The sequence below is a fragment of the Mustela nigripes genome, chromosome 6, assembly GCF_022355385.1.
Source record: "Mustela nigripes isolate SB6536 chromosome 6, MUSNIG.SB6536, whole genome shotgun sequence".
In the NCBI taxonomy this organism is placed as follows: domain Eukaryota; kingdom Metazoa; phylum Chordata; class Mammalia; order Carnivora; family Mustelidae; genus Mustela; species Mustela nigripes.
The window spans coordinates 71,166,699-71,310,877 of NC_081562.1; the positions used below are offsets into that span (position 1 = coordinate 71,166,699).

The 144,179-nt window shown below is 37.4% G+C and overlaps 1 protein-coding gene across 2 annotated transcripts; it reads right to left on the reverse strand.

The window, feature by feature from the left end:
• Positions 1-43,415: 43,415 nt before the first annotated feature.
• Positions 43,416-108,177, reverse strand: ETNK1 (ethanolamine kinase 1). Of its 2 annotated transcripts, XM_059402808.1 has the most exons (9): positions 107,791-108,177; positions 88,500-88,759; positions 73,595-73,735; positions 70,777-70,919; positions 61,572-61,655; positions 59,302-59,462; positions 49,532-49,605; positions 49,051-49,165; positions 43,416-48,103 (listed from the first exon to the last, which is right to left on the reverse strand). In XM_059402808.1, exons 1-8 carry the CDS (start codon positions 107,944-107,946, stop codon positions 49,093-49,095), a joined length of 1,092 nt encoding a protein of 363 aa, XP_059258791.1. In that variant the 5' UTR covers positions 107,947-108,177; the 3' UTR covers positions 43,416-48,103; positions 49,051-49,092. The 2 variants fall into 2 exon arrangements, with proteins under 2 accessions (XP_059258791.1, XP_059258790.1); XM_059402807.1 differs by having other exon boundaries at positions 43,416-49,165.
• Positions 108,178-144,179: the final 36,002 nt, after the last annotated feature.

Here is a 144,179-nt window from a genome sequence, read left to right on the forward strand (position 1 = left end):
ACTTGAAACTATCATGTCAGGGAGCTTTGGAACAAGAACTGGGCTGGGTCTTAAAGGATGGATGAAATTTGCCAGGCTGTCACAACTGAGAAGAAAGCTTCCCTAAGTAGCATGCTCAAATCTCAGCATTGGTGGTTCTGCTCACATCAGCAAAGAACGGTTTGGGAGCAGATGGAGATCAACAGGGATTGACTCATGGTACCATCCTGGCAGTCTAGGTTTTATCCTCTCTTCACTAGGACCCAATAAAGTTTTCAGCAAGGAAGTAATACTTCCACATTCGTGTGGTAGAAAGATCACTTTACTGTGTGGAGAATAGGTTGGAAAAGCTTGCATGATGAGAGATTAATTAGCAGACTTTGGAACAGTCTGAAAAAGAAACAGTGTGAATCTGAACTAAGGCAGTACAGGTTTAAGTGGGAGAAGGGGGCAACTAAGTGATGGCTTCAACAGAAATGAAGGAATGAAAAGAAGTGAGAAGGGGAGAGGAATTGGGGATTATTCCCAGTTTCCTGGCTAGTGTGACTAAGTGGATAGTGGACAGATTAAACATAATATCATGGTCAGTATTTCATAATAAAGTGAAATAGTGCTAAAACACAACTACAACAGCAGATATAATGAAGCAATCACATGTTTGCACTTATTTACGATAAACGTTTAGATTTAAGAGACACCTTTTTTTTAAATATCTGACCCTTTGTAATAAAGGCTGAATAATTGTACTCCTATATACTTAAACTCACCTTGAATGTGTAACAGCTACAAATGCTACGCCATCTTATGAGCCATGCTATGCTTTTCAAAACTGGGACATAACTCTCAGTAATGTTCTGTCATACTGATAATGTTTTCAACAAAACATGGTATAATTTCCCTTACATTTACATTTAGTTGCCTTCTTAGAAAACTCTGCATATGTTTAAGTGGTACAAACTTACTTTATGTTCACAGGTAAAATGGAATTACATTCCATGCTTAGAAAATTATGAATAGCTTTTTTCACCTACATAAATGGCTACTGGAAATATCTGTAGTTCTCCAGAAAACAGGGTAATTCTACATGGAATACAAAATCTCAAGCATCCTTACTCCCCTATGCCATAGTAACCCCTAAGTCACTGGGGCACCTAAATCATTGGGACAATTAAAAATCTTCCCAACAAATTTCCAAAACATTCTCCAGGGAATGTTATCACTCTGAACCCATTAAGAAGTTGAGTGCTTGGGAAACGTTCCAGAAAAACATCATAGCATCCACTTTCTCAGCATCTGTGAGGCCCATTTCAGCCTAGAAATGAAAAATCAACTTCTTCAAAAGTACTGTAGAGGGGCGCCTGGGTGGCTCAGTGGGTTAAAGCCTCTGCCTTCGGCTCAGGTCATGATCCCAGGGTTCTGGGATCGAGCCCCACATCGGGCTCTCTGCTCAACAGGGAGCCTGCTTCCTCCTCTCTCTCTGTCTGCTTCTCTGCCTGCTTGTGATCTCTGTCTGTCAAATAAATAAATAAAATCTTTAAAAAAAAAAAAAAAAAGTACTGTAGATCCTGCTAATCAAGAAATCTTCTTAGTTTTGACACAAATAATAATGGCCAACTGGAAAGTATGAGAAGGAAAAAGACAGGATCATATCCACTCTTCAGTTTTTAGGAGTCTCCTTTCTGTCTGAGTGTTTGCGTGACCTTGGGCAATTCAGGAACTGTAACAGGCCCCACTAGTCTGGAGGAAAACTGAGTGCAGACATGGAGAATGACCATATGGTTGCCCTGCCCACTGGGTTGTTGAATCCGGGAGCATGCTGGAGGAAGCTCTCACTGGCTTTAACAGCCAACCTAAATTTTCTAGAATTCTTTCAGCCAGTTGAGAATCCATTGGAAGCTTGAAATTGGTCATGATGGTAGTACTTAAACCACAGACATTGGCAAACACTACAAATCAGGCCTCTTCCTAATACCTGGAGCCGGTTGTTAAACACTAGCAGTAACCCCCCAGCCGAAGTTTTCCATTACCCTATAGGAAAGGGAAAGTGGTCACCGAGGGAGCATTACAAAGGCCCATCATCCTTGATGTCCTATCTGGCCACACAGGCTGTTCATTATAACCTTACTCACTGCTTGATTAATGCTACTTGTGGGTGCCTCAGTGCTGTTCCTTTGAAGCATGCATGCAAGTGTTCCACAGACCAGTAGCCTCTGTGCCAGCCACGGATATAGGCAACTAAAATGGCTCGCCCTATAGAGATGCTTCTGGGAAATCCTAGCACTTCTACCCATCAATGAGTGCATTCCAGTCCTCCCCTAATCCTCTTCCAGCAGCTAAGCTTTACTCAAACATTCCCCTTGGGTTTAGAAACAGAATCACTCAGTTGTCATTCAGTCTATGACCCCTATAACACCAAGCTGGGGGAAAAGCCACAAGAGCCTCGAAAGCAACTTGAAACTGACAAATCCTTGAGCTTCAGTTTCTGGGCGGAAAAGAGTTAAGAGTTTTGTCAGCTCCAAGTCACTAAAGGCATCAGAAGTCAGTCAAATCTGCAGACTCAACACATTTTGCTTTAAATAGGAAAGATGCCAACTGAAGTTGAATGGCAAAAGAGATTTCCAGGCAGTGGCAAAACTAAGGAGAATACAGGAGAAGGGAATGTATAGTAATACCAGTGATTCCTACTTCAAACAATCTGACAGCATTTTCACTACTCTGTCTCCTTTCTCACTATGTCCTCTGAGTGAAGTATTATTTTGGCCATTTTACAAGTGGCAAATTAGAATGGTCAGGTAAACCAGCCAGTTCCAGAACATCTGGAGAAAACAGAACTAAAATCCCAATCTTCTGATATCTTTCTCTCAATCATTCTGACCCTAGGTACATGTTTCCCACTAACAAGAAGATAACATAACTAAATATCCCTTGAACCACATTTATGCTTAGACTTTTATGCACATAAAACTTTTTTAAATAGCTGAAAATAGTCAAACATCCATTTAGTTCAATTGAATTCTAGCATGTTTTTTTAAAAAAATCAATATAAACAACCAATAACTCCATATGCTATCTGCTCCTTTTATCTTTTTTCTTCTTTTTAAAAGTTTTATTGAGCTATAATAAGCATACGATAAACACAGTAAGAGTACAATGTGATAAGCTTCGATATATATATATAAACCCATGAAACCATAACCACATTCAAGATAATGAATATTCATCACCCCCAAAATTTCCTTGTACCTTTTATAATCCTTCTCACCTACCCATCCTACCTACCCCACACACAAACCAGGCAACACCTGATCTGCTTTATGGCAATATAGATAAGTTTTCATTTTCAAAGTTTCATAAAAATGGATTCATACAATATATAGCCTTTATGTGTCCTCTTTCATTCAGCATAATCATTTTGAGATATACTCATGCTGTTGCATATATTAATAGTTCCTTCCATTTTATTACTGAGAGCATTCCATTGTATGGATATGCTACAATTTGTTTATCCATTCACCTACTGAAGGACATTCAGCTGTTTTCCAGTTTGGAGCTATCACAAATGAAGTTGCTATGTCTTTGTATAGGGACACCTTGGTGGCTTAGTGGGTTAGGCATCTGCCTTCAGCTCAGGTCATGATCCCAGGGTCCTGGCTTCAAGTCCTGCATCAGGTTCCTTGCTCACTTCTACTTCTGAAGTAGGAGAAGTAGGAGCCTACTTCTCCCTCTGCCTGCTGCTCCCCCTGTTTTTGCTCTCACTCTCTCTGACAAATAAATAAATAAAATCTTTTCTTTTTTAAGTCTTTGCATAGACATATGACTTCTTTTCTCTTAGGTTAATACCTTACCCCGGAATGACTAGATCCTCTATAAGCGTATATTTAACTTTTAAGAAATTGCCAAACTTTTCCAAAAGTTGACTGTACCATTTTATATTCCCAACAGCATCATCTGAGAATTCCAGTTCCCTTACATGTTGGTCAACACTTTTTTAACTTTTCTAATAGGTATGTTATCTCATTGAACTATATCTCATTGTGGTTTTAATTTGCATTTCCCTAATGAATAATTATATTAAGCATCTGTTCATGGGTTTATTTGCCATCCATATAGCTTCATTGGTAGAAACTACTTAAATCTGTTGCCCATCTTTAATTGGGTTGTTTTCATATTATTGAGTTTTAAGAGTTCTTTATATACTGTGGATACAGTCTCTTAGCAGATATTTGCTTTATGAATATTTTCTCCCACTCCATGGCTTGTCTTTTCAATCTCTTAACAGCACCCTTTGGAAAGAAATTTCTAATTCTTATGAGCTTTAATTTACCAATATTTTACTTTATAGACTTTTGGTGTCATATCTAAGAGAAATCTTTGCCTAACCTAAGATCACAAAGATTTTTCTCTTTTTTCTAGACATTTTATACTTTTCAGTTTCACATGTAGGTCTGTGATCCATTTTGAGATTTTGAGTTAATTTTTACTTATAGTAGAAGCTTTGGATTGAAGTTTATTTTGTTTTATATATAGATATCCAATTATTCCAGCACCATTTGTTGAAAAGACTATCCTTTTTCCATTGGATTATTTCTGCATGTTTGTCAGAAATCAATTGGCCTACGTATATGTGTGTCTGTTTCTATGCTTCATTCTATTCCGTTGATCTATTTGTCTATCCTTACACCATTACCATCCTAATTGATTACTGTAGCCTTTTAACAAGTCTTTAAATCAGGTGATATTAGCCTTCTAGTTTTGTTCTTAGTTTTCAGAATCACTTAGATACTCTAGATCTTTTGCATTTCCATGTGAATTTTAGAATCAGCTTGTCAATATCTCTCTCTCTCACACACATAGACATACACCCACAATGCCTGCTAGTATTTTAATCAGATTTATATTGAATCTATAAATCATTTTGGAGAGAACTGACAATTTTGTTTCAGGTATGTGCAACTCCCCAAAATTAAAAATGATGCCACTTACAACAGCATCAAAAACATGAAATACTTAAAAATAGGTCTGATTGAGATGTGAAAGACCTGTTCACTGAATGCTACAAAACAATGCTGAGGTAATTACAGAAGACCTAAGTAACTGAACTGAAATGCCTTGTTCATCAATCAAATACTCGATATTGGACGTATTTCTTTTTTTTTAAAGATTTTATTTATTTATTTGACAAATACAGATCACAAGTAGGCAGAGAGGCAGGCAGGGAGAGAGAGAGGAGGAAGCAGGCTCCCGGCTGAGCAGAGAGCCCGATGTGGGGCTCAATCCCAGGACCCTGGAATCATGACCCGAGCCGAAATCAGAGGCTTTAACTCACTGAGCCACCTAGGCACCCCTCTTCTCCTTTTAATAACAGTCATCACTTCTTAGCTTCTCCTGGAGGTAGGTGGGGCCATTTGTCTCTGTTTTGCCTGAAAGAATCTAAGCAAAAGACACATGCATAACCTCTGGTTCATATCTTTTTCACTTTCTGTTCTTCCCTTCCTGTGGGCTGGTGAGGATGAAGTCAGCACTCTAGGGCAATGCCTCTTCACTGTGGTCCCCTGACCAGCAGCAACAGCATTAGAAATGCAAATTCTCTGCTTGACTTATTTTGCTAAGCATGATACGCTCTAGTTCCATCCATGTTGTAGCAAATGGCAAGATTTCATTTCTTTTGATGGCTATCATATGATCTCCCTGATATGAGGAAGTGGTGATGCAACATGGAGGCTTAAGTGGGTAGGAGAAGAATAAATGAAACAAGATAGGATTGGGAGGGAGACAAACCATAAGTGACTCTTAATCTCACAAAACAAACAGGGTTGCTGGGGGGAGGGGGTTTGGGAGAAGGGGGTAGGATTATGGACATTGGGGAGGGTATGTGCTTTGATGAGTGCTGTGAAGTGTGTAAACCTGGTGATTCACAGACCTGTACCCCTGGGGATAAAAATATATGTTTATAAAAAATAAAAAATTAATTAAAAAAAAAAAAGAAATGCAAATTCTTGGTCCCTACCCCAGAGCTATTGAATCAGAAACTGGAGTTGGGGCCCAACAGTATTTTTAAAAGCCAATGTATGCTAACATTTGAGAAGAACCACCCTTTGACTGTAAAGCATAAGTTAGAACCTGGTTGGCTGAATAACCCCACAGATCAGGGTTGCCCCTCGAGCAAGATTCCCAGCTCACCTCCATCCTCTCAGATGACAGAGAAATAAACTTCTCTTCCTTGAGACATTTCTAATATTTGTCTCTCTGTTATACCAACTTACCCTATCCCTAACTATGTCCCCATCTTCGCTCTATGTGATAGTATCCTGCCCTTGTGTCAGGGGGGATTCTCTTTTCAGATAAACTGTTTATCTCAGTGATAGTATCAGGGCATCACTTCATGCCAAGGACTGTGTTGGCAAGGACTGTTCACTGATGGGTATATCACAGCAATAGCTAATACTTTTCCTGTATAAATTCTGACATTTTGAAAAGCTGGATAAATAATAAAGTTACATTAATATGCTATATTCAAATAGATACAATTTATAAATTGTCCTATATAAGTCAGTCATAAAAATTAAAGTATGGAATGTATTTTCTGCCACTTTCCCTTTTTGTGTAATTCCTTTTCTTTTTCTCTAACTCTAAAGAGGAACTACAAGGTTTCTCTTTAGAGTGTTTACTTTTTCTAGTTCACTCCCATCATGTAGGTACTTTAGTAGTCAATAGCAGCAAGAACTACCCAGAAGACTCTTTAAAAGGAATTAAGAAGGTATGAATAGCCCTAGTCACTAAAAGTAATAGAAGTAACGCTTCAAATAATAGTCACACTTGATCATTTTAAATCAAATCTACAAGTGGAAAAAAAAAGAGAAAAATTATGACCTGGAAAAAGATGCATTTTTTAATTAGATAGTTGGATATCTATTTATATATATTATATGTACGTGTGTGTGTGTATGTGTGTGTGTGTGTGTGTGTGGTGGTTTATCATGAAGCACTTATGATGCTTGAATGAGCCTGTCAAACAACTTGAATACTTCCTGGTGACAGGAGATTCAAGTGTTCACAGCTCATTCAATATCATACTTATTTGTTAAGCACCTACTCTGTATCAGGCAGCCTCTTCAATTTCTGAACAACTACAATTGTTTAAAAGTTGTAATTCATACTGAGATGAAAACCTTCTTGTAAATAGCTTCAACACAGCTGTGTTGCAGAAACACAGGGTGCTAAGAGCCAGGGTTAGAGATTCAACTGCCTTCAGGGAGCTTACAGTGTCACGAGGGTAGGGACAAGTGATTCCAAGATGACTTCCTCATTCATGTACCTGGAACCTCTGTGCTCCCCGGACTCTCTCCTCAGCCACCACCTTTTCCTCTCCTCCTCCTGACAATGGAATTAATCTGATCATGAAATTAATAAGTGCCAGTGCACAGATGTTCAAAGTGCTTTGAGAACATGGAGGAACAAGCCACTAACTGGTAAAGGAGTGGTCAGAGAAGGCTTTAGAGATAGGATGGTATTAAAGAGAGTTCTAAAAAATGAGCAGGAATCAAAAGACAAAGAGCATTCCAGATATAATAAGAGTATAGTACAGGCATGGAGGCATAAGAGAACATGATATACTTGGGAAACTTCAAATAGCTTGGTATGTCTAGAATAAAAGGCTGAGGGATAAAAGATAAGACTGGCACAAATCTAGAAGGGACAAACTAGGAAGAGACTTGTACATCATAAGGAGTTTAGTACTTCATTCTCCAGGGACTGGGGAATCGGGAAAGAATGTTCAGTTTTGATTAGAACAATTACACTGAAGTATAGAGAATGACTCAGAGAAAGGGGAAAACATAAAGAAGAATGGAGAAGAGAGCTGTAAAGTATTTATAAGTTTCTTCCTGTTTATTTCTTCTCTCTCTTTCTTCATCCAGAAATAGGAAATATTTCTAAACCAAGGTAGCAGAAGTAAGGATATAGATAAAGGATATCTCACTATAGATAGTGAGATCATTATCAGGACTTAGCAACAAATTCAATAAGGGGATCAAGGGAGAGGGCTCTCCTTCTGCCTCGTGGAGCATCACAAAATTCTTCCCTAGAATACCTCTTCAGTTATTTAGGATAATTATTATATTCTTTTCCTCACCCTTCAAACAAACTCATCCTCATCTCTTCAACCTAAGAACAATAAAATGCCCTTCCCCAGTGCTACTATCTTCCAGTACTTAGAGGATGGCTTATGTAAAATTTCTTCAACTCAATAATAGACCCAAAACTCAGTGAGTTGATAGATTCACTCCTCTTCAGCTTATAGGTATTCACACCAGCCAAAACATCTCCCTCACTTTTCAGTTGTCTAGAAAATATATTAATGCTTCTAAATCAAGAACAAAAATAAAATCACCCAGAAATAAAGTTTAACATTTCATATTTTTGGCACTTAAAATATTCCTCTATTTGTGCTATCCTAACATGAGCATATGACTTGCAAAGTGAAGTAGCCATAAATCAGGCTACTGTAACACCCCTCCTCGCAGACATTTGTCAGGAAAAATAATTAGTATACTGGCTAAAAGAACACTAATAAAGCAGTGCATTTCATTTCATTTGGTCCTAATTCAACAATGGCAAAGAGTTCCAAAGCAAAAGACAAAGAAAATTAGAATTATCATTACCCTATATCCAACCCTACTGATGAAGCACATTTCTTGCAGCTGGCAAAACTCCTGGACCCAATCTTTATTTTTTAACCTATTGATCCTTTTCCATCAGGGGCAGACTCGTTCTGCCACAAGAGTTAGGTTTCCAAATTGGCCTTAGAGAGGCATGTGGGTTAGAAACAATATTGTCATTGGCCTAGTTTTGGCAGGATTGGTGGAAAATCAAACAACTGTTGTGTTTTGGAGTTGTGGGCTAATAGTGCCCTCTGTTTTCCATTTTTGCTCCCATCAACAGAATTACCAGATGGCCAAGAAGCCACTAGAATAGAAGTAATGTTCCAATATAGTGGAAAAAGACCAACCCTGTAAACACTCTAACATGTATCCAGTGGCTTGAAATAGTAATCTAAATGTTGAGAGATGAAGAGAAAAAAATAAGCAAGAAAACATAGCAGAAACTCTAAAGAAACTCACTCCTTTCACCACCATATCTTGTCTTTTTAGAGCAATAAATTCATTGCATATTCTAGTACTCTCAAAAGATCTCAAACATCCTTCCAAATGTCAAACCTAATAGCTCAGTGAACCACAATCAATTGAAAGGTTTGTTAAGACTCTTCCTAAACCCCCAAACTGGGTCCACAGTGAAGCCCAGAAATCTGAAATTTTAAAAATATTTCCAGGTAATTCTAATAGTCACTCTGGAGACCACTCAGAAGAGTTGTATCTACAGGAATAATTTTCAAGTGAGGGTGCTGAGTAGGGAAATCATCAGTTGGGTAACTTTTCAGTTTATATACATCCTCTGCTCCCAACCAGAAGCTCTCTACTGCTTCTGTGCCAGTAGAGAGAAGGTACAGCACCCAGGGTGATCATGATCCCCAAGTTGAGAACCAATACTCTTCAGAATGATGAGTCAAGGAACTTCCTGGAAAAAAAAAAAAAAATCATCTCTGACAGTGTGGACATGCAGAACTAGGAGAATTAAATCATAAAACCTCTCTATTTCTTCACTTCTGTCCTCAATTTTGGTTTATTTTAAGGAGCTGATTCTTCCTTTCCTCCTGTAAGAAATTCTGGGAAGACAGAACTGGTTTTTCCAGGCATTCTCAGATAACAAAGTCATTTTATCTGAAAAATTCTAATTTTATACTTAAAAATCAAGTCAAAACTACAGGGTTTAAAGTTAAATTTTCCCTCCTCCATTTCAACCTGCACTCCCAGTTTGGGCCTACACATTCAACTTTTTCTCAATTTCCTCTTGGTTCTCCCCCTCCTCTACTCTCTGCACACACACACACACACACACACACACACACACACACACGAAAGACTAAAAGTGGGACTGGGGTCAGAAGAGAGAAAGGAGAAGAAGTAAGGATACAAAGAGAAATGCTTTGGCTGACCAAAATTGATGCAATCTGACACTGGCTCCCTCTGGCTGATTTATAAAGTTGACTCTCATTGGTGAAGTGCAATGAAAGTTTCCTTGGAGACCCCTGCAGTCAGTGAAACTGCTTACCTGCAGAAGTCGGAGAATTCATTTGCTCAGGTACATGACTCACAATTTCTCCATTTAGTTCCTGATTTCCCCCATATACCCACAGCCTTTCTCAGATGAGCTCCCCTTGCCCTCTCTACCCCAAGGGACCTGGGCAGCATTCTAAGGCAATCTGAAGCCAGCTTTCTTTCTCACTTGTGGCCCACATTTAATTCATGGAAAAGACTTGTGTGCCATTCCATGTCCCACCATCAAGGCAGGAAGCTCTAGCCAGAGCATCTTACTTTGAAGGGCTTCAAGCCTCTCAAACACCAGTTAGCTGCATCCCCCAAACAGCAGAGAACAATATCAGGATCTCCAATTTATCCCTTTGAAGCACATTCTGCTTGACTTGAGGTATAGAAGAAGTCTTTCCTTTAATCCATATGAATGAGGGAAGGGGATGAGTAGCATACTAAAAATCATCTCTGAAAACTTGCCTCATATCTGCAACCACCTCCTCTTGATCTCTCCAACTTCCTTCGTAGATTGGAAGTGGATGCTCTGTAAAATCAGTTCATAACAACAATCTTCTCAAAATGAGTTTTGAGAATGCCACCCTTGGCACACAGTGTTTCTATTGTCTTTAGACCTCAGATGAAACAGGGATTTAAAGAGTCCCATTTTGCAACTGGGTGGCTAAAATCCTAGTCCTTTAGACTGCCAGACTGAGAAGGCAATGGATTTCCATTAGAGGAGCTGAACATGCCCTGCGTTCAGTTGGCTCTTTGACATTTGAAGTCTGGGCAGACTGGAAGGTCCCATTTGCCAAGGAGCAATTACTTCTGCAGTAATTAGGTCTGAAATCATGTTGCCTCTTTGAATCAAAAGCAGTTATCTGCACAAGATAACATTCAACCAGTTCAGACACAGAAGAGTGTAAATAAACAACCAATGTTTCTTCAAACCAAGCACAGCACTGAATTTCATAGCAGATAAAGATTTTTAGAGTATTAAACATTATAAGACTATAATCACAAGGCTACCAAAGAGATTTATTAATTAAAGCCAAAACCTGGAAACATACACTGAAGTTATTATTTATATTGTAACAGAAAAGGAACAGAGGGACAAAGGGGCGGGGAGAAGAAATTTTAAATGGTAAACTGAAAAGCAAAATCATAAAAATTTAGATATACCAAGGATTCTAAAGATCAACTAGTTTAATTCTTGTTTTACCCAAAATAATAACAACAGTGATAGGCAACCCTAGTGAGCATTTACTAGGTCTTAAGCACTTTATATATGTTATTTCATTTAATCCTAAGAAAGGCTGTGGTCGATTTAATTATTGTTCTTGGGTCTTCACTCCCTCCTTCCTTCTGCTAGCGAACCTTAAGTGCACTGCAGTGGGGAAAGTACATTTCTCCCCCTCATCCCCCACTGATATTGGGCTTGGCCATGTCTTGCTTTGACTAATGTTTTGTTAGCACATGTAACACAAGTAGAGGAATTATGTGCATTTGTATGATTGGACTTGTCATCTTGCATTCTGGATATCCTTGCTGATCCAAGGAAAATTAAAAAACATATGGAACAAACCTAAACTCAACCTGAAGCCTAGAGCCAAAACCGACTAATGAGTATTCTGAAACAGATATGCCCCAACAAACCTGCAGACCCATGAGCTAGGAAAATTAATGCTGTGGTAAGCCACTGAGTTCAGGGCAGATTCATAAATGGCATTATTTTGGCCACAGCTGACTAATTTGGAGGCCTAGACAAAGAGAAAGAGTTTGTGCTCATCGTCAGAACAGTTCAAAAGAATTATATTCCCAGTTTTTCCCAGTCTACCTATTTGTCTCAATTTAGATACCTTGACTCTAACCTGTGCTCATTGCTGGAAGTTAAGGATTTTATTTGGAAAGAGATCTCCAAGGAACTCACAGAAATTTTGATTACCAAAGAACTAAAGACTTTGTCCCTCTCCCTTTTGGGGAGTGGGGGGTGGGGACAGTTGCTCTGTGTGAGATGTAAAGACAACCAGACATCTACTGTGTGACTCAAGCAACACATCAGCTTTAGGATGACAAGAACAAAGCAGATCAATAAAAGTTTTTCATTCAAAATGGACCATCAACTCTCAGGACCAGAAATATATAAATTTCTGGTATTAACTGGTAGGTGTTTGTTGAGTGCTTATGCAATAGTAAGCTGAGGGTAAAGGTGGCAAGTCAGGAGTGGGTACTTGGGAGCAGCTAAAAATAACAGTATGAGAAAGAGAGATCTTCCCTTGAGAAATTTTATCACCATTAAAAAGAGACTCTCAGAGGTTCAAATTCATTGTTTCAAATCCCAAAACATTCACAACTGCAAGGAAATTCATATTTTGCTTAAAAAATAAATTTTAATATGCTAACAAACTAAAACATATGCCCACACACACACTAGATGAAACCTACAGCAAATATCAACATAATGGTGAAAATTTTGAAGCTTTAAGTTTAAAATTAGAAATAGGACAAACTGAGACTCTTGATTCCGGGGAAACAAACTGAAGGTTGCCAAAGGGGAGGTCAGTGGGGGGAGATGGGGTAACTAACTGGGTAATGGGCATTAAAGAGGGCATGTGATATGATGAACACTGGGTGTTATACTGAGCTAATGAACCATTGAACATTATATCAAAAAATGATGATGTATTATACCCTGGCTAATTGAATTTAAATAAAATTTTTTTAAATTAAAAAAATTAAAAAATGAAAAGAAGTCGGAGAAAGAAGGCTAATACCACCACTTCTGTTCACATTATACAAGTTCTCTGAAACAGTAAAATAAGAAAGAAAAAAGAAGTCAAAAGTATGAGAAATGGAAAGGAAAAAAATCAACAACCATCATTATTCACAAAATACATGATTATGTATATATAGAAACCTCAAAAGATTATACAAAGTATTAGAACTATCCAGGGATTTTAACAAGATAGCTAATTAATTAATATTAATCAATATTAAAAAGTCAATTATACTTTCATATCCCAGGAACAGACATTTAGAATATATAATTTTTTAAAAATTTCATTTAAAAGTCAACAATTTAGGGGCTCCTGGGTGGCTCAGTGGGTTAAAGCCTCTGACTTCAGCTCAGGTTCTGGGATAGAGCCCCACATCGGGCTCTCTGCTTGGCGGGGAGCCTGCTTCCCTTCCTCTCTCTCTGCCTGCTTCTCTGCCTACTTGTGATCTCTGTCAAATAAATAAATAAATAAAATCTTTAAAAAAAAAAAAAAGTCAACAATTTAGGGGCGCCTGGATGGCTCAGTGGGTTAAGCCTCTGCCTTCAGCTCCAGTCATGATCTCAGGGTTCTGGGATTGAGCCCCGTATCAGGCTCTCCACTCAGCAGGGACCCTGCTTCCCCCTCTCTCTCTATCTGCCTCTCTGCCTACTTGTGATCTCTCTCTCTGTGTGTGTCAAATAAATAAATAAAATCTTAAAAAAATAAATAAAAAACATTTATTTTTTTAAAAAGATAAAAAAATAAAATAAAATTCAACAATTTAAAAAAGGAATAGATTTAACAAAAGCTTTGTAAGATCACTGAGAATAAAAGTGAATACTTTACTGTAAGGCATAAAATATAAATAAATGAGAGATATACCACTTTTATGGGTTATATAAACATGTAAGTATTGCAACCACATCATTACTAACATGTTCTATATATCCAATTTAGTTCCATTAACAGTCCAATGAGATTTTATAAGTCATTAAAAGCTATTTTCAAAATCACATGTAGAATAATGGATGAAGAAAGATGGATAGTTATGTGACAAATCAAAATAGTAAAATGTTCACTGTAGCATCTAAGTAGTGGGTTCAGTGGTGTTAGCTTATTATACAATTCTTTCAACTTCTTTTCATTTTTGAAACTTTTCATTTTGAAATACTAAGGAAAAATCACATGAAAAGTCCAAGGACTAGAATAGGACAGACACTCCTGAAAAGGAAAAGCCAGCTGTTTTACCATATAGGAAAAGTTCGAATACAAGTTATAACAATTAAGAGAGGGTGGCATTGGTTTGAGAACAGAAAAATGAAAAAATGAAATATAATAGAGTGTGGGCATTTGTGAAAACTTGATCTGTGGCAGATCTGATACTACAGACCTTGGGGAAGGGATGGACCACTCAATAAATCATACTAGGAAAATAAGCTATACATATTAAAAATAATAAAAATATTAGAGACAAAGCTTTAAAACTTAGAAAAAAAGGTAAATGTATCTTCTAAATATCTTTGTAAAAGGGAAAGGTTTTTTTGATGACAAAAAAACATAACCCATAAAGGAAAAGATCAGTGTAATATATTGTAAGATAAATTTTATTACATTAAAATTAAAAACTACTGTTCAACAAAAGATGGCATAAAGAGAGCAAAAGACTGAGGTGCCTGGCTGGCTCGGTTGGAAAAGCATGCAACTCTTGATCTCAGGGTCATGAGTTTAAGCCTCATGTAGGGTAGAGAGATTACTTAAATAAATAAAATTTTAAAAGAAGAGAGAGTAAACGATTCTACAATCTGGAAATAGATTACTTTTCAACTCACATACTTTTCAATTCCTATAACTCAGTAAAAATTAATATCCATATTTTATAAATAAATTTTATAAATCTTTGAGGAAAATGAAAAACAACTTTATAGAAAAAATGGACAGATACAGGCATCTCACAGATGAAAAAGTACAAATAGACCATATATATGTTAAAACATGTTCAAATCATTAGTTATAGAGGAAATACAAGTTAATGCCATATGAAATGTTTTAATTGGGCAATATGTATATGAATGTTTATTTTATTGATGTTTTTAAACTATACACATATATGCTATTTTCTATATGATATAATTTACCATACATGTCTCTTAGACAAATATATTATATATATAGGTCTTAAACAAAAATTTTAAGTGCAAAAGGATGCTGAAAAGCCTATAGGGAAGTAAAAATCTAAAAATCTCAATAAGATGGAAAGAGATAAGCAAACTCCCTTAGAAATCTTAACATTTCAGTGTCCTTCAACTTCAGCAGAAATAAACCAAAACAAAGGTGATACGGGCTTATAATGTCCCTTAGAAAATTTCCTAAACTTTCCATAAAGTATAATCTAGTAGCTTAAAAACCACATAGGAGTTGATGAAGCCTTATTTATTAATTGTGGTTAAGTATCTCTTTCTGTCCTAGGAAAGAGAGCAAAAGATGAAAACTATGACCAAATATCCGCTGTTTTCCTTCCTTTCCTCTTTTCTTCCTCCTTTTGTCCCTTCCTCCTTCCATTCCTTCTTTCCTTCCTTCTCCTTCTCTCATTCCTTCCATCCTTTTTGTCTCCTTCTGCATTTGTTTTCTATTACTACAGAACAAATTACCAAAAAAAAAAAAAAAAATTAGCAGCTTAAAACAAAACAAAACAGGGGTGCTCAGGTGGCTCAGTTTGTTAAAGCATCTGCCCTCAGTTCCAGTCATGATCCCAGGATCCTGGAATTGAGCCCCACATAGAGCTCCCTGCTCAGCAAGGAATGTGTTTCTCCTTCTCCCTCTGTCCCTCCCCCGACTCGTGCTTGCTCGCTCTCTCACTCTCTCTCTCTCTCTCTAATAAATAAAAAAATTAATTATTTCACAGTTTCTGTGAGTCAGAAGTTGGGTCACAGATTAACTACATATTCTGCTCAGGGTCTCACCAGGCTGAAAACAGGTGTGGTCAGGGCTGTGATCTCAACTGTGACTAAAGAGCCTCTTCCAAGCTCATTCAGGTTTTTGGCCAAATTCAGTTCCTTGTTGTTGTAGGACTGAAATCCCAGTATTCTTGCTGAGTTTTGGCTGGGGGGGGGGGGGGCACTGTCAGTTCCTAAAGGCTGCCCTCAGGTTCCAACTACAAGGTCCTCCTGCAACATGTAGCCTACTTCTTCAAAGTCAGCAGATAAATCTTTCTCATGCTTCAGATCTCTCTTAACTTGTTTTATGGGTTCACCTGGTTAGGTTAGGACCTCTTAGGGTAATCTCTGTTTTGATTTACAGATATTCAACTGACTAGAGACTTTAATTACAGCTGGAAACCACAAATTATTTAAGATGTCTGAAACAGAGTGACAGGTGGCAAGTGGGAGAAAGCTAAAGATATAGAGGCTAAGTCACACAGGACTTTTTATGCCATATAGGGAATGTGGCCGTTGTCCTAGCAACAGTTAGAAACCACTGAAGGAGTGAAGGTTTTTAAGAACAAAAATGTTAGAATGGAAGGGTCAGATCTGCATTTTAGAAGGATGGCTCTAGAGAGGAGTAAGAAAGATAAAGAGGGCAATTTATGGGGCCCTTGGTGGCACAGTCAGTTGGGCTTCTGACTCTTGGTTTCTGCTCAGGTCAAGATCTCTGGGTCTTGAAATCAAGGCCCATTCCAGACTCCCAAGTCAGTGAGGAGTCTGCTAAAGTTTCTCCTTTTATCCTTCCCTGCACTTGCTCCGTGCACTCTCTCTCTCTCTCTCTTTCTCCCTAAAATAAATAAATAAATCTTTAAAAAAAAAAAAAAAAGAGGCAATTTACTTGAACAAATATTTGTGGGACAAAGGGGGAATATGTAGCAAAAAATAACTCCAGAAGCTATTCCAAAATACCGTGGCATACTCTCAGAAATTCTTTAATCTGAAAAAAAAAAGTACGTAGCATCTATTCTTTGCCCAGGGATAAAGCTTATAAACCAGGAAAAAAAAATGACCCTCCTCCTCTAGCTTACCACAGATATACACACATGACTTTTGATTAAATAGCTGAAAGACTCAAAAGCAAAAGGCAAAAGAGAATAAAATTTAGGGTAGAAGATTAGCACATCTAAGTCATACCACATCTTCATCTATTGTTGCCAGGTAGGGTAAAATTTCATTTTGTCCCTGAAGTCAAAGGGATACAGGAAACGTGGTCAGTTACAAATGTCATTGTATCCACAGAAGATAAATTGTTCAGGAGAAGAACAAACATGCCTGATGGGGAGATTGAGAAAAACTTTTCCCAAGGAACCTCTGTTATTTTAAGTAATACACCAAGCTCGCAAGAGGTAAAAATAGAGGAGTGACCAGTGCACAGCTGGGTTTGCCAAAAAAGGCCTCCTGATGAAGGAAAGAGAGACTCTATCTCTACAGAGAGAAGGAGCAAATCCTAGTAGTAAATTTATCTCCATACACGGCATTCGATTACTTCTCATTCAATTTGTCAAATCGATTTGTCAAACAAGCAAACAAAATTTGCTTGTTTTGTGATTGGAGCATCCCATGTGTATAATAAATTGCTAACTCCATCTCTTGACTGATTTGTAAATCTTAGTCCTTTTCAGGGATTAACTACTTGCTAAATTCATTTATCAAAATTAAAACTAGGTTTTTCAGAATGCTGCCCTCCAAATCCCAAGAAACTATGGAAGATTAACCTTTCGCAGATCCTTCCAGACTGCAAACCGGTGGGTGGCGTCAATGCAGGTGATTAATAGGAGCTATCTAAGGGCTGGGGGAAAGGCTGACTGACATTTCTCCCAGGTGACAGCATGAGCCATCTCCTGATCAACCTAAGAAAACACACATCCTGATACTCTCCATACTAATGGAACATTTCCAATTCATATTAGAACATCCACAGGAATTCTGTTTTGCCCTAGTCTACCAGAGGTTTTGACAAGTATATCAGGCCTGCTTGACGCTGTAAAGCAGAATTCATTGATTGATTCCCTTTTTTTTTTTTTTTTTTTTTTTTTACCCTTTTTTAATCATTCTAGATAATCAGGAGCAGCAGCAGAATGAAACATCTAGTCCAGAATGAATTAGTCATAGCTCTTCTGGTATGACATTCTGAAGAAAGGACACTGGACATTTTTTTATTCTGTTGATCCCTGGCCCATCCAAATTGTACACAGTCTATGTATTCATCACAGGGAAGCACCCTCCTCTTCTGGCTTCTTTCTCCCTTGTCTATTTACAGCCTGAGGTGCTATCTCGGGGCATTAGAAGCATTTCATCCAAATATCCACATTCACACAAAATGTTCCATCACCTCCCCAGTACAATCCTTGACATTTTCTCTTCCCTCCCTAAGAGGCGCGTGCGGCAAACCTGCTTCTTGTGTGTGAAATGGCAGCTGGGCTCCTTAATGGTTCCCTCAGATCCTCTCCCTCCTTTATTCCTCAAAACAAACTCTTTGCCTCAGTTTGGAACAGGCCTGAGGATGCCCTAAATAAAGTGCCATTGAGGCTTTGTTTCCCACTGAAGGGTACAGGTCAGACCCAGATGGAGACATAAAATGGCACGTGTGCCATGAAAGTATTCCCAGATCCCCCTAATTATACTTGACGGAATTGTTCCCTTTGTAGCCTCTAAACCAGTGGTGAGTGACCTTTTCTCTCCTTTGGGGGCTACTAACTTACAGGATAATCACTTGGGTGCAGAGCATACAGGTTATGCTAATTCCATTCATCTCTGTTAAAGCTAGCATTACTGAGCAAGTATGGTGACCATGCACAATGTAAAGTGATGTATATGCATTATTTCCACCAATTTCTACAACTCTGTGAGATATAGTCAAGTACCAATATCCATTTAAACCTGAGGAGACTGAGAGGCACTAGAAGGGTACGTAGCTTGCCCAAAGCCACCCACCTAGTGAGTGGCCAGCCCAGGAGTCAAACCCTGGCCTGCCTGGCCCCAGAGCCTGGGCCTTTTTCTTCACCCAGGTGAACCTCTACAGTCACTTGGTTCTAGAATCACATGGACAGATGAGTCACATGGAAGCAGAATTCAGCATTTCTGCCCCACCTCTCCTGGGGTTTTAATTCCAAGGAAAACATGTTAAAAGCTATTACAGAACAAAGAACAGTGTGGTGGTCCAGCATGGAGGATGAGACAGCTAACTCAGCCTGGAAGACTGAAAAAAACTTCTCAAGACAGGGGAGATTCAAGCTGTAAACGTGATGAAGAATATTCAAGGCAGAAGAATGGAGAATAAGCAATGGTCTAAAGTACTGTGTTAGAGGGGCCATCTGGGCCCTGCAGGCGGTTAAGTGTCTGCCTTCAGCTCAGGCCATGATCTCAGGGTCCTGGGATCAAGCCCCATTCTCAGCAGCGAGTCTGCTTCTCCCTCTTCCTCCCCGTCTGTGAACTCTCTTGCTCTCATTCTCTCTCAAATAAATAAATAAAATATATATTTTTAATTTTTTAAATAGACAAATAAATAAATAAAGTACAGTGTTAGAAGAGGACATATACCAAGAAAGTCAAGAAGCTTGACATGACACCAACAGAGTGGGCAGAAACAGGAGACTAAAAAGGTTAATTTGGGCCTTAACTGCCATGCCAAAAACTTTGGATATTATTTTTTATATATTTTGGATATTATTTTTTATTATCAGGTAAGGGAGCCCATTGCTCCTAAGCAAAAAAAAAAAAAAAAAAAAAAAAGTGTTATTCATGCTGACTTTTTACTTCAAGGAATATTAGCCAAGTGGAAGTAAGGCTAATGGAATAGCGTAGAGAGAAACTAGAAGCAATAGAACCTGTGTGGAGGCCAGGACAACAGGGAAAATGAGGTATACAGAAAGACAGACCAGGGGGTGCTCAGGTGGTTCAGTTGGTTAAGTGACTGCCTTCAGCTCAGGTCATGATCCCAGAGTCCTGGGATTGAGCCCCAAGTTGGGCCTCCCTGCTCAGTGAGGAGTCTGCTTCTCCCTCTCTGCTGCTCTCTCTTTCAAATAAAAATAAAAATAAAAATAAAAATCTTTAAAAAGAAAGAAAGCATGCCAGACCAGTGGCAGCACCAGTGGAAAAGAAAGGCCAGCCCAAGATACATTTTAAAATTTCTCCACATTAGATACCATCATCTTTTATACTATATACTTACTTAATGATTTTTGTATTCTCTGTCTCCCGCTGAATTATAAGTCCCATGAGATCCAAGATTTTTGCTGATCCCTAGTGCCTAGGACACTATCCCACAGAACCTCCACAAGTAGATTTAGAATCAATGAAGTAAATTTAAAAGACTTTAAGAATTGGCTGGATTTCATAGATGAGAGTGTTAGATGATCCAAATATCTAGTTTGGAAAACTAAATGGATGGTGACGGAGATCCAGAACTCACCAGACAGAACCATTTCGAAGTGCTGGCAGAATTCTGGATTGATGTATGTTGCAGGCCATTTAAAGTTGGGGACTGGATTGCAAGAGAAGAGTTGAGACTAGTTTGAGAGAGTCTGGAGGCATCTGCACAGAGTTAGGTGCCAAAGCTATGGAAATTGATAAAACCAGGCAGAGCCTATGAGGCAGGGGAAGAGAGGAGGGGAGCAAGGAAGCCATAAGCAACCATGAAATTTAAGAGCTAGGAGAAGGCAGTCAAAGAAACAAAGAAGAAAGAGTGAAAAAAATCAAGAGAACTGGAAGGAAAGGTGTTCCTGGAAAAACGAAAAGAGAGCCCAGGAAAGCAGAGCCTGGCACATTTGGGAATGATCAGTTGTGCCCTTAGCTATAAAAATAGCATGGAAGATGGGCCACTTGTCTCTGACCATCAGAACCTCTAGAGAGAAGAGCTGGAGACACAGAGGCAGGGACTGAAAGTAAACTGTTGACACAGAGGAGGTAGAAGTGGGCCTACCAGGAACTCATGGACCCCTTTGTGCACCTTAGAGGAAGGCAGAACTTCTAGACAGAAGCAACTTTGCATCAGGACGCATGGAACAGAGGGAGAGCACCCCCTCCCACGTGCCCCACACCAGAACACAAGGACCAATGGAAAAGTCCATCTAAGGTAAAGGAGAAAAGCTCACCAGTGTGGTACATTCAAGATGCAGAAAGAATATGCCTCAGAATTTAGGAAGCACAGCAAAGGTTTGAAACGGACAATAAAATGTACTAAGGACATAAAATGATGATCTCATCTGTTCTGATACTGGTGCCACAAATTGTGCAGGTGTATAATTTTCTTCCATCAGTGTTCAGAAGCTCAGCAAAAGAAAGGAGATGGTTATCTTCATCTTAAAATGTTTTAGAAAATTACAAAATGCTTCACTACCCATTTTAAAAATTGACATCAATCACAAAAATCTAGACTCTAGGAAACTACAGGAAAAGTAACTTAGTTTCCTCAACAAATAAACTGCAAGTTGAAAAAGAAAGAGAAAGCTGGGAATGTGTACAGTAAAAAAAAATAATATGAGGGAAAAAATCAACCAGTTACAGTGTATGTACTTTATCTGACTACAGATTCCAAAAGACAAATTTTAAATAATATTAAAAATTTTACATGGTAGAGGCATTGGAAATTTGAACATTAACTGGATTTTTTAATATTAAGGAATTGTTAACATTTTTGGAGTAATATTGGCACTTTTTTGCTTTAGAGTCCTCATGTATGAGCGATACATACAGACATACTTACAGATGAACTTGTTACAGAACTAGAGCTTGCTTCAAAATAATTTGAAAAGCAAGGAAATGGGTGGGAAATAGGTAAAATAAGAGCGACCTTTGCAGCTGGAAAATAGGTACATAGGGATTCATTATACTATTCTGTGCCCTTTCAAACTGGTTTCCATTTTTCTACAATAGGTTTTGTTTAATTCTGTTCAGTGAAAAATAGAAAAAACTGCATTACTTCGAATGATGGCCAGTTAAGGAAGATACAGATAAGGGAGGGAGGACATGTAAGGCAGAAAGGGGCAGAGAAATCAAACAGATTGAAACACAGAGAAATAAAAGCATAAATATAAACAGAAAAAAGAGGAAGCAACCAGAGTGAAGGACAGACTTGTGTAATGACATTACCACCTTGTGGTCTCTTAGGATATTGCCCCCAAACAGGCAAACCGTGATGTTTTTTCACACCTGTAGGCATTTGTGGGGTTATCAAGTCTACCCTTGAACCAGGTGTAACTGAGTTAAAGCCCATTCCTAAGCTTCAGTCCGGAGGTCTCTCACTTGTGACTTAAACTTTCTGGACTCTTCTAAAGTTTTTAGATTGTACCTCCACTCATTGTCACAGATCCCTACATTTCCTAAGCTTGTCAGAAATTTCCCTTTATATATTCATGGTTAAGTCCTAATTTGGTATTTCAGGACATTATGAACAGATAGACCCTTATTCACTTGATCCAAACCCCTAATGATTTAATTTAAAAAAAAAAAAAAAAAAAAGCTTTACCGAGGTATAACTGATATACAAAAAACTGGACATATTTAATATATGCCATCTGATGAGTTTGGAGATATGCACACTCCCGTTAAGACCATCACCACAATCAAGGTAATAAACATTCATTGTCTCCATTTATATCATCTTTTCATCATCTTATCTCCAGCCTGACTAATCTTAATATTTTTTTAATGGTTTTATTATTTGACAGAGCAGAAGCAGGTGGTTCAGCAGGCAGAGCGAGAGGGAGAAGCAGGCTGCCCCCTGAGCAGGGAGCCCAACGCAGGACTCTATCCCAGGACTCTGGGATCATGACCTAAACTGAAGCCAGACACGTAACCGGCTGAGCCCCCCCGGCACCCCCTAATTTCTAACTCTTCTTTGAGCTTCCTTCTCCCCTTTCTCTAACCCTTCCCAACCCCACCGAAGTCATTCTTCTTGCAGTGCATGACAAAGCAGCATAGTGTATGCTACAGTATGGGCGGGGATGGAGTGGGGGGTGGACAAAGGAAACGGTTAAGAACCGGAAGGATTCTAAAGCTAAAATGGCGCCACCATTCAGCCCGGCGACCCAGACCAGACCACTCCACCTCCCTCACCCTCAACAGCCCAAATAGCCCAAATCCTCTATCACCTGTGTTACATTCTTTTTTTTTTAATTGAGCAATAGTAAGGTTTACTGAAGAACAGCACAAACTTCCCTAAGAGGGAGAGGACCCCAGAGGGCTGCCCCGCCCGCGTGAACTGTTCAGTCAACCCTCCTCCCGCGCAATGCTCCCTGCGTGAGGCGGCGTGTGGAACGCGCTAGACGCCCGGGAGCCTCTCTGCCTCGCGTCCGCTGCCTCTCCCGCCGACCCTCCCGCTGCGTCCAGCTGCTGCTCGGAAACAGATCTAACCACGTGACTCTGTTTCTTAGTTTCCAACGCACCTCAACACCCGCCAGAAAAGAACCCCAAATACTGACAGCCAACCTCGGCCAACCTGCACAACCCAACTGCTACTAGGGCTCTTCTCCCAACTTACGGCCTCCGCAGCCGTCCCAGCCTCCTTGGGGTTCCCAACAAGCCCCTCTGCGCTTCGCACTTCCTTGCCTTGGCACCTGTTGTTACCCCTTTCCAAAACGCCTGATCTTGATTTGTCCTAACTCCAACACCGAGTTAACACTCACACCTAACCTCACTTTCCCAGCTGAGGATTCCCAGATACCTCATTCACACTATCGCTCCTTTTAAAGAGTTTTATTTATTTGAGACAGAGAGACAGAGAGAGAGAACACAAGCAGGGGGAGCAGCAGGCAGAGGGAGAAGCAGCATCACCGCCGGGGCAGGGAGCCCAATGGAGGACTCGATCCCGGGACCCCAGAATCAGGACCCGAGTGGAAGGCAGACCCTTAACCATCTAAGCCACCCAGGCTTACCCCCCCACCACCACCACCATTACTCTTAACTCACAGCATCGTAAGAACGTGTTTTGGCGTCTCTCTCAACCCCTGCCTTCAGGCCCCCTTAAACTCAAATGTAAGGTCACCTGAACAGTGCCACGCAGCTGAACCTCCTGACCCACAAGGGGGTATGTTCCAGGACCCCCGCGGGTACCAGAAACCACAGCTACTATTTTTTTTTCCTATGTATACATAACTGTGATAAAGTTTAACTTATAAATTCGGTGCAGTAAGAAGTTAACAATAGCTAATAATAAAAGTGCAATTACCACGACATATTGTAAAGAAAGTTAGGCGAACCTCTCTGTCTCTCTGCAATTTCTTACTATGAGGTACTCACCGGTCTTCCCGCGGTGACGTGAGATGAGATGCCTACCAGAGCAGATGAAGTGGGGGACGCCGCTATTAGGATGTAGTGTTACGTACTATTGCCTTTCTGCCCATTTGTCAGAAGGAAGATCACCTGTTCCAGGCCTGCGGTTGACCCGGGGTAACTGAAACCACGGATGGCGAAACTGCGGGTGATGGGGGATTACTGGATTTACTTAAGCTTTCCCAGAATTTGGCCCAGAGCCGGGGAAGGCGTGCCTATACGCAGTGAAGACAGGGCTGCCTTCTCCCCTGCAGCTGTTTGTGGGAATCTAATCTCCAAAATGCAGGGGTTGAGAAACAGAGTGGGTGGCCAAAGCTTTAATGAGAGAAAGAAGATACCATTTGGGACTTATTGGATTTGGCTGTTTTTTAAGTAATCAGCCAGTGTTGCAAGGATCTTCAAATTTCAGGTAGGAGTAAATGCACATTGGGGAGCCTGGGTGACTCAGTCGGTTAAGCGTCCCACTCGGTTTGGCTCAGGCCCATGATCATAGGCCCTTAGGCTCTGGATCCGTACTCACTAAAGTCCGCTTGAGATTTTTTTCTCACTCCTTCCTCCTACTCTGCTCCTCCCCCTGCCCGCCCTTGTGCTCACTCTCTCTTTCCCGCTCAAGTAAATAAATAAATAAAACATTTTTTTTAATTATGTACATCATTAGACCCAGAATTCTACTTGTAAGGATTGCAATTGATAATGTACACAAAGATTTAGGCATAAGGATGTTTGTCCCATCACTATTAATGAAGTTTTTGTTGTTGTCGTTGTTGTTGTTGTTTTAAATCTAGGAACCCAAAATACCCAGAATAGGAACTTAGCAAAGCAAATTGTGGAATGGAATTCTAGGCAGCCATTAAAAATGATATAGTATGAAACTGAAAATTATTCTCCTAAAAAGCAAAAAACAGATTCCGGTTATAAAACAGACATGGTCAGTTGTAGTGTGTGTGTGTCTGTGTGTCTGTGTCTTTCTTTCTGTGTTCATTCCTATGATGGACTAATGTAACAGATTCATGTACATATATACACCTATAAACAAACACAAGATAGCCATGCATAATGGAAGTTTAGAAAATATATATATCAAAATGAGAATAGGTTTTTAAATAATTTGTTGGCTTCTCTATTTTCTGATTTTCTCCAGCCAACAGGTATTGTCTTTATAATAAGGGGAAAAATAAAGTGGTGTGTTTTTGTAAAAGAAGAGGAGGAAAGGAAAGGAGGCTGAGTCCCCGAAGCTATCATGAAAGCGGAACAGATAGAGCTGGCCTGAATTTAAAAGAGCATCTGAATCTCAATAACAGGAAGACCTATAGAATTTTACAGAAGGTTAAGCCAAGTGGTCGTATGTGCTGTAGTGTCAAATATTCAGATCAATATGTACTTGAGGTCAGTGTCAGTGGGTGGAAATGATCTGGAGAGGAGGGAGCTAGAGGGATAAGGTGATGTGTGTCAATATTAGGGGTCAGACTATTCACATAACCTTTCTTTCCTTGGTTGCAACAGCCCTTCTCCTACCCCATACTGTGGCCCCATCCTTACTATAGGGACTTGGAGAATACTAGAAACTTACATTTGTCCTTGGAGAACAGGAAGGGTCTCCATGGAATTAGTGAAAGAAGAGTACCTCGGCCATGTACCTGCCCAGTATATCCTGATCTGCTTCACTAGACTTGGGTTTCCCTCTCCTAATCAGAGGTGAATGGACAGATTCTTGCTAAGTGCTTGGAAACTTATCTAAGTTTAGGTTTCACCAAATATTTTGCACTGGTTGATTTACAAAGAAAACCAATAAAGAACTCTCTGCTCTCATTAGAATAGATATCACATATTCATTTTTAAAACCCTTTTGTTCTGACAAAAAAATAAAAATAAAAAACCATGGTAGAAGAAAGAGGAGGTTGGATATTCTAATGGTTTGTTTTATGTGTTAACTTGACTGAGCCAAGAGATGCCCAGATAGCTGGTTAACAGTATGTCTGGGTGTGCCTGTGAGGGTGTTTCCAGGAGAGATTAGGATCTGAATTGGTAGACTGAGTAAAGCAGATGGGTGAGCATCATTCAATCTGTTGAGGGGCTAAATGGAACAAAAAAGGCAGAAGAAGGGAAGATATGGTATCTCACAGTTTGAGCTGGGCCCTCAGTCTTTCACTGCCCTTGATTCTCTTGGTTCTTCGGATTCAGAGTGGAACCTACACCATTGGTTTTTGGGCTCTCAGGCCTTTAAACTACACCAGCTCTCCTGGGTCTCCAGCTTGCAGATGGAAGATCATGGGACTTCTCAGCCTCCATAATCATGTAAGCCAATACATTATTTTATATATATTTCTTATTGGTTCTGTTTCTCCAGCTAACTCATACAAAGGTAAAGAAGTGGAGATGGCAAGAGTAAACTGATCTTTCAAGAACTTTGGCTATGAAGTTAAATATAGAAGTGTGCTGGTAAAGGGGGGTAGTTACTTATTGTTATTTTGTTTCTCTGTTTTAAGATAAGAAACTTCAGTATTCTCATGTCCTGTGAGGAAAGCTATTAAAGGGGAAATACTGAACATAAAGGAGAGGACACAGAGGGAGGCATTGGTATTGAACGAGATAAAGGGCATTAAAGCATCTCTACTTCTAAAGCTGCAGAAAAGCAGATGAGGAGGATACATAATCCTTGTAGTTTTGAAGATGTGATACGATGGGACTTTTTGATTCTTTGTTAAATTGGAGGCAAGATCAACTGCTAGAGAGAGAGGGAGGTGCAGGGTGAAATAGTGGTTTTTAGGAACATGATATATTTTTGGAAGAACCACCACAAATAATGCCTTCTTGGAAAAGACATGTCCCAGGAGGTGTCCTCTGGGAAGCAGACACAGAGACTGAGTTGGGAGTACAAAGGATCACTGGAAAGTAACACCTATGAAAGAGGACTTAGGCCATCCCAAAAGTTCAGGGTTGTTCTGTTTTGTTGGTTGGACATTCAAAAGCAGCAGATCCAACTTGGTAGGTAGGAATTCATGCTATTAAGCCCATGCATAGCCTCCATCACTGCTAATATGGCCACTTCATGTGCCTATCATGCTAACCTCCAGTGGACACTGGTAAAGGCTGGCTAATGTCAATGGCCAAGGTATTTTTGTCTACTTGGTTGGTTAGAGCCTCTGTGATAATGGATTCTCTGTGGGGCATGTTAATGGTTGACAGATTTTGCACTTTTGTCCACTCCCATATATTCATCTATATGTCTCTATCTCAGATCTTGTCACTGATGTCTCAACCTTTATGCATCTCTGACCAGCTTGTCACTGCTTACAAATCCTTATATAGCGTAACTTCCTTCCACCCAAAGTGGTTAGTCTATTGTACCATACAGTACTCTGTCCACTGGGAATGTTTTCTTTCACCACTATATTTTTCAAGACCACCCTCAGGGGTTACCCTGAGTGGAGCAGTAATTCAGTTCCTGTCCACATCCAGTTTACATCTACATATCAAGCCAACTAGTCTATCAGTCAAGTTGAGGCTCGTTCTTCCTTCAGCTGGTCAGACAGGACCTCCCATATGACCATAGGTATGAGTTGGAAGAGGGACAATAGTGCAAATATGATGACATAGGGGATAGGTTATCTTCTCAATCAATCTGCTTATATCTTTTGGTACTGCTCATATTTTGCCCCGGATGTATTATTGTTGTTAAAAACCAAGCTCGTGCTTTGGAGCCAAAATATAACACAAAGAGTGTAGGATAAAGAGGAATAATTGCTTTGTTACTTTTCTAGGCAAAGTAGGCTACCGCAGCTATGGCCTTCAAAAACTGAAAGCCCTGCGGAAAGCCATACACTTTCTGCAAGAGCCAACTGGACAATTAGAGACATGACAGGGCCCACCATTTCTGCAACATCTAGATCTTTAAGAGTAGGACTAATCTCCACTGTCTTCCTCAGGATGCAATAATTTTTTTATTTTATTGGCTTGGGTGGGGGCAGTTCTTCCACATGGCCTTCCCCACTATGACTAACATTTCTTCATAGGTCAACGATCCAATATGGAAGGTACTCCAACTTCCAAATATCTCAATTCCAAGTTTTCAGTGGGTACTGGGAAAATTACCACCGAAAAGTTGTATGAACCCAGTGTATCCAGTACAGCCAGACTTTGACAAGGACTCCACTTAGGGCCTGATTTCTACATGTCCCCCCTCTAACGGGGGAACCATCATGATATTTTTGTTTCCAGTTATTAATCTGTGTTCAACAGACCTCAGATTTTCCAGGAAAATTCTCTTTCTCAAGTGTACAGTCTCAGTGGAGGTCCCTTTAAATAAGGACAAGTCATTACAGTTTTATTTAACTATGGTGTTGCACTTATGACCCTCCTGAGGATCAGGCCAACTCTTTTGTAAATGGATTTCAAATTTGAAACTCCTTCCTAACAATTGGACAGGAGATTTTTATTAGCAAAACTGCCCTCAGGCTCATCCAGTTTTGCTCTTATTAACATATAATATGCTCATCTCTTTGCCCCAGGAGATGCTATTTTCTATTAACCATCTCCACCAGACCCAATCCTTAGGTGTGTAGGGCTCTGTGTAAATGTTTTATAGAGCCCAGTCTGTATTTAAATTAGATTTAAATGTATCACAAAATCCATGAGCCCATGTCTAGTGACTTATCAATGAAGATTTAACACAATGGCTAGAGAAGAGGTAATTATATTTTGTTTTTCTGCTCTATCAGTGCACATAAGATTCTTTGTAGTGTCCAGAAACCATCTCTTTTGTGTTTAGGTTTAGGAACAATCTCTTAATCTTTATTCTCAAATTCACCATTTCTGGCTAATTTCAGATCTTCTACTGTTAAAAAAAATTGCAACACAGTTATTAATCAGTGTGATGGCTCTGCAGAGTACTTTGAAACAATAAAGATCTTCTTGTCTCTGCCTGCAGTTCCTTTATACCATTTATTTAATGCCGGTTACGTCATTACTTGTGATTTTGCATCATCCTTTGTTGTTGCCATGAATACTGGCTTCCAGTGACTCCCTCAAAGTTATTCCTGTCCTTTATTGATGATAACTGGAAATGTGAGTCTTACTCAGACTATGAAAAAAAAAATGTGACCAAAAATGTGTTAAATTTACCATTTGTAGTTTTATAGCAAAAATGTAGAACAATGAAAAAAAAGATAGAACAATGTATCTTCCAACCATGGTTTCTCTTGAACTCTTTAAGCCCTACCACTACATTCCAAAAATATAGTCCCTTTTTATTTGACATCACTGTCTTCCACAGACCACCACCAGCAGGAGAATAGATGAGGAACCCATAGGAGTGAGGTGAATGGTCTTAATTGCAAAAGGATTGTCTGTCTTTCATCTGGCATGGCTCAGTTGTGATCCATGTTAAGAGGCAAAAGAAGACATCAGTCAGAAGGACTCTTTGTTACCACAGAGCAATAGTCTTGAAAACCCTCAAAAAAGGTAGTGCCATCACCCCAGGAAGCCTTTCTGAGCTAAAGGAGAGAGTGGAGTGACCACTCTGGGTACTAGCAGGAGAAGGACTAGCAGAGTAAATGATGCCTAAAATCATGCCAACTGCCCTTGGGTGCTGTAGAAGAGAGCTGGTACCATGGCCAAAACATATACAGGTGAGAGCAATGCATGGGCCTATGTGTGGTTCAATCCCAAGAATCAGCAGTAGACTATTGGTAGGCCAGAATCTTAAACTCATTCTGGTACTACAGGAGTCACTACAAAAGCAGAATGTCAGAACTATTTAGGTAGTAATCTTAATGATCTGTTGATATGCTAGCAGTGGCTGGTACTAGCTTATGAGAGCCAACACTAACATCTCTCCCCAGCTTTGCATTCAGTGACACCATGGCTGTAGCCTGAAATTGGTCATCATAATATTTACACCTTCAAAACTGGCAAACTTCAGGGGCTTTTTTTGTGAGAGAGCTAGTTGTTAAACATTTATCAGCACACTGCTGACATGATCCCATGAGAGAAATACCATGATGAGCAGGAGTGATCTAATTTTCTGGCTGGCCTCTATAACTGAGGCCTGGCCACAGGACTCCAGGACAACCTCAGAAGATGAGTCCCTGGGCTTGTTCGGGAATCTGGTTGACCCCAGATGAAGGGTAGAGGAACAAAGAGCTCTGAAACGAGAAAAATGGGAACTGGAGCCAGTGAAACCTGGTCTAGTCTTGCAATATCCTGCCTGGATGACAATCCCAGTCCCAACTGGGACTAGGCACCAGAGGAAGACTTAAGGTATTCTAAAGCATGGGGCTCATGGCAGGGGCTCTGCTTGCTCATATCTAATGGTGATGGGAAACTCTCATAACTGTCAACTGGTCAGGCTCCCTTGGCTGCTACTTCAGGCTTATTGTTTGCTTTGATAATCATGACCACCTAATTAACCATCACCATCTGTCCTATACACTTAGAAGCACTATCATCCTTGCTATTGCTGAGAGACATTCTGTGATAGCTTTTCCTACCATCAACCCTGGCTTCCAGAGGAAGTCCATTAACTGAACTTCTTGGTGATGTCAGTGACCATTCCTGATGGCACTGATGAGTGGTGTGTCCTCCAAGCCTCCCTGTGAAACAATCTTCTGTTGAGTTTTCTGGCCTCATGTATCCAATTTCAGCATGTACAACTTCCCAAACCTTTAGTACCTTTTTCTAATGTCTACCGTGGTGATTCAGACATTTCAATCTCACTCACTGGGCCACTGCTTTTGGCAACTTCTTGGAATCATCCTAGCAGTGAGTTTGCATCACCCCCTGGAGCCCTCACTAGGAAATTAAATTGCATATCCCAAGAGAATGCCCCCAAATCAGTCAATTCATTATAAGCTGTCATTGAGATGAGCTCTATTACTTGGTTTGCAATCCTTAGTTAACTGGCCTCAGTTTTTCATTATCCAACTGCAGGATGTCAGTGTAATTTACTAACAACAATCCAATTCTATTATCTTCAGATTTATCATTCTGTTATTTCAAACTCCTGAAAGATCACACTGACCAATACATCTTCATCCTCCAGCACACCATCCTATTTCATCAACAGTGAAAGCATTATCAATTCCTCTGCCACTTAAGTACCAGGGTCTGTCTGTGTACCTCCTACTAGGGTGGTGAGTAAACCAGCTCCAAGCTTCTATCTTACTGCTGCTTTCTTGGACAACTCATCACCAACTATTGCAGTTGGGAATTTCTGGAAAACAAATGCCAGGTCAGGAGTCTGAAATGCAAAAGGCTTATTACTGGGGAATAGTATCTGTGAAAGAAAAGAGGAAGAAGCAGGATTTGTCAGGGCAAAATTCCAGAGCATGAGGCAGGCCTGACAGACTCTACTAGATCAGTAGAGATCTAGGAGCTCCAGGGTAAAAACTCCCCACTGGAAGAGTCCTACACAGGGCAGAAATCCTTAGGTCTTTGTACCATTGGCTGGGGGCTGCCCTGAAAGAAATGTGATGTCAGTTTGAATGAGGCACAGCCTAAAGGGGCTAAGAGCTGGAGACTATCAGCTAATCAAACTCCATACAAAGTTTTGTTTGTTTGTTTTTTTAAGATTTTATTTCCTTATTTGACAGATCACAAGTAGGCAGAGAGGCAGGCAGAGAGAGAGACAGAAGCAGGCTCCCCACTGAACAGAGAGCCTGATTCGGAGTTCAATCCCAGGATCCTGACCATGACCTGAGCCAGAGCCAGAGGCTTAACCCACTGAGCCACCCAGAGGCCCCCCTACAAAGTTTTTTCTTGAAGGGAGATCTGAGCAGCACGTTTCCAAATCTGCCACAAATATACAAATATTGGTAAGTTTTTAAGATACTTACCTTGATAGGATAAATATATATGAAAATGTTTGTAATTAAGGTTAGCCATCTTAAGAGTAAAAATAGAATAAAAAGTGTTTTATCTCACCAATTAAAAGAGACTCTCAATGAATTTGATGATATGTTGCCTTTAAGAGCCATTCAGAGCAAAAAGACACAGAAAGATTAAACATGAACAATGGAAAAAGATATATACAGGCAAATATGAATCAAAATAAAGCTTGGTAACCTATAGTAGCAGGTTTAATATCTGACAATATATACATATTCTTTTAATATAGATGATGATAGAGATGCAATAGAAATGTCATTCACTGATAAAAGGAACATTAGAACAGTCCAGAGAGCTATCTGGCTCTTCTTACTAAAAGAAATATATTCAGGGGTGCCTGGGTGGTTCAGCAGTTAAGTGTCTGCTTTTGACTCAGGTCACGATCCCACGGTCCTGGGCATTGGGCTCCCTGCTCAGCAGGAGGCCTGCTTCTCCTCCCACTCCCCCTGCTTGTGTTCCCTGTCTTGCTGTCTCTCTGTCAAATAAATAAAATATTTTTAAAAAAATAAAAAATAAATATATGTATACTCTATGACCCAGCCATTCTTCTCCTTGGATATATCCCAGTGAAATTATTACTCATGTTCACTAGTCAGTATATGATGTGGAAGCTCATTATCATATCACTGTTGGTGGTGGCAGAGTTAGAAGCCACCTGGGTATCCATCACTGGGAGAAAGGATAAGTGAAATGGGTTGGGATGAGCTCCATGAAGTATTTTGCAGCTGAAAGACACAGTACCTTAGAGGCACATATTCACATAGCTACACAAAATTAGTCTTTAAAATATAGTACTTCCTGTGTGGCTCAGTTGATTGAACATCCAACTCTTGACTTCGTTTCAGGTCATGACCTTGGAATCGTGAGATTGAATCCCGAGTCGTGCTCCACACTCAGTGTGGACTGTGCTTGGGATTCTTTTTCTTTACCCCCTTCCTGCTTGTGCTCTCCTCTCTCTCTCTCTAAATAAAATAAGTTAATAAATAAATAAAATATAGTAGTTGGTGAAAAAGTACTTGGTGAAAAACAAGAATAAAATCAATAATATCAGTTGTATGAATTAAAGACAAATGGTCACAAAACTATGCACATATTGTAAAACTACATTCAAATAAAAAGGTATACAATAAAAATGGTTGTTTTATGAAGAGTAGGGGAATAGGAGTAGAGGATATGGATAAAAAGGGAATGAATTAAAAAAATTAAAGGAATGACTAACTAGAAGGGCTTTGTTAGGACCAGGAGTGGTAACACAGATTTAACAGATGAATACAGTTAGCTCAGCCCTCTGCTCTGGAAGCCAAGTGCTCTTCAGGCCCCAGGCTACATTAGAGATTTTGGGACTTTAGAGGCTAGCAGAATTGTGTCATCATGCAGGGCCAGCCCCAGGGGTGGGAGTAGATGAGGCACATGGTTGGGCATAGCTAAGCCTAAAGACTGGTTGGACAGTGGTAGAAGAGAAGGAGTGGCGATCAATAGTGAAGGATGCCTGGCTGGAGGGTCTGAGGTGACACACCAGTGTCTAGTCTAGGCAACAGTGATAGGTCCAAGTTCTGGAGGTTTTAATGAACTAAAAGAAAAGGTTAGGCAGAACAGAACAAAAAGAGAGAGAGAAAAAAAAAGAAAAAGGAAGGAAGGAAGGATGGATGGATGGATCAGTCTAGATAAACAGGAGAATGTAACCAACAATCGGCATAATGAAGTTTCACATTTTTGTGGCACATCTTCAGATGATGAATTAGGCACAGACTATGACCATGCAAATAGGCTATTGATATGAAATGAAAATGAAGAACACTAAAATTTGAAGAAGCCAAAGAACTTTCACCTTGAGTTACTGAAAGGGATATTCGAAGTCCAGTTAAGTTTTCTGGGGTGATGGCAGCAGTGAGAAAAAGAGAGGACTGTGGTTCAGGTATTGAATGAAGATGAAGCCCTTCATGAGTAAAGAGGTGAAACCAGAAGAATAAGAAATAACAGTATGAAGGACAAGTGGAGTATGATGGAACTATGTTTCATGAACTTCACATAGTGCAAGCATTTGTAGGAGAGAAATAGCAGTGAGAGGGTAAGAAAATATACACAGTGCTCTGAGCCCTAGACACACGGCTTAATGGAAGAATGCAGTCTTTGCTTTGGGAACTGTGACTAACTGGTATCCTCAGAAGAAAGGCTAAGAAAGTACCCTGTAAAACAGCTAATATTTACATACTTCCATCCCTTAAACCCCACCTCCAACACACACATACACACAGCTCTCCCCTTACATACTTAGAAAAGTTCTATGATGATCCATGTTCCTACCATCTGTATTAGTTGGCTAAGGCTGCCATAACAAAAATACCATAGACTGGGTGGCTTAAATGATAGACACTTATTTTCTCAGTCTAGAAGCTGGAAGTCCATAATCAAGGTGCCATTTGATTTAGTTTCCAAGAACTCTCTTCCTGGATTGTAAAAGCTGTGTGATCAAGCGGCGTTTTCTCACCTCCATACTTGGGAGAGGGAGGGAGGAAGTTCTCTAATGTCTCTTCTTGTAAGGACACTAATCCTATCAAATCAGGGTTCCACCCTTCTGAGCTCCTTTAACCTTATTTTCTTAGAAGCTCCATCCCCAAATATAGCCACTCTAGGGGGTCAGAATTACAACATATCAATTTTAGGGCAACACATTCAGTGCTTAACAATCCAAAAACTAGGTAAAAATGGCCCCTATTCAAAAAAGAACCTACATGATATTTCACAGATCAAGGACTTGACATGAGCGCTCCAAAGGTACCTCCCTGAGGTAGCCAGTGTTCTGATACAGTAGGATTGTCAGCCTGCTTACCTTCTGAAATAGGAATTTTAAGTAGGGAATGCAACAAAGGAAAAAAGTGATACGGCAAAATGACAAAATTATATGAAAGACTCCCAATTTTTACGACATCTTTTTCAAAGGTGTTTTGGTTATTGTAATGAGGAAACGAAGCCCATAAAACCCATATCGTCATTGGGAGTTCCTGTCACCTGAACAGGGTCTTTCCACTTCCCAACACTTATCTCTAGTTTCTGAATGTCTCCAGTGAGATACTCTTTTTCACAGGGAAAAAGAAAAGCAGAAACTAAATTCCACTCAACCGTTACAAAGTCTGGTGCTATTAGCAACCCCCCTTAGCTCCTTCATTTTTTCATTGCGGAAGATAATTTGAGCTGATTTGTCAACACAGAATCAGCTAACACAAGAGGAAAAAAAAATTGCTCCTCTAACCAAGGAAGGAAACTCACACTGGCAAATGTGGTCAACTGGTTACATTTTCTTTCTTGTTTATTTTTCTTAGAATATTGCAAAGCTAAAACTCAGAAATCTTTTTTAACAGGATTGCTTTGGGTTCTTGTTAGGGATGTCACTAAGACAGCCTTTTACAAGGCACCTACACAGCCTTCTGCTTCCATGTGAAAAAAAACTGCTAGAAGCACAATAAAATTTTAAATTCTTTCCAAGTGTTACAAAACTGGGAAAAAAGAGAACAGTTTGAGTTAGATTCTTAAAATGTAGTGAGATTAAAGTGGCAATCCTTTATCAACTAATTATTAATACATGTTTTTATAAGAGACCAAATAAATTTTCAACTATTAAGATTCACAATATAAATAGTTGAGAAAACCAACTAGAGAAATTGCAGTAGAAACGAAGATGTTTGTTTCGTGATCTTGTGTTTAATAATGCAGTTAAAAAAAAAAAAAACTGGTATGTCAAAGAGTAGTGTTTTAGACTGATTCCTTTTTTGTGATGCCCTGGGTAAGGAACAGAGGATGTAATCCAATGCAAATGCCAAATCTTAAGGAAAAGTAAGTCGTTCCCTGCGTAATGAATTATTAATGATGGCCACTTTAAATAATAAAGTCAGTGATGCTTGCCTTGGGTTTTATTGTGAATAAAAGTATTTACACAGTATTATGAGAATAACAATTACAGATTTTGACTGAACTCATGTAAAGGAAAAAAAATCTTGTACTGCTTATCTCAGTTATAGACACACATTTTTAAAAACTATCCTCTGGGTGGGGCTTGAAAAGCTGCTAGCATGCTAGGTTCTAAGAACACTATATTCTGGACACTTCTAAGAAATCAGTAACAGTTAACAAAATATCAACATACTTCTGCAAATTTTGGCTCAACTAAATAAACTAAAACCAAATCACAGAATGATATGGTTTAAAAAAAAAAAAAAAAATGGATCTCTGACTTCCAAAATAGTTCAGTGCAGCTTCCCCTGAGAGGTAGCTTCTCAGATCAGGAAAAGTTATTCCAGCCAGTCATTTCCAGGGCTTATCTCTCTCTAAAACCAAACACGGTCTTATATTTTGCTTGACTGGAAATACTTCCTAAGACTTTGATTCATTCATTTAACAAACTAAGTGAGGTCCCATTATGTAAATCTACTCAGGGAAGGGACGCTCAGTCGGCTGGCATCTGACACCAGCTCAGGTCATGATCTCCAGGTCCTGGGATCCAGTCCCAACCTGGGCCCTGCCAGGAGTCTGCTTTTCCCTCTGCCCCTGCCCCACCTTATGGAAAAAGCAAAAACATGTGAACTACGTGGCACTAAATATATGGCAAAAAGGGCTTTGTTTACAGTATGGGAGCTGAAACAAGAACGCAGAGTGTCAGCTTGTTCAGTCTCAGCTGGGAATGTGCATGTCAGACACTCAAAATTTTTCATCACTCTGCACATGTACATGTCCACAAATGACCACAAAAGAGCCCCAAGAACCAACTTTTGGGTTACAAATAAATTTTGGCAAATAAGAAAATTCATAAATATGGAATCCATAAATAGTGAGGATAGACTATGTTTGGGTGTGTACCACCACACCCTGACGATACAGAATATACCTTCTTCTCAAAAATACATGGGACATTCTCAAAATTGGATCACATATTAAGTCAAACATCAATAATTTCCATCAAGTAGAAATAATACAAACACTTGAAATAAATCAAGATACTAAGAACAAAACCAAATATCTAAGTCCTTCCACCTAGAAATTAAACAACTTTCTATTGAACAAGGAGCAAATTGTGCGATTCCTAAAAAATAGTAATTAAAGCACTGCAAGTTATAATATATAGTATTTGCTTGAAGGTAGTATTTAGAGAAAATTTCAGAACATTTAACACCCATACCAATTTAAAGTGTCAATTATATTCCCAAATGAAAAAGCTAAGATTAAAAGGTTCTACACTGAATGGAGGAGTAACTCCTATTGGACCCGGGTTCCCACAGATCATCATAAACTTGAGATATATGAAATTACCTAAAAACACTAGAGAGCAACCAATAGCAAAAAGAAACTAGAGCAGATTTACACTTAGATAAAAGAGAATGAGATGGAGTTGTTAGGGTCCGTGATCAAAGAAGCGAGACTGATACAAAGTGAAAGTCAAGCAAGGCTTTATTTCACCCCAGTATTGAGAATCAAACCAACCGGTCAGGGCTGTCTCTTGCAGAGAGAGCAACGACCCCCAGCCTCACAGACTAGCTTTTATAGAGCAAAGTGGTTGAGCCTGGCCAATGAGATTGTAACACACAGAGAAAGTTGCATAGTCATGTTAGGTCACACGCAGGTGGCCAGTTGAATTACAATTTACGCTATAGCAACTGTTTGAACTAGCCTATCACTCTGGTCAGAACTGGCGCCCCAAAAGTGGGGTTTACATTCTTTGGTGGTTAGGGAAACAGTATGTGTGCTTTACTGATTGGATGTCTCCACCTGGCCTGACTCGTCCTTGCATTCTGGGCTCTGTTATTTCCACCTGACCTGACCCGTCCTTGTATTTGGGCTCTGTTATCAGGGACTGGTCCACCATATTTTACTGGTTTCCCAGGCTTGCTTCTAAGTAAGTTCCTCTGGGGGCGGGGGGTGGGGGGGTGTGCAGGGTCAGTTTAAGTTTACTGCACAAAACAACAAAATGGCTATTTAACCGAGATGGAGTCGCTCTGGCTAAGTAGGCCCTTACAGAGTTTCCCATTTTACTAGCATTACACCTGAGGGCAAGCCACAAGCCAGAGGTTTGTGGTGTCACTAAAACCTAGAAAACCTGTAGTCTTACTTTAAGAACAAGAGGACAGAGTTCAAAACAACCTCACAGCTGGAAAAGTATGAAAATTTCAAAAAGACCTAGAAATGGCAGTAAAATCTGCATATATCTACTCGGCCCAAATCTCTGACCTCTGTATTATGCATGTATGAAGCATACTCCAAGCAGCCGAGGCCCGCCCCCCAAAAAAAGCGCCCCCCCCACAAAAATAATAATTGAGCCCTGAAAATTTTAGCTGCCTCTTACCGAAGAGAAACCAGAGTTTGAGGCTTGGATACAGCCAAGTTATACTATCTGCTAAAACAAACAAAGAAAATCAATACTTTTCAGAGGTTCAAAATAGAGTCGAGTCTCTACAAATCAATCACAATGTCCAGGATACAAATCCAAAACCACCAGACATACAAAGAAACAAGAAAATATGACCCACACTCAAAAGAAACCTTGTCCCCGAGATGACTTGGTTGCTGAAATTATTGGATGAGGATTTTAAAGCCACTTTACAGCTATGCTCAGAGACATAAAGATGACTCTGCACATGATAAATAGGAAATCTCAGGAAAGACACAGAAAGGGGCGCCTGGGTGGCTCAGTGGATTAAGCCTCTGCCTTCGGCTCAGGTCATGATCTCAGGGTCCTGGGATCCAGCCCTGCATCGGGCTCTCTGCTCGGCAGGGAGCCTGCTTCTCCCTCCCTCTCTCTGCCCGCCTCGCTGCCTACATAAAAATCATGGCAAAGAAATAAATAATCTTAAAAAAAAAAAAAAAAAAAAGGAAAGACACAGAAACTTTAAAAATAATCAAATGAAGAGTTCAGAACTTTTAAAAATAATATCAAAGCAAAGAGGGCAGGGGTTGCCTGGGTGGCTCAGTCGTTAAGCATCTGCCTTCAGCTCAGGTCATAATCCCAGGGTCCTGGGATCAAGTCTCCCATCCAGCTCCCTGCTTCTCCCTCTCCCACTCCCCCTGCTGGTGTTCCTGCTCTCGCTGTCTCCCTGTCTGTCAAATAAATAAAATCTTTTTTAAAAAGAAGATAATACCACCAAAATGAAAAAAGTCACTGGACAGGCATAACAGCAGTTTGGAAATGAGATGGGAGAAAGTATCAGTGAAATATGAAGACAGACCAACAGAAATATTCCAAACCTGAGAAAAAGAAGATAGATATTGGGGGGGAAAATGAACTGAACATTAGAGACCTATCAAACAGTATCAGTCTTTGGAGACTCACAAAGAGAATGGGTCAGAATATATACCTAAGAAACAGGGGAAATTCCCCCCAAATTTGATAAAAGATAAATTTACAGATTGAAAAAGGTCAAAACCTAAGCAGGATAATACAAAGGATGCACATTTAAATACATCATAATCAAATCACTGAAAAGCAACTAAAAAGAAAAAAAAAAATCTTGAAAAAAGAGCCAGAAATGGGGCAGTTGGTTGCTCAGTCAGTTAACTGTCTGCATTTGGCTCTGGTCATGATCCCAGGGTCCTGGGGTCAAGCCCCATGTAGGCTCTCCATTCAGCACAGAATCTGCTTTTCCCTCCTTCTCTGCCTGACGCTCCTCCCCTGCTTGTGCTCTCATTTTATCTCAAATAAATAAACTGAAGGAAGGGATGAAGGAATAAAGAGAGAAAGGAAATGTTAGAAAGTAAAGAAAGGAAGAAAAGAGCCAGGAAAAAAAATAACATACTACATACACAGGAAAAAATGGAGGTGAGAAGACAACTTAGGAAATACAAGTATTGAGGGGTAAATGAGATTCATGTGTGCAGACTTCTCTCAAATAATTCATGAAAAGAAAGAGAAAATGATAAATATTGAGGGAGTTTCAATAAGGATATATGGCAGTACACTGAACTATTCTTGAGACTTTTCTGTAAATCTTAAATGATTTCAACATAAAGTCATAAAAGCAGATGGATAAAGAAATATAGATGCATGGGTGTGTTATTTTAGATATATATACATATATCACATATATATATATATAATTTCCTGATTCTGTCAGCTGACAGAATATAGAAGCAGTAACACCCCAGCAAGAATGAGCACACCTGACACCCAGATCTTGGTTTCTAAATCTCATTCTCTATAAAGTCAGGGCTCCTTGGAGAAATAATTGAATTGAGGGTTGGGGAAGAGAAGTTACAAGACTAGCCTGGAAAGCCATATGTTGCCAGAAAACGAAATGCTCAAGAAACGATATGAGCATATTGAAAGGTTACAGCAAACAACTTAGAGGAGCTTCACTCAATTACCAAACTGGAACAAATTGAGCAACAAAATGACTGTAATATATTAGAGCCTATAGAATTAAGTATCCTTGTGTTCTGATATAGCTGAATAAAATAAGTAAATTGGAGGAAAATAACTCTTCCTACAGTAAAATTCCAATTTTAGAATTAAAACAAAGTAGAAGAGAGAAATAGCATATGAGCAACAGCCAAACATCACAATAACTGCTGCAGGCAAAAACTGATGATGGATGCTAAAATAGCATAAAATCCCATAGTTTCAGAGTATCTCCTCTCACAAGATGCTTATTTTTTTTTTTTTAAGATTTTATTTATTTATTTGACAGAGAGAGACCACAAGTAGGCAGAGAGGCAGGCAGAGAGAGAGAGAGGAGGAAGCAGGCTCCCTGCTGAGCAGAGAGCCCGATGCGGGACTCGATCCCAGGACCCTGAGATCATGACCTGAGCCGAAGGCAGCGGCACAACCCACTGAGCCACCCAGGCGCCCCCACAAGATGCTTATTAATTAAAAGTAGAACATGGGTGGGGCACCTCGGTGGCTCAGTTGATTTAAGCATCTGCCTTCAGCTCAAGTCATGATCCTGAAGGCCTGAGATGAGCCCCGATTCGGCTCCCTGCTCAGCAGGAAGTCTGCTTCTCTCTCTCCCTCTCCCTCTGCCCCCTCCCCTACCCTCCCCTCTCCGCCCTTATGCTCAAGCTCGCACATAGGGACACTAATAAATAAAATCCTAAAAAAAAATAAAATGGGGAGATACTTGGCAGACACCACTTTAATCAAATGACTATGGTTAAAACCACTATGACTAGTTAACTATATTAACATTTCATACCTCGTGTGATACAATGAATGAAAAGGGCACATAGACTCTAGTATTCTTAACAAAATATATATCATCAGAGTAAAGAAAAGGGAGAACAAATACGAAATGGGAGAGGCAAGGGAGAACTCTGAAATTGGATTAAAAACTGAAGTGTCAGGGCGCCTGGGTGGCTCAGTGGGTTAAGCCGCTGCCTTCGGCTCAGGTCATGATCCCAGGTCCTGGGATCGAGTCCCACATCAGGCTCTCTGCTCAGCAGGGAGCCTGCTTCCTCCTCTCTCTCTGCCTGCCTCTCTGCCTACTTGTGATCTCTGTCAAATAAATAAATAAAATCTTAAAAAAAAAAACAACAACTGAAGTGTCAGTATGTACTTAACAATTTATAAAATGTAGTATTTACATATAAATGTTTCCTTGGTCTGCCAGCTAAAAGGGCCTAGGATGTGATATCGCAGAATTAATAAGTGTACCCAGTTACCAAATTTAAGTTTCTAAGGACCATTAAAAAAAAAAAAAAAGTTCCTTGGAAAAAGGGCTGTTTCTATGGCTCTGGAAAGATTTACTATAAAGTAAGAAAGTGCTCAAAACATATTCTGGTACATCTGAAGGAGCTAGATCTGATGGGGCTCCCCTAAGCCAAATCTCAGACATTTTAACATCAACGTACGTAAGTATAGTAACAGATTATAATCCAATAAATAAATATGAGAGTCTATACTTAAAATACTGCCACATGAATGGTAGATGACATAAAGATATACAGAGGATTCCTTACAATAAAATGGTGATATACGGGGGTGCCTGGGTGGCTCAGTGGGTTGAGACTCTGCCTTTGCCTCAGGTCATGATCTTAGGGTCCTGGGATCGAGCCCTGCATTAGGCTCTCTGCTCAGCAGGGAGCCTGCTTCTCGCCCCCCCCCTTGCCTGTCTGCCTCTCTATTTGTGATCTGTCAAATGAAAAAAAATTTTTTTTTAATGGTGAAATATGTGTATCATGTAACAGAACTGAAAAATGAGTATTTTGTAGCCATCATAATAAAAATTGGTTTAGACAAATATCAAGTATTGCTAAGTCGGGAGGGAAATGGGATGTTTGACAACAAGCAAGATACTTACAGGATCTTAAAGTTTCTCTCCACAGATTGCTTATTTCCCCACAAGGGAAAAAACAAACACTACAAGGTAAAGCCACAGAATACTACTTCAACCAACTGATCAAAATCAACAACAACGAGTTCCTCAGAGGTGTTCTCCTCAAAAAGACATCACTTTTGTAGTATTTTGACTGGCAATACATAACCTTACTCTAATATAAATTTATCTAGAAAACACGAGATAAACCCAAACTGTAAAACATTTTATCACACACACACAAGGCTGACTATTTTTGTTATGGAGAACTGATTTTCATGATATCTGACAGTAGTCTTTCACATTACCTGATAATTAAAGTTTAATAAACACTGGATGGCTACTCCCTGCATAGACTAAGATGCTAAGTCCCAAAGAGTATCTTTATTTATCTGTTTTTGGCCCTAATTCACAGTGAAGACACAAAGCTGAGTGGTTGGAAGAATAATGAATTTTTAAACTAAGTAACTAGAATTTGTTGGGACACCTGGGTGGCTCAGTTGGTTAAGTGGCCGCCTTCAGCCTTGGTTGTGATCCCAGGGTCCTGGGATCAAGTCCCGCATTGGGCTCCTTCCTAGTGGGGAACCTGCTTCTCCCTCTCCCTCTTGCCTACTGCTCCACCTACTTCTTCTGCTCTCTGTTAAATAAATTTAAAAATATTTTTTAAAAAAAGTAAATAGAATTTGTTTACTAAGTTACATAACATTTCACACTCTCAACTAAGTTTCTGAAAGCAAACATTTTTCAAAACTTTTTTTTTTTTTAAGATTTTATTTATTTGACAGACAGAGATCACAAGCAGGCAGAGAGGCAGGCAGAGAGAGGGGAAGGAGGAAGCAGGCTCCCTGCCAAGCAGAGAGCCCGATGCGGGACTCGATCCCAGAACCCTGAGATCATGACCTGAGCCGAAAGCAGAGGCTCAACCCACTGAGCCACCCAGGCGCCCACATTTTTCAAAACTTTTTAACACTCTATAAAACCAGAGAATTAGAGAAATTTAAATGATCACTTCAAATACATAGTACACACTATGAAAAGCCTTGTTTTCTGGCCCCCCAAAAAGAAAAACCACCAACAAAGTAAGTTGCAATAACAAGATTTATAGTACACTGCAGTTAGAACCCAACTTTATTGTTACAACCAATTTTTATTTACAGAATATAAATCTCTTCAAAAAGATACATTCCTTCATTTAATCAATGGTAAAAGGCCTTATTAAATGGAAATAAAGCCTAAACATCACTCATATTCAAACAGAAATACAAACAACTTCATTAAAAGTTTCTGAACATACAGCAAAAATGTATTTTTACTTAAGCAGTTACATGAATGAGGCTGTTTTTAATTTTCTTCACCGGCAACCCCATTTTTATCCACAGAACAAATTTTACACTTAAATTAACAGTAGTAAAAATGTAAAAATTAAATTTTAAACATGAAAATATGCAACGAAAAACAGGAAGTATCTCCATTATCAAACAGATTAACAAGTTCTCAGACACTCAGATACTTTCTGAGGCATATCAAAACACCTACATCAAAATTTGCATTCATTTGAGAGGTATCAATACATTTTCAGTGCTGAGACTATTTGTAGCACTTACAGTATATACAAAGCAGCATTATACTACTATGGTTCACATTTGATAAACACAAATTTAAGCTTTATGCCACAATTTTTCAATTCAACACACAGCTAACGCAGTGACAATTATTCATTTTGGTTGGTTTTTTTTTCTTCTGAAACTCAATCAAGGAAATTATCACTTGAGAACATGGAATAACACCATGTGTTATTTCTTAAGATAACAGTATTATTTTAAAAGTCAAATACTTCATATCATGGAAACTTCACCTAGCCGTAAAAAAGATTCCTCAATACAGTACAAAGTTTCCTCTTAGCGGATTCTACCAATTTATAGTTAGTTTTAATACACATAAACAACAGGAAACTTCTTCAGATTACTGGATAAAAAAATTTCAGTGTGTCACTACCTAAACTGAAGTAGCAGCACACCACAACCATGCCAAGTAAATCCTCTTGGCTCCTCCACTGTTTTGGGGGGGTTTTCTCCAGGTCACAAAAGCTAGTTTACATGGATACTACCAGGTCTCAACCTATCTCTGAAAATTCCTTTAGTAAAGAGTTTTGAAATTTTAATTAATGAAACAATTCAAATCAGCCAGCTTCTTACCCTTCACTAACTAGTTGCAATACAACATGTAATGTCTTCAATTTTTATAAACATTGTGTGTTTTATAAAATGATTAATGGTATTTATACCATTAATGGGTAAGATGTAAACAAAAATATGACTATATTTAGGGATTAAGAGTATTTTACAGAGTAATTTTTCATAACTAGAAAAGCTGAAAGATTCATAATGAACACAGATTTTACTTTAACCACTTGTTTGATAACATCTATAGAATAGCAAGTGCATTAAGTACAGGAGAAAAGAGAAAGCAGATTTTAGGACAGAAACCTACAAAAAGTTTAATTTGGGATGCCTGTAACACAAAAGGATATTTTTCTATAAGCCTGTCATTTTTGCTCATTCAAAGAGTTGAAACCTTCTATTTCAAACTATGATCCAGAAAGGAAAGTTGTTTGTATAAAAACTGTGTTCAGAAAAATCTAATTCATTAAGACACCTTACTGATTTCAGTTTTCAAGTGTTCAAGTAATGCAAACCCAAGTATTTTCTTTATATCAACATAGTTACAGACTAAGCTTCAAAGATGAGGGGAAAAAATCATTTAAAATAACTGATAGGCTTTTCTGTCCAAAGACATCAAACCCAAAACATAACACTGTAATCACACAAGTGATATGTAACTGGAAAAAAAGTGGTTCGATTTAACTGACGTCTTTTTTTTTTTTTTTAAGAAAATAAAAGCAAAACAGATTGCCTTAATATGTAGCTAAGTTTCCAGTCAAAGGACATTCTAAAATCTAGTAAACTAAGGAAGAAAAATCAAAGTAAATCAATTCTGAAATGAAGCGAAAGCTGCTTTACCACATATTTAAAATTCATTTCCTTCTTGCATAATAATTACTTGTGTTTGCCTTTTGAGGAAAGTAGTGTAAGATGCTGCCAGTAACAAAATTCTCTTCCTAGCATAAAGCATTGGTACCTTTGTCTATCAACTGAATGACTGATTAATATTAGAAGCTTAAGTCTCTATCACTTTGGAATCCAACTAAAATGCTTATTAAAAGCAATTTAAAGCAGAAAATCAAACTTATAGTATTCACAGTCTTATTATGTGTAATGATAGAGAAATGTAATGATACAGAAATCTTCATATAATATATAAAAAATAAAAATCTATATAATTTTTAAAGTGAAGGTTTTTAATTTTTTAATTGAGAGTGCTTGGGGAAACTTTTTTCCTTTAAATCTGGAAGCTTAGTAACATATTTATAAGCTAAAACAAATATTTGTAGTTCAGCAAAGATGAAAATAGCAGTCGTTAAAAGATTAGTCATGACTTATATCTTTTTTGTCTTTTACAATCCCCTAATGAACAACTTTATATTTAGAGAAGCCAAATGAGAAGCTGAACCAAGAGAAGCCAAATGAGAAGTTGAACCAAGAGCTATTATATCTCTCATATACGGGATTTTGATTCACACAGAGTTATGCAAAATTTCAAGGGTTTTTTGTTTTTTTTAGAAAAAGGTTAACAACCTTGAAAATAGGAAAGGATAATACTTCAGTCTGCAATCATCACATTATATTTTTAATTTGCTTTAGCTTAGAATCGTGACTCAAAAAAGTAGCTCTAGCCGTTTATCAATTTACTGCTCATAGGAATCTAATCTCACAAAACCTAATGGCCAACTAAAGAATGAAGAAAAGTCATATTAGGCACTGAGAGGCTAAATAAATAAGTACTGACATTAACAAAAACTGATAAACCCTATTTTTCCAGTTCCCCTTGTTATCCCACTATGCAGCCAAAACTTTTGGCTATTTCCAGTCTAAAACCAAAGAGCTGAATCATTTCCTTACCAAAAAAAGAAAAAAAAAAATCTACAAAAGAGAATGGAAAACAATACACAATCTCATATGCAAGATACAATTCACACTAGTTTACAATCTTTATTTACACTGTTTTATATACATTCCAGGCAGACCTAGTTGAGTTTTGTGCTCATGTTGATCTCAAATGACCATGTGAACAGTATGATTCACTACCACATCTCTCTGATTTCCAGATAATCAGGTGGTAGCATGGGGTCAAGAGGGGGAAAAAAAAATATTACTGGTCAGGTAAGATCATATAAGTACATAAGGAACAAAAGGAAAAATTGTGGAATTTTGCTTGTTAAAGCATCCAGGCCACTATGGTCTATTGACTAACAACAATGAGTACACATGAATGCCACTCCTCTAACAACCATTTTCATATTTACAAAATGAACTTACTACCAGCTGAGTTATTAGGTAAGGCATTCAAGTTCCTTAGCGTAACATAAAAAGGCAACAGACATCTCAGCAAGCCAAAGGACAAATTTTAGAGGGATGTTTTTCCTTTAGAATCCTTAAATGGTGGATAAAAAGAAAAGCAATTTTGAACCCACTTATTAGTCTGCAGCATGATACCAAAGACCTGTACAGGATGTGGTAGCATCATAACACCCAGTATCTAGCCAAGGGTGGGGAAAATATCTTATATGTCTCATTTTGTTTCCACTTCCACTGCATACTCCCAGGGCTAAAGTGAAAGCCTCTATTCCCCTTTACATTCAGTTCTATATGAATCTCTCTGAAAAACAAGAGTATCACAGCTAGCAGCTACGCACAGTCTACCAGCAAAGGCTCAGTGAATCTCTACTCAAGATAGTTGAAGACTATGGAATAAGGTAGAAAACTGATCTTCTCTCCTCCCATAGTTTTCCAAGATATATATTGTTGCACTTTAAGAAATCAGAAAGAAAAAAAAAAAAGAAAACAAGGGTTTTTTAATATATTATTCATTGTCCTAAGAAAATGTTCCAATTGCAGATGAAAATTCCACCAAAAACAATTCTTCCAGCTGACTCTAACATTATGTAAAAAGCTATCAATTAATTGGTTCCATTCATTTAGTCAATTAGGTAAAATTCTACTGATCCTATAGTAATATGGTTTATAAAAACAGAAGTGAACATTTTAACATTGGGGAGGTAGAAAACAAATTTTAGTCTAACACTGTTATAGACACAAGCAGATTTTAAGATTCTATTTATGTAACTAGAATTTACCATTTAAAATGGCCTTCAAGTGTTTCTACTTACTTTATTAGCTTTAAACATCTTGAGATAATCCAAGTATTTTAAAGCACTTATCTGAGAATATAAGTCATTTGGAATAATACATCAAACTCCCCAGAAGATTTCTCAGAGGATATATTTGTAGTTGCATATTCTGAATATGCAGATTCATTAAGTCAACTTTGTACATGGGCACTTATGTGACCAAAGTGCAAAGCCTGTCAGACTAATTTTCTAAGTTAACCATGACTGCTCAACTCCACAAACCATCAGTCCTCAAAACTTGAAGACTACTGATTGCAAAGATCTAACTTCCTTCCATATAGTAACTGTCACCCTCTTACAAACAAAACCAAGAAAACTAAAACAGAAGCCGGCCTACCATGAATATTTGTTTAATTCACATTTTGTTAGATTTTAAGTGTATTAGATCAATGTGCTAAATGTTATTTCTTTTAACTGCTTTTAATTTATTTCTCTGAAGCTATATATATCACGTAATCATTTGCTATCATTCTAAAGACACGGAGCCAAACTGAAACATGAAACAAAGTGTTAAGGAATGAATCTGGAAAGGTAAAGAAGAATCTAAATGCTATTTTCTTGTTCCCAAATATGATAACCTTTCTATCTTTGTTTCAGAAATTAGCATTTGTTCTACTAGCTAAACAGAAACAAAGAATATTTCAATAAGTAAATTTTTGGTTAAAAAAAAATGTGATATTATCAAATTTTAAGAACAAACTAGCAACTTAAATGACTGTATTTAGTATGTGAAAACATTATTTAATGCAGATTTTGGTAACATAAAATCATATCTATTCCAGGATTATAGGTAAATATTAATATTTATACTGCCAGACTATGTATGAAAGGATAATTTAATTTTAAGATATATCCCCCCCCCAAAAAACATTTTCCAATATTCAATTCAAAAAGACGTACCACTAAAAGTAGACAGTAAATGTAATTTACCCTCATATACAGGTATTTTTCTATGACCACCCTAAGTTATCTATACTAGTATCTGGCATTTTAAGAGTGAATGATTCATATTTCTTATAGGGTATCAAGATAAAAAGGTTACAATGAACACCTAAATTGTTTGCTAAAATTAAAATTACTAAATTAAAACTTTAAAAAATTTTTCTCTGGAATATTTCATTGCTTACACTCAACCAACAGATGAAACAGATGAAAGCAGTCACAGAATTATGTTAAATTTATAATAAATAATTCACATATAACATAGATTAAATTATCAAAGAAAGGATTAAACTGACATATTTATACCTTTTTGCAAATTTAACAAACTTCTAATCCACCACATACTGAAAGCAGTAGGTACACTTCTTGACATCATTCAGTCATTTAAAAAATAGATTGGTTGTTTGGAGGCATAATTTGTAAAGCAAGATAACCAAATTAAACAACAGAATTTTAACAAACATTGGCTTTTCAAAATTTCTTAAGAAAAGATACACAAGCATTGTTCAACCACTTGAGAATAATCAAATCTCTTCTTTACTCAGGCACTTTTAATGCAGTAACTTCAGGCTTCATTTTAAAGTACTGGTTAAAACGAACAATTGCATACCTAGTGAGAAAAGAATAACAACAGAATTAATAAAAAAAATGAAAGACTTAATCCTTCCTTCATTTTCCACTCACCCTTCTAAGCTGATTTTTTTTTTTTTAAGTTTTAGGATTTTTCAAAGGATGTATTTTTAGTTTATTGCACCATCTACTGGACACTTTTCTAATACAGCATTTAATCTGTATTTAAATCTGGTATTTAGATCAGATTTCCTTGCAGACCAATTATTTAAATGTATGCAACCCTTGTAACATTTGACTGAGAATAATAACTATGGTATGTATACTCTATGAGTCCTATGTGTACATCAAAAAAAAAAAAAAAAAGTAAAGACAAATGTAATACATACAGCACAATTAAACTTACCCAAGGAAATCAAAATCAATAGTCGAGTATTTGGCTTGAATCAAAGCCCACAATCCCCAAAAGAAATGAGAAGCCTAAAAAGGAGAAAAGGAAAATCAAGAATTATAATACACTTCTCTATTAAACAATAATCAAATAATGTTTCCCTTTTTTATCAACTCAATGCAGAATACGATCTTGATGCTTTTTTTAAACAAAATACTTAAAATACAGGTAATACTGAAGAGTACAGTAACCTAGACGGCTACAGATCACTTCTGTCCACACCAAAAGAGGTTAGACTGTATTATAACTTCTTAAAACAGAGAGCCCAGGGGCGCCTGGGTGGCTCAGTGGGTTAAATTCACCTTGGGCGTGATCCCTAGTCCTGGGATCGAGCCCCACAACAGGCTCGCTGCTCAGCAGGGAGCCTGCTTCCTCCTCTCTCTGCCTACTTGTGATCTCTGTCTGTCAAATAAATAAAATCTTTAAAAACAAAAAAACACAGAGCCCAATTCCTGTAACTGTTTTGTGAAGACAGAGTTCAGCATAAGCCCTAATAGATATTGATTATAATTGCTAACAGGCTTTCCTATAAAATACATAATTACCAAAAGACTTTGTTTTTTGACATAAAAATAAAAACAAAAAGGGAAATCCAAATCTCAAAAACAAAAATTATTTAAATATTTAATTTCATATTTAAATGTGAAAAATGTTCTAGACATGACAAACACCTGAAAACAATTTTTATTAGCCCAACAATTCTGCATAAACAACCATGTTACATAAAGTAACATGATTTTACTTATGTCAGAGAAAAATGCGTCTTAATACTTTAAGAGAAAAACAGATGACTGTGTAGGAGCTGTAAAATAACTACTTGTGTGTGCTGTACAATCTATTTCCAGTTAAACATGAAAATATTTTAAGATTCTGATAATAACTAATAAACCTTCACTTCCCTCAAAGCAGTCTACTCCAACTAGAAAAATTCCAACTAGGAAAAAAAAGTCTTAAAGATAAGGGTTTTATTTCAGCTAAATTCCCTCTAGTAACAACAAAAGGTATCTAAGAAGAAAATTGCTCCACAGCTGTGATCTTGGTATTAAAACAACCAGACAACCCAATTTGACAGGTGAAACAACAAGGTGTTATGAGAAAGGATTCTTAATTTGAATTGAGAACTGTGGGGGTTCAAGTCCAGGTCCTGCCACTAACTCCTTTTTCAACTTTCAATAAGTCACAAATTTTTAAAGACCAAATCATCACTTTAAAAATATGAGAAACTAATTATTAGCCATTCTGTATTCCACACAGGATTGTTTTAATGATTAATGGAAATTATAGATTAATGGATAGATAGATATAAATTTTTACCCTCTAAAGAGCTCTTTAAAGTATGTTGTAAAAAATATCTATTTAAAAATTAATAATGCGCTTTGTGTTTAACTTCCTCAAAAAACCACTATCAGGATATATAACTTCCCATCAAATACAGATACAGAAAAGAATAAACAATGCAGTAAAGAGTAAACAAGAAGTACACGCACATGAAGCCTAATGGTTAACTTAAGGGAAAAAAAAAAAAAAAAGCTGATCTCTGGAGTCAAACTGCAAAAATTACTAGCCGAATGGCTTTGAGCAATTTAATTAACCCACCTATACCTCTCTTTCCCCATCTGTAAAACGAAGAAGTGATACTATGCTTTATAGTAAGAATTATGTATTGGTCTTCAACTACTGTTTCTGGCTCATAGTTCCCCAAATCCTTAGAATTTCATATTAAGAGCAACGGGAACATATTTTTGTTATAATATTTGATCTTGTATCTTAAGTTTCTGGAACAGTTCCAGAGCAATAAAAGTAAAAGGAAATATCTTGTTATTCATAACAAGCCCCTTTCAAATACACCTGTTTATGTTAATGACGTGACTTTTGGAAACCCCCTCCAGAGGAAGACTGGTTGCCAGGGGAACCAACCGTATGATCAGAGAGATGATCTTCCAGCCCCACCATCTCACCACCTTCAGGGAGGGGAGAAGTGACACTGAGTTCAGTCTTTCAATGGCCAATGTTTTAATCAGTCTTGCCTAGGTAATTAAGTCTCTATATAACCCAAAAGGAAGGGGTTCAGAGAGCTTCCAGGCCCAGTGAACCAGAACACATCTACAAGCTAGAGGGTGGTTACACCTTAAGCTCTTGGAGAACAGCAGTTTCTGTGCTTAGAACCCTTCTGGACCTCGCCCTATATACGTCTTCATCTGACTGTTCTCCTGCATCCTTTATGATAAACTGATAAACATAAATAAATGCCTGAGTTTTGTGAGCCACTCTAGCAAAATTATTTCCACCCACAGACGAAGTTTTGGAAACCTCCACTTTATAACCAGTGGGTAAGAAGGATAAGGAACAAGTGAGACTTGAGACTGACATCTGAAAAGGAAGATAGTGGGCTTGTTGAGTCTGAATCCTTAACCTGTGGGATCTGAAACTTACACAGAATTGTAGGACACACAGTCATGGCTGAGAATTGGAGAACTACTTGGTGGTGTGGAAAAAACACACACTGGAACCTAGTCTTTATATCCAGTATGTAACAAACATTCAATAAAATGCTAATTAATATCATATAAAATAAAAATGATAAAAATAATAAAAATTTTCAAAAATGGTCTCTCTACCTGAGGAAGTCTCAGGTATCGAGAAGTGAATTACGAGAAAAAATGAACCTTCCTTCTTTTTAAAGTATAGAACAGTGGTTCTCAACCATGGGAAATTCCTGAGGACCAAAACTATTTTTTATAGTATTATTAATGTGTTACTTGCCTTTCTGACTATTTTAACATCTGCACCGATGGTTTAAAAGCAATGGTGGGTGAAGCTAATGGTACCATTACAGTATGTCAAGGCAGTGGCACCAAACATACACACACAAACACACACATACATCATCACAACACACAGTAAATAAAAGGCCAGTCTCACTGAAGAATGTCTTTTATCAAGCCATTGAAACTATTAATTTTATTATATTTCTACCCAAAGGAGGAAGATTCTTTCAAGGAAAAACATTTATAACTGAGCTATGAGCTGAACTTGCTCCTGTTTAATGGAACATCATTTTTACTTGAAAGAATAACTGATATTCGAACTAGTTATTAGACTTGGGCATTTGTCAGATACTTCTCAAAGAATTTGTCATTTCAGTGAAACTAATTGACAGTAGCTGTTGCCAATCACAGTCTTTACGTATTCAACCTAAAATTAGAACTTTGGAAAACCTATATTTGACTCTGTGAGTTTCACGGCTTCTCAATACAGTACTCAATAAAGTACTTTTTCTAATGATACTAATTGTGATATCAATGGATGTGATATTTTTATATCCTATAAGGAGATGTATCAACATTTGTAAGATCTGTACAACTCAAATCCATATTTTCCAAATAATGCTTACTAATTACAAAATCACACACTGCTAAAAGAGCCACTGGAAGTACATATAAAGCAATGGTTTATAATGTACTGAAGTACAAAAAGTTAACTGATGTTTTCAGACTGCACATTAAAACTAACCTTTAAGAAATGATTACTTGCTGAGTTTTGGTGAAGTATCAAAAAGAATATCCACAATTATCTGAAAAGCCAAAATATTCATCTCTTCCAACAACACATATGTGAAACGGAACTTTCTTTATATACTTTAACCAAACCAGTATGTTGCAACAGATGAAATCTAAAAGTGGATATAAGAATCTAGCTTTTATTAAGCCAGACATTACAGAGCTTTGTAAAAGTCTAAATAATGCCATTCTTCTGTTTTGGAAAACAGTTATTTTTCACTTAAAATGCATTTTTTTTTTTTAACTCCTTTCTTTTTGGGGGAAAGAAGCAGGAGGGGTAAAGGGAGAGGAAGAGAGTATCTCAAGTAGACTTCACGCTGAGCATAGAGCCCAAATGCAGGGCTCAATTCCACAATCCTGAGATCAGAACCTGGGCCAAAACCCAAAGTCAAATGCTTAACAGGCTGTGCCACTCAGGCATGCTTCTAAGTTTATTATTTTTAAAAATATTTATTTAATATATATTTTCAATTTGTTTTAACTTTCAATGTGATAAATTTTGATAACTAACCTAAATAAAAAAAAAGCTCAGAGGTCTTCAAAAAAATCTGGATGTCTAAAGGGGGAATCCTGAAACCAAAAAGTTTGAGATCCACTAGTCTAAATCACCTAGACATACTTTAAGTGATACAAAAATATTCTGTGGATGCTACTGTAATCTCTTCCTATTGGGCCAGTTCTGTAAGTAGAAAAGACTGAAAGTGGGAAATTCTACACCTAAAAATAGTATCAAACCAGCTCTTCCCACCATCTCAAGCAACATTCATTCATATAAATAAGTGATTCTACACTAGAGGAGGATTATGTATAAAACTTCACAAAAATCTCATTTTGGCAGAGAACACCTTTTATAGGGTGAAAAATGAAAAGTTTATGTGTAACATTACAGTCTTAAATGGATGAAAAAGAAATGCAGGAAACAGTCCGTTAATTATTTGTACTCCCCAAAGAGAATATTTAAGTCCAAATAAAATAATGTAATAATGTTGTGTGATTTACCTACTTCCTTCAGATTTGGAAACTAGAGATATTTACGTCTATCAAAGGGCATTTTCATTTCTAGGTTACTCATCTCTGCAGCAAAGAAAAACTCAAGGATTTTTATGATGAAAAAAATAACTAAAATGTATCCTTTCTTAAAAATCCCTAAACACTTAGAAATTATCCAAATTCTAAAATTTCCAAAGTCTAAAAACAATGTATTTAAAGACTCTGGGGAAAAAAAAAAAAAAGAAAAAGAAAAAGAAAAAAAAAAGAGACTCTGAATAGCTTTAAAAACCTGTATGTATACTCCAGTTGATTTTATAGTGCAAATACCTTGTTTGCCATCTTACATTAGTTACAGTAAACAATCAATGAGACATGAAGTCTTCGGCAATAAACATTTAATCAGCCATTTTCAAGGGCACCTGCGTGGCTCAGTTGGTTGAGCATCCCATTTGGCTCAAGTCATGATCTCGGGGTCATGGGATGGAGCTCTACACTGGGTTCCATGCTCACTAGGGGTGGAGTCTACCTGGGATTCTCTCCTCCTCCCTCTCTCCCCCTTTCCCTGCTTCTGTGTGCATGTGTTTGTGTACATGCATGTGAACAAACACATGTACTCTCTTTCTCTAAAAATAAATAAAACCTTTAAAAAAAAAAAAACTCTTTTCCCCACTTATCAAATCAGTTTTGTAATATATGTATATGCTGTCTTAGTGACAAGTCATCAAGGAAGGAAGAGTCCCCAAAGAGGAAAGAGTATTTAAGACATGTCCAAATAGACCAAGAGGAACTTGCTAGAGGATGCAGGGAAAGGGCATTCTAGGTAGGAAGAAATAACTATAAAAAAGGATACAGGCTTCAAACATGGAGTGTACAGAAAACAACATGACTCTGCTAAAGCAGAAATGGGAGGTAAAAAATGGGAAATAAGAATTTGAAGAACGTTATCATTTGGATTTCACTCTGAAGATCACAGGGGACCATAAAGATTGAAAGTGATACAATTAGATTCATGAATTAGATCTAGTTATTACAAAGATATCTTTTTAGGTGTATAGGATGAAATAAAAAAACCTGGAGGCAAAGAGACTGGCAAAGGCTAACACAGGTGAGAGATTAAGAGCTTAATTGAAGGTTATACAACTAAGGAGAAAGGGTTAGAATTGAGAGAATTTTAGGAACTGGGAGTAACAAAACTTGGAAATAAGAAAAAATATGAGAATGAAGAGGAACAAAAGACATAAAAGAAAATTCCTTCTTCCCTGGTTTCAGAAAACAGAATTCAGATAGTATTTTAATTTCATCAAGATGGAATAAAGAATAAATAATGGGACAGAGGACAAGGTGCATGAAATAAAATTCAAGTTTGGACATACTCCACTCAATTACTAAAGGAACACCAGACAGAGACAGATAGATACTGATTGGGAGATTGACATAGGAAAGAAATTCTACTTGGGCTCATTAACAGAAAGGACAGTAAAAGTCATGGAATTAGGGGTGCCTGAGTGGCTCAGCTGGTTAAGCATCTACCCTTGACTCAGGTCATGATCCCAGGGTCCTGGGATCAAGCCCCAAGTTAGGCTCCCTGCTCAGGGGGGAATATGCTTCTCTCTCTCCCAATGACTCTACCCCTGCTCCTGCCCTCACTCGTGCCGGCTCTCTCTAATGAATTTTTAAAATCTTAAAAAAAAAAAAAAAAAAGCCACATAATAATTAGATTACCCAATGAAAGTACATGAAGTGAAAGGAGAGGGGAGAGGAGCCCAAATTCAGGACACCAGAAAACACCAGTATTATAAGAGGATCAGGAGAAGAGGAAGAAAAGGAAGAGTCAGGGAAGGAAACTGAGCAGAAAAACACAAATGAGAAGAACCAAGGAAGAATAGTTATCACAAAAAGTAATGAAAGAAAAAACTGTAAACATCAATGGTAAATACTGTTAAATGATATGGGCAGAGCAAGTAAGATAAATTAAAAAAAAAAAAAGATAAAGTTTAAACTGGACTCAGTAATTATGTCATTATTGGCAACCCTGACATGAACTTTTTTTTTTTTTAAATAATGATGGGAGAAGACAAGACAGCAGTGGTATGAGGAGGAATGCATAAAAGATGAAAAAAAAAAAAAGATTGAGGGTTTGCTTTTACTTCCCCCTACCTTCCCAATTATTTACTCATTCAAACACCTGAGAATGTGACAGACATTTACTAAATGATTATGGGATGAAATTAAGAGTTGGTAAGAGAATTACATAAACTGGCTAGCTTAAAAAACAAAAAACCTATAAAAACAATCTTGAAAAAAAGGCAGATACGGGGCGCCTGGGTGGCTCAGTGGGTTAAGCCGCTGCCTTCGGCTCAGGTCATGATCTCAGGGTCCTGGGATCGAGTCCCGCATCAGGCTCTCTGCTCAGCGGGGAGCCTGCTTCCCTCTCTCTCTCTGCCTGCCTTTCCGTCTACTTGTGATTTCTCTCTGTCAAATAAATAAATAAAATCTTTGAAGAAGAAAAAAAAAAAAAAAGACAGATACATCAAATCTCAGGAGAATTAGTAATCTCACTAAGAGGTGCTGATGAAGCCAAATGTGAGCATTCATCTAAATTCTGCTATATTGTTTCTATTCTGAAGATGGCAAAAGAGCCCCTGACACAAGAAAGTAACGCACCTCAAAAGAGAGAGGACTCCAGCACAATTTAAACTAGAAGAGGAACTCAAACCAAAGTTGGCTTCAGAACTGGTTCTCAATGGTTTCTTAATGAGGAAAAACTGGAAAATGGTATGAGAATCTCAGAGCATAATAAACTTACTATATAATGATTATATAAAACTAAAGATTGTGTAAATTGACATGCTAAATGAGAAGTATTATTTAAAAAGTATTAAAGTTTTGTATCTCATTAACAACCCTCTAATTCTTTTTCTGTAAGATCTTCTACTGAACATGTGACGTTTCATGAATGTTTGCTGTACATTTCATACATTCTTTTTTTTTTTTTTAAGATTTTATTTATTTATTTGACAGAGAGAGAGGCCACAAGTAGGCAGAGAGGCAGGCAGAGACAGAGAGGGGAAGCAGCTCCCTGCTGAGCAGAGAGCCTGATGCGGGCCTCGATTCCAGGACCCTGAGTTCATTAACTGAGCCGAAGGCAGAGGCTTAACACACGGAACCACCCAGGCGCCCTCTCTTTTTTAAAAAATCAGGTTAAATACTGTTTTTTTTTTTAATCAAGTTAAATAAATTTCCTTCGAATTCTAATCTACTAAGAATTTCAAATAGCGATGGGTGTTAAATGTTACCCAAAAAGAAGTATTTTGTACAAATTATTTGCCCTTCCAAATTATTAATACATTGAAGAGATGCACTGTTTTCTTCTTCTTTTAAGCCTCAAATATATATGAACCAAAGTAATAATAATTAGTAGATATCTGATTAATGGATATGTATAAAAAACTTGATAATCAAACCAGAAGTAATTATTTTTCAATACCATGTATATTTAACTACAGTACCCAATGCTACTAAATTTTTTTTTTAAAGATTTTATTTATTTGTTTGACAGACAGAGAGATTACAAGTAGGCAAGAGAGGCAGACAGGCAGAGAGAGGAGGAAGCAGGCTCTCTGCTCTCTGCAGAGCAGAGAGCCCGATGCAGGGCTCGATCCCAGGACCCTGGATCATGACCTGATCCGAAAGCAGAGGCTTTAACCCACTGAGCCACCCAGACGCCCCCAAAGCTACTAAATTTTTATCATCAAAAGTTTATAAGGGAACCCCAGTTAGCTCTCTTAATAGTCAGCAGTGGTTCTGTTTGACTAAGAATTTATAAGCTATGTGGACTTTTTGTGGAAATTAATAAACTAATGCATTAGGAACAATTTATGTTAATGGGTACATTTAAAATATGTAAATTATAGCAACAATAATATTCTTCCTGTTAATATAGAAATTGGCTAAACAGAACTATTACAGGGATTCTCAAGTTCATTAAATGACCTTGTGAGAATGAAAACCTTACATTCCCTGCTTTAAGATCATCCTTAAATAGAATATATAGAAGCAGCAGGCATCCTAGTACCAGCTGGAGAGCATGCCATTAATTTAGTCAACAGTTCTACTGAAAGTAGATCCCAGAACAGAAGATGAGTCAAGTGTCAGCACACCCTCTTACCTGAGATGTATTCTGAATGGCTCTGGGAAAATGCCGCTCTTAAGACAATGCAAACAGTAACCCATGAGCCATCAACAGAGTCTATTTGTAAAGACAATACAGCAAATATTCCCCATGTCAACTGTACCAAATTATATTAAAACTAAAAATAATTAAAATATCTTCAATCTAGTATTCACTTGTGTAACACCTTAGCTGAAAGCTCATTCTAATTCATCACATCAATCTCCAAAGGTGATTTAAATGAACTATTATTTAAAAAATAAATGTGCTTGAGAGTACAGAGAAGTAGGTCTAGAAATAACTGCTCATCAAAAGAAAATGAAGACAAAATACTGGTTACGTTATGAAAACATAATACTGGCTCTTCCAATCTACTTTAAAGATCTTAAGATGTGATGATTAAACATACTGTGGAAAATCTCATTTCCCATAAATCTGTTTTTGATTATATGTTTTTTGTAACATAAAGAGAATAGATATAATATAAAGAACTGTTTCACAATTAACCTTAACTCTAACTAGAATCAATTCATTAAATAATTATTGGGCACTTACCATGTGGATATGCACTATTATTCTAGAGGTTAGGGATACATCAGTGAATGAAACAAAATCTCTGTCCTCAAAAGCATTACAACAAAGAACTATAAACAATAATGTTTTGTTTTGTTTTTAAGATTTTATTTGTTTATTTGACAGACAGAGATCACAAGGAGGCAGAGAGGCAGGCGGGGAGAGAGAGAAGGAAGCAGGCTCCCGCTGAGCAGAGAGCTGGATGCGGGGCTCAATCCCAGGATCCTGGGATCATGACCTGAGCCAAACTGAGCCACCCAAGCGCCCCAACAATAGTGTTTTGTCCTTATTTGAACAAAAATGTTCAGAACTCAAAAAGGGAAACTTTTAGAAGATGATGAAAATTAATTTAAAAGCTTTTTAAAAGTGTATTAAGAATCTTAGCAAAAAAAAAAAAAAAAAAAAAACTCATTGTTTATATTTAAACTTACCAATGCAAACTGATTGACCTGAATGAAGAGTATTTCCACCTCCTTTTCAGTAACTTCAGTCCCAAAGCCCTTAAATTCTTTGTATGCTTCAAGGTAAGAACGCAGCCACTGGCCCTGTAGTTGTCTGTCTGGATAGAGACTATAGTCTACATCACTCACACCTGAAATGGAAAAAAAGTAGACTAAAGATTTTAAAAACACATTATCTCTTATATACTTTAATAATCCCTAAAGGAATCCTAAAATAACTAGATGTTAATCGCATTTATTAAAATAATAAACCAAAAAATCATAACGTATTCCAACTTAAATTCTAATGCACAATACATTTCATCATCATAATCAATTCTTACTGCTTCAATTTCTCCTTAAAGTGTGAAACCTTCAACCACCCACAGAAGCCCCAAATCTTCATTTTAAGAAGCACTTCAGGAAATTCTTTTGCACACTAATAATATTTAGAGCATTTCCTAGAACTGCAGCTCTAAAAACATTTTTACCATTACTCACAGAGTAAGAAATACATTTTATATTGAAACCTGATACACTCCCTTACCATTAAGTTCTACAAAAAATATGTACCCTAACTATACCTTCAACTCTGATATTTTCTAATTCTTTCCTTCTCCATTCCCTGCTTTAAAATAATTACCCCACAAATTTGGTTTTAAGATGTGCAGTTTGAGGGGCACCCGGGTGGCTCAGTGGGCTAAGCTACTGCCTTTGGCTCAGGTCATGATCTCAGGGTCCTGGGATCGAGTCCCGCATCGGGCCCTCTGCTCAGCAGGGAGCCTGCTTCCTCCTCTCTCTCCCTGCCTGCCTCTCTGCCTACTTGTGATCTCTCTCTGTCAAATAAATGAATAAAATCTTAAAAAAAAAAAAGAAAAAAAAGATGTGCAGTTTGAAAACTGCTAACAAAAAATAAAGTTCATAGTATTTTGCCTAACACTCAACGTTCTTCGTAAATTGATCCAAACTTTACTTACTTGGTCTTATAACCCAACCCCTAAATTCTCCTTCATGAGTTTATATCCTACAAGCAGGTACATTCACCCTAACATTTTCTTCCTCCTTCCTGCAGTGCCTTCCTTTTGTTCTACCTGCACATCTCAAATTCTACCTAACTTGAAAGCTTTAGCTTGATTTTTTTCCTACAGAAAATCATACTAGGATCACCGTAGTTTCCTCTTTCAGATCCATAGCAGTGACTACCCATCATACTAACAAGGATATGGTGGTATCTCATACATGCACAGCTCTCTTCCCTCCTTACAGATACATGAAAATATATACAGCACATGAGTGGAGATATTAGCATGCATATGAAAAGTTTGGTATAGGGAAATAACTGAAAACATGTTTCCAATTTTTTCCTAGTCATCTCATATACACACAGCTCTCTCCCTCCCTACAGATATGTGAAAATATATACAGCACATGTGTGGGGATATTAGCATGTATATGAAAAGTTTGGTATAGGGAAATAACTGAAAACATGTAAATTAAAACCCTTTCTAATTTTTTCCTAGTCATAACCTAAAGTATATGAAAATATAGAAATGCATGAATATATACAAATACAAATTCAGCAATGAAAAGTTCCTACTAAGTATAAACCATATAGGAGAATTTCCTAATCTTTAGTTTTAGAACATTTTGTGTGTTTCCAAATATACTCATAAAATGTATTTTAAATTAATTCCCTTTAAAATAAACCTGAAACTTCTATACTTGAGAGTGATAAAAGACTAATTTTCAGGGGTAAAATGGAAACCTTTACAATTATTCATAGCCAAAGACAAAAAAAAAAAAATTATTGAGCTTCTTATTCCTAAAGTTCAGGTATACCATGAAAATAACAAAGTCTTTGAAATAATTCTGTAATTTTAAATCCTCGTTCTCTGTATTTTACTGTGATCTTGGTAAATTACTTTCTCCATTTGTAAACTGGGAATAACCCAACTTACAAGAATGTGAAGGAAAAAACCAGATGAGATTTATGAAGTACCTTATACTACATCAGGTCTTACTCTAAGCCACAAGTATTATTTCTTTTCTTATTTTCCTTAAGGAACTAAGGAAAGGATCATCTCTTCTCCTTCCTCCAATAATAAAGAAAAACAAAGAACAAGGTCAGAAAAAGGTTAAAAAATATTGTTCCTACTCCCAGGTGAACTTCTCAAAGGAAAAACTTCAAACCAAAAAAACAATTCTAAAGGTATCATTTCAAAGTTATATATGTTGCTCCACTAGTTAAGCTTGGATTTTACCTGCAAATTCATTGAAATGATTTCCGATATCATATGCCAAGTAGTTGTATCCAGAATATTCATAATCAATGAACTGTACATCACCTATGTGAGACACAAAAACAAAGACATAAGAAATCATATATAAGATGAGAAAATCCCTATGCTATTTGTAATTAACAGCTTCCAAAATTTTGTCTCATTGTATGTGCTTGGTTACATGCACTTCTGAGACAATACAGGGTAAGGCTGTGAATTTTATGGCAATGAGCTTTACAAAATTCAAATTATATATTGTCAACAGCTTCTCTGTGAACATTAATGTCCACTATATTAAAGAAAAGTCAAAATAATCATTCTCCAAATTCAAACAAAACCAAAATACCTCTTTCACCACAAGGGGGCATCAGTTACTTAAAAATTCAAGTTTAATTAGAAATGAACAGTTAATCTTTGAAAACTGTTAATAAGCTATCGCAATTTTAACAAAGTATGATACTCTGAAAGTAAACTGACAAGCTACTTTACATATATAAATCAAATATAAACTTTAAAAGACTTAAATTCTGTGAACCCTGCAATTACACTATCATACTTGATTACAAACTTAACAATATACCTAATTTAAGAAATTAGTTGCTATAAATTCTGATTTTCCTGCAATGCTACGTAAGTAAGATTTCTAATAGCACACCTGAGCAGCATTAAGGTGGTTGTTTTATCTTTTAAAAAAAACAAAGGTACAGTCATTTATAATAAACTTTTTTTAATTTGAGAAATTTTTACATAAGCTAGATTCCTAGTCTAAATTAATGCTAAATATATATGCATATTTCATTGTATTTCTCCAAAGACAATCCTGTTCCACCAGCCCAAGAGACAGACTCCTGCTCAGGAACATTCATTTTTGAGTACTAAGTATTATAGAGGGTTTGTCTCAACAAAGATGTAGGTCCTTCTTAAAGAGAGATAAGAGAAAAAGTTTGAGAGAGAGAGAGAAAGTTAGAGACGTTAAAAAAATAAAAATAAAAATGGGTCACTGTCAACACCAGGCATCACAAACTCAAAGGCTTACAGGGTCATACAGTTAAAATGGATACACGAACAGAGATGGCTGTAAGGACAGTTTCTAAGCAGCTTATATTGAGAAAATGCATAGCAAATGCCTAGTTACACTGTCTTTTAAACATCAAACTAAAGGAACGAAACAAACTCCTGGTCTGCACGAAATGGCATTTCCTAAATAAAAGAACTCTTGAACTATATCATCTTGATACAGATATATATGTTTAATTTAGGGGTATATGTTGATCATATCCAAACTCAGAAAAAGAGAATTACATAACACAAAAATATCATGGCAAATGGAGTATTTTACATAAAAGCAAAAAAGTTTTTAATGTAATTGCATTAGTATGTAATTCTGAATTTGTATAAATAACAGTCAAGTCTAGAGTAAATTAAGTGAGCATCTCCAGAGTATCAAAACCGTTATCAAAATCTACACACTGACAAAATAAATATAAAGTTTTAAAATGTTGGTGACTATAATAAATCACTGCTATTCAACCATCACAAGTATTATAGTCTTAAATTCAAAAAACTATCCCACAGAAAGTCTTAAAGTTAACCAAATCACTTTACTAAATTGCAGAATAGAAGTGAGTTTGTTCTAGATACCACTGGGAATAAGAGGGTGAAGACCACCATCGTGATTAAATACTCTGCACCCATGAAAAAAAGTTTCATTTTCAAACTTAATCTTAGCCAAAAGGCCAAGAAGCGATAAAAGTTTCATTTTCAAAAATTATTTGATGACCAGGAAAATTACAAATGTTATATGAAAAAAAGATACAAAAGAGTAAACACAGTGATCCAAATTATTAAAATATTATGCCTGGAGAGAGAGAAAAGAACACATAATGCATAGGGGGGAAAAGATGAATGGAAATTAACCAAAACAATACGTTTCAACTGGTTTCTTTACAGGTGAGAGACAAGTGACCTTTTTTCCCTTGTATTTTAAACTACTTACAATAAACATTACTTTCAGAAGGAAAAAAATGACAGTTTAAAAAGATTATGAATTCCCTAAACAAAATTGTCAATAGATAAGAGACTAATAATAAACAGTGATCTGGGATATACCTATCCAGCCAGCCTTAAGAAATCAGGATTCAAGAAGATTCAACAGGTTGCACAGCTGAGCCAACCAAACAGTTTTAATACACAGGTTTTTTTAAATTACAGCTGTTGATTGCTTTAACTCTTTAAACACAAATTCTTGTAGAGCTCATATTAACTGTTACATGCCAATAAAAATACACAGCCCAGTCCTGAAGCTTACTTTTGCCACATAAACAGAAGCTTCAATTTCAATTTTCAAAATTATATTTAGAGTTTGGCAAATACAGTTAAAATGGCAGGTAAAAATGCCTGCTTGTAAATACAATTTAAATAAAGCATAGATCATTTTAACAAAAGCTAAAAATCTGTTTCAGTATGAAAATTTTAGCAATGACTTTTTGTAGTAGCATTAATTCATTAAAACTAGCCTTTATTTTTAAATGCAATGTTGAGTTTATAAATAATGAAATTTAAAAAATAAGAAAATGAAGCTAACAAGATACAGATGAGGCTGTTACCAGGCTCCGTGCATGTGAACAAGTGATGCGATAAACCTCCAGTCAGTGCGTTTAAGAAGCACGGGGTGCGCCGCCACATGGCAGCAACAATGGCATACCTAATCTGTAGCAGATGAAGAAAATTTGGCAAACTCACATTTTACAAGACACAAAGCTTAAAAGGAAAATTGTTTTTTAAAAAAATCTGTATTAACTATTCTTTTTTCAAACTATTGCAAACAAAGTGGAACTCAACCTTAAATTTAATCTTCTGCAACAAAATAAAATTAAAGAGGCCTACTTCACTTATTTTGGGTGCCAGAAAAATCAAATTACTGGAAAATGGTTTCCTACTAACAGAAAACTTTTTTCCTTGCATAAATCTAACTTCTGATTTCTTAAATTTCCAATTGTTTAAAGGAACATCCACATCACTATTAATAATTAATTGCTCATATGAGACAACTACCTTGTTAAATTCTTTAAGACATGAATTTTTAATTGAGGTTTCAAGGATGGAAAAAAACGAGACTACTCCCTAAATTTTTTTTTACAAAATTTTATATGTATGTTCATTTTCTGAGGGCCTTCTCAAATTTCTAGATAACTCAAGGGATCCCTGACCTCTAAAAAAGTAAAGAAGCATTGCTTTAAGGGTTAAGACTATGTATTATTTATCTTTATATAATTAGCACACTGAATGCACATAATGGGTAAATCATAAGATTAAAGAATAACATTATATCCCAATTTTTCAAAAGCTACATTTTTCTTTTCATTACTTTATTTCCTGTGTATCTACACAGAAATGAAATCCACACATTACTGAGTTTAGTTGTTCAAATCTTAGTACAGCTGAAAACAGCCAATTTTTAAAGTACTTCAAAACCCCCAAAATTAATTTATTAATTAAGGCTATAAAATTCACATGCTACATTTGTTTGGATTCCCTTATTTTGTTAAGGAGAAAGGGATAAAAATAAAAACTAAAATAACCAATATGAGAACTTGAAAACCTTTTCGACTCACTCTACTTACTCTGCAGTGTTAGGTAAGGCAGAAAGAGAACAAAGAGAAAAAATAACCAATTACAGTACTGTTAGCAAAATGCTTTTTCTCTCATACAAAGAAAGGGAATATTCTGCTCTGAGAAACTTTCCCTTCATCCCTCACTCTGGTGGTCCAGTAGTACCTGTGTATACCTTCACCACAATGCTCATCATTATGAACATAAATATCTGTTTCATGATCTGACTCCTCCACTACATGGAATATGGCTTCCTGGAAGGACACTAGGTCCCTTTAGTTGTTCATCATGCAATCCACACAGTAATCTCTAGCAGACAGTAAGTATTTAAATGCTTATAAATGGAGGGCTTTGCACAGAATGCTAGACACAATCATAACACACATATTTAAATGGGTAGTGGCAAAGAAGGAATAAGCATTAAGAAGGAATAAGCATTAAACACTAAGAACAAAGTATGGCATTTCTGACATTCTTATCCACGTATATGCTTGGACATATAGTGGGATGAATGAATGAAAGAACACTGAGCTAGTAACTATTTTAGGCAGCTCTTCCTTTATAGTTCAGGTTTTTATAGTCCATTTAAGCTTTCGATAACTTGATTTTAAGGGTATTTTATTTGATGGTAAACAGTAACCAGAATACACATTAAACAAGGTTAAGACTATCCTTCATAAAAAGTTCACCTTGGAAAGTACAGGTTACCAAATACAAAAATAAATTTGTATTTACTTAAATTTTAAAACAAAACCAACAACAAAAAACTTGTCATTAAAATATCAATGAGACAACCAAACCACAATATCTTTCATGAATACTAACTAGAGTGGGAAGATTTAGAGCCAATCAAGTGACTGAGAATGGTGCCTCACACATTTTTTATTTATAATGTGTAAATGTGTAAACTCTAAAGAAAAACCTGATTTACATTATAATTCCCAGAAAAAGCTTTCTTTTTCTTCCACTCATGTATATTTCTTGAAAATAGCTATAAATCAGCATCTTGTATTTCATTGATAGTGAGAGAAAAAAAATCAATGACTACCATTACTAAAATTTAAATTTCTGTATTAGATCTTTATATGACCTTTTAATGAAGAAATGGGGAGAGGGAGAGAAATGAAACAGCTACCAATAAACATTCAGACAGAGCACCAAGACATGAGAAAACATACTCAAAAGCTTTAGCAATTAACTTCTAACATGGCAGCAGTTAAAGGGGTTAGTTGAAATTAAAATATTAGAATTGAAGTCAGTTAGTCTAAGTTGAAATTAAAATACTAGAATTGAAGTCAGTCTATAAGCAATACTACAATTCATTCTACTTAATAAATTCTTTTTAAAAATAATTATTAATTTAAAACATGACTGACAGTTCAGGAAGCAAGAACACTGCTTCCGGTTCTCTTACTACGTAATAAATTCTATCATCATATCATTAAGTATTCTTTCCTTACCTTTTTAAGATGTCATTTCACTGAAGGCAAGGAATGGGCCGTTGTTTACCAACCACCTAATTCCTGGCACTAACTTTTCAAAAATCTTGACAGCTACCATCACCTTCAGAAAGGAAGCTCACTCTTCTCCCACATTCCTGTGTCCTGTCAACTGACATGGTGAGAACAGGTAGAGGCAGTATTTCTTCCTGTGATGCCTACCATCTCCTGTAACATTCACAGGTGCAGAAGCCTATATAAACTGCAGGTGCTCACAGTCTTTGTGTATGTGTGTGTGTATAAATATGTACTTACACATTCATACACACAAACATATATACATATTTAAACTTTAGTCACTCAAGTTAGACTTAAGATAAAATCTGGAAGCTGTGCTTAAAGACAAACTGAATTGTCATTTCATACCTATAAGCCATAATTGCCCTAGTTATGAGACACAGTCAACCACTGGCTTATGTAACTATTTTCACTTTTTCAGAATCAAGTACATTTTGTAAAATGCATCCTATAAACATAATAAAGAGGTTGGCAAACTATGTACGCTCAGGCTAAACCCAGCCCACTGTGTGGTTTTGTAAATAGTGTAGAACACAGTCACATGCATTTATTAATGTATTATCTGTGGCTGTGTTTGTGCTACAAAGGAGTTGAACAGTTTCAAAAGAGGCTATAATATGGTACACAAAAACTAAAATATGTACTATCTTCACCTTAGAGAAAAAGTTTGCCAACCCCTATTATAATAGCAGCAGCTGTGTGCTACCAAGTACCTACTCCAATGCTACATACTTTATATACATGATCTAAAATTTTGTCAGCAACCATTTTAAGTAGGTATTACCTCTAAATTAGAAATAAAGCAAATTAAAAGTTCTAAATTATTAAAAAGTATAAAAACTCCATGGAAACCTGTTAAATATGCAGATTCCTAAAACCATCTATAGAAATTCTTGTTCTTAGATGGAATCCAGAAACCTTCATTTTTTCCAACTACCTTGGGTGATTCTGGTGCAGAAGGTCAAGAATCAAATATAAGCACTTAATAAAGAGATACAAAGCAGGTGCCTGGCTGGCTCAATCAGTGAAGCATGTAGCATGCTAGACCTCGCAGGTCTAAATCCAAGCCCCACATCAGGTGTAAGAGATAACGATAACATCTTACAAAAAAAAAATAATAATTTGTCTAGTATCACCTAGTTCTGTATGTGATTGAGCAAGAATGTGAACCTAAGTGCACCAGTTCCAACATCTACATTCTTTCCAACTTCTCTTAGTTGTAACTAAGCTCTAAGACATCTGCTTTTAAGAGTTACTTAGAAATGTTTAATCTGGTGACAATATAAAAAATCTAAGTTATTATGGTTGAAAGTTACAGTGGAGACTACAAGTTGATCCAGTATGAATTCATGAAGTTTAACTAAAATCTGCACTTCTGAGAAATGAAGGGTCTGAAACATACTACAGAGAGATACTGAGCTTGATGATGTTAAAGCCCATCTCTCGGCTTTCATCTTATTATATTTATATATTTTTAATTCAAGTGGGTACAAAATAGTGAAGTGCTGAACTCAAACCACATGAATGACTTAACAAGTGATAAAAAATTAAACGCATCCGTGAATATAATATACAACTTACTTATTCAATGTAAAAATTATTTTAATCTCAAAACACATCACCCTTAGCTTATAGATACTATAACAAGTTAACCAGTTAAGGTAAAGAATTTTTGCGGTTCCTAGTTCTAATTATAATTAACCTCGTTGAGATTGCAGCTGTAAGTACTAAATCTATAGTCTAAACTTTGTTCATTAATAACTAAATTTATAGTTTATAATTTCTTAAGCACAAGGAATGCTATCTTCTCCTTATAACTAAAGGCAAATATGTCATACAGTTATATTATTTTAAACAATTAGCTCCTAATTTGAAACACATAATAATACAAGGAACAAAGCTTCTGCCACACTCTCATGAGTTTTAGATTCTACTTGAACATTCCAACTGTATTTTCTTAATGCTATGTATCAACTAATCACATAGCAATTGATTCTTTTTTTTAGTGGATGCCATAAAGTCCAAACTTGCCTTCCTAAAAGACACTATAAAACCACTGTTAAGGAAAAATAACAGAAACATATCCATAACTAACACACAAATATAACCACAAAGACAAGAAGAAACAAATGGTACACAATAGACTCTTGAAGAAAGGAAAACTCTAAAAAAAAAAAATACACAAAATAGTTACATTTGTTGAACTGTGAAATTCATTCTTCTGTGTAGGGAAGAAAAATTAGGCACAAAAATATGATTTAGGTAACTCCTGGTAAAATAAGCAAATGACAATCTTAAAATCTTAGCGTCAAACTGAAACAGAAAGATTCTGTCTGAAAATATGAGAACTTTTCATATCACTGATCAACAGTTTAGATAGGCAACTGATTGAAAGTAAAAATGCATTTTTTTAATACCTAAGACAAAGTAATCTGATTTTTTTGGTCCCTTATATTTTAGTTTTATAAATAAGTTTGTTCTGTGAAATGAATATGCAAAAGAAACTTATAAAATAAAAATATGAAAAGTTAAAATATATTCCAAAGGAAATAACAGATTCTCTTTGATTAACTTGCAGTTAAAAATAAAGCTGAGTGTCCACTTCAACAAGATGAAGTCCCTCACTTGAAATTCCATTATATAGGATGTGGTATTTGGTCTTGCACTGAGCTTAAAAGCTAATACATTGTTTTAATGTATAACTAATACCTTTCTCTGTCTCACAAATGGCATTGAGATTTGGTTACTAGTATATAACATATTCTATACATAACAATTATATATAATTTATCGACAATAACTAATAAAGAACACTGTCAAGTACACCATGGTTTAGGGTACACCGGAAGATTTTTTTTTTTTTAAGTTTCCATACAAAGACTTCACAACATTCAAAATAAAGATGTCAGCTCAACGTATTTTTAAAAAATAGAATCTCTAATCCACACTAAAATATAAAATGTATTCAAACATATTTTTAAGAATACGTGCTTCAATCTACCATCCTTGACAGTGCTCTTTGGTTGATTTCTTCAAGTAAAAGTTAGTTATAAATATAAACCACCTTTGCATTGAACAGTAACAACTTAAAATCTATTAAGAATGGTCACAATAGTAATTTCATAGTATTATGACCACTTAATCAAACTGTTTGACTTTAGTATCCTTACAAAAGCACAATTTTGAATGAAAATAGTCTTCCAACTATAATGCCTATTCTCAAAATTGGTTTCCTTTAAAATGCAAGTTTCACAGTTTCAGACTTTTTGAATTAATACTAATAATCCTTCAACCAAAACTGTATTTTCAAATTTCAATTCAGCATTGAAGGGGCATCTACATTTTAGCAACCAAACCTCAAACCACTTTATCCAATAATATAATACAACCAGTGTCTCTTAAATACGGAAACAGAGAATTTGAATACACCAAGATATGAACAATCACAGAAAACATTTCACCAAAAACTATCACTATCTGTATCTCAAAATTACTAAAACTATTTCCAAAGCTTCTTGATTACTTCTTTAACAGATATAAATTTCAACAAGTACAAATAACATTTACTCCATATGTGGCTCTCTCCTTAATCAAAATATCTAACAAATCAGAATCAACAGGTAATAGAAAATCTGGAGACATATTTGCTTCTAATACTGTTGTCCTTCCCAATACTGAGAAAATTCTGTATTTATTAAGAGCAGTGCAATGTCAGTTGGTTTTTCAATAACCCCCATTACAAGCAGGTACATTTTCAAAACACGAATTACCAAATAGGTTTCACAGTTAAATTTAAAAACAAAGTCATTTCATCATTTTTCATTTAAAACTCTTAACAAGAACCACAAATTTTCTAAGAAACGTAATTTATACAAATATATAGAGAATATATATTCCTAATTTAACAGTTACCATGACTTTACAACCTAAAAGAAAATCTTTTAGACTTCATGTTTTTAATCCTTACATCTGAATTAAATTTAGCAGTATAAAGATCAAAGGACCATTAAGAACATCAAAGAAATCAACTTTACTTACTGCTAAGGTCAGATACCTACCTTGTTTCTCATTGTAGATTATATTCTTACACAATAGGTCATTATGGCAAAGCACAACAGGTGAGCCCAGGTTGGAAAGAATCTCCTTCATCCAAGTCATTTCTTCCTGAAGAATCTGAGAGCTTGGGATATCACTTAAAAACCTTTTAGTTTAAAAAAAAAAAAAAGTTATATATTGCTTATATTGATGACTTTTTTCACGTTTAAAGACTAACATCTATTTTTAATGAATTCTTTCCATTCAATTACATAGACTCCTGAATTAAACCAAGCCAATTATTACAAAAGCTGGAATAAAGGAAAATCTTTACTTAATGAACTTAATACGAATAAAACAAACTAAGCAAGTTAAAATGCAGGGCAGTAAAGTAAAAAATCTGTTATTACAAAATTGGAGGAGAAAAGTAATATATATACTTAATAGATAACATTTAGTAAGCACTATTCTAAATGTTTTACATTTGTCTCCAAGACAAAAAAAGTTCAATAAAAAGAAGTATATTATTTAAAGCTACAAGACAGTTTATTAAAGAACTAAAACATCTATTTCAAGCTTTGAAGGGTGAATGCAGTACAAATCAGCTAAATTTACCTATCACAGTCAACAGACAACTACTATTGATAAACCTTATCAATTCTATGATAATCATAGACATTATCTGTGATAATCATATCATAGAATACTCCATGATCTATTATAGAAACTGTCTCAGAATAGTGAGCCTGGGAAGTATGGTAGGTAGAGTGGCAAACAGGACTGGAAATCACGGCTTTTTAATTCTTCGGTCTTCTGAACTCTTCATTACACCACATGTATATTCATTTGATAAAAGTAAAATGAAACAAAAATATGGTGCTACCACTCATTCCTCAATAGCACCATCTGGCTTTAAAAATTGCTGTTAATTTATTCTTTCTCTCCCTTTAGCACTGTTTTCTTCATTCTCTCTCAACAGTCTCTCAAATTGCAGCCTTACTTTTCCATTTTACAATATAATAAAGATTCTCTATCAGTGAACTTAACTTTAATGAATTTGCCTATTGAGGTGGTTGCTGCCTGTTATTATTCCACTACTGTATTCTTCTTTACATACAGCTACCAAAAATAACCCTTATATACTTTTTTCAAGATGGTGCAATGGTTCAAGAAATCTATTTGAAAGGTACAGAGTTGACTAGAAGTAACAGAACTGAAAGGATTGAACATGATAATTACAATCATATACAAACAAAAAAGAACAGAATGTGAACAGATTTTTTAATGTTTTAATTGTTTTTAAAGTTTTAGTTTTAGATTATCTATTAGGGCAGGGTGCTTTTTGCATGCTGTTCTACATATGTTGTATATACTAACTCAATTAACCCTCATAAAAACTCTAATGGGTAAATATACTATTCTTATTATTTCCATTTTAATTTTGCCTAAGATAAAACAGCAGAACTATTTTCTTTTTTAAAAGATTTTATTAATTTATTTGACAGAGATCACACGTAAGCAGAGAGGCAGGCAGAGACAGAGGGGGAAGCAGGCTCCCTGCTGAGCAGAGAGCCTGATGCAGGGCTTGATCCCAGGACCTGGAATCATGACCTGAGCCAAAGGCAGAGGCTTTATTAACCCACTGAGCCACGGAGGCGCCCCATCACAGCAGAAATATTCAGTGGCAGAATTACAGCTTCATCCTAGGCAGTCTGGTTCACAATCTTGTACTCTTAACCTACACAATACTATACTGATATATCTCAAAAAGTTGAGAAAACCATACATTCACTACTGTCACCTACTTCTTCATGATTTTTAAATTTTTCAATAAAATAGTTACTTCAAAAGAGAATTTTGTCATTTCCTGGGTATCTAGCACAACTGACACATTTGCAGATGTCTGCCTATCTCAGTTAAAAGGGTATACTATTCCTAACAAATTCAGAGTTTGATAAACTACCTACAAATAAAAACATATTCACTGAGTGAATCAAACTAAACTCTGAAATAATAACTCAACAGAGCAATGAATTATAAGAAGTAAAAAGAATTATGAATTGTAAGAAATAAGAAAAACTCTATAGGTCCTGCCTGTCTCTATTATTCTTAAAATGAAAAATTCCTGAATACAAGAGTTGGGAGTATGTTTTGGATATAAAGGAGAAAACAGAATTCCTAATTTTTGTACCAATAATAATCACACTATAAAAACATGTTCATATAATTTAGATTCTAAATGCTAATTTATAAATTTTTAATAAAAAATAATGAATTACCTTACTTGGAACCTGGGGAGTCAGATTTACAAAAGCTGAGTAGGACTCCAGTAATTGATTTTTCAACCTCATAATCTAGGACTTGAATAGTCTCAGTAAACTAAGACAACCTAAACTTTTTCACACTCTAATATTACTACACTGCCCCAAAGCAAATCTCTAGGTCTATTTAAAACAGCTTTGAAAAAAAAGAATTCTTATAAAAAGGGCTCCATGGCCAACTCATTCTATGCAAAAAGTACCATTCATAGCAATCACTGTATTTACTTCCAAATAAATGTTCTATATTTGTTTCTTGGCTGGTCACCTCTACCCACTCCCCACCTCTATCCCACGCTTTTGTAGGGTTTTGTTGTTGTTGTCCTGTTTTGTTTTTGAGTTGGCTGAGGTAGACAGTCATATTAACGCAGTGCCACCTGAGAGTCAAATGAAATCAGTGCAAACTTAATCAAATGCAAAGACAGCAACCTAACCAGATTATATATACAAAAACCTGTAAGCATTCTCGAAAACTTCATAGCAAAACAAGGTAAAACAATTTCAAATGTAATGGTAAATTTACCTTTTATTAAGATCTTCATCTGCAAATCCTGTGGGAATGAGAGAGAAATATTTTCCCATCTTTAGCCATAGATTAGATTTGGGAATCCAGCCATTGTGTGCATGGATAGCATGGATTTTAGCAAGCTGACGTGCTATTAGCCTGTTTTAAAACAAAGCAGCATAAAAAGAAAATGTTAAGCATCATAGAGTTCGTGTCTATTCATGAGTAAACTAACTTAGTGTGCATTCATTTTATAACATGATTGCATTTTTACCTAATATAGAGTCAAAATAATTTGTCAAGTCAACTCTCACAAAGGAAAGGCAAGGAAATGTTTAAAGCATTAGTAGGAAGAAACACCTACAATTAATTCAGTGAATAAATATTGTGTCCAAAAGAGGCTGAATGTCTGCAAGTAGGTGGTCTATTCTGATTACATAAACAATGGTTAGGACCAAACACAATTATAAATAATTTCAAAGCCCATATTAGACATTAATCTGAGATACATTTAAAGTTTGAGCCTCGTCAATGAGATTAAAGGACAAAGGGGACTAAAGTAAAAAGGTAACTGGGAAGAAAAATGGGTTACAGAAGTTCATTCTTATAACTGTGTTAAAGACAAATTTCCTGAACAAACATTAAGATTCTATGATGTCAGAATTAATCTTCTTTATTCAACAATAAAATAATTTGAAGCTGTATGTACATGTATCCATGCTATCTTTGTATCTGTAGAACCAGCAACAGCAAACATTAACATAAGAATAAGCACACAAAACAGAAATAAGGTGGATCACGAGGGGGGGAATAAAAGATCAATGATATCATAAGGTGAAATAATATTTGAATAATTGGGATCCAAGAAGAAGAAAGAGAGAGGGGGGCAGAAGGTATACTGCAGCAAATTATAGCAGAGAACTTCCCTAATTTGGGGAAGAAAACAGGCATCAAAATCCAGGAAGCCCAGGGAACCCCCTCAAAATCAATAAAAATAAGTCAACACCCCAACATCTAATAGGAAATCTTAACAAATCTCAAAGTAAAGAGAAAATCCTGAAAGCACATTGGGACAAGAGGTCTGTAACCTACAAGGGTAGAAACATTAGATTGTCAGCAGACCTCTGCACAGGGACCTGACAAGCCAGAAAGAATTGGCATGATATATTCAGGGTACTAAATGAGAAAAATATGCTAAGAATACTTTCTTCAGTTAGGCTGTCACTGAAAATAGAAGGAGGGATAAAAAGCTTCCAGGACAAAACAGAAACTAAAAGAATTTGCAATCACCAAACCAGCTCTACAGGAAATATTGAAAGGGATCCTTCTAAGCAGAGAGAAAGCCCAAAAGTAACATAGACCAGAAAAGAACAGACAATATACAGTAACAGTCACCTTATAGGCAATACAATGGCATTAAATTCGTATCTTTCAATAGTTACCCTGAATGTAAATGGACTAAATGCCACAATCAAGACACAGGGTGTCAGGTCGGTTAAAAAAAAAACCAAGACCCACTGATATGCTGTCTGCAAGACACTAATTTTAGATGCAAAGACAGCTCCAGATTTAAAGTGAGGTGTTGAAAAAATATTTATCATGCTAACAGACATCCAAAGAAAGCTGGGGTGGCAATCCTCATATCAAATTAGATTTTAAACCAAAGACTGTAAGAGACGAGGAAGGACACTGTGTCATACTTAATGGGTCTATCCATTAAAAAGATCTAAAAATTATAAATATTTATGCCCCTAACATGGGAGCAGCCAATTATATAAGCCAATTAATAAAAAATCAAAGAAACATATGAACAATAATACAATAATAGAAGGGGACTTCAACACCTAACCCTCATTGAAATGGACAGATCATTTAAGCAAAAGATCAGCAAGGAAATAAGGGCTTTACATGACACACTGGCCCAGACAGACATCACAAATATATTTAGAACATTCCATTCCCAAGCAACAGAATACACATTCTTCTCTAGTGCAAATGGAACCTTCTCCAGAACAGATTACAACCTGGGTCATAAATCAGGTCTCAACCGGTACCAAAAGACTAGGTCCCTGCATATTTTCAGACCACAATGCTTTGAAACTGGAACTAAATCACAAGAGAAAAGTTGGAAAGAACTCAAATGCATGGACGCTAAGAGCATCCTACTAAAGAATGAATGGGTCAACCATAAAATTAAAGAAAGAACAATTTTAAAAATTCATGGAAACAAATGAAAATAAGAACACAACTGTTCAAACTCTTTTGGTTTCAGCAAATGCAATCCTAAGAGGAAAATACAGAGCAATACAAGTCTTTCTCAAGAAACAAGAAAGGTCTCAAACACAGAACCTAACCCTACACCTAAAGGAACTGAAGAATAGCAATTAAAGCCTAAACCCAGCAGTTAAGAGAAATAATAAAGATCAGAGCAGAAGTCAATGAACCAGAAACCAAAACAACAGTAGGACATCAATGAAACTAGGAGGAGGTTCTTTGAAAGAATTAGTGAGACTGATAGACCCCTGGCCAGGCTTATCAGAAAGAAAAAAGGAAGGACCCAAAGTAATAAAATCATGAATGAAAGAAGAGCGATCACAACCAACACCAAAGAAATACAAACAATTACAAAAACATATTATGAGCAACTATACACCAGCAAATTAGACAATCTGGAAGAAATGGATGCATTCCTAGAGACATATAAAACTACCAAAACTGAACCAGGAAGAAAAAGAAAACCTAAACAGACCCATAACCAGCAAAGAAATTGAAGCAGTAATCAAAAATCTCCCACAAACAAGAGCCCAGGGCCAGATGGCTCCCCAGGGGAATTCTACCAAACATTTAAAGAAATAATACCTATTTTTCTGAAACTGTTCCAAAAAATAGAAATGGAAGGAACACTTCCAAACTCATTTTATGAAGCCAGCATTACCTTGATCCCAAAACCAAAGGCCCCACCAAAAAGGAGAATTACAGACCAATTACAGAGAATTACAAAATTACAGACCAATTACAGACCCATGCTAATGAACATGGATGCAAAAATTCTCACCAAAATACCAGCCAAAAGGATCCAACAGTACATTAAAAGGAATATTCACCAGAGCGAATGGGATTTATTCCTGGTCTGCAAGATTGGTTCAATATCCACAAATCAATCAGTGTGATACACTACATTAATAAAAGAAAGGACAAGAAAGTGCAGAAAAAGCACTTGACAAAGTATAGCATCCTTTCTTGATTAAAACTCTTCACACTCTAAGGATAGAGAGTATACACCTCAATATCAAAAAAAAAAAAAGGCATCTAAGAAAAACCCACAGCAAATATTATTCTCAATAGAGAAAAACTGAGAGATATTCCCCTAAGTTCAGGAACATGGCAGAGATGACTACTATCACCAATGCTATTCAACATTGTACTAGAAGTGCTAGCCTTAGCAATCAGACAAAAAAAATAAAAATAAAAGGCACACAAATCAGCAAAGTAGTCATCACACTCTCACTCTTTGCAGATGATATGATACTTTATGTAGAAAACCCAAAAGACTCCACCCCAAAACTGCTAGAACTTATACAGGAATTCAGTAAAGAGGCAGGATATAAAATCAATGCATAGAAGTCAGGCTCTCTGCTCAGCAGGAAGCCTGCTTCCCCCTCTCTCTCTGCCTGCCTCTCTGCCTACTTGTGGTCTCTGTCTGTCAAATAAATAAATAAAACCTTTAGAAATCAGTTGCATGGGGCACCTGGGTGGCTCAGTGGGTTAAAGCCTCTGCCTTCGGCTCAGGTCATGGTCTCAGGGTCCTGGGATCAAGCCCCACATGAGGCTCTCTGCTCAGCGGGGAGCCTGCTTCCTCCTCTCTCTCTCTCTCTCTGCCTGCCTCTCTGACTACTTTTGATCTGTCAAATAAATAAATATCTTAAAAAAAAAAAAAAGAGAGAAATCAGTTGCATTTCTATAAATCAACAAAAAGACAGAAGAAAAAGAAATAAGGAGTCAATACCATTTACAATTGCACCCAAAACCATAAGATACCTAGGAATAAATCTAAACAAAAAGGCAAAGGATCTGTACACAGAAAACTACAGTGTACTCATGAAAGAAACCAAGGAACACACAGAGAAATGGAAAAATGTTCCATGCTCATGGACTAGAAGAACAAATATTGTGAAAATGTCTACGCTACCTGGAGCAATCTACATATTCAACACAATCCCTATCAAAATACCATCTTTTTTTTTCCCCCCTACAGAAATGGAACAAATAATCCTAAAATTTGCATGGAACCAGAATAGACCCTGAATAGCTAGAGGAATGTTGAAAAAGAAAACCAAAGTTGGTGGCATCACAATTTGGAACTTCAAGCTTTATTACAAAGCTATAATCAACAAGACAGCATGGTACTGGCCCAAAAACAGACACATAAATCAATGGAACAGAACAGAGAACTCAGAAATGAACTCTCAACTCTATGATCAACTACTGCTCGACAAGCAGGAAAGAATGTCTAACAGAAAAAAGATAGTCTCTTCCACAAATGGTGTCAGGAAAACTGGACAGCCACATGTAGAAGAATGAAACTGAACCATTTCCTTATACCACACACAAAAATAGATTCAAAATGGATGAAAGACCTCAATGTGAGAAAGGAATCCATCAAAATCCTTGAGGAGAACACAAGCAGCAACCTCTTTAACCTCGGCCGCAGCAACTTTTTCCTAGGAACACTACCAAATGCAAGGGAAGCAAGTGCAAAAATGAACTATTGGGACTTCATCAAGATGTAAAGCTTTTGCACAGCAAAGGAAATAGTCAACAAAACAAAACAACAAGTGACAGAATAGGAGAAGGTATTTGCAAATGACACATCAAATAAATGGCCAGTATCCAAAATCCATAAAGAATTTATCAAACTCAACACCCGAAGAACAAATAATCCAATCAAGAAATAGGCAGAAGACATGAACACACATTTCTGTAAAGAAGACATCCAAATGGCCAACAGACACATGAAAAAGTGCTCAACTCGGCATCAGGGAAACACAAATCAAAACCACAATGACGTACCACCTCACACCAGTCAGAATGACTAAAATTAACAAGTCAGGAAACAGACAGGTGTTGGCAAGGATGCAAAGAAAGGGAAACCCTCCTACACTGTTGGTGGGAATGCAAGCTGGCACAGCCACTCTGGACACCATATGGAGGTTCCACAAAAAGATAAAAACAGAGCTACCCTAACAACAGAGCAATTGCACTACTGGGTATTTACCCTAAAGATATAAATGTAGTGACCCAAAGAAGCACATGCATCCCAATGTTTATATACCAGCAATGTCTAGAACAGCCGAACTGTGGGAAAAAGCCCATATGCCCATCAACAGATCAATGGGTAAAGAAGATGTGACATATATATACAATGGACTACTTCTCAGCCATCCAAATAAATAAATAAATAAATAAATAAACCTTGCCATTTGCAACAATGTAAATGGAACTGTAGGGTATTGTGCTAAGCGAAAAACCAATCAGAGAAAGACCTCACTCATGTATAACTTAAAAGGAGCATAAGAAAAGAGAGGAAAAGATGAAAACAAAAGAAATCAAAGAGTGAGACAAACCATAAGAGATTCTTTTTTTTTTTTTAAGATTTTATTTATTCATTTGACAGAGAACACAAGTAGGCAGAGAGGCAGGCAGAGAGAGAGAGAAGCAGGCTCTGCACTGAGCAGAGCCCAATGCGGGGCTCGATCCCAGGACCCTGAGATCATGACCTGGGCCGAAGGCAGAGGCTTTAACCCGCTGAGCCACCCAGGCGCCCCCATAAGAGATTCTTAATCATAGGAAACAAACTGAAGGTTGCTGGGGAGGAGGGGGGAGAGGGGGATTGGATCACTGGGTGATGGGCATTAAGGAGGGCACATGATGTAAAGAACACTTGGTACTACTTATGAGTGATGTATCACTGACCTCTACCTCAGAAACCAGTAACACATTATATGTTAGTTAACTGAATCTAAATTTTAAAAAACTTGCCCCCCTAAAAAAATAATAAATAAGGCTTCACTGCACTAACATCCAAGGCAAATGCTACTTTAAAATCCCATCAAAGCAAAATCCCATCAGTAAAGTAAAACATTTAAAAATTTCAACACTTCAGAGAATTTTCTTAAATATCCAGTAATACTAACTGTCCCCACTCTTGGAGGCTTTTAAAAAATTAAGAGCAAGAGGCACCTTGGTGACTCAGTTGGTTAAGCAGCTGCCTTCGGCTCAGGTCATGATCCCAGGATTCTGGGATCAAGCCCCATGCTGGACTCCCTGCTCCCCACACATCCCCTGTGTTACCTCTCTTCCCCAGATAATAAAATCTTTAAAAAAAATTAAGAGCATTATAACCATAAAAGGAATTTTTTAATTGAAAAATAATCCCTAATCCTACCACTCCAATAGTTTACTTCATTTTTAAATACACCCTTTGGATTTTCACATAAGCCAATTATTGTGATTATAGCCACAGTTCAGCAATTAAGCTGGTTTCTTCCATATTAATCCCACATCAGCCATTCTGCGTACTTTAGACAATAATCAAAATTACCATTTCAACAAGTAGCATAGTATTTGTGCTGATATGCCTTGGTTATATCTGAATATGAGCACTGTCATGACATAAACATATAACTTCTATGAATTATTATATATTGCCCTATTAATTTCTAAGAGAACATTACCAGTATTACTTGTAACTCACAATGTACCAGTTACACTACAATACAATCCAGCACTGGAAGTCAGTGTTTTCTACTTCTGCTTTTTGATAAATGTGCAATAATTAATTTTAAACTGCATTTTGTCCCATTATATCTGTTGCTGGGTGGTTTTTAATTAAACTGCAGGCAGGATTCCTAGCAAAAGGTTTCCAAAAAAAAAAAAAAAAAAAAAAGTTTCAAAGAAATACCAGAGGAGAAAATTCCTAAACTGTGAATTTTGAAAATTTTTCTGAATATCTCTGTGGAGCTTGATTACCACAGAAAGTTCAAATAAAACAAGTCATGATAAATTTCCTTAAGCTGAATTACTCGCTAATCGTTAACCTGGTGGTCTTTATCATAGCATTCCCTCACTGCCTCTTCCATATGCTCTGCCTCTTCCTTTAAACTCCAGTTCAAATGTGATCTCAGTGGAACACTGCCTAAATTCCCACAGTTATTTTTTTTTGAAAACCTTTTCTGTTCTTCTGTGTATACTATTTGCTTACTTTTTTCCAAAGATTATTGTCTGTCACACACTGCAAATTACTTGGAAGGAGGGCAGGGACTACCTGAATTCTTTTTCTTTCCCTAGACTAAACATAAATACATGTCAGATTTTTAATAGTCAAAGCAGATACTCTAGAATAATCTAACACAGGCAAGTAGCTATGTCTAAATAAACCATAGCAAGAGAGCACTGTGGACTTTGATCTAAGGCTCAATCAACATTTACTGTTGGCTGTGTATCAGTTCATGTAATAACAATGGCTCAAAATGTGATACCTAACTAATCCAAAATTAGTAATAAGCCCTATAAATTGATAAATGAAAGATCCTTTTTATCATAAATATATGAAATTCATTTTTTAAATATTTAAAAAATTTTAAAGATTTTATTTATTTATTTGACAGACAGAGATCACAGTAGGCAGAGAGGCAGGCAGAGAGGGCAGGGTGGGGGGAAGCAGCTCCCTGCTGAACAGAAAGCACTATGCAGGGCTCCATCCCAGGACCCTGGGAGCATGACCTGAGCCGAAAGCAGAGGCTTTAACCCACTGAGCCGCCCTGGCACCCCAAAATTCATTTTTTAAAGGAGAAAAGCTAAATATATAAAGCACATTATCCTATTATTTACATCCCTAACCTCTTCTTGGAGCTCTAGAATTACCATTCATTCAATTGCTTACTTGATATTTCTTTAAAAAATACTTCACTGTACATACTCAAAAATAATAAAACATTCCTTTAGAAATCATTTATAATTTACCTATTTTATTAATATGCCCTTCCATCAATTAGTTCCTTCTGTATTTTGTTTTACAGTAATTAGCAAAACTGTATGAACATTTAACTATCCCATGGGAATATATTACCTGAAATAAATTTAATTGCAAAATAAATAGCCAGTATTAACTACTCAGTGTCAACTAACTATATCCTTACTGTCATCTTTTTTTCCTTCCTTTCTCAAACTCTATTCTGCTTTTTTTCCAAAATTGTGAGTCAACTCAGTGCATCATTCATTTCAAGTCAATTATAAGAGAACTTAATTAGTATTGCTATTTGGTCTCAGCATTTTTTTTTAATGAAAGGTGTATATGCCTGTATTAGTATCATATACTCTAAACAAGTAGATCTAACAAAGTATAGGAAAAGGCTACTTGTAGTAGACTTTTTAAAGCAGTTTAGGCTCACAGCAAAATTGAGGGGAAGATTCAGAGTTTTCCCAAATTCCCCCTATCCAACACTAGCATCACCTCCTCCATTATCAACACCAGAGTAGTGCATTTGTTGCAACTGAAGCACACACACTGACACCCAAAGTTCATAGTTTACATCAGGGTACACACTTAGCGGTATACATTCTATGGGTCTGAACAAATTTATGACAGGTATCCACTATAAAGTATCATACAGACATTTTCACTGCCCTAAAAATCCTGTTTCACCTATTCTCCTATTCACCTCCTTCCCCACTAACCCTTAGCAATTACTGATCTTTTTAGTGTCTCCACAGTTTTATCTTTTTCGGAATATCATATAATTTAATGCAAACAAGTTTAAGACATGGTATCAAATACCTAAGTGAGCCTTACCTAAATTTCACTGTTCTTGATCAAATACTGTTAATTATTCGGGCATCTGGGTGGCTCAGTCAGTTAAGCACCCAACTCTTGAGGTTATGATCTCAGGGTTGAGATGGGAGTCCTGTGTGGGGCTCCACGCTCAGCAGCAAGTCTGCTTGAGATTCTGTCTTTCCGGCTCCCTCTCCACTGTCCCTTCCCCATCTCGCGCTCTCTCTCCCCCTAAAATAAACCTTTAAAAATTTTTTCAAAAAATACTATAATTATTCTTTGTACTTAAGATTATTTAAAATCAATTATGCAAAGCTTTCCTTTTAAAACAGAAATTCTATAGTAAGCTTAATAACAATTATTTAATTATATAAAATAATCAGAAGTCAATAAATGGGAGAAAGTCTGCATTTATTTTCTTCTTGAGTCTTTTCACTTCAATCCTACAAATTTTCATAATGTGTTTTTTTTTATGTGATTAACAAAGGCCTTACTATTTTCCTTTATATTTTATGAGCTTTTCTCAAGTAAAAAGATACTCATTAGTATCTTTAGGATATACTTTTCCTAGCCATGTGACCTTCAGCAAATTACTTAAAATCTTTGTACCTTATTTTTCTCATCTATTAAAAATAGGATCTTAATATTACCTATACCCTGGGATTATTGTGAGTTGAATTTATTAATACACAACAGGTAAGTTTTGGAGCACCTGGCTGGCTCAGTTGTGTAGCATGCAACTCTTGATATCAGGGTTATGAGTTCAAGCCCCACACTGAGCACAGTTTACTTAATAAGAAAATATTAAAAAACATATATAGAAGGGGCGCCTGGGTGGCTCAGTGGGTTAAGCCTCTGCCTTCGGGTCAGGTCAGGATCTCAGGGTCCTGGGATCGAGCCCCGAATCAGGGTCTCTGCTCAGCGGGGAGCCTGCTTCCCCCCACCCCGTCTCTCTGCCTGCCTCTCTGCCTACTTGTGGTCTCTCTCTCTGTCAAATAAATAAATAAAATCTTTAAAAATATATATATATATAGAAATGCCTGGGTGGCTCAGTCGGTTGAGTGTCTGACTCTTGGTTTTGGTTCAGGTCACGATCTCAGGATTGTGAGATGGAGCTCTGCTTCAGGCTCCATGCTCAGTAGGGAATCTACTCCGGATTCTCTCTCCCTCTCCCTTTGCCCCTCCCCTCCAATTTCTCTCTCTAAAATAAATCTTTAAAAACAAATACACACATACACACACACAAAGGGGTATTTAGAAGAGTGTCCAGTTCATATTTAGTGCTGAATAAATATTAGCCTCCATCACTTTAATATATTATTTCTCTAATAAGAATTGTAAACATACCTATTACTACTTTTTTAGTATCAATTAAAAATAAAATCTTGACTTTTTCAATTTTTTAATAAACGTATGCACCTTTTTTTTTTTTTAAAAGATTTTACTTATTTATTTGAGAGAGGTGGGGTGGGGGGAACATGCGTGCGCGAGCATAAGCCAGGGAGAAAGGCAGCCGGATAGGGAGAAGCAGACTTCCCGCTGAGCAGGAAGCTCAATGCCAGACTTGATCCCAGGACCCTGGGATCATGACCTGAGCTGGAGGCAACCACATAACTAACTGAGCCACCCAGGAACCCCAGCTTTCTTTTCTTAAGATTTATTTATTTGAGAGACAGCAAGCACATGAGTTCAGGGGAGGAGCAGACGGAGAAAGTCTTCAAGCAGACTCCCCGGAGTGTGAAGCCCAATGCAGGGCTAGATCCCATGACTTAATTAGATTATTACCTTAGCTGAAACCAAAAGTCAGACGCTTAACCAACTGAGCAATCCAGGTGCTCCTAAAATCTTGACTTTTTAACATAAAATGGTTTCTCAGAAGAAGTTAAAATAAAAACCAAATCAAGGGACAACTCATGGGTAGTAATTACCCAAAATCATTTAGTTAAGAAAGATTCCGAAATCTCATCTATGTTCAGAGGTAAAGAGCTTCAAGACTGGTTAGTTTTGTCTGTCACAAACAAGAAGGGGGGTTTAGTGATGGCAATAATTACTTGCTATGTCACACCTATATGCTGCTAAGGTTCACCTTAAGGAATACTACAGAATATGTTATAATAAACAGTACATAATAGCAAAAAAGTCTATGAATTTTAAAGTTCAGAAAATATGCTTCTACAAGCACAATAAAGGATGCCCAGGTGGCTCAGTGGGGTTTAAACGTCTGCCTTTGGCTCATGTCATGATCCCAGGGTCCTGGGATGGAGCCCCATATCAGACTTCCTGCTCAGTGGAGTCTGCTTCTCCCTCTCTCCATGCTTGTGCTTGCACACACACTCTCCCTCACTCAAACAAATAAAATCTTTAAATAAATAATAAAAGCATAATAAAGTCAACTGATTAGTAATATCCTAGTAATATCTATAATTTGCCTAAGTACTTTAATACCTTAATGTCCAAGTTATTGTAAGATCTGCCTAAGTCAAATAAAATGTGAAAAGTCTTTAGGAAAAAAAAATTATAATAATTATAAAAGCTAACATTTACATAGTGTTTAACATATGCCAGGCCTTGTTCTAAACTTTTTACATATATTAACAACGTTAATCCTTACAACAGCCCTAGAAGTAGGTACTATTATTATTCTCATTTTTTAGATAAGGAAACTGAGGCACAAAATATTTAAGGGCTATACCCAAATTCACATAGCCTATAAATCTGAAGCAGTCTGGTTCCACTGTGTGTCCTTTGTGATGAAGATATAATGCCATATATAGAATTTCACAAGGCTTTAGATTCCATAACATTCCACAATCACTCAAAGAGAAAAAACCTGCCAGTTTCCATCATGAGACTACAGAGTAAACAGAAGGGAGAAATCTGAATGCGAAACTCTGACCAACAAATAGTAACACTGGATAGTTCATTCAACTGAAAGCTGAAATTCGGTGTGTTAAAGACAGTTTAGGAATATCAACGTCAAATCCATGGAAGTATGGGTTTTACAAAGGCAGTTAAGACTGCTACACCAGTAAAGGTGGTATCACCCTTAAGCAACTTTCTTCTTACATCTTTTGGACACTGACTCTTAAAAACTAGTATTCTTCTTCCTGCTTTAGTTACCAAGAAGCTAATATGGCCCTTCTCTAACAACCTTATGGAATATACTTCTTGTATCTGAATCTAACTCCAGCTTTTCCTTTGGCCTAATTTCACCTAATCTCTTTTAATCCTGTTATATATATGTATCTCAAACTCTGACCAACAAATAGTAACACTGGATAGTTCAAACATCTGCCTACCACTAAGGTCATGATCCCAGGGTCCTGGGATTGAACCCCATGTGGGGCTCCCTGCTCAGCTGAGGAGTCTGCTGCTCCCTCCCCCTCTGTCTCTGCTCATGTGCTCGCTCTCTCTCTCCCTGTCATTCTCTCTGTCTCAAATATGTAAAATATTTTTTTTTAAAAAGGCTTAAGATTTATAAATGTATCTGATATACACAAAACTGAAGACCACAAAAAATTGTGACACAAAAGAAAAAATAACTATCTATTAATCGGAGTTCTTCAATACATTCTAAACTACACTCACATAAGGGAAGAGACTCTTATCTCATCAAAAACTGGGGTTTGGGGGCACCTGGGTGGCTCAGTGGGTTAAAGCCTCTGCCTTTGGCTCAAGTCATGATCCCAGGGTCCTGGGATTGAGGCCCGCATTGGGCTCTCTGCTCATTGGGGAGCCTGCTTCCTCCCCTCTCTCTCTGCCTGCCTCTGCCTACTTGTGATGGGTCTGTCAAATAAATAAAATCTTAAAAAAAAAAAAATAGGTAAATACTGGGCCATTTCATTTTCATCAGTTAATGAAGCAACTCTTAAAATATGGTCCAGGCTCTCTCTAATAAATAAACATATTTAAAAAAAAGAAGAAAGAAAGAAAGAAAAGAGAAGCGGGGGGGTCTGGGGCCTTGGTGGCTTAGTCCTTAAGCAACTGCCTTCGGCTCAGGTCCTGATCCCAGGGCCCCGGGATGGACCCCTCCATCAGGCTCCCTGCTCTGTGGGGAGTCTGCTTCTCTCTCCCTAACCCTCTGCCCCTCCCCCTGCTCATGCTCACACTTGCTCTCTTTCTCAAGTAAATAAATAAAATTTAAAAAGTATATATGAGCCAGGAACCCAAGAGATTCACTTTGTTTAACTCAAAACCTTCAGGTTTATGAAGTTAAAACTACTTTCTTAAGATATTATTTACCTTTTTCACTCTAATTCTCTCATGAGTAAATGCTGTAGTTTTCAAGAAGCTACATGAAGTGGTGTAATAACGTTATCACCCTGACAGCTAACAATGTGTGCTTGTACTTCTCTTGTAACTCAAAAAAAGTTGTTTTCATTTCTAACATGGTAAATACTGATAGATAAAACTCACAGAAACTCTTTCGGTCTTCAATAACCTTTAAGAGTTATAAAGGGATCTTAAGAAAAAAATATTTAAGAATTTTTGCAGTTTTCAAATTAAGCTCATACACTAATTTTTAAGAGCAGAAAAAGAACTGTAAAAGACAATTTTGAACAAATGATCTAGCATATTCAAGAAATTATTCTTATAGGAAATATAATGTACTGAATTAAAGTTTAATAAAAAGACATAACACACTAAATTAAATAACAAGTTTAAAAAATAACAGTGTTAAGAGAATTTAAAGAATCTTAGTAAGCAGAAACTGAAAATACGAGCAACTGGCTTACAAAAGTTAGCAATAAGAAATGTGTAATTCTTTAGTCTAAGTACTACTTTAAAAAATTAAGGGGACCACTTCACAGCAGTCAGAATGGCTAAAATTAACAAGTCATGGAAACAACAATTGTTGGAAAGGATGTGGAGAGACTGGTACTTTCTCACAGTGCTGGTGGAAATGCAAACTGGTGCAGCTACTCTGGAAAACAATGTAAGATACTTCAAAAAGGTAAAAATAGAGCTACCCTATGACCCAGAAATTGCACTACTGGGTATTTACCCCACAGGTAAAATGTAGGTGATCTGAGGAGGAATCTGCACCCCAATGTTTATAGTAGCAATGTCCACAATAGCCAAACTTTGGAAAGAGCCCCAATGTCCATCGACAGATGAAAGGATAAAGAAGATGTGGTACACACACACACACACACACACACACACACACACACACACAGGAATATTACTCAGCCATTAAAAAAGCAGAGGGGGCGCCCAGGTGGCTCAGTCGGTTAAGCTACTGCTTTTCGCGAGGGTCATGATCCCGGGTTCCTGGGATCAAGCCCCACATCAGGATCCTTGCTCAGTGGAAGCCTGCTTCTCCCTCCCTCTCTCTGCCTGCTGCTCCCCCTATTGTGCGCTCACACATGTGCGTGCTCTCTGTCAAATAAATAATTAAATAATTTTTTAAAAAATGAAATCTTGCCATCTGCAAAGACATGGATGGAACTAGAGGATATTAGGCTAAGCAGAATAAGTCAATCAGAACAAAATAATTTTATGATCTCACTCATTTGTGGAATTAAGAAACAAAGAGAGGAACATAGGGGAAGGGAGCAAAAAATAAAACAAGATGAAACCAAAGAGGGAGACAAACCATAAGAGACATCTTAATTACAGGAAACAAACTGAGGGTGGCTGGAGAGGAGGGAGTAGGAAACAGGGTTACTGGGTGATAGGCATTAAGGAAGGCATTACAATGTAATGAGCACTGGGTGTTATATACAACTGATGAATCACTGAACTCTACCTCTGAAATTAATAATATACCATATGTTAATTAATGGAATTAAAATTTTAAAAAACAAAATAAAGTAAAATAAATAACTGATTAAGGGGAAGCCTTGACACTCTGCAGACTAATCCAAAACCACATCTCACAGTCTTTTTTTTTTTTTTGCAATCAACGATGAACAGTAAACAGGATTTTTTTCTTCAACAAAAATAAACAGAACCCTAACTAAACAAAGTTTCTAAGATAACCAAATAGTTGCTTAAAGAAAGAAAAGGCAGTTTTAAAAAATAATTTCTTTAGCATACTTAACACACATACTTAAGAAAAAGAAAAATTATTTAGAAAAAGAAATGTACCTGAAAATGGCAGGGTTGCAGACATGCTTTGGATCCAATGCTTCTCCCTGTATAAATTCATAGCATAGTCCATTATTGAAGGTACAGTAGAGTTGTGGTGCACAGCCATGAGCCTGCAACACTCGGAAACTCTTCACTTCCTCATCTCGATCAACTAACAACTCAGTCTTATTGCCATAAATTCGCACCAGGACTACATCCTCCATTGTATTACTCACATAACAGCCAATAAGTTTATTTGTGATTCCATCTGTGAAAAGCTGCCAAAAAAAAAAAGAAAGAAAGAAAGAAAAGGAAAGAAAAAATGAGGGAAAAAGCAATTATTTAATGAATGAAACAGCAGATAAGTTAAAATAATTAATTACTAATTTAAAGTATCTACTTTTTAACATAAAAAACTTTTAAATACAATTTTATCTAACATGTCTATAATTTTAATTCTAGATATAAAGATAAAGGAATGCTGTAATTCCTATAACATTATATCTTTCTTGATCCAAAATTGTTAATTATTCAATCTCCAGTGCTTCCACACAATGTTTTGATACCTACTATATCTCCAAGTATGCTTGTACTGCAATCATTGCAAATGTGTACATATACACACACACACAATTTCTCCTATGTCTAATAAATTCGAAAGTCTCTGAAGACAGAGACACTGCTCTCCTCCAGCATGGCATATAACATATAAAAGATATTTAATAATGTTTACAAGTGTAATATACAAATATAAATCTACCATAAGTTACATATTGTGGTAAATCTCCAACTTCTAAAATTTAATTTTAAATGTTAATTTTAAGAGTTACTTAATACAACATGCATTAGAAATTGTTTTTAAGCATTCAGGTTCTAATTCAAACTTGAATGCTATGGCTAAAAATGCGCAACCCTAATTAGAGGAAGTGAGAGGTTAAGTAGAGATTTCTACATTATTTTCTAAAAGGGACTTTTGGGACTTTTCAAGAGCTAAAGTCAAAAATTTCAAGTTCTTTTTTTTATCTGAGCACAAATGGTACCTTTAAAAAGCAAACAGATGATCAGCAGTATTAGTTCAAATCCACTAAAAAATTGAAACTTTCATTTTCCTCTGATACTAAAATTAATTTTTCTATTTGCTCAATTATAATCTAAAGCTTTTGGAGGCTCTCGGGTAGAATGAAGGGACAAGAGATAAAAGTGTAACCAAGAGTTAACAACATTTTTTTCCCAAGAAAACTGGCAAAAAGCAAAAGGAAAAAGGGCCAAATGAATACATATTTACCTAATGCCTGAGAAAGAATATAAATGTTTCTCTTTCAAAAAGACTATTGTAATGATAAATGACACCGGAAAGGGCTTTACATCTTCAGATGAAAATTTTAAAGGTATTTCTTAAGGTAATACTAGTTATTAGTTTTTATATAAATTTTTTTATTGTATACAAGACTTGACTATTATCCTTACCCAATGTAGGTTAATTGTATGAGCTAATGCAAAGAGACTTATTTTAAATATTTACTTTTTCGGGTATGCAGAGAGATACAAGTATCCCTTTCAACCTAGATTTCACAAAAATAGTATATAGCATTGACAAGAAGCATATTCACTTAAATTAAATGTTAATCAATTTATTAAAAACTGTGTTGAAAAGCATGTTGTTTATTACAAAGCTGTATCAATTTACACAAGTTATTCTGTAACTTTTTCAGATGTCATGTACAGATAAAATATTTCAATTTACTGTAACAAAGATTGAGAAACTAATCCTAATATTCTCTATTGTACAACAGTCACATACTTCCAGTGAAATGACAGTCACAATAAATTCTTTAGAGTAAAAAACAAATACATGAACACTAAAACTTCGCATCTATAAAAATATTTTATGTATAAATAAGAGATAAAAACTCCTGCAAAGATATTCAACAAAACTTTAGGAAAATTAAATCTTGTTTTTTTTTTTGTTTTCTTGTTTCTCTAATTTAAACTTTTTTTTTTTGGCTTATGTATGTTTTCTCACTTTCTTTTTCCTGCAACAAAGCCCAAAAGGGAGGAACTGACCAGGCCTACACAGTATGGCCTTGTGGTTCTGCTGAACATAAATAATTTTACACAACACCAACATCAGATGAGGCCACTCTGACCACAATGGACCAAGACAAAAACAAAGCCACTTTGTAATCATGTCTGAACACAGACAAAATTTAAAAATTTTTCAAGACACAAAAATGACTAAATATCCCCCTATTGGGGTTAATATGAATGACTGCTGTTCCTTTTCCAGCCACAGCTTTGGCCCTGCTTCATTCCTTCAGTTTTCTAGGTAAGATTAAGATATCGGTCACAGACTCGGCCCACTTCCTGACAGCTCCCAATCCAGAGGAAAGCCTGCTTCCTTGAACATTCTCCCAAATCAGCAAACCCAAATTCTACATTAAGTCCCTTCTAACACCTACTTACTAAGAGCCCTACCATTCTGAGTGATACACATTCTCTCTTAAACCCAACTTGTTCACCTATCAGTGTGTTCCTGATGGTCCGTCACTGGCTTTAGAGATGTATGGATAAATGATTTTTGCCCTTGGATGGTTCCCACCTCATATATACACCTATAAGAAATTCAGTGTGCTGAACCTTCTGAAACATACAACAAAATACACTCGGTACTTATTAGATACATACAGTGTACTAGATATATACTAAAAATATAAAGTTTAGGGGAGCCTGGGTGACTGAGTCGATTAAGCATCTGCCTTTAGCTCAGGTCATGATCTCAGGGTCCTGGGATAGAGCCCCAAGTTGGGTTCTCTGCTCAGTGGAGCATCTGCTACTCCTGCTGTCCTCCCCCACTTTCCCCTGCTCGTGCTCTCTCTCTCTCAAATAAATAAAATCTTAAGGAAAAAAAATGTAAAATTTCATCTCAATGGAGGTGGGACAAAACTAACACAAATTTCACAGAGCTCCTTTTCTCAAGGATTATCCTATACTGTTTATCATGTATTTAGGATAGTACTAGCTCAGAGGAGGAGCTACAAAGCAAGACAGGAGTCTGAATTCTAGCTGTGTTATCTATAAGCTGAGTAACCCTGGGCAAGTCACTTACCCCCTATGTGCTTCATTCTTACATATAATATTAACATACTGGAATCTATTTCACAGCATTATTTGGATTAATGAATTAATTAATATACATAAAAGCATTTAGAGCAGTGACTGGCACACACTAAGATCTTAACATGTATGTAGAGAACTACATTTTTCACATTTTAACAAAAAACAGCAAAATAATTCACAATAAAAGAATGAATTAAGATAAAACCTATGTTACAGATTTATAGATTAGCCCTAGGCTCTTAAGCTACACTGGTCCCACATAGCATACCTTAAAAGCAAGACCCAAGAGTCTCAAACTATTCCCAAATAACTGCAAAAACTATTCAGTGCCTAAGAAGGTAAAAATTCACAATGTCTGACATTCAATTAAAGATTACCAGGCATATAAAAAAGGAAGAAAAATATAATCCATAATGAGGGGGAAAATCAATTAACTGAAACCAACCAGAACTGATGTTAGGATCAGCAGATGCTACGATCAGCAGACATTAAAACAAGTATGCTCTGCATTCTATAACAAAAACTTATGCAGAAACACTGAATATAAAAAGACAAAAGTCAAGCTTCTCAAGAAGTCTAAGGAGAAAAATACACTAGATGTATTTATTTTTTTTTTCACTAGATGTATTTAACAGTAAGTTAGATACTGCCCCCCAAAAAAGCAAACTTGGAAAGAGAGCAATAGAAACTATCCAAAACAAAACACAGGCGGAAAATTAGCTAAATGAGAGAATAAGTGAGCATGAGTGAATAAGCAAAGTATCCATGAGCAGAGAGAATCTGTATCCCCTAGAAGAGGAAAAAAGAAACAATATTTTTTTAAATGGCCAAAATTTACCCAAATTTGATGAAAAACTATAAGCTCAAAGATCCTAGAAACTCAAATAAGCCTGAACCCAAGAAATATAAAGAAAATGATACCAACACACCTCACAATGAAATTGTTTAAAACCAAAGATGAATCATCTAATGGTGACAGTACCTATTCATCTTACTTTCCATCTACTCAGGCAAATTTCAGAGAGCCATCCTTGAACCCTCTCCCTCCATCCCCCACATAAATAGGTAATTCTTGAAACCTAGATGTAATTCTTAAAACCTCTGTTTCTGGGGTGCCTGGGTGGCTCTCCCTGCTCAGCGGGGAGTCTGCTTCTCCTTCTCTCTCTACCTCTGTGCACATGCACACGCGCTCTCTCTCTCTCAAACAGATAAAATTAAAAAAAAAAAAAAAAAAAACTTCTGTTTTTTGGGATGGCTGGGTTAAGAGTCTGCCTTTGCCTCAGGTCATGATCTCAGTATCGGGTTCCCTGCTCAGTGAGGAGTCTGCTTCCTCTCTGCCCTTTCCCCCTACTTGTGCACACACCTCTCCCTCTCTTCCTCACTCTCTCTCTCAAATAAATTTTTAACAAAATAAATAAATAAATAAATAAAAATACGAACATGATAAATCGGAATCTTCAAATGGCCCCACCCTGCTCCGAGGATAATTTCAAGCTCCTTAGGGCACGCAAGTTCCTTGATACCTCTGCCCTCAAGTTATCTAGCAATCTACCCCACAATTTCACTCTTCTTTATTCTTCACTTCACCGTCTAACCTCTTCTAAAGTTCTAACATGAGGAGCATTTGGGTGACTCAGTTAAGTGTCTGCCTTCAGCTCAGGTCATGATTTCCTACACTGGGCTCCCTGATCAGTGGGGAGACTGCTTCTCCCTCTCCCTGCTCCCCCCACTCATCTCTCTCTCACTCTCTCTCTCTCCCTTTCTCAGAATCTTAAAAAAATAAAACAAAACAAAATAAAATAAAATTCCAACACAAAAGAGGCACCTGGGTAACTCAGGTGGTTAAGCATCTTACTCTTGATTTTGGCTTAGGTCATAATCTCGGGGTTCTACTATAAGCTCCTCTGAGATTTGGAACAAATTGAAAGAAGGAAAAATGAAAGTTAAAAACAAGAATATTTGACAAATAGGTCAAACAAAAAAAAATGATTATTTTGTGAGAAAACTCTGTAAGTAGTTACACTAAATGTGAAAGAACTAAATCCAATTAAAACACTACGTGTGAAAAATATATATTTATATATGCTTCTTTTACAAAAGACATGCAAAAGAAAGTTGATGTAGTTATACCATATTAAACAAAATAGATCTTAGCAATATGTTCTGAGAGATAAAGGGACATTTTATAATAATGAAAGAACGAATCATTAAGAAGATGTAGCAATTCTAGATGTGTATCCATCCAATAACACAGCTTCAAATATATTTAGTAAAACTGACAAATTATTTCATAACTGCTTGAATCTTCTTTTTAAAAAGATTTTATTTATTTATTTGACAGACAGAGATCACAAGTAGGCAGAGAAAGGGGGGGGGGAGCAGGCTCCCTGATGAGCAGAAAGCCCGATGTGGGGCTTGATCCCAGAACCTTGGGATCACGACCTGAGCCGAAGGCAGAGGCTTTAACCCACTGAGCCACCCAGGCGCCCCATAACTGTTTGAATCTTGGGCACAGTTCTCAAGAGCTGATTTTTTAAAAACAGGAAAAAAATCATTATGTACACAAGTGATCTCAACAAAAGAATTAAAAATCTAACTTACCTGACATACACAGAATGATGTATCCAACTATACACATACTTTTCAAGCCTACACTAAATATTACCAAAATTGACTACAGGCTTGATTATAAACAAGCCTCAACAAACATCAAAGATTAAATCATTCAGAGTACTTTCTCAAACTACAAGAGAATATGTACTGGACATCAATAACACAAACTGCACATAAACTTATACACCCCAAATAGATTAAGATAGTAAATTTTATGTTGTTTTTCACCACGGTAAAGAAAAAGACTTTAAAATTCTCCCACTCATTTGAAATGAAGCCATAATGGATGTAAGCAATCTATGGAATGAAGGAGAAAAAGATAATTAGAAAACATTCTGAACTGAATGATAATAAAGACATTTCAAAACTTGTGGGTACCTGAAGGGTCACGTAAAAGAAAATATAAAAATAAAAAAGGCAGAAAATTAGTGATCTAAGCTTCCAGCTCAAGATACTAGAAAAAGAACAGGCAATTAATCTTAAAAAAGATAAAAGAAAAAGTTAGAAAGAAAACAAAGGGGAAAATTATCAATAAAACAGAAAAACTCAACAATCAAAAATTGTTCTTTTTAAAGATGATGTTGATTACTTCTGAGCAAAACTATCAAGGAAAAAAAAAAAGACCACAAACTATCAGTAAGATACCAAAACATGCCAAGGGCATTACAAGAAAATTATAAAGACCACTCTTCTCACGAACATAGTTGCAAAATCTTAATCAAAATATTATTTACAGGGGCACCGGGCTGGCTCAGTCTGAAGTGCATGAGACTCTTGATCTCCAAGGTGGTGAGTTCAAGCCCCAAGGCAGGTGTAGAGATTACTTAAATAAAAACTTAAAAATATATATTAATAACTAATACAATATTTTAAAAAAGAACATCAGAACCAAATAGGACTTACTCTATGAAAGCAAAGGTTTTTAACATTCTAATTTTTTTTAAAAAATCTATGTTATTCTGCTGAATAACGAAAAGTGGAGGCAAATCATGCAACCCTCATTAGATGCAAAAGAAGCACATGATAAAACTCAATGCTCATCTATGATGAAAACATTTGCAAACTAAGAATAAAATGAAAACTCAGAATCCCTAGCTGGCTCAGTCCATAGAGCATGGGACTCTTGATCTGGGGGTTCTGAGTTCGAGCCCTACACTGGGTACAAAGGTCACTTAAAAATGCATACATACCTAAGTTAAAAGAGGCAACTTCCTTAATCTGACAGAGTAGCCAAAGAAAACCTACACACATCATACCTCATAATAAATTATTCTAAGTGTTCTCCCTGAGACTGGGAACCAGATAAAGTTGCCCACTATCACCTTGTATTTCAACACTGTGCTGGACATCCTGGCCAGTGCAGTAAGGCAAAAATAATAATAATAATAATAATAATAATAGAATAGGAATAGGAAAGGGAAAAACAAAACTGTCATTATTTGCAGAGAGAAAAAATGCAAAAAGCATACATATTAAACATTAACTAATGTCTGAAAAATTCAATACAGGGGCGCCTGGGTGGCTCAGTGGGTTAAAGCTTCTGCCTTTGGCTTGGGTCATGATTCCAGGGTCCTGGGATCAAGTCCCACATCAGGCTCTCCGCTTGGCAGGGAGCCTGCTTCCTCCTCGCTCTCTCTGCCTGCCTCTCTGCCTACTTGTGATCTGTCTGTCAAATAAAAAAATAAAATTTTTAAAAAAAGAAAAATTCAATACAGAACAATCAACTGAATTTCTATATACCGACAATCCATTTTTTTAAAAATTAACCTTTTATAATATCAAAAAAACATCAAATTCCTGGGCAGGAGATCAAATGAAACATGCAATATCACGACACTGAAAACTTCAAAAGTCTGAGGGTGCCTGGCTGGCTCAGCCTATAAGACATGCAACTCTTGATCTTGAGGACATGAGTTCGAGTCCCACAATGGGAATAGAGTTTACTTTAAGAAAAAGTTTGAGAGAAATAAAAGGACTAAATAAATGGAATATACTTTGTTTATAGATTTTAAGACAATATTATTAATGATTTTACTTCTCAAATATCTATAGATTCCACAAAGTATCAAACTGTCATCCAGTTTCTTTTGTGAAAACTGAAAAGCTAAGTGTGCAATTTATATGGCAATTTAAAAAGTCAAGAACAGGGGTGCCTGGGTGGCTCAGTCCGTTAAAGTCTCTGCCTTCAGCTCAGGTCATGATCCCAGGGTACTGGGATTGAACCCCACATCGAGCTCTCTGCTCTCTGCTTGGCAGGGAGCCTGTTTCCCTTCCTCTCTCCCCGCCTGCCTCTTTGCCTACTTGTGATCTCTGTCTGTCAAATTAATAAATAAAATCTTTAAAAAAAAAAAAGTCAAGAACAGTCACAGCAATTTTAAAGAACAAAATCAGAATCCTATACCAAGGACTATGGTAATTATATCACATACCAATACCCATAGCATTTCATCAGGTTCTGTGCTTAATGATGTATGCTTTTTATTATCACTTATCAACAAACAGATTTTTATTAGAAAGCATTAATGTAATATTCAGATCAGGAAGAACATACTTTCATAGTAATCTTCTCATAGTATTCTCAGAGAAAATTCCCCAAAGCTTTATGGTTTTTAAAGCTAAAAAGAATTATACAGGTCCTCTGGCACTTCTCTAACTTCTACCTTAGTATTTTTTTCCATTTTTTTTTAAAAGATTTTATTTATTTTTGCGAGAGAGAGAATGAGAGAGAGAGAGAGAATTCACATGAGTCAGAGGAGGGGCAGAGGGAGAGGCCAGCTCCCCACTGAGTGGGGAACCTGACTGGATCCCAGGATCCTGGGATCTGACCAAGCCAAAAGCAGACACTTAACCAGCTGAATCATCCACCTTAGTAATTTAGAGAGGAGATACAGATATGAATATATACAGATGGTTCCCAACTTACAATGGATGGTCTAATTTACAATTTTCCAACTTTACAATGCTGTAAAAGCAATATACATTCAGTAGAAACCATACTTTGAATCTGAATTTAGGGCTGGCAACATGCAATATGATCCTCTCCCATGATGATGGGCAGCAGTAGCTGCAACTCTCAATCAACATGATCAAGAGAGTAAACAACTGATACACTTACAGCCATTCTGTACCCATACAACCATTCTATTTTTCACTTACAGTATTCAATAAATTACATAGAATTTTCAACCCTATTATAAAATAGTCTTTGTATTAGATGATTTTGCCCAACTGTAGGCAAGTATCACTGTTTGGGCACATTTAAGATAGGCTAGGTAGGCTAGGCTAGGGAAACCCTGGTGGCTCAGTGGGTTAAGCCTCTACCTTCGGCTCAGGTCATGGTCTCAGGGTCCTGGGATCCAGCCCTACATCGGGCTTTCTGCTCAGCACGGAGCCTGCTTCCCCCTCTCCCTGTGCCTGCCTCTCCACTTACTTGTGATCTCTGTCAAATAAATAAATAAAATCTTAAAAAAAAAAAAAAAAAAAAAAAGATAAGCCAGGCTATACTAACGATGTGCAATAGGTCATGTGTGTAAAATGCATTTTTGATTTAGGATATTTTTTACTTACACTGGTATTAGGACGTAACTACAACCTAAGCCAAAGGATATGAAATGAAATTAAATTTCTCAGCCTAATGCATGTATTCTCAACACAGATCACCACCAAAGGAGCAAAAAAAAAAAAATCTTAGGTATTAAAATAGTTTGTGGATCACCAAAACTCAACCCTGACAAAATCCTATTCTTTGGTACATAATTTCTGCTAGGTAGAAAAAAAAATTTTTTAATTAATTTAAACTTTCTGTTTAGAGAGTAATTATTAAAAGGGTTGAGAAACAATGGCCTAGAACATAGACATATTCAATAAATGTTTGCTTATGCAGAGACTGATTGTAAAATACCTTGGAAATGATCAATTTATGGAATGAGAACACTATGGCCTAGATAAGTTCCCTTATTTTTTTTTTAAGATTTTATTTATTTATTCAACAGACAGAGATCACAAGTAGGCAGAGAGGCAGGCAGAGAGAGAGGTGGAAGCAGGCGCCCTGCTGAGCAGAGAGCCCGATGTCAGGGCTCAATCTCAGCTCCATCTCAGGACCCTGGGATCATAACCTGAGCTGAAGGCAGAGGCATTAACCCACTGAGCCACCCAGGTGCCCCAGTAAGTTCCCTTATTTATCCAAAGTTATACAATAACAGAACAGGTTAAAAAGCTGGTATCGTGACTCTTAATCTGCTTCAAGGATATCAATCAAGTTCACTACCATGATCCTAGACTCACTGTAATATTGCTAAAACATTATTTGGGGAAAATATAAAGAAGCGATTAGAGGATGATAAATTCCTGATGCCAGCTGTTTGCCAAATCACCCACAGTATTAAACAGTAGGCATGCTGCCATCTGTTACAGGAGATAAAAGTAAATGAAACCTAGCAATGACAGACCTAACCCCAGGAGTTTAGTCACTGAATCCACAGTAAGATGCAAAATGAGAAATTGGCTAAATACACAATTCCCTGGCTATTGTTAGCACAGTACCTAGACAGAAAACTAAAGACATGGGGTGCCTGGGTGGCTCAGTGGGTTAAGCCTCTGCCTTCAGCTCAGATCATGATCCCAGGGTCCTGGGATCAAGTCCCGCATCGAGCTCTCTGCTCTGCAGGGAGCATGCTTCTGCCTCTCTCTCTCTGCCTGCCTTTCTGCCTACTTGTGATCTCTGTCTATTAAATAAATAAATAAAATATTTTTAAAAAAAGAAAACTAAAGGCACTTTTACGGTGGATTGTGACGTTACACAGACCCAGATTCCAACTGGTCCAATGCAACATCAAGATGCTAACCTCAAAACCAACACAAAAGAGAAAAATCATGCTGAATAGTAGAATTTAGAGCTGCTTACCAAAATGATTCAGGTGGCAAGGAGACAAAATCAGGAAACTACTGAAACCACGGCATATAGTGTAAAAGTCTCATTCAGTGGCTCAAGTTAGCTCCCTAAAAAAACTGTATTACTATGGCCCATAAAGATTGTTAAGTAAGAAGGAGTCTATGGTTTGAAGACCCTGGCATGTTTGCATTAATGCAGGACCCACACCTCACTAATGATCGTTCTTAATGGCAGTGACTAACCCAAACAAGAATGCTAGTCCGGTACAATGAATCAAAGTGGCTAGAAAGTTTGTTTATCCTGAGAAGAGGAACAGTCCTGTCCTTCACATGCAAAGTGGAATAGTCCAGATAAAGTAGATGATATGTTAAACATGCAGGCCATACTAGAAACTTGCCTTATTAGGTTTATTCCTAGGTATCTTATGGTTTTGGGTGCAATTGTAAATGGGATTGACTCCTTAATTTCTCTTCCTTCTGTCTTGTTGTTGGTGTAGAGAAATGCAACTGATTTCTGTGCATTGATTTTATATCCTGACACTTTACTGAATTCCTGAACAAGTTCTAGCAGATTTGGAGTGTAGTCTTTTGGGTTTTCCACATATAGTATCATATCATCTGCGAAGAGTGATAGTTTGACTTCTTCTTTGCCGATCTGGATGCCTTTAATTTCCTTTTGTTGTCTGATTGCTGAGGACTAGACTTGCTTTATAGTGACCAAGATATTCAACCACTTAATATGTCCCACCCCAAGTCTTGGTGAATGAATACTGTGATAAAGTTTGCTCCTACTACATGGGTCCCCCATATACCTTTACTGTTACCAACACAAGAAACTATTCAGGATATTGGATCAGATTTGCGGTCTCAAGCTCTCTGTCATGGGTCTTAGGAATTAATACCAAGAAAATTAGAATGCCTCACTAGCAAATGGAAAAGATAAGGGAACTGGCAAATCTACTTGCCCCAACAGAATGTCAGTTTTCCGTGGTATCAAAAAAGCAGATAAATAAAGCAGATATCGATGAGGATGAAGCAAAAGTTTTTAATCAAACATTATCAGAGACTTGGTGGACTGACAGGAGCTGCTACTAGTCTCCCAGCATTGTAGGGCCCCTAACAAATTCACTCTATTTACTCTAGTTTGGGAGACCTCAAAAAACCAGAACACGAAGAAAATACAAAGATGATAATAAGAGTGTGCCATCAATGTGGGGCACACTCTTATTCAAGATCTTAATCAAGATGAAAAAAGACTATGAAGGTAGGATCCTGACCCTCAGTAGCCAGGGATCCAAGACCAATGCACATATGTGGGTAAAATGGCCTAGAGTTGGAGAGAAGAAATCTTTTTGAGATTCCTTAATATGGAAGCCGAGTGCATTGAATCTAACACCTACATAGAGATTCTAAAAGGACCAACAATTAAAACTAGAGATATGGGGATGCTACTGTTGATGGGAACCTTTGGATGCAAATTAAGTGTTGAACAGATATTATGTGAGGTAGTTTTGTCTCCTCTGCCAGAATGTATTACTAAATAGATTATTTTTATACAAATGTTTCCGTTATTTACTATTGTAAAACAGATGACACATAAATTCACCCTTCAGTCTGGACTTATTGACCATATCAATTAGAAACTTACAGAATTGCCCAAACCTACCATGGATGCTATTTACAGCAATATAGAATACCTGGTGGGCAAAAAGAGTTGATAGCTTTAATGATACCTTAGAAGCTAAATAAATATCAATAAACTTGAAGATCATCTTAAGACCCCCAAAACATTAATCCACTCCTTTCAGTATGTGGCACTGTCCTGCAACTACAAACCCTGAGATGATAAAAATTTTAAACTCTACTGAGCCACTATGAAACTTCTTTAGTCCTAAGGATGATTTAAGATACCAAGGAGGGAACCTGTTTTGACATGTATTTATGGCCTAGAATTTAAATGAATAAACTCTCAGGCCACGTAAATAATAAAGATAACGTACAATTAAGATAATGATTACTAAACAAACCATAAAGCCTAGAAAGGTAAAAATTAATACATATCAGTTAGAAGAAACCACCGGATTCCATCATCTTCCAAAACAACAAAATTAAAAAGAATCTAATAAACAATACCATTTTCGTGTCTCCCTTTGGCAAAAATTTTTTAATTTGGTTATCAGGGATTGGATAAGGTATAAGGAAAAAGATACTCTCCAACACTGTGTTAAGGAGTATAAATTAACACACCTTTCATGACAATTAGCAATATTAAAGTGAGAAACAGCCTGATATTTATGTGTCAACTTGGATTGGCTATTAATACCCAGTTACTCAAACACTAATTTAGATGCAGCTGTTAAAGTATTTTGTAGATGCACTTAACATCCACTATTAGTTACATGGGTGGGCCTCATCCAATCACTTTAAGGAATGTAAAGGTAAAACAAGTTTTAAGTGTCCCTGAAGAAATTCTGCCTTAAGGGGGCCTGGGTGGCTCAGTGGGTTAAGCCTCTGCCTTCTGCCCAGGTCATGATCTCAAGGTCCTGGGATGAGCCCCGCATCAGCCTCTCTGCTCAGCAGGGAGCCTGCTTCCTCCTCTCTCTCTGCCTGCCTCTCTGCCTACTTGTGATCTCTGTTAAACAAATAAACAAAATCTTTAAAAAAAAAAAAAAAAGTAAAGAAAGAAAGAAATTCTTTGTAGCCTTAAGACTACAACCATCAGGGTGCCTGTGTGGTTCAGACAATTAAGCATCTGACTCTTGGTTTTGGCTCAGGTAACAGTCTCATGGGTGGTGGGGCTGAGCCCCACATCAGGCTCTGCACTGGACCTCCATGCCCAGCAGGGAGTCTGCTTGAAGATTCTCTCCCTCTGACCCTCCCCTGACTTAAGTTCCCCCCCTTCCTCCCCACCCCATCCCACCCCACCGCACCCCCCTCACCCCTGCGCACGTGCGCACACACACAGGCTTCCCCTCTCTCTCAAATAAATAAATCTTAAAAAAAAAAAAAAAAAGACTACAGAATCAACTTCTAAGTTTCTAGCCTATTACCCTACACTACAATTCAGACTTAATCAGCCTCTACAACTGGTATAAGCCAATTCTTTGAAATAAAGCCCAGATACAACAACCATAACTGGCAGCTTTCACCCTTTTAATTCCACTAATAAGGTTTAAGGGTGCCTAGAAGGTTCCATCAGAGGAGCATGTGACTCTTGATCTTAGGAATGTGATTTCCAGTCCCATATTGGGTATAGAAATTACTTTAAATAAATAAACTTAAAAAAGAAGAATTTACTCTGAGGACACATTTAGAAAAGCTTTCCAAAATATACATATAAAAGCAGTTTATACAATACTGTTTTTAATCTGCAAAAAATAAAGACAATTCAGTTGTTTTGAAAATATGGGTGGGGGCACCTGGGTGGCTCAGCGGTTAAGCCTCTGCCTTCAGCTCAGGTTATGATCCCAGGGTCCTGGAATCAAGCCCTGCATCAGGCTCTCTGCTCAGCAGGGAGCCTGTTTCCCCCACTTCTCTCTCTGCCTGCCTCTCTGCCTACCTGTGATTTCTCTCTGTCAAATAAATAAATAAAAATCTTAAAAAAAAAAAAAATATATGGGTGGCTCAGTCAGTTGAGCCTCTAACTCTCAGTTTCCACTCAGGTCATGATCTCAGGATCATGAGATCGAGCCCCACATCAGGCTCCATGCCCAGAAGAGAGTCTGCTTGAGATTCTCCCTCTCCCTCAGCCCCTCCCCTGACTTGAGCAAGCATGCGTGCAATGTGTGCACAGGCTCTCTCTTTCAAATAAATAAACCCTTAAAAAAATATATGGGCGGGGCTAGCATCTATCTTCGGCTCAGGTCATGATCTCAGGGTCCTTGGATGGAGTCCCGCACCAGGATCCCTGATCAGCCGGGAGTCCGCTTCCTCTCTCTCTCTGCCCCTCCTCCTCACTTATGCTCACTCTCTCTCAAATAAATAAATAAAATCTTTTAAAAAAATATATACATGGGGCAGACTACATATACTGACAAAAGAGAATGTCTAAGATACATTATTTTAAAACGCAAAATACAGAATAACTTTGTTGTGTATACAAAAGGAATATAATTATATTTACTGATATTTATTAACACATGTAGGTATGTGCTGTAATAAATCTCTATCTGCTAATTTTTTAGAAATTCAAAAACTGTTCACCAAATTGCTGTGAGGAGAATGAGTGACTTGGAAGTTGAAAAGAGTTAAACTTTTTACTTTTCATCTTACAGCCTTGTATATGTTTTAAATATTCTGTTCAAAAGAACATATATTATTTATGGGTTTTTTAAGTGTTTTTTAAATAAAGTCAACAGGTTTAGATAGGCTATGAACCGTTCTAATTTTCGACTTAATACTCTCCAGAATTTTTTAAATTTTAATAATTAATTCACATGATGTTTAACATAACCAAATACTATGTTTACAGCTATCAAACACTAAAGTCAGTAACACACCAACACAGGAAAGTGAAAGAAAGGCAGCATGAAAAAAAGGAATACAAAACTGTACATATGGTGTGAAAATAACTATGTAAAATATATATGGAAAAAATAGATAATAAAAGAACAGTTGATTTTTTAAATGAAAAATGGATAGGAAATGGTTTTTCTTCCTAGTCAGTTTCAATATTATGATATCTTTTTTAGTAAAACTAAATTATTTCATGTTCATGTCCCTTGTGAAAGGAAAAACCCTTAATATATTATTTTCTCATACTACTGACTTGCAAAAAAAATGACTAATTCAAAATAGTCTATTAGTTTAAAAAAAAAAAAAAAAACAGAAAAACTGCTATTGTTACTACCACTAGAGGGAGGGAGAGATTAGGACCAGGAAGGAAAATGGGAAATATTCTGGGTTGCTGATATTTTCTTTGCTAGGGTTTGGGTTACACAGTATTTATTTTACAAAAAAAAATTTATGTTTCATGTATTTTCCTGTATGTTTGTTCTATCTAACAATTTTTAAAAGCGTGATAAAAATGTATTTATGGCTCATCTGTTATATCAAAGGGCAAAGTAACTCCTGAGAAGACAAAATCATGAAAAATAACCTGATTCCTTAAACATGGGTCTTCCATTATTTCACCATCAAAAAAAAAAAAAAAACAGAAAACAATAACAACAACAACAACAACAAGCTGAAATCAAGAGTCAGACGCTCAACCTACTGAGCAACCCAGGCACCCACAAACTCATATTTCTTAAGACAGGGAAAAAGGGTACCTGGGTGACTCAGTTGTTAGGCATCTGCCCTTGGCTCTGGTCATGATCCCAAGGTCCTGAGACTGAGCCCCACATCAGGCTCCCTGCTCCTCGGGAAGCCTGCTCCTCCCTCTCCCACTTCCCCTGCTTGTGTTCCTGCTCTCTGCCTGTCAAATAAATAAATAACATCTTTAAAAAAAAAAAACCCACCTGAAACTAAGGTAACCTTGTGGGCCAACTATACTTTAAAAAGGGGGGTGAGGGGATTATTAAGTTACAACACTAAAGGAGATATAGTTTAAAAGGAACTATATATATTTTGGGTTTGATTCTTCATTTAAAATATTATTAAAGAGCTACCTGGGTGGCTCAGTTGCTTGAACCTCTGCCTTTGGCTCTGGTCATAATCTCAGGGTCCTGGGATTAAGCCCCTCATCAGGTTCCTTACTCTTCAGGGAGCCTACTTCTTCCTCTATCCCTGCTTGCGTGTGTGCATGCACACTCTCTCATCAAATAAAATCTTTTTTAATAAATAAAATATTATCAAATATCAAATATCAATATTAAAATAAGAGGGATTCTAGATTTATTAATAGGATATTTTAGTGACTATCTCCAACACAGCTGAATAAAGAGAAGGTAGAGGGTATGAAAACTGCTATGCAGCTACATAACCAAACACAAATACTGGTTTCCAAGATAGCATATGTATGCTTAAAAAATAAAGAAATATCAAAGCTATGCATCCAGAAACATGAAGAAACTTGTAGTACAGCAAAAATAGTAATGATTTTTTAACGTTCTTCTGTAGTCTCTGCACATAAATATGAATGTTCATTCCAAAAACACTACATTGTGATTGTTTTCTCTTCCCTATTAGACTAGGAATTTCAATAAATTATGAAACAAAAAGCACTGTGACTGGTACAGTTGTTTCTGATCTAGTCTGCCTACTCTAAGTAAGATACACTCCAAAAAGCTTACCACCCCTTTTATACTTTATTTTTTCAATCTTGTGTGAATAGGAAAACCAAAAAATTAACTTGTTAAAATCCCATCTAAAAAGAGATACAGCATTCCATGTGTCTGTAAGTTTTGAGCAAAGACTGGGCCCTGTATCATTCTGACTGCATCAAAGTCTTTTTTGCTTGCTTCTGGATTTTCTAGTATGTTCTGAATAGTTCAGCTCAGACATAATCACCAGGTAAAATAAGTACTACTACACTAAGCTTCTAAGGTATGTTTAAAGCAAATTTTAAGTACATAATCTCTGAAAAAAATGGCTACATACCAGTATTAATCTGTTGAATATATGATACATACTTCCCCTTCTGAAATGTTATTATCTTTATACTTCAAAGGAAATAAAAGCAAATCTCAAAAGAAATATTCCCACTGAGAATTACAAAAGAAATCCTGAAGCATCATAAAGAAGAGTTTGAATGACAGAATATGGGAGTCAGATTTTCTCAAGTTGAGAAACCACCAATGAATGACCCCCAATTCAGAATAACAGCTGTCAGCTTCTAGATCAAAAGCATTGTTTGCATAGGAAAGGATTATATTTCTAACCTATAATCATCCTTAGAGCAAAATAAATGGTAGTATTTACCTTCCCTGAAAAATAAGTATATTACAAATTTGGATTTGTATGAATCCAAAGGCCTTCAAGTCAAAAGCTGTTGCATAATAAAAGGTAAGACTCAATCACAAATACTTTCTGACAATCAAAAAGTTTGACATTACCAAATTTTGTCCCTTTTTTACCTATATAATGGCTTTATTTCACTGAGTTTCACTTCTAAATAAATTAAAAAAATCTACCTAATACAGTTGTTTGTAGAATTAAATGATAAAATATATACATGACCTAACTCACAACCTGGAACACTGGTACCTAAGGGTAGCTATTATTCCTGTTCTACAGACAAATACACCATCAATGGAAACACAAGTCTTCAAAGCTTCAAATTTTAAAGTCTCTACTTAAAAAAAAGTAGCATAGTCTGCCAGGACCAAAGTTTCCCAGGAAGCAGCACTGCCTTTAGTTAGCATCTGTTTAATTTTAATTGACTTCCAGAATATAAATCATTTTAATAAATACAAAACTCTTCTGTAGTAAGAGTTAATGAATAATAAACCAAAGCTCAGAGTTTCAATTGGGAAGTTTCAAGTAATTTAACTTTCTTAGCCATACTATTTTTTCAAATTACACATGAGAATCATTCTGGATTCACTATGTCCTGTTTAGTTAGCTAATACTCCCTTAAAACTTCAAAATTTTTGTCTAACAATTTTTTTTCCTAGAACATGTGAGTCCTTTCAATATGCTCAAAACTCTTCTAGGCAACAAGAACCGAAACTAACACTTCTGAAAGCCCAAGTGTCAGGAACTGTTCTGGGCCCTAGAGCACTATTCATGTTTTATTCATCTTTGTATAGGTGACTACTTTAGCAAAGAATCTGAGATGCTGTTAATTTAATAACACTGCTGAATAAATTAGTCAACAAAATAAAGCAGATAATTTGGCTACTTCTTACATTACTGCTCAGATGTGAAACAAACCCCAAATATCTCAGCCTTCAAAATTACTGACTTTCTTTAGAGTATGCAAGGAAAATGGAGGTTCACTGTCGTACACCCTGAAACTCTGAAAGTTAAAATATTCAAAGTAAATATCATCTATACTAAATCATAACTTATTAGAAATAAGGTATTAGAAAACACCTAGATCCATAAGGATTTTTTTCTCCCAATTTTTATTCTACGAATACAAAGGCACACTGATTGACCTAACATCAAATAGGGTTAATTTTACTAATACGAATAAAAAAATTCAGAAATATCTATTCAAATAAAAGATGTGGAATGCCACACAAGAAGCCAATCGAGTGAAGCATGGCCATGGTTATGACTTTGAAATCGAGTACTCTCGTCCATCCGAGGATTTAGGATACAACGCAGGGTGAGACATCAATGGGAGTAAACCGCCGGGGAGGGGGAGGGGCGGGAAGGGAAAGGAAAGGATCACCAAGGATTCATTCCTACATTATGTGTGGCAGGCGAGAAGGGACCTAGGGCCGACTGAAGAGGACCCCTTGCAGGGGGAATGGAAAAGGTTCCTCTGCAGTTAGAAGGAACCGGAGAGTGGGAGGAGGGGCAACCATCAACAGGAATTTTCCCGGGGTGAATGGATGCGTCACTTACGTAGCTGCTTCCAGAAAGAAAATCTGCCCTAGGGACAACCTCTATCAGCAATTGTGAAGGAAGGGGGAGTGACCTTCGCAGGTCTGACGAAGGAAGCACAGGGCCCCTTGCTCAAGGGCTCCCGTCGGGTCTGCCCCATCATCCGGGAACTGAAGGGACTGAGCGCCCCCGCCCCCCCACCACCGGCCGAGTCCAGGTTGGGAGAGACCCCGGACGAAGATGAGGGCGTTACCTGCAGGGTCACCTCCTGAGGGTCCCAGTGCGGCCGCAGGTGCTGCAGGAGGCTGAGGGCGCCCTCCCGGCAGCGCTGCTCCTCCTGATCCTGAACCGTGACGTCCAACTTGGGCACCTCCGGGGAGCCGTGCGGAACGTGGATGTAATTGGCCATGGCCCAGGCGACGGCAGAGACTACCACCACGACGACGGCGACGGCGACCACGAGCACGGCGGGCGCCGACAGGCTGGTGGACCCTTCCGTCCCGGGGCGCCCTCGCAGGAGGGCTAGGGGCGCTCCAACGGACGGCCGAGCGGTAGGAAAACGGGGGGACACGGCACTCTCGCCGACCCGGGTCTGGACAGCGGCTGAGCTGAGCAGAGCAGAGGATGTTCACGGGAAGAATTCCGCTCGTCTGCGCTCCACCGCCAGCCACCGCGGAGCATGCCGGGACTGGCCTGACGCTGGCGTCATGCGCGGGGCGGGGCCTCCTTCTGCGTCACCGGCTGACGCCGGCTCTCCAACGCCAGCACAATGGGCTGGCTGCCGGGAGTCTGGGGGCTGTTGGTCCTAACAGCAGCCCGCCGGGCGTGCTGCTAGTCTGAGAACGCAGCCTCCCCATGAGGCCCGAGCCTGAGCTCCGATAGGACCCGCAGGGCAGTGAAGCTTTAGCTCGGCTGATCAGGAGCGTTTGGGGGCTAGGTCGTTTTGGGAAGCGAGGGGCCTGTCCTGAGATAACCCCCGGAAAAGTCTCTGAATTTGGCTTGAGGATGGACGAGGGGGGAGGTACTGGATCGGGGCCCCGATCACGGAGCTGCCCTGTACTGGCGACTGCACAGCTGGGTGGGCAACCACATTCCCATCAGCTGTATACTGAGATCACGGTATTTGGGGCAAATGTAATTCAGATACTTGTGTAACACAACGACAGCACTTCAGGATTTATTTTTAAGGCCAAATGTTTGACCATACTGAGAATTATTCAGAGCCAGGAAAAACAGGTTGTAGTCTAGAATGAAGATGAAAGGGAAGGAAAGAAAAATAGTTTGGAGACTCAGCACTGCAGTGGCTCCCTGCCTGTTTCAGGGTATCCCTACATGGACCTTAAAATAGCTACCTTAAAGATTTGTAGCTTACAAGTTTTATAATAGCTATTTCCACTGTTAACATAATACTGGAAACTGGATAATCCACAAGGAATGTACTGGGGCCTCCTAATTTTCTTTATGATTTAGGAAAATGGTTTGAGATGTGACTTATTAATCTGTCTTCCCTGAAATACTTAGGACATGGTGAATATCTTTATTAGTGGCAAATTAAATCACTAACTCAACGTAACTAACATTCAAATTCTTAAATGCCTCCTGAACATGCGTTCTGATTGTTCAAAATGAACATAGTTTTGTAAATCATAAAATAAACAGCTCACTATCAATGAGAGTAAACTCATAAACTAAAAAGAAGAGCAAGAAGGGCACCTGCCTGGCTCCGTTGGTTAAGCTCCTGATTTTGGATAAGGTCAAGAATTCAGGGTAGTAAGATGGAGCCCCGCAGGGAATCTGCTTGAAATTCTCTCCCTCTCCCCATCCTTCCCACCACATGTAGGTGTGCTCTCTCTCTCTCTCTAAAATAAATCAATTTCAGGGCCCCTGGGTGGCTCAGTCAGTTAAGTGTCTCCTTTGACTCAGGTCATGATTTCAGAGTCCTAGGACTGAGCCCCACCTTCAGCTCCCTGCTAAGCAGGGAGTCAGCTTCTCCGTCTCCCTATGTCCTTCTCTCTGCTCATGCTCTCTCACTCTGTCTCCTCTCAAATAAATAAAATCTTTTAAAAAGGAAGAAGAAGAAATAGAGTTATATTACAGCAAGGAACTTGAATCAACATTTTCTAGACTTTGGCTTTTTTTTTTAAATCATGTACTTTAAAAAACATACATTCCTTCCAATTTGGAGAGAAATAATACACTAATGCTTTCACATTTCAGATACTATCTCTTGTATTTTTGTACAATTTGTTTGTATTTTATACTAAACAAACAGTTGACATTTCAAAAATTTAAAAATTGTATTTTGAATTGTGAAATAATTTAATAGCAAATTATTAAAAAAAATACTTTGAGTGGCATCTGGCTAGCTGAGTCAGTAGAGCATGTGACTCTTGATCCGGGGGTTTTGATTTGACCCCCTTATAGGATATAGAGATTACTTAAAATTAATTCTGGAAGATTAAAAACTTTAATGTTATAAGCAAACCTTTACATAAAAGGGGTGTCTGGGTAGCTTAGTTGGTTGGGGGTCCAATCCTTGATTTAGGTTCAGGTCATGATTTTGGCGGCAGCAGATTGAGCCCTGGGTCAGCGTCCACAGTCAGCGGGAAGTCTGCTTCTCTCCTTCTCCCTCTCCCTCTGCCCCTGCCCCAGCTATACAAATGCAAGAACTTGCATTCTCTCTCTCTCAAATAAATACATTAATCTTTAAAATACATAAGAAATGTCTATTCTTATCAACTTGATCTATATGTTCAATGCAGTTCCAGTCCAAATCCCAACAAGTTATTTTTGTGCATATTGACAAACTGTAAAGTTTATGTGGAGAGGAAAGAGACCCAGATTGGCCAATGAAATACTGAAGAAGAACAAAGAAGACAGACACTACCCATGTTCAAGACTTACTATAAAGCTACAGTGATTAAGACAGTGAAGTATTAGCAAAGAATAGACAAATCAGTGTAACCCAATAATCAATGCAAAAAAAGATTCATATAAATATAGTTAACTAATCTTTGAAAAAGCATAAGGCTATTCAATGGAGAAAGGATAATTTTTTCAATAAATAGTGCTGGAAGGACTTGATGTCCACATACACGAAAAGAGGAATCTAGACATAGACTTTATATCTTTCCCAAAATTAACTCAAAATGGATTATATACCTAAGTGCAAAAAAAAAAACCTATTAAATTCTTAAGACAAAACATAGGGGAAAATCTAAGTGACCTTGGGTTTGGCAATGACTTTTTAGATACAACATCAAAAACATAACCCATGAAAGGAAAAATGGTGAGTGGGACTTCATTAAAATTGAAAACTTTTGCTCTGTGAAGAACAGTTAAGAAAATGAAAAGCGGGGCGCCTGGGTGATTCAGTGGGTTAAAGCCTCTGCCTTCAGCTCAGGTCATGATCCCAGGGTCCTAGGATCGAGCCCCGCATTGGGTTCTCTGCTCAGCGGGGAGCCTGCTTCCCTTCCTCTCTCTCTCTCTCTCTGTGCCTGACTCTCTATAAAAAAAAAAAAAAGAGAGAGAGAGAGAGAAAAGCCAAACTACATGACTGGAAGAAAATATTTTCAAAACACATATATGATAAAAGACTTGTGCCCAAAATACACAAAGAACTCTTAACAATAGGGGAAAAAAAACAATTTCAAAATGGGCAAAGGAGGCAGTGTCTGGGTGGCTCAGTCGACTAACCATCAGACTCTCAGTTTTGGCTCAGATCATCATCTCAGGGTTGTGAGATTGAGCCCCATGTTGAGCCTACTTAAGATTCTCTCTCTCCCTCTCCCTCTGCCCCACTCCCCAAGTACTCTCTCTCCCTTCCTCTTTCTCTCAAATAAATAAATAAATCTTAAAAAAAAAAAAAAAGAAAGAAAGCTGTTTTATTTTTTAGGTATCACTTATCACCATGTAAGTTGTCTTGAAATCAACATATTTACTTTTTTAGAATCTATCTTTTGTACTACAATGTTACCCCCAGGAGAGCAAAGCCACAGTCTATCTTGTCTGTTGCCATACTGACTGGCTAGTGCCTAGAGCATAAAAGGTACCCAATAAATAAATGTTTAAGCCCACCTAGTTAGCTCCTGAAATTCTGCCAGTCTCACATAAGAATAGCCCTCAATCAAGGGTTGTATTTTCTCATCCCCATAGAGTACTCTGATTATGTTGAGCTGTTCTACCTGATTACTTCCTAGACCACAGGCCAGCCCATAAATTATCTTTGGCTTTGGAACAAATTCTTTGCTGCAGGGTATCATTAAATCTGCCCAGCACTCTGCAACAGGTCTAGAGTATAGAGGATAGTTATGAAAATATAACATCGAAGCGCACCTGGGTGGCTCAGTTGGTTAAGCATGTGCCTTCAACTCAGGTCATGATCCCAGGGTGCAGGGATCAAGTCCCACATCAGGGTCCCTGCTCAGCAGGGAGTATGCTTCTCTCCCTCTGCCTGCTGCTCCCCCTGCTTGTGCATGCTCTCTCTCTCTCTCTCTCTCTGGCAAATACATACATACATACATCCATACATACATACATACATCACTGATATGAAATGTCAGACATGTTTTAATCCCCTTCCCGTATTTAGCATGACATTGGCGTCTCCAATACCTGCCTCCTATCTCTGGTTCTTAAAGTCCCACTCATTTTTCAGAGTTTACTGTCCAATGATCAGGTTGATCGAGCTGAAGGGGAGCAGAATTTACCATCTCAAAACATGTCACTTTGGCATAAGGATTATTTTGAGCTAAAGGCAATCAAAACCCAGCATATTCAGGAAAAGCTCTTTACCTCCCCCTCAACTGCCTAAATTTACATTGGAAGGGGGGCTGGAAAAAGAGCTATTCCAGAGGTACCTTTTTCCCTAGGAAACTTATCTGCATAGCAGGGCAAACTTTGTTTTCTAAACATCTCCTCTGACTACCTACAGATGGTCTTCCTCCCCTTCATATTCCCAAACCATTACCCCTTTTCTTAGCTCAGAATGTTTCATGAGCTTCAGTTACCTGGCTGTCCTTTGAGTATCCCCATCTTTATAGGGCTTCCACATACATAATTTTGTTTGTTTTTCTTTGGTTAACCTGATTTATATCAATTTAATTTAGAGCAACCAAAAAAAACATAGAATGGATGAAGGGAAAATTTTTCTATCCCTATAAAAACCTATCTGGATTTCCCTAGTCCAAATTTACTTTTCCCTTTTCTATATCTTTTAGAACACCTAACAAATTCTGTCATATGCCACCCACATTGTAGATGTAAGTCATAAAGATTGTGCTACACATAAAAGACTAGTAAAACATTTATAACCTGTTACATAATGAGCATTTTGTATAAGGGAATGAAAAGATCGTTGAATATAATTCCAGAGGCTCTGGTAATACATTTTTAAATAACAGTGGAGTTAACTTCACAAAGAATTTGCAGAAGAAAATATTCTGTGACAAGATTATATGGTGACATCTAATAGCTAAATCAGACATCAAATTGAAAACATATTTAGGGGTGCTTTGGTGGCTCAGTGGGTTAAAGCCTCTGCCTTCGGCTCAGTTCATGATCCTGGGGTCCTGGGATCGAGCCCCACATCAGGCTCTCTGCTCAGTGGGGCACCTGCTTCCCACTCTCTCTCTGCCTGCCTCTCTGCCTACTTGTGATCTCTCTCTGTGAAAAAAATAAATAAAATCTTTAAAATGACTCATTCTTGGGGCACCTGGGTGGCTCAGTGGATTAAACAGCTGGCTCTTGATTTCGACTTAGGTCATGAACTTAGGGTTGTGGAATCAAGCCCACATTGGCTTCTCATTCAGTGCAGTCCACTTAAGAGTCTCTCTCTCCCCTCTCTCTCTGCTCCTTCCACTTCCTTCCTCTGAAATAAATAAATAAAAATCTTAAAAAAAAGAATCACTCTTGTGTGCCCAACAGAGAATCAGAGTTATTTAATGTCATTGTAAAGTGAATTGAAAATTCAGAAGTCAAAAACATCTGTGATACTTGACATTAAAGGATGTGGTAGTGGGGCATGGCTGGCTCAGAAGAGCATATGACTCTTGATCTGGAAGTGTGAGTTTAAGCTCCACATTGGGTATAGAGATTACTTAAATTAATAAATAAATAGGGGTGCCTGGTGGACTCAATGGATCAAGTGTCTGCCTTCAGCTCAAGTCATGATCCCAGGGTCCTGGGACCCACCCCGTGTGGGTTCTTTGCTCAGCTGGGAGTCTGCTTCTCCATCTCATTCTGCCTGCCGTGCCGCCTGCTTCTATCCTCTCTCACTCTCTGTGTCAAATAAATGAAATCTTTTTTAAAAATTAAACTTTTTTAAAAATGTAAAAGATATGAATACTCTGTTCTTCTATTCCCCCACCAAAATGAAAAAGGAAGACCTTCTACATGCTTAGATTTTCAGAGATGCTGCATAAAAATGAGGCTACACCTGTTCTGCACTTCACAATTTTAAGACAGCCTAAGGGGTCTGGGCATGTTTAAAACTACAACAGCCACATTAAGCAGCGGAAAAAGGCTGTGCTACTTACACATGTTATACACAGTTATAAGAGCTAATTAATATTTAACTCTATAAAACACGTCTATTAGTGCTTGTTCTAGCTTGCTTCTCTTTCATATTCCTAGAATCAGATTATTACTCCATTATTTCACACAATAGATGAAGTCCTTGAGAGCAAGAATTCTATCATTTTCCTCTTTACATCATCCTCCATGGTTTCAAAGCAATGTCTTGCATATTGTAAATACAATTATAGATTTAATTGAACAGAGAAAGTTTCATTGTAATTTTTACCATCTAGGGACACCTGGTTGGCTCAGTCAGTTAGGCGTCTGTCTGCCTTCAACTCTGCTCATGATCCCAGAGTTCTGGGATTGAGTCCCACATTGGGCTCCTTGCTCAGACGGGAGCCTGCTTCTCCCTCTGCCTGCTGTTCCCTTGCTTGTGCTCTCTCTGTGTCTCTGACAAATAAATAAATAAAATCTTTTTTAAAAAAATTTTTTAACCATCTGAAATACATAAGTGGAAAACTTTTAAAAATCTACATAGGAATGAAGCACTTCACTGGCTCAGCTGGTAGAGCACGTGACTCTTGATCTTGGGGTGTGGGTTTAAGCCCCATGTTGGGCAGAGAGATTACTTAAAAAAAAAAAAAAAAAACAGGGGCACCTGGGTGGGTCAGTTGGTTGAGTGTCTGCCTTCAGCTCAGGTCATGATCTCAGGGTCCTGGGATCAAGCTCCTCCATGTCGGGCTCCCAGTTTAGCAGGGGGTTTGTTTCTCCCTCTCCTTCCTTTCCCCTTGCTCGTGTTCTCTCTCTCTCTCTCTTTCTCTCCCTCTCAAAATAAATAAAATATTTTAAAAATTAAATAAAAGACTATTTGTTTAAAAAAATCTTTATAGGTTGGGGTGCCTGGGTGGCTCAGTGGGTTAAGCCGCTGCCTTCGGCTCAGGTCATGGTCTCAGAGTCCTGGGATCGAGTCCCGCATCGGGCTCTCTGCTCAGCAGGGAGCCTGCTTCCTCCTTTCTCTCTGCCTGCCTCTCTGCCTACTTGTGATCTCTGTCTGTCCAATAAATAAATAAAATCTTTAAAAAAAAATCTTTATAGGAGTAATGAAAGGGGATGCACCTTACCGAATGTTGAGTCATTTCATAAAGCCATAAATTGTGAGGTCAACACAGGAACAAATAGATCATTCATGGACTAGACCTAAGGAAAAAAGAAGAGAAAGAAAAAAACCAAAGTATATATGGGTAGTTAATTGCAATAAAGGTAATATTCTCAATCAGTGGGAAAACAATAATTTAAAAATCATATTGAGATCATATTTTTCATGGAATTTGATGAAGTGGGTTTAGCAGTGCTTATTATTGTTCTTCAAGTGGTATTAATTAAAAGTTCACAAGTGTTGATCAATACTTAATCGTAATTCTATATAAATCAGTGGCAAAAAAACATCACCTTACAGGTAAAAGAACAAATATTTTGCCTATTTAAACCCTGTGTTTTCTTTTTAAATTCATTTTTCCAAGGATTTAGCTGATGATTGGCATTTATTAGGCACTTAATAATCATTTGTCAAATGATGAAATGGGTGATAAGATAAATATGTTCTACATTACAGTTTGAAACTATTTTTTTAGGGACGCCTAGGTGGCTCAGTCTGTTAGGTGTCTGTCTTCGGCTCAGGTCAAGATCCCAGGGTCCTGGGATAGAGTCCCCATCGTGTTCCTTGCTCAGCAGGGAGCCTGCTTCTCCCTCTGACTGCTGCTCCCCCTGTTTGTGCATTCTCTCTCTCTCTCTCTCTCTCTCAATCTGACAAATAAATAAATAAGATCTAAAGAAAAAAAATTTTTTTTCAGACTCCTAAGGCATACTGATTTGAATAATCACTCTATATTATTTTACTACCATTCCAACTTTACCAGATGTACCTAATCGCTTTAACATTGATTCCGAAGTTAAACATTTAATATCTCTCTTCTTACGCCTATTCCATATCACTTAATGAGTGTTTGAAACAATATTTTGATAGCCGTAGGTAAGGGTTTCAGAGCAACTTTGTGTGCACACAAATTACAAAAGGCCATTGTCTACTACCTGTGTAACCGCCACATATGAAAAACACACATCAAGTAATGACCACTTACTGCAGCTTCAGATTTTATTCTATCTTGTCCAAAACATAGTTTTGCTTTCTAGCTCTTTAAAACATATTACACAGAGATTAGAGAGGTAATGAAGGAGTTTAAAAGGATTTGAGATTTGTAGTTAGAATTCCTGCTATAGAATTTGAGAAACTTATGTAATCTTTTTGAACCTCAGTTTCCTTATCTGCAAAATAGTGATAATAACAGGGATGTCAAGAAGATTTAAGTAGATGGTTGTCGGATATTCAAAATAATCGCTGGTCCTAATAAGGGCTCAAATCTCAAATTTTATGAGTCCTTATTACTAAATGTTTATCCGAACTAAATGAAATGGTACATAATAAATAGTTATTATTAGATGAGATTGTTCTGGGCACCTAGGTGGCTCAGTTGGTTAAATGTCTGCCTTCAGCTCAGGTCATGATCCCAGGGTCCTGGGATAGAGTTCCACAGGGGGCTCCCTGCTCAGCGGAGAGTCTGCTTCTGCATCTCCCTCTGCCTGCCATTTCCCCTGTGCGTACCCTACCCTCTCTCTCTCTGTCAAGTACATAAATAAAATCTTTAAAAAAAATTTTTAAATGAGATGGTTTTATTATTAATAAACCATGGAAGAAAAAAGGCTTTCTTAACTTAACCCAGGGAATTGTTCCAATGTTTTGACATTAGTTCAGTAAATGAGTTTCAAAACCCAGAACTGAGTCACAGCTTTGGGGTCTGCCTATCCCAAGGATATTTCTTTCTTCTTTTCTAGGGATAGATTTAATGGAGCTTAAAGGAGAATATTCTGGAAGAACAGTGAGGGGAATATCAAGGACCTGCTTTCACTGGCCCTTTGTAATCCACTACTTCTGCTCATGTTACTCTCCTTTTCTTCCCATGGTGTATTTTAAACCTGCCCTGAGTAACATGACCTGGAAAGAGAGAACAATAGCAAGGAATGAGGACTGACACAGTGTCTGCAAGTCACCTAAACTCAAAGCAGATGCAGAGAGATTGGCAATTGTTTTGTTGGAGGATTTATGGATATGAAAATTCTGAAGATTACTGCTGAAGAGTTAAGTGAAATACCAGTTGTTTTTTTGGTTTTAGTTTGTTTTTTAAGTGAAGATGGGTAGTATGAGCCCTCTTCATTATAAACTGGCAAGATAAACCAGGATGCCTAGGTAACCACTAGATAAGACCTTATCAGGCAAAGCAGTAATATAACAATCCCGCAGAGCTTTAAGCATAGCAAGGCTAAATCCTGATGGCTTTAAAAGGACAAAGCCTACTGAACTAATTAATTAACTTTTATGATGGTGTCAGGCCATTAGTGACAATGAGGAAACACTGGATTTCATGTATTTGGACTTTGTTAAAATGTAATTCTTCTTGTCAACATGTTAGGACCAAAAGGTCTAGAATCTGGTATTATGCAGTAGAGAGAATTATATAGTAAAGAGAAAATTGACTGGATATCTTGTCCAAATGGTTTGCAGTACCATAGCTGACGAAATGTGCCAAATGGGGCTACTAAAGGATCAGTCCCAGGGATTTTCAATCTGTGACAAGTATGAGACATTTTTTTAAAAAAACAGTAATAGTTTCTACCTACTCCTACAACTTTGAGTCAGTGTCCAGAAATAATAGTAGTCAAACCAAATTATACCTTCTTGACCCAAAGCCATATGTCTGAAATAAACATATAAGAGGTGACAGATACACAGAAAACAGATGGAAAGAAAATTAAAAGTTGGGTTGGGGGGAGAAGAAGAGGCAGAATGGGAGAAAAATCCAATTAATATAAAGTGTCCTAGCTACTCATAAAAGAAATTTAAAACGTATGTATTATATAGATACAAATTGATTCTTTTAATATAATTGTACTTTGTGTTGATCATAAAATAATCAACATTAAAATAGGACACATGTTAAGTCATACAAAATCAAACTTATTAACCTATGGTTGAAAAGAAGGGTCAGAAATTAAGAAACAAAGAAACATTCCTCTAAATAAAAACTGAGTGGAAAAGGAAATTTAAATTCATTAACATTACTTGGGAAATAATTGACATGAAAACAATATATACAAGATGGGCTGTTGCTAAATCAGAACTTATACTTGTGGGTTAATTTATGACTGTTTTGTCATCAAAATAGGAAAAGAATTAGTAAGCACTGTGTTTATAATTTTAAAACACCCTGGCGGGGGGGGCATCTGGGTGGCTTAGTTTGTTCAGCAACCGACTTTTGAATTCAGCTCAGGTCTTGATCTCAGGGTCATGAGTTTGAGTCTAGAGTCGGGCTCCACATTGGGCATGGAACCTACTTAAATAGATGAATAAATAAAATTAAAACACCCTAGGGAAGGAAAGGTGGGAACATGATGAGACCCATAAAATCAATCTCTTTTTGAACTCAGCCACTGCTACCTTAGTTATAATAGAATATAAAAATGTATGGGCTGGGGCGCCTGGGTGGCTCAGTGGGTTAAAGCTTCTGCATCGGGCTCTCTGCTCAGCAGGGAGCCTGCTTTCTCCTGTCTCTCTCTGCCTGCCTCTCTGCCTACTTGTGATCTCTGTCTGTCAAATAAATAAATAAAATCTTAAAAAAAAAAAATGTATGGGCACCTTGGTGGCTAAGTCAGTTAAGAGTGTGACTCTTTCTTTTTAAATTATTTTATTTTATTTTTTAAAGATTTTATTTATTCATTTGACAGAGAGAGAGAAAGAGAGATAGTGAAAGAGAGAGCACAAGCAGGGGGGGGCAGCAGGCAGAGGGAATGGGAGAAGCAGGCTTTCTGCTGAGCAAAGAGCCTGATGTGGGGTTTGATCCCAGGAACCTGGGATCATTACCTGAGCTGAAGGCATCCGCTTAACTGACTAAGCCACCCAGGCTCCCCTTAAATTTTCTTATTAGAGATTTCATTTATTCACTTGAGAAAGAAAGAGCACGAGTTGGAGGGAGGGGCAGAAGGAGAGCAGGCTCCCGACTGAACAGGGAGCCCAGCAGGGGGTTTGATGCCAGGACCTTGGGATCATGACCTGAGCTGAGGCCACACTTAACCTACTGAGCCACCCAGGTGCCCCTAGAGTCCAACTCTTGATTTTGGATCAGGTCCATGATCTCAGGGTCGTGAGATTCTGCCCTGCATCAGACTCTGTGTTGGGTATAAAACCTGCCTAAGTTTTTCTCTCTCAGAGCACCTGGGTGGCTTAGTTGTTAAGCAGCTGCCCTCAGCCCAGGTCATGGTCCTAAAGTCCTGCAATCAAGTCCCGCATCAGGCTCCCTGCTCTGCTGGAAGCCTGCTTCTCCCTCTCCCACTCCCCCTGCTTGTGTTCCCTCTCTTGCTCTGTCTCTGTCAAATAAATAAATAAAATCTAAAAAAAAGATTCTCTCTCTCTCTCCCTCTTCCTCTGCTCCTCCCTGCTTCCCTCAACCCCCCACAACTCACACATGCTCTCTCTCTCTCATGCTCTCTCTCTCAAAAAAAAAAAAAAAAAAAAAGTAAATGGGATCTATACACCTCCAATAACTAATGTGGAAGAAAAAATATTTTCTAAAAGATTATATTGGCAATTGCAGCAAAAAGAATAAATTACCCAGAACTAAAAATGTGCAAGGATTTTTTTCCTATAGTACATACTAATTTTTTAAAAAACTATAAAATATTAATATATATAAAGAAAAAAATCCTGTATTTTTTTTCTGCTCAGCAATAATTATCAGTAACATTAGCATCAGATGATTTGGTTAAAATTATTTAATCAAAATGGCAATTGACCAAGACATATTCCCAGCAATTTTAATTTTCTTTTTTTTTTTTATTAACATATAATATCATTTGCCCAGGGGTACAGGTCTGTGAATCATCAGGCTTACACACTTCACAGCACTCACCATAGCACATACCCTCCCAAATGTTCATAACCCAGCCACCCTCTCCATACCTCACCCCACCCTCAGTTTGTTTTGTGAGATTAAGAGTCTCTTATGGTTTGTCTCCCTCCCGATCCCATCTTGTTTCATTTTATTTCCTTCCCTACCCCTCAAAGCAATTTTAATTTTCAAACATCATGTCCCATTTAACAATTTGTCAGTATTTATTTATATTTTTTCCTTTTTTTTTTTAATTTAAAGACTTTATTTGACAGAGATCACAAGTAGGCAGAGAGGCAGGCAGAGAGAGGAAGGGAAGCAGGCTCCCTGCTGAGCAGAGAGCCAGATGTGGGGCTCAATCCTCTGGGATCATGACCTGAACTGAAGGTAGAGGCTTTAACCCACTGAACCACCCAGGCACCCCTATGTATATTATTTTTATTTATTGTTTAAACCATGGTGATTTGGGAAACTATATGTTAACTGCAATAAAACCCAGTCTATTCTGAATGATAGTTGTGACTTAAGTTTTCAGATTATTGCACCAAAATTATTAAGGTTTAGGAAGTATTAAAATGGCTTTTGAGACTTCATGGCACAATATAAAATCTAAATATGAATCAAATTCTTTGTATTGGAGGAGCTAGTCAAAATTTTACAATGGTTTAAAATGTCTTTTGGAATCTCTGAAATGGAAACACAATTAAGACCTTTTATGAAGCAGATTAAATGAAATTGGTTGTCAAACAATATCACTGTTTTGAATTCTGCCAAGTAACCGGTAGAATTTACATGGGAAATGTTCCTTTGAATTCCATTTGAAATTCTAAAGCCTAAAGTAAAAATGATTCTGACCAGGGACGCCTGGGTGGCTCAGTTGGTTGGACAACTCTGCTCAGGTCATGATCTCGGAGTCTTGGGATGGAGTCCCGCATCGGGCTCCCAGCTCCACAGGGAGTCTGCTTCTCTCTCTCCCTCTCTCCTCACTCATGCTCTCTCTCCCTGTCTCTCTCTCAAATAAATAAATAAAATCTTTAAAAAAAAAATGATTCTGACCATTATGGATAAGGCTATATAATTTAGTTATTAATAATAAGCACTTTACCAAAATTCTCAAATCCTAAAAGCTCTAAAAACCAAAAGTTCTTTTTGACATTTGCCATAGACTAATTAACAATTCAGAGCTAACTGAAACCAAATTACTTATTGTCCTCATTCATTCCACTTTGTGTGAATTCATAAGTTTAAATCAGGTATATTCATTTCTTTGCTTATAGGTAGATTCCCAGACTCTGCTGGAAATGTTATACAAATTTGCTGTATGCTCTGGTTTATCTTTCTAAAAGTTGAAAAATTCTGAGTTCCAAAACACATCAAACCTCGTGGGTTTTGCTAAGGGGTATGGGCTTGTAATATTTAAGGTTTTTTTCCTAATGTATAGTCCGTACCAGACTACTCCAAATGCTTTATTTATCTTAACTTAACTCATCTCACAATACTTAGAAGAAGAGAGGTACAGTGGTTATTTCTATTTTATAGGTCAGGAAACTGACACAAAGAAAGGTGAAATAATTCACAAAGCTAGTAAGGAGTGAAACCTAGATTCATATCACCGCTATATTCAGACAGCGGGCTCTTGAATCAGAGGTCAAGCCTTGCTTAGCAGAGAGGTAAAACAAAGCTAGTTTAATGACTATTCATATTTAGTTTTCTCATTGTAAAATGTGAATGATATTACTAATTAGCTCATCAGATTATTACCTTGATTAAATAAGTCATATAAACTGTTTAACACAATGGCATATAGTATCTACTCAATATGTTTGCTATTGTTAACAGAGTAGTCAGCTTATGTCAACCTAAAATACTTATCACAATGCGGACCTTGAAATACTTAAAGGCAACGAAGATTTTGCATCAGTAAGAAGAAAATATCTGGGGTGCCTGGGTGGCTCAGTCAGTGTGTCTGCCTTCAGCTCAGGTCATGATCTCAGGGTCCTGGGATAGAGCCCTGAGTCAGGCTCCCTCCTCAGCAGGGAGTCTGCTTCTCCCTCTACCTCTGCCCCTTTCCCCTCTCCCCCCATTCATGCCTGCTCTTGCTCTCTCTATCTCTCTCTCAAATAAATAAGTAAATAAATAATATCTCTTTTAAAAAAGAAGGAAAATATCTGTCTGGAGTACATAGGACTGTATTTATAACTTTAAAAAAATAATATATCCGAATGAAACCCATTTTTTTCTTGTGCTGTGGTTTCCATAACATGGTGACATGAGTAGGTAATCAATAAATGTTTCTTGAATGAACAGTGTTGCAAAGTTATAAAGAGGCAACCACATGCTTCAAACTGTGAAATGTTGATTCTGAGTCCATACAAGATACATACCACTGAAAGCCTTGGTTGGTAATGGTAGATAATAAAATGTTAATGAGTTCATTGACTTCACATAAACAAACAATAGAGTCCACAGTACATATTTCATTAGGGTTGTACTGAAGAACATCTTACCATGCTTACCTGGCAAGATGTGCAATAAAGAGCAAAAGGAACAGAGCTTTCCTTCCCATTCTAAATCCCTCAGGCCACAAACTGGCTGACGTAGGAGAAGGGAGACACTCTGGTGAGCTGAACGCAGACCCTAGCAGGTCAAAAACTAAGTTGAACTTTAAGTAACTGAATACCACTGGAAAGCTCTGGGATCTGACTGAGATGTCAGTAAGAGATGAATCAGGGGATTTTGATAGAAGAAGAAGTCATTTAGAAAAATATAAGTTTTATGTTTATACCATACTAAGGGGAGACTGCTTATTAATTTAATTATTGTATATTTTTCTGGTAAAAGGGCTTTGAAAACCTTTCAGAGCCCTTAAAAATTTTAAGAGCCCAGAAGATACTTCAGAATAACTTATAATACATATGAATCACGTGATACCAACATTCTTTTTTTTTTTTTAAGATTTTATTTATTTGAGAGAGAATAAGTGAGAGAGAGCATGAGAGAGGAGAAGGTCAGAGGGAGAAGCAGATTCCCCAAATAGCTGGGAGTCCGATGCAGGACTTGATCCTGGAAGTCCGGGATCATGACCTGAGCTGAAGGCAGCCACCCAACCAACTGAGCCACTCAGGCACCCAATATTCTTAACAAATAACTTATATACCAAAACTGTTACATTATTTATTTCACTTAATTTTATCATGCTAGAATGCCACTTGTGAGTTGTGATTAATAATTTTTCATAAAAGGAGTGGAACACCTAAAACATGTCCTTCCTTTGGTTTGTACCCCCCAAACTCCTACTCATTTTCAAGATCAGTTCAGACTAGTAAAATGAAAAGGCACAGGTGTCTGGTTGTTTCAGTCAGTAAAGCACAAGACTCTTGATCTTGAATTGTGAGTTGAGCTCTACATTGGGTGTAGAGCTTACTGAAAAATAACATCTTAAAAAAATTAAAATAAAATGAAAAGGCAAACTTTCAAAGGGTAGAAAACACTTCCAAACTATGTATCTTGTAGAGGGTTAATATCCAAAGAGCAGATTTGTCAGTTCTTGGAAGGAGGGGGGATGGGGAAAGAATAAGTGAAGATGATCAAAGACCACAAACTTGTAGTTTTAAGATGAACAAGTTCTGGAGATCTTATGAATAACAAGGTGACTATAACTAACAATACTGTTTTATATACCTGAAAATTGCTAAGAGTAAATCTTGAAGTTTCTTATTACACAAAAAAGTAACTTTATGAGGTGATGTGTGTGTTAACTAATCCTATGTATGTTAACTAGCCTCCTCTCATATACCTACACCGAATCATCACATTGTGCACCTTAAACTTACATAATATTGTATGTCAATTTATATCTCAATAAAGCTATGAAAAAAGAAAAGAAACTGTTTGGAAATAGATAGAGATGGCCAATGCATAACATTGTGGATGGGCTAAATGTCACTGAATTGTTCAGTTGTTTGGTTTTTTTTAAAAGATTTTATTTATTATTTATTTGACAGACAGAGATCACAAGTAGGCAGAGAGAGAAGGGGAAGCAGGCTCCCTGCTGAACAGAGAGCCCGATGTGGGGCTTGATCCCAGGACCCTGGGATCATGACCTGAGCGGAAGGCAGAGGCTTTAACCCACTGAGCCACCCAGGCGCCCCTGAATTGTTCAGTTTTAAATGGTTACTTTTGTTATGTCGATTTCATTTTAATGAAAACAGAAAGTAAAAGACCAGTAGAAATGTCGTCTTTAGTAAAGTCACAGGTAATACACTTCCATTTCATCCTATGTGATAATTATCTGTCCATGTTTCTTTTCCCCTAACTGGATGTATGCTCTGTAAAGATAGAAACTACGTTTATCTGTTTTTGTATTCCCTACCTAGCACAATGCCTACCACATAGCAGGCACTTAGAAAATCACTGAGTTAAAAAGTATGGGGCGCCTGGGTGGCTCAGTGGGTTAAGCCGCTGCCTTCGGCTCAGGTCATGATCTCAGGGTCCTGGGATCGAGTCCCGCATCAGGCTCTCTGCTCAGCAGGGAGCCTGCCTCCCTCTCTCTCTCTCTGCCTGCCTCTCCATCTACTTGTGATTTCTCTCTGTCAAATAAATAAATAAAATCTTTAAAAAAAAAAAAGTTAGTACCCAATTATATGTCCTGTACTGTTTCCATTTTAGACCTATGACAAATGAAAACGTCTTTTCTAGATGAGATAATAAACTGTGTTCTGTGGTTAACAAGATTGGAGGAATAAACAAATCAATTTTGTTTTAATTGTAAAAAAAAAAACAAAACCTTCCTTTTATGTATTTCTTATCAAGAAAGTTGAAGTTAAGTTTTGGATGGCTAGCACATTTTGGAAAAGTCACTGATGCTCCTGAGCATGACATGCTGAAGGTGCCAGGTTATTCAGACCTTTCTCATAAGATTACAGGAGATTTACTTGACAGAGCTGATAATTGAGTTCATTTCTCACCAAATTGCTGACACTAATATACCTATTAAAATCATGAAGAACATCTAACATTTGTTGGCTTTTTAAAGATCACTTTGTTTACTTCAGGCTGTGACGAATTTATTACCATGAAGTCAGTGAAACAGTTCTAAGAGATCTTAATTTCCCGGTAACGTGAGAGCGAGTTTGATGGTGGAATATGACCTAAGGCTTGCAATTCTACACGATTGCTTAACTTCTTCAAGTAACTCATTAACTATTTGTACTGTGAATAGGAAATGCATGATGATTTTGAAGTAACTAAATAGACTAAAAAATGTTTATGGAAATAGGAAATTCTTCATAATTTTATGCTCTCATAGGGCTCTATTGCTTGTGAGTTGTCTTTCATTCACTGGGATATTCCCTCAAATATTTCCTTTGTATGTAACTATTACAGCCTCAAATGTGGTGTGGTTAGGGTTGTAAAGCCCTCATTTGAACTTTGTTTTGTGATTCATTTCTCGTAACAATGGAACTTTCAACTTGGCACATGCTTAAATATGTGCTTGGAAATAGTCTTCAAAGAAATAAACATAGTGATGCAGTGATGAATGAAAAAACATTCTAGTAAGAAGCAAAGTTAATATTGTTTAGTTTAGGATCTTATACATGATGGTGTACCTTTAAAGTAATATCGGTTTTAATATGGCTATTTTCTCAGCTTTACAAGTCTGGCTACACATCTCCTTCTATCTGTTGACTTAGATAAATTGTCTAATGTAGACATAAAATTTCCTCAAATAATTTGGAATATTTCCATATTTTGTTTCCTGACAAAGAAGGGAACCTAACTAATTATTTTACAATTTAAGAGTATTTGAGGGGCTCCTGGGTGGCTCAGTGGGCTAAGGCCTCTGCCTTCGGCTTGGGTCATGGTCCCGAGGTCCTGGGATGGAGCCCTGCATTGGGCTCTCTGCTCAGCGGGGGGCCTGCTTCTTCCCCTCTCTCTGCCTGCCTCTCTGCCTACTTGTGATCTCTGTCTGCGAAATAATTAAATAAAATCTTTTAAAAAAAAAAAAAGAGTATTTGAACTGAACTGCAATTAAAGAATCTTCTTTGTTTCTGATACATAACTCTTTTCCACATGGATGAGAATCTCAATGAAAGAAAGTTATAGTTCCCCTGAACTGAATTAAAATCAGACCCTTATAGGATTGTTAGTAATTTATAATGCCATTAAAATAAAGACAAAAGAATAAGTACTCTTAGTGAGGATGTGGATAAATATAACCAGAAAATCTAGACTGATTATATGTGTGCCTCCTGGGAGTTAAAGTAATAGGTCAGGTACTAGTATACAACTAACGTTTATTGAACATGATTCTATGCCACCCAGTGCTCTGCACATTTTATGAACATCACTGATCTTCACAAGCACTCTGTGAGAGAGAACCATGATGAGATACATAGCTCTCTTCAAGGAGAGAAAAACTTTTCACTAAAACTTCACAATATTAGGCAACTGAATCTATTCTTAAAAGATATCTCCAATTCTTTTTTTTTTTTTTAAGATTTGATTTATTTATTTGTCACAAAGTCAGACAGACAAAGAGCACAAGCAGGGGGTGCACCAGGCAGAGGGAGAAGCAGGCTCCCCGCTAAGCAAGGAGCCCTAGGTGGGGCTCAATTCTACAACCCTGGGATCATGACCTGAGCTGGCCAGGCATCCCTCCAGTTATTTTCAGTTGTAGTTTTTGTAGAACCTGCTTTTAGGCAACAGGTTTGAGCAATGGATGTTTGAGTAGGGCCTAAGGGCCCACAGGGACTGCCATGCTGAATGCAAACGAGCTCATTAAGTAATCTAACCAATGTAACTACTTAAAACCAAGCACAGTTGCCAGAAAAGGGAAAATTACATATGTCCCCATACTTCCTCACTCTGCCCTATAACTGGGGCCCCTCACCACTGTCTTGTGGTGACAGTCTCTCTTTGGCTGTCCTGCCTGCCAATTGTTTGTGGTATATTTGATAAACTTCTATGTTCTTCCTTCTGTGTTTGTGAAGACTTCCACCAACCGTGCCACCAGCCCCCATCCGATCAGAGCACCCCACAGTTTTACAAATGATGTGTAATGTTGCATCTGAAATCCGGCTGTCAGTTCGGGAAAAGAATGATGAAGAGCATGGCTGAGAAGAAGAGAAGTTTGAGCGGGTTAATGAAACAATTTCAAACGCTGTTCCTTATGGAAAAGTTAACGTCACTGTAGCTCCGGGGCCCAGGGAAGAGAAAACTTCTATAGCTATCTTTAGATATTTGAAGGGCATTTTGTACAAAACAAATCAGATCTCATTTTTGTGTTGCTCTGAGGCACAAACAAGTTAAATGAGATGAGGAAGGTAAAGGGAGAGTGTGTGGATGAATGTGCTCCCTTTACATGACTGAAAGCACTCAAGATTAACATGGAGGGGAGAGTTTGTTTTTGTTCTTTTCTTTTCTTTTAAAAGATTGTATTCATTTGAGAGAAAGAGAGAGAGACAATGAGGGAGAGCATGAGCTGGGGGAGAGGCAGAGGGAAAGGGAGAGGCAGACTCCCTGCTAAGCAGGAAGTCCAATGTGGGGTTCCATCCCAGGACCCAGAACCTGAGCTGAAGGCAGATGCTTAACCATCTGAGCTACCTGGGCACCCCATTTGTGTTCTTTTAAAATGTATTTCAAAATATAAAACAACTTTACCAAAAAATGGGAGGAGCGGAAAGAAAGAAAGGGAGGAAGAGAAGGAAGGAGGGGGGGGACTGAAGGGAGGAAAGGAGAGATAAACATAGGGATAATCTATCAAAGATTACTTTAAGAAGTAAATGCAAAGTAATGTTAAGATGTAAGCCAGGACACAGAGGTACAAAAACACCTGGATTCAGGAGTCCCAGATAGCCCAGGTTTAGCCGCTCGCTGCTCACAAAATTCAAAGGCACAGAGACAAGCAGTGGTGCAACAGGAAAGGAATTTATTTCAGTGAGGCCAACACCAGGAAGACAATGGACTAATGTCTCAGACTGTCTCTTCAAAGTGCTGAAATACTTCGAGGTTTGTATACTGAAAATGTGGAACGAAAGTTGGTGGGTATAAGACGCTAGGCAGTTAAAGGTCAGGTCATCATTGTCACAGATGGGGTCTTGCTGGCTCAGGGCAGGCCTTAAAAGGGGACACTTATCCACAGGGTATTTTGCCAAAATTAAGAGATAAACTGGTAAGAATAACTTAATCAATTAGAAAATTTGAGAGAGATGTGGAGGGAAGTAGTTGAAGACCTCTTTCAAAGATGATAGTCATTCTTGGGGCACCTGGGTGGCTCAGTGGGTTAAGCCTCTGCCTTCAGTTCAGGTCATGATCTCAGAGTCCTGGGATCAAGTCCCGCATGGGGCTTTCTGCTCAGCAGGGAACCTGCTTCCCCCCCCCCCCGCCGGCCTCTCTGCCTACTTGTGATCTCTCTCTCTTTCTGTCAAATAAAATATTTTTTAAAAGATTTTTTATTGTTTATTTGACAGAGAGAGATCACAAGTAAGCAGAGAGGCAGGCTCCCTGCTGAGCAGAGAGCCCAATGCGGGACTCGATCCCAGGACCCTGAGATCATGACCTGAGCTGAAGGCAGCGGCTTAACCCACTGAGCCACCCAGGCACCCAAATAAAATATTTTTTAAAAAAAGATGATAGTCATTCTTTTCCTTTTTTTTTTTTTAAGATTTTATTTGACAGAGAGAGAGAGCATAAGCAGGGAGAACTTCAGGGAGAGGGAGAAGCAGACTCCCGTTGAGCAAGAAGCTCAATGCAGGACATGGATGCTAAGACACCGAGATCATGACCGAGCTGAAGGCAGTTGCTTAACCAACTGAGCCACCCAGGCATACCTGTAGTCATTGTTTTCTGACAGTAGGAAAGTATCCAATCTTACTATTTGACAAGCATAACAAAAATCAGAAAAGCAATCACATAAAGAAAGACACTAAGAGGGACACCTGGGTGGCACAGGTCATGATCCCCGGGTCATTGGGTTGAGCCCCATGTTGGGCTCCATGCTGCACGCTGGGCATGGAGCCACCTAAGATTCTCTCCCTCCCTAAAATATAAAAGAAAAAAAAGAAAAGAAAAGAAAAAAAGAAAGAAAAGACAAGAAAGTAGGGACTTTCTTTGACCAAACAAATCTTTTCATAAGCTGAGAGAATCTCCAAAGAAGATAAGCTGGGTACAGTAAATGCAGCATGAAAGAAAGAAGAGCTGCATGCAGTGGGAAAAACAGAAAAACAGAAGTGGAAGTTCTAAAGCAAGAAGAGCTTGGTTCATGGGTGGCTCAGGTCATGATCCCAGAGTCCTAGGAACCAGCCCAAGTTGGGTTCCCTGCTCAGGGGGGAGTCTGCTGCTCCCTCTCCTTCCTGCTCTTCTTTTCCTCCCTGCTGGTGCTCTCTCTGTCTCTCTATCAAATTAAATAAATAAAATCTTTAAGAAAAAGTTTTTTGTTTCATACCAAATAAAACAAAACAAAATAGACAACAACAACAACAAAACACCCCAAACCCTAAAAGTTGGTGTTTATGGCTGGAAAGCAGTGAAGTAAAAGTAGTACAAGAAGTGCTTGGAGGTGCAGGCAAAAACCAAAGTATATAGGCCAGAAGTGGTTTTTATTTTAAGTGGAATGGAAAGAAACTGAACTTCTTTCAATAGGCAAGTGATGGGATCTAGTGTGGTTTGAGAAAGATTCAACCACCATACAGAAGCACAGAAGCACTGGGGGGCGGGGCAGAAGTAGGAAGACCAATCAGAAAACTGTAGCTGGAGTCCTTGCTCCCTGTGAGTGATCTGACTGTCCTTGCGGGGGCCCAGGGGAAAGGGGCGGATGATGACATTTGCGTGGAGCCCAACAACAGAGCATCTCTATCAAATTTGGAGCCAATAAATATTTATTGAGAGTCTACTGTGTACCAGGCCCTGTGTTAGGTAATGGGGACTCAACAGTGAACAAAAGTGACACAAACCCATATTAGTGCAGAGAGTAGAACCATGAATACCCACACAAGTCCCCGTATGGTGTGCTGGAAGGTGAAAATATGAAGAAACAAAGCAGAGAAAGAGGAATCGTGAGTAGCTAACGGATTGCCGTTTTAAATGCTACAATTGTTTTTGTATAATTTGTGATCTTTGACTTTGGAGATTTACAGAGACATTTTGAGGAAAAAAGAACAAAGTGGGTCTAAAAGCAGAGTTAACAGGGCCAAAGAGGCATAAGGGGTCACTAGGGGTTCTATAGTCCTCCACGGAGTCAGTACTGAAGATTCCCCCACCCCGCAAATCAATAGGCCCAGCTTCCTGCCTCTGGGTCATATTGCCAATATCAGTGGTCACATCAGCGCTCATCAAGATAAGTGTACTCTTAATCCCTTTCACTTCTTTCACTCATTCCCTCACCCACCTTCATGCTGGGCAGGGGGTCTGCTTAAGATTCTTTCTCTCCCTTCCCATCTGCCCCTTCCTGCTTGTGCTCACTCTCTTAAACAAAAAAAGACAGTAAGCCACTAAGCAATAAAATACATGGGAACTGCTATCTTCCAGTAACTCGCAAAATAAACAACACAGAGGGAAAGAGGAGCCCCCCACCCCCCACTCCCTAGGCCTTTTAGAAAACATGGAGTGGTACCTTTGGCCACATATATGCAAATCTACAAGAAAGGTGATATTGTGAACATCAAGGGAATGGGCACTGTTTAAAAAGGAACACCCTCACATGTTCCTGTGGCAAAGCTGGAAGAGTCTACAATGTTACCCAGCATGCTGTTGGCAATGTTGTAAACAAACAAGGGTAAGACTGTTGCCAAGAGGATTAATGCATATTAAGCACTCAAAGAGCAGAGACAGTTGCCTGCAAGGTATGAAGGAAAATGATCAGAAAAAGAAGGAAGCAAAAGAGAAAGGTACTTGGGTTCAATGGAAGCTCCAGCCTGTTCTGCCCAGAGAAACACACTTTGTGAGAACCAATGGAAGGGAGCCTGAGCTCCCGGAACCCATTCCCTATGAACTCACAGCATGATAAGTATAAAAAACAAACAAACAAAAAACCCTCAAGACAGTAAAAAAAAAAAAAAAAAAAAGAAAAAGAAAAAGAAAAGAAAGAAAGAAAGAAAAAAAACTGACAATATAAAACATTTATAACTTTCATCCTATAATTTCTGTGCATCTATCCTAGTGAAATAGTTAAAACAAGAAAGAAACCATGATTACAAATATATTCATAGCAAGGGTTTGTAAGTAGTAGAAGAATGGAAATAATATAAATCCAATAATAGAACAATGTTACATTAACTACAATATATGCACTTGGTAGAAGCTTAAGCTATTAATGAAGGATTGTCGGAAAAAAGGCAAGCAGGGTCAAGGGGCCCCCGTTCTAAGAGGAAAACTGCCCTTAAAAGGAAAAGAACCCATCTGTTATTCTAGGCTCTTTACTCAGTGCCCAGCTTTGAGACATCCTATTGGGGGGACTTACAACTTGAATGTGACAGAAAGGAAGGGAATGGTCTTGAGTGTCCTAACCCAGGCCCAGGGTCAGTTCAATAGCCAGTGGGATATTTAAACAAAGAGCTTGATCTGGTGGCCTGTGCCTGAGGGCAGTGGTAGCCACTTTCCACTTGATTCCTGAGGCTACAAAATACCACACTGGAAAGAGCCCTCCACCCTTTCCCACAAGACTGGTAGAGAAAAAAATACCTGATTAGGTGTGACAGGTGCATGAAGGGTTAATCAGATTATAACAGCCCACACCAAAGAAAGCCCATAAAACGCCAATAGATTTAAACAACAAACTGACAACCCCCTGGCGTCCCCTCCCTCTACAGGATCTTTGTACTATCGCTTAATAAGCTTTGCTTTGCTGCCCACCACTCTTCATCTGGTCTACCTCTTCATTCTTCAGTGTAACCAAGAACAGGGAATGCTAAAGAAAAAGAAATCCTGCAACCCAATCATCCAAAAGGTGTTTTCAAATAATATGTATCAGCATAGAAAAATATTTGTTGATAAATGGAGACATTCTCAGAAATGTGTAGTTCAAATAGCCAAAATATTTTTAAAGGAATTCTAATAATTTACTTGGCTCTTCTCTAAAGTTGTTAATAAACTCAATTCATAAACCCCACCAGAGCTTCCCACTTTTCTTTTTCTTTCCTTTCGATTTTCTGTAACACCATGTTATTCTGGAGCCACTTCTGGAGAGTATTTTGCAATATTCTCTTCCCCTTTTTCTCAGCTGCTTTCCTTTTCTCTTTATCACCTCTGTTTTATTTTTATTTTATTTTTAAGATTTTATTTATTTATTTGACATGGGGGGTGGGAGCACAAGCAGGGAGAGCAGCAGACAGAGAGAGAGAAGCAGGCTCCCAGATGAACAGGGAGCCCAATGTGGGACTCGATCCCTGGGACCCTGGGATTATGACCTGAGCCAAAGGCAGCCACCCAACCAACTGAGCCACCCAGGCATCCCTCTAGCGCCTCTATTTTTAAATGACCTTGATCAATTAGCTTTTTCTTTTCTTCCCACCCTTCACAATCTTGAATTTTACATTTCAAAGGTCCTTCAATCCAGTCTGGCAGAGTGACCTTTTCTCTGGAGGAAAAATGTGAGAAGCTGAAATGAGGTGGGGGAGAAAAAGCAGTCAGCATTTGCATTCTATCTTTCAGCAGGGGAGGGTCATTTCCACATTAAGACTTTTTCATCCTGTTCAATTATGAACAGGGTAACAGAACTTTAGATGCCAAATATTGAAACTTGGTTTTCAGGTATTATTATCAAACTAGGTTTGGGTTTCAATGTATCAACTTAATTGTACTCCCACCAAAAATTCATCATCTACCTTCCCCTACCTTCATCAACATTGGGTATTTCTTCATCACTTTCTTCATGTGAAACGAAGTAAAATTGTTTTAAGTTACTGTTATACACTTAAATTAATAGTAACCTAAATGGAAGTGTTAAAATGAAAAGGACTACAAAGTTCTCACAGACAGAAGGGCCAGGATTTTGCTATAAAAATAAAGACTTCTATTTGAACTGTGTCCTTAGGATCCTGCCAATTCCCTGATGGTTTACATAAGTATGATTACGTACATCTTAGTTACACTGAGGAGCAGAGTGCCAAGAAGTAGCCAGTTAACAGGGAATAGGTCAAGAGGAAGGAAAACAAGTAAAGGCTTAATATTGCTTCCTTGTTTTTGATTTTTTAAAAAATTTCCATTTCTAAATATAATGATATTACTAGAGCCCTGCTGCTCTCTTTGATTAAATGAGAAAAGATTAATTGCTACACTTGGCACCTCACTAGATACTTCCTGTAATATCCTGTTTTCTGTTAACTACTTGATAATTCAATTAAAAGTCAGTAGAATTATAAGTAGGTGAGATGAAGTCTCATGAGGTCTTGAATTTACTTTAAAATATTTTAGCAACAAAAAGAAAGAAAAGGATGGTAGATGAATCTAATATGGCAAAATATTTATAATTTTTAAATCTAGGTGTAACATGTATTAATAAGCATTCAGTGTACCAGCCTCTTCACTTTTGTGGTGTCAAAAATTTTCATAAGATTAAAATCTATGGTTACATTGAAGGCAATCAAGCTCTTAGTTTTCAAGAGTAAAGGTTCATGTTCAACCAATGAAGAATTTGATTGGTTGCATCTTAATTTATCCAGAATACTACTGAAAATTTCTGATACCTGAAAATTTTCTAACTTTCTAAAGATGAAAAAAAAAACCCTGTTCAATGATAAATATCAGACTCAAGACATTTTGACATTCAGCATGCTTAACAGTAACACCAATTTATACTAGTCACAAGTAAAAATCCAAATGCTCCCAATACCCAGATTCTTCCGTGTTTCCCACCTCCCATGCCACCCCTCTTCTTGTGTTTTAGTCTTGGATTTAGCCCTAAACACACTTTTATTTTACTTTATTGCTCTTATTGACTTACTTGAATAAAAAATAAGCTACATAACATCTAAGAGAAAAAGACTCTTGGATCAAAAAGAATTTTAGAAGAACTAGGACAAAGTGATAAGAGTGGTGGTAAATAAAGAGAGAGGGTTTCAAGTCCTCTACTATGGACCAAGGCAGTATTATGGATATTTTACATACAGCAGAGTAAGACACATTCTGATATTGTTTGCGAGAAATGTTTGTTTTTTATTTCTTGAGAGTCACTAGAATGGGCCTATTGGTTATTCAAATGTCAGGCAGATAGAGATCTTTAGAGGTGTAATGCTCTTGTGATAAGAGAAGAGCAAATATCTTTCATTGTTTCGTCAAGTCTGTCACTAACTGTGACTCCTCAAATGTAAATCTGGTTATGTAGGGCAGAAGTAGATGAATTTACATAAAGAGTTTAGGACCTTCTGGGAGGAAATAAATCCTAAATATTCTCTCTGGGAATATCCTACATTCTCCTCCCTGACTTACAAAATTAGAGAATGCTACTGGAATGGAGAAGGCAGACTTCATTCAACCAAGGGCCAGTAGTAGGAAAAGGCAGCATGTTTCCTAAAATACAATTCATGTAGAGAAAGGAGTTTATCTGTACTAGCAGGTCTAACTCAAGATGCATAAATAATACAAAAGTAAGTAGAGAAAGGGGCATCTGGCTGGCTCAGTCAGTGGAGCATGTGACTCTTAATCTCTGGGTGTTGGGTGTAGAGCTCACTTTAAAAAAGGAAAGAAGCAGAGTAATAAACATATTTATACTGTTTTACACATTAACCATTAATTGTTACTTAACATCCTTTCCTTGAATAAGACAAAACTTTTACCTCTCTTTGAATTTTCCCATCCTTCACCATCTACTGCGTTAAAATCATCTGGCAATTCAGCTCTAAATTACCTTTTCACCATATCTCTATTTTCTTGGAAAAATTAAGTATGTATAAACTAATGTTGCTTTTATTTTAAAATTAAAGGAAAATAATTTGGAGTCCATTGTAGTGGACAAAGCAAGAGGTATTCAAATTTCATACAATCTGCTCTATGGTCCCCAGCTTCTTCATCTTAAACCCTGACTTGGTTCCCAACTTGCTTCCTTATCCGAATAGTTCTCACCCTTGATTTCCCATGCAATGCCTCATTTTCCCCTTGAAAGCTCACCAAGCATCTCATTTCACAAAGATACTTTTCTGCCTCTGAATTCCTATTACCTTTACCATTCATGTTCATACTCTTCTCTATTACTACATTTTAAGTATATATGTGTGTGTGTGTGTATACACTAAAATTGAGCTTATTTGAGAGCAATGACTGCATTCTAGATCTCTCTGCACTCTTCAAGGGCTTACTGTGGTATTTTAGATACGGGCTAAACAATAGACTACAACTCTAATTCAGTCAGAACACACAAATTCTTCCCCTACCTCTCCATGGTTCTTTTTAGCTTAGTAACGGTCACGGACAACTGATTGTGAGTCTTAGGGCTTTTATTAGTCTACCTAGCAACCAGGAGGGTTCCCAAGGATACAAACCCTGAAGATACATGCTTTTGAAATGGTAACTAATGGAACTAAGGAGGTAGTATTAAAACAGAGTTCATTTCCATATAAACTGAAATCATATGTCAATATTAGAACTACTGTATAATTAACTGTGGCTTTATGGTCTTGGTAGGAGCTATTATTGCCCTCTTTATAATCAAACATTTTTTTTTAGTCGCATCAAGCAAACGTCTCTAACTTTCACAAAATGAAGTAATGAAGACTGACTAGAGGAATACCAAGAACAATGTTACAACCAACCATGTGCACATAAGGCAGATTTAACAAACACTAACATTCAGCCATCTTTCCTAAGAAATAAAACAGAGACAAAGCCCTCCTGCCTTGTCTTTTCTCTTTCCCCAGAAGAACAGCTATTCTCAAAGTTGATATGTATATATGTATATATGTATATTTTTCCTCCCCATGTTTGTATATATTTTACTGTACATGTATATACCCATTAACACTATATAAGATTATTCTCCACGTTTACAAATATTACACAAATGTTATAGCATACACAGTGTTCTGCAAACTTTCCTCATTAGAAATTATCTGTTTGAGATTTAAGCATACAAATATATGCAGTGGATTCCCTTAAATTGCTGCATATGATTCCACAAGATATTTCATAATATATGATTTGTTTATCTATCCTCATATTGAAACGCATTTAGTTTATTTCCAGTTGGGAGGGCACTAGATTGACTCAGTAGGTAAAGCTGTGAGTTTGAGGCTGTGAGTTTGAGCCCCATGTTGGACATAGAGCTTACTTAAAAAAGAAAAAAAGATTGGGGTGCCTGGATGATGTAGTTGGTTAAGTGTCTGACTCTTGGTTTCATCTCAGGTCTTGATCTCATGGGTTATGGGAGCAAGCCGCTTTGGGCTCTGTGCTCAGCGGGGAGTCTGCTTGAAGATTCTCTCTCTCTACCCCTCCCCCCACACGTACATGTGCTCTTTCTCTCATTTAAATAAATAAATATTTAAGAAAAAAAGATTATTTTCAGTTTTGGAAATTAAACTAAAAGAGCTGCAGTAAATATCTTTGTACCTGACTTGACATGTATGCAAATCCCTTTAGTGTAAATATTAGAACATGAAATAATGTTAATATGATAAAACATTACTGATTTTCTGATGTTAGATAAACCATGCTTATGTTCATGAAATAAGCCTTATTTGGTCATGACTTTTTCAGGTTTTCTTTTTTTTTTTTAAGATTTTATTTATTTGCCAGAGATAGAGAGAGAGTACACACAAGCAGGCAGAGAGGCAGGCAGAAGCAGCGAAAGAAGCAGGCTCCCTGCCGAGCAAGGAGCCTGATGCGGGACTCGATCCCAGGATCTTGGGATCATGACCTGAGCCGAAGGCAGCGGCTTAACCAACTGAGGCACCCAGACGTCCCGGTTTTTTTTTTTTTTTAATGACTTTGACGCTGCATTCATAAGTGAGGTTTGTCAGCAGGAAAGAATGTCCAATGAAAAAAAGACAGTCTCTTCAACAAATGGTGTTGGGAATATTGGACAGCCACATGCAGAAGAATGAAACTGGACCATTTCCTTAAACCACACACAAAAATACACTCAAAATGGACATAAGACCTCAATATGAGAAAGGAATCCATCAAAATCCTTGAGGAAAACACAGGCAGCGGCCTCTTCGACCTCAGCCACAGGAACTTCTTCCTAGAAACATCACCAAAGGCAAGGGAAGCAAGGGCAAAAATGAACTGCTAGGACTTCATGAAGATCAAAAGCTTTTGCACAGCAAAAGAAACAGTCAACAAAACCCAAAGACAACTGACAGAATGGGAGAAGATACTTGCAAATGATATATCAGATAAAGGGCTAGTATCCAAAATCGATAATTTATCAAACTCAACACCCAAAGAACAAATAATCCAATCAAGAAATGAGCAAAAGACATGAACACACATTTCTGCAAAGAAGACATCCAAATGGCCAACAGACACAGAAAAAGTGCTTAATATCACTGGGCATCAGGGAAACACAAATCAAAACCTCAATGAGATAACCACTCCACACCAGTCAGAATGGCTAAAATTAACCAGTCAGGAAATTACAGGTGTTGACAAGGCTCTGGAGAAAGGGGAACCCTCCTACACTGTTGGTGGGAATGCAAGCTGGTATAGCCACTCTGGACACCAAATGGAGGTTCCTCAAAAAGTTGAAAATAGAGCTCCCTTATGATCCAGCAATTGCACTATTGGGTATTTACCCCAAAGGTACAAATGTAGTGATCCGAAGGGGCACAGGCACCCAAATGTTTATAGCAGCAATGTCCACAATATCAAACTATGGAAAGAGCCTAGATGTCCATTGACAGATGAATGGATAAAGAAGATGGTGTGTGTGTGTGTACATACACACAATGGAATATTATGCAGCCATCAAAAAAGAAATCTTGCCATTTGCAATGAAGTGGATGGAACAAGAGGGTATTATGCTAAGCAAAAAAAAAAAAAAAAAAAAAAAAAAAAAAAAAAAAGAAATCAATCAGAGAAAGACAATTATCCTGTGATCTCACTGACATGCAGAATTTGGGAAAAAAGACAGAGGATCACAGGGGAAGGGAGGGAAAATGAAATAAGACTAAACCAGAGAGGGAGACAAACCATAAGAGACTCTTAAATCTCAAAAAAACAGAGGGTTGCTGGAGTGGAGGGAGGTAGGTGGGGGGGCTGGTTGATGGACACTGGGGAGGATATGTGCTATGGTGAGTATTGTGAGTTGCCCAAGACTGATGAACTACAGACCTGTACCCCTGAAACAAATAATATATGTTAATTAAAATTTTTTAAAAAATAAGTGAGGTTTGCCTATGATGTTATTTTCTTTTTTTTATGATGTTATTTTCTTATAATGTCCTTGATTTATTACCAAGGTTATAGAGCCTTCTAAAATAATTTGGGGAGCTTTCCCTCTCTTTCTATTTCTAAAACAATTTGATTACAACAGAATTTATCTCACATTTTAAAAACCCTGAAGTATTCTTTGTTTTGTTGTTATTTTAGATTTTTCAAGTATTTTTTCAATAAATATTGGAAAGTTTTAATTTTTTAGAACATTATCCATTTCATCATATGTTTATATTATTTGATATAAGTGGGACATATTTCCCTTATGATTTTAACAATCTAAACTGTATCTATAATTATACTCTCTTTTCACCCAAATATTATTTTATATCTTTATTTTTCATTTTCACTAAATGCAAAACTATTTTATTAATTTCTTCAAACATTTAGCTTCTCAATTTGTCTTTTTTTCTCCTTTTTCATTATTTTCGACTCTTATTAGTTCTTTCTATTCTCTTTGGCATGCTTTATTATTCTTTTCATAAGCATTCCATGTGTGCTTAAAATATATACATATTCTCTGATGGTTGTATATGGGTATATTTAAAAACATGTTCAATTGTACTACTCAAATGTTCTATATTGTTTCAAATCATTAGTCTGATTCTTGAGTTTCTGGTAGAGTTATCAGAGATTTAACAGTTTTTCTTGAAACTATATTGTTAGGAATATTCCAATTCATCATTATTGTAACTCCATGAGTTGATCCTTTCTCGTTATGCAGCATTCATTTTTAACTGTGCTGATATTTTTGCCTTATACTTTTATTTGCTGTTAATATTTCTATATTATTCATTTTTTGTGTAGTATTTTTCTTTACTTGACATTTCCTTGTTTAATTTTTTTCACTATTTTATTTTCAGCCTTGTCATGTTGCTTTGCTTTTGAGATGTCTCTTTTAAAGCAGCATATATTTGTATTTTAGGAATTTCTATTTTGAAATAATTTTAGACTTGCAAGTAGTTGCAAAAATAGTACAAAGTATTCTTATATACCTTTCACATAGCTTCCCTCAAGTGTTTACATTTTAAATAGGTACAATACAATGGTCAAAATCAGGAACTCAACACCAATACCATATTATTAATTAATATGATATATTTAAATTTTTCCAATTGCCCACTCATGTCATTTTTTTTAGGCTCAGATTCAATCCAGGACATTGTCAAATCTCCTTTCTTCAATCCTGACAAATTTTCAGTCTGTCTTTGTATTTCACGAGCTTGACAGTTTTGAAGAGTAATGCACAGTTATTTTACAGAATGCCCTCAATTTGGGTTTATCTAGTTTTTCCTTATGATGACACTCAAGTTATTATTATTTTTTTTAAGATTGTATTTATTTGCGAGAGAGAGAGAGCGCACAAGCGGGGGACCTTCGGGCAGAGGGAGAAACAGTCTCCATGCCCAGCAAGGAGCCCAATGTGGAGCTTGATCCCAGATCCTGGGATCATGACCTGAGTAAAAGGCAGACGCTTAACCAACTGAGCCACCCAGGCATCCTAAGGGTATTTTTTTTCCATTGAGGTAAAGTTGGTATATAATCTTCAATAAGTTTCAGGCGTAAAATGCTATAATTCAATATTTGTATAAACTACAAAGTGATCACCACCCTAAGTGTAGTTACAATCCATCACCATACAGTTAAGCCCCTCACCCACTATGCTTACCCCCAATCCCCTTCCCATCTGGTAACCACCTGTATCTAGGAGTTTGTTTTTGTTATATTTTGTTTGTTTATTTTGTTTTATGGTTCCACATATAAGTAAAATCATATATTTGTCTTTTTCCATCTGGCTTATTTCACATAGCATAGTGTCTGCAAGGTCCATTTATGTTGTCACAAATGGCAAGATTTTCTTCTTTCTTATGGCTGAGTAGTATCCCTTTGTATATATACCACATCTTCTTTATTCATTCATCCATTGATAAACACTTAGGTTGTTTCCTTATCTCAGCTCTTATAAATAACACTGGAATAACCTAGGAGTGCATATCGCTTTTCAAATTAGTGTTTTCACTTTTTTTTTTTTAATAAATAACTGGAAATGGAAGAGCTGTACCTGGTGGTTCTCTTTTTAATTTTTTTTTTAATTTTAAAATATTTTATTTATTTGACTGAGAGAGAGAGATCACAAGTAGGCAAAGAGGCAGGCAGAGATGGGGGGAGAGGCAGGCTCCTGCCGAGCAGAGAGTCTAATGCGGATCTCGATCCCAGGACCCTGAGACCATGACCCGAGCCGAAGGCAGAGGCTTTAACTCACAGAGCCATGCAGGCACCCCTTTTTAAAATTTTTTGAGGAATCTTCATACTGTTTTACATTGTGACTGCACCAGTTTACATTCCCAATAGTGTATAAGTCTTTGAGCCAAAGGCAGTTGCTTAACCAACTGAGCCACCTGTGCACCCCAATAATAACCATTCTAACAGATGTGATCAAATTTTGTACTTTTGGGGCACCTGGGTGGCTCAGTGGGTTAAAGCCTCTGCCTTCAGCCCAGGTCATGATCCCAGGGTCCTGGGATCAAGCCCCAAGTCGGGCTCTCCGCTCAGTGGGGATCCTGCTTCTCCTTCTCCCTCTGCCTACCTCTCTGCCTGCTTGTGATCTCTGTCTGTCAAATAAATAAAAAAAATCTTTAAAAAAATTTTGTACTTTTGAGAAGGATATGATATAAACGATGTTTTGTCCACCTCAGTGCATCATATCAGAAAAAGCACAATGTTGATATCACTCTAGTTTCTAGGTTAAGATAATGTCCACTATGTTTCTCCACCATAAAATTATTTTTCCCTTCATAATTACTAAGTGTCTTATTGGGAGATCCTTTATGGCTATGTAAATATCCTGTTTCTCAGCATATATTTGCCTACGAATCTTAATATCCATTGATGACAGTTGTGTAAAACAATTATTATGATAGTGTTTGCCAAGTGGTTTTCTTTTCTTTTTTTTCTTTTTTTTTCTTTTACTTATTCATTCAGGCAGAGAGAGAGGAGGGGAAACAGGCTCCCCGCTGAGCAGAGAGCCCAATGCGGGGCTTGATTTCAGGACCCTGGGATCATGACCTGAGCCACCTAGGTGCCCCTGTGGGCTGGTTTTTAACTACAGTAAGACACACACAACATACACCACCAATGGTAGCAGATTTTGTTCTTTATTTTGACCTTGCTTTTTTCTTTTGTTTTCTTTTTTTAAAGATTTATTTATTTGAAAGAGACAGAGAGAGAGGGAGGGAACATGGGGGTGAGGGGCAGAGGGAGAGAGATAATCTCAGGCAGACTCCCCAGTGAGCAAGGAGCCTGATATGGGATTTGCTCCCATGACCCTGAGATCATGACCGAGCTGAAATCAAGAGTTGGATGCTTAACCGACTGAACGACCCAGGCACCCCCATTTAATGCTCTTCTATGTTTCAGCCCTGAGGTGAGACCAAGTTTTCTGGCTGGTTCTGCTCTAGACAGTCATTAAATGGATCTTATACTTTCCATCTAGTGTCCTCATCATTGCCTAGGGCAAGAGGTGGTTTTTTTGTCTGTTTGTTTAACTGAAGAATAATTGGCATACAATATTATATTAGTTCCCAGTTAGGACAAGAGTTCTTAACCATTTTTGTGCCATAAACTCCTTTGGCACTCTTTTCAAGCATATATACTCTCTCTCTCTCAATATTATATATAAAATAAAATACATTTTTTTTAAAGATTTTATTTATTTATTTGACAGAGAGAGATCACAAGTAGGCAGAGAGGCAGGCAGAGAGAGAGAGGAGGAAGCAGGCTCCCTGCTGAGCAGAGAGCCCGATGCGGCACTCGATCCCAGGACCCTGAGATCATGACCTGAGCCGAAGGCAGCAGCTCAACCCACTGAGCCACCCAGGCGCCCAATAAAATACATTTTAATGCATAAAATGAAATACATTTGGATTTAAAAGAAACAGATTATACTGGATTATAGTTATAAAATAGTTTTCTAAGTAATTATATAATAATAAATACTACTTAATTTATTAAACAACCTAACAGTGGGTCTAGTTACAACCATAACTTTGAAATATGTTTGAGCATAAATGACATTTAGAGAGATCTGAAAAAACTGTAATATAATTTTTTTAAAGATTTTATTTATTTATTTGACAGATAGATCACAAATAGAGAGGCAGGCAGAGACAGGAAGGGAAGCATGCTCCCTGCTGAGCAGAGAGCCCAACGCAGGGCTTGATCCCAGGACCCTGGGATCAGGATCTGAGCCAAAGGCAGAAGCTTTAACCCACTGAGCCACCCAGGCACCCCTCTAATATGATATATATATATTTTTTTAATTTGACACACAGAGATCACAAGTAGGCAGAGAGGCAGGCAGAGAGAGAGGAGGAAGCAGGCTCCCTGCTGAGCAGAGAGCCCGATGTGGGGCTTGATCCCAGGACCCTGAGATCATGACCTGAGCCAAAGGCAGAGGCTTTAACCCACTGAGCCACCCAGACACCCCTCTAATATGATAATTTTTTAAGACTTTATTTATTTGATAGAAAGGGAGAGAGAGCAAGAGAGAGAGCACACAAGCAGGGGAGAAGAGCTGAGGAGAGGCAGAAGCAAGCTCCCCACTGAGCAAGGAGCCTGATGCAGGGCTTGATTCCAGTATCCTGGGATCATGACCTGAGCCTAAGGCAGACGCTTAACTAACTGAGCCACCCAGGTGCCCTATGAAAATATTTTTTTGTGTGGCAAATTCATAGATATTACTAATACCACGGTGTGGCTTGTTGTCTACATTCATAATTGATGAAAATATTAATTTCAGCTAGAGACTAATGAAGACAAGAATGTACTATTTTCCTACCCAAATTTATGAATCTAAGATTAAGAACCCCTGCCCTTGGGTGTGTCTTTCATTTGAAGCTGAGTCCTAGGCAGTGTTCTCATTTACAAAAAGGGGAAGAACATGAAAAAGTGTACACTTAGGGTTTTATTATTTTTTAAATGTTTTTTTATTCACTCAGTGGTTTGTTTTTTTGGTTTTTTGGGTCTTTTTTTTTTTTAAGATTTTATTTATTTATTTGACAGGCAGAGATCACAAGTAGGCAGAGAGGCAGGCAGAGAGAGAGGGAAAAGCAGGTTCCCTGCTCAGCAAAGAACCCAATGCAGGACTCAATCCTGGGACCCTGGTATCATGACCGGAGCTGAAGGCAGAGGTTTTAACACACTGAGCCACCTAGGCGCCCCTACACTCAAGTGTTTTAAAGTTCTCTTCTGAAAGTGGCATATGTTAGTCTGTTCACTAGAGACTTAGTCAGTGGTCACTGCTAGCTATAACATAAGCTGGGAAACATAGTCTTTGACTGGGAGCCACATGTCTAAATATAACCATATTACCTAGTAAATTAAAAACTGGCAATCTCCTTCATGCTCTTGCAAGAAAAAAATAATTTTTATAAGTCTTAATTTATAAATAGATATATGGGAGGGTGGGTTTCCTCGAGCATTTCTCTTTTTCTAAAATTAAATTAAATTAATTTGTGAGAGCAAGAGAGAGCACAAGCAGTGGGTGTGGCAGGCAGAGGGAGAAGCAGACCCCCCACCAATCAAGGAGCCTGATGTGGGGCTTGATCCCAAGACGCTGGGATCATGACTTGAGCCAAAGCCAGACACTTAACCAACTGAGCCATCCAGGTGTCCCTCTCTGAACATTTCTTAATATGTAAACTTTATAAGCATTTTAAGCATTTTTACATGTTTTAGTTAGATGAAATATATATGTTAGATGAAA

Excerpts from the sequence above, each read along its gene's own strand:
- ETNK1 (XM_059402808.1), bottom strand. The coding sequence starts at position 107,946 with ATGGCCAATTACATCCACGTTCCGCACGGCTCCCCGGAGGTGCCCAAG. Across the intron at positions 61,656-70,776 it reads AATCTACAATGAGAAACAAG|GTGATGTACAGTTCATTGAT; the intron begins GTAGGTATCTGA and ends TGTCTCACATAG. Across the intron at positions 49,166-49,531 it reads ATTGATTTTGATTTCCTTGG|GTATGCAATTGTTCGTTTTA; the intron begins GTAAGTTTAATT and ends TTTTCTCACTAG.